Here is a 143042-nt window from a genome sequence, read left to right on the forward strand (position 1 = left end):
ATTTAAAAAAACAGGCTAGTACATTGTCCATCTGTGTGTTTCTATTCTGGTGCTGTTGTCAGAGTAACCGTGACACTTTACGCCAACTACTATCTCTTCTTCTGAGTCTAACAAGATCTGGATGACCAATGAATACTGATTAACTTCAATAAATCTGCCAATTCTGTGATCTGTAATGAGCTATGGGCTATGGGTATGTACATTACACTGTATTTTGGGCATGGAAGAAGTGTTTAATTTGAATTACAAGTGCGTAGCTCCTCCCAGGATCAGATTCCATGGCAGCATGTCCTGTCCTGCCACATGCTAATCCTTCTCCTTGTGTTCCCCAGGAAAACACAGCAATTTTTACTCTGTCTACAGATGGAAATAAAAATGGGCCAAGGAGAAAGGAATACAATTTCTTCTGAATAAAAGGAAATTCTCTCTCAAAAATGTATGTTTGGTTTGATGTCCCCTGCCTTGATGGTTGTTTAAAGATACTGTGAAAACATTTTTTACACTAAACATGTATTCTGCAGTCCAGTGGGACTGTGTGGGTTAGAAATACCTGCACTGGAAAGGCAACTTCAATAGTCTCCAGGCTTTACCATTAGCTGTAATATGTAACCAAAACTAAAAACATGATCTATTTTCAAATTTCAACACTGAGAAAACTAGATTCCAATGCCAGGCAGAAGAAATCTAGGCTGTAAAAACATTCAGAGCTTGAATAATGACTTCAAAGCCTAAAGGATCCTTTCTTTTTCTCCAGTTTTAAACCTCAAGTTCCTTACTTGCAATGAACATTATAACCCTATGCATGAACAGATACTAAAGATCTGTACCAAGAATTGTATCCTTTCTGTACCATAATTCTTCCCATCAGAGAGAAGAGCAACACCACTCTCAGAAAAATCCCTTTCCCAACCAAAACATCAGCACAGAATAAAATCTTTAACTCAATTAAGGCATTCCTGAAAGTGTTAAGAAATGGAGATGCTTAATGTAGGCATTGAGGATATTAGTTAGAAAATGGAAACCAAATCTAAATAACAATTAGCACAGAAAATAAACAATACTATGCATATATTGAAATCTTCTTCATGGGAATAATGAAATTATCCTTTCCTTCCCTCTGCAATTTTCCACCACTTACACACACTTCTAAACACCAATAATTTCATTCACAAGGAAAGAAATCTAAAATACCATAATTTCCAGGGCTGTTCTCCTAATTCTAACATTACATTAAGTGCTAATTTATGTTTTTTCATAATGATCAGCCTCTTGGCTTTTCAGTAAACTTCTCCCAACCAACCTGCTTTTTTCTATTCCTTTCCCTGTATTTCCTTCTGCAATTTAATTCGCTCTTCCAATAGCTTAACTTTGAATTATTGTCTAATTCTGTTAATTTTGCATAAAATGCCATAAGCAGAAGATAGTTCCTTGCTAGGTAGGCAGATGTGGAAGGGTGGCTATCAGTATTAGGTGTTTTAGAGAAACATTGCATAATTTTTAGAGGACTAAGATTGCAAAAGCAACTAGACTCTGATTATCAAACAGTTATGTCACACAAGTATCAGGACAGAGGGGATTTGGGGTTCATTGATCAATACACAAGCTTCAAAGGGATGAAGGAATTTTTAACATGTATTAATTTTTAAGAACTAAGAAAGAACACTGATCCAAATGCTGCACATATTTCTAAGAAATTTAGTAGGCAGTAGAATAGTAGGACAGAAAAAAGCATGTGATGAGGAAAAGGAAATAGCTTAACCAAAAAACATTTTACTCCATCCTATTAATTCTTTCAGTGCCTCATATTTTCACAGCTTTTTGGCTGGAGTCTGGAACAAAACAGCAAAATAACACAGTGAAACCTCTTGATTAAATGGGTACAGGAAACATTGTTGCTGAAGCCTGCTGTCTCTGTGAGACAGGCACACATGGCAGCAACAGGGACATGTGCAACAGCCCCATGGGACCTGCACCTCCTGGCAAGAGACTGATCCAAACCATACAAATAACAGCATTTAAGAACTATTTATTAATACAAATACATGTTCAGCAACTTTTCCCCACGTACCAACAGCCTTATCTGAACACCAGTAAATATTAATTTCTGCAAGGAGAGATACCCTAGTTCACTGAATATTATGAAGCAGAGAGAATAACTAATTGAAATGTATTTTCAAGGTAATGTTTCAACTAGAAGAAAGAAATGAGTGAAAGCCTGACTCATATACCATTATGTGGCACTATTAGCATGCATTAATGAAGCACTGTGAACCTTACTTTTGAATTACATTGTTAAGCTTGTGTCACACCCTCAAAGGCATTGAGTCAGGTTTTAATATTCCCTGCTGGTAGAGACTGCAAGGGTAAATGTGGGTAACTGCATTTAAAAGGGTATTTCTTTCACCATTCATCTGCAGCTTCAGCTCATGTTGAGTCCAGACTTTCAAACTTGCATATATTTGATCAATTTTTTAAAAACAGATTTCTGACTAGAATAAATTCCATTGTTTTGTCAGATCTGTGAATCCTTAATAACACACAGCTCACTAATTACTGGTTATTAGGGCAGTCTTCATTCACATTTAGACTCATGTAAGTTATGTAAAATGTACACCTATTTTTTAAGCACCAGCAAGATCAGATGCATGTAAATTCACTATTATATATAAAATAAAAAGAATCCTGTAACCACTTTTTCTAGCTCTTTGATGAAGAAATACGAAATTAATTAGTCATCCACTTGTACAGGCCAATGTCAGCTTTAAAAGCACATTTAATTATTTTCCAGTGATTTAAATGTAGATTTTAAGTCAATTTTTTAAATTTTCAGTAAGCCAGGGCAATCATACTAATTTCAGTTTAAAAGAATGGCTTATTTCCTTACACATTACTTAAGATGGTCTAAATATATACATATATATTAAAACAAATATATTAAAACAGTAAAATACATGATTCAACTTTTTTTTTTGCCTCTGAATTAGGATGGGCCCTTAGTAATAATAACCTTGGTTTTGTTCAGTTTGGATTCATATGCAAATATTAGAGGAAACTTAACATTTGTTAGAATATTCTTCCCCTTTATATTGTTTTAATAACAATAAAAAACTTAAAAGGTTTACTGAATAAAGTAGTTTCAACACAGTTTCATGGCCTTGATTTCATGAGTAATTCATTGCAGAGGTCTCAACAGACTAAACCACAAAGCTGTGGTTCTTGTCCAGCCATTAGTACTCTCTCACATTCAAACTGGGTTAAGAGAACTTCCACTTAAACTAAGGTTTTGGGTATCATTTTAGGATGTTGGTCATGCTAATGGGATGCACGTAAACAGGATGTAAGGAACAAGTGACAGCCACATGATAAGCTGGGTTTAGGCAGTGCAGAGGCCAAGGCAGACCATGCCAGCGGTTCCCTGTACCTCATCCTCCCTGAAGGGACACAGCTTTTAGTTGTGAGCTTGTCCCTCTCTGAGCTCCCAGGTGCAGACAGGAGCTGTGCTGCAGTATCAAGCACCTCAAGCTGGGAGCTTTTTTGGCACAAGAACACATACCAGTAACATCCCTGTCTACTCAAAGTGCTTTCACTATTTTGTTTCATCTTCCCATTCTCTACACAACATCAGGAGAAAAAATATTGATGGAAATCTGGTATAGTCTTGGTGACCTTCTGGCATCTCAGCCTGCAGAGTCCATCAAACTGTCACCCAAACTTCCTCAGGCACAAGGAATTCTTCATGACCTTTCACTCCAATCTGACCATATCCTCCCAATACCTGGAATCTGAGTATCAGCTGGATCTAGTTCATTTCCCTGAAGTTTTGGCACTGCAGTGGACCAAAGGCAGATACCGTTTTACTACTGCTGGTTTGTATTAATGTTAGTTTTTATTTGGCTAGTGTTCCAGTGGGTGCAGGAAGCCTTGGCATTTAGAGCATCTACAACCTCACAAATAGCAGAAAAAAAAAAGAGAAAAATCCCTCTTGTCTTTCAAACATAAACGTGACATCAGTCTGCAACTGTTGAAACCAGAGTTACCTTTGTGGGTGGCTCTGTACTTTCTGAAAACAGCTTTGTAAGCCACTGCAGGAAGAGGATACTACCATTCATTAAAGTTATACTGGCAATCTGTGTCTCAAAGTCCCAGCTTAGTCATGCATTTAAGTGCCTAATTTCCTCCATATACCAATTATGCACATATTATGGGTATTTTCCAACTGATATCAAAGCTGTCTTGTGCATTGCAGATAAGAAACGTCAACATGAGCATGTTCTGCTCCTTCCTCATTAATGTGCACCACATTGCCTCTCTGTGGCTAAATCTCCCTCACTTCCATACCTCATTTTTTCTGTAATTCCTGATCAGCCTGTTAGCTCTTCAACACCTTCCCTGCAGTAGGAAGAGTTAAGCAATAACAAGGGGATTTTATGCTTTCCCATAGCAAAGAAAAACTGGCTTAGAGCTGTGTGTGATGAAAGGTTTAATTCCACAGCTTAATGCTCTGTTCAGGAAACAACTGTCCAACAGAGCAATTGTTAGAGAGGACCTATTTTGTACAGGATGAGAAACCTTTTACATATACAGTGTAACCACATAAATATTAACAGGAAAATTACTGGTGTAAGTACCTTGTGTCTTCTGTGTTAGACAAATCACTGTGTATGAAGGAAAGACAGTTTATCTGTAGAAGTCCAGGCACCAACCACTTACAGCATCTCTTTAGGCACTCAGGACTCCACCTTTAGAGGTAAGCAGCTAAAATTTTGAATTTTAAGCATTAACCACAAAGTATCTGGAAGTCTTACAGGAACCCACTCACCAGAGAATATTTTAGCATCACTGTAAAACAGCACTGTTTTCTTTCTGTAGTTCCACAGCAATTATGAAAGGCAGACAAGATTGTTTCTTATCTTCAGCCATTGGCTTTTCAAGGCAGTGTCACAGTGCTGACAGCAAAGTAAATCCAAACATGGTCAGGAGCAGCCATTTAATCATCTTTCACTGACAGATTGGAGTTTCTTTTTCCAGTGATACTATATTTAGTAACATTTAATGAATTTCATGAACATGGATTTTAACACTGTTAAATTGTGCTTATTCTTACTGACATAGTAAGATTAAGGGTATTTATTAATCTCTCAACATGTTTTGTCTATACAGAGTGGAAGCTATAACAGCACCAGGTAGTCCAATATGGCAAGAGCATACAAAGGAATAGTGCCACATGTGTGGGTTGCAAGTTATCATATCACAGGCAACTTGGAGCATAGCACTGACACCCTGTAATTGTATAAAGTTGTTCTGCAGGAGATAAAAAAGACATATTAGGCTGTGAAAAAGACAAATAGCTTTTCTATATACTGACCACAGGTGTATGCAGTATTACAGAACAGTCAGTAAAGCCTATCAGGAACATCAAGGGATGAGAAAGCAAGAATTGAAAATACCTCCCCATCCCAAATTTTTTTCTCAAGGAAGCAAACAGTGCTAAGACTCTGCCAGACTACATGAAAACCAGTTGATCCTGCTCTGCTTGCAAGTTATTTTCCTTCTGACTAAAAAAAGAAACCATAAAATGGCATCATGTCAGACCTGCAGTGTTTCTTGATTGTCTTGATGTAAGGTCTTCACAGCCTACAATGTAAATTAAAAAGTTCGATCGATTGGTATTATTTCTGTATTTTATTTCAGTCAAGCTCAAAAATCCACCAAACCCCACAGTGGAGTAAGAGCTTGCATAGAACAGAGAAGACTTGATGTAAAATTGTGCTCTCTAGTGGAGAAATTTCATTCTGTGCAATAAAAGTTCAAGCCATGCTGATCCATCCACTTAACCAACAGGTTTTCAGTGCAGAGAAAGTATCAACATTTTCCACAATATGAAAAGAGTGCAAGTGCCCAGTTCAACATATTTATTATAACTCATAAGATAGACTCATACTGAGTTACATGACAGATTACAGGTACATAAGGTTTCTAAATATTGAACAAAAAATACCTAAGCCCTAAGACATGTGTTATGTTTGTTAGATTTTTAAAAGTAATGATACTTTTCATGTACTAGCAAAACATTTCTTTTTAATGATGTTGCACTTTATTATGGTCCTATATAATATTATATAGTCTGATGAAAATAAGTTACTTTCACACCAGATAGTGCTACTTGGTTTACATGATCAAAACTAGGATTTTTCTCTAAATAGGTGTTTAATAACAAATTTTCTATTTGTTTATTTTTAGAGAGAAGAACTGAAATATTCACCAACTCCTTTATTTCTAGTTATACCACTAATTTTAAATCTGCTGAATGGGTCTTCAAGAAACCCAAACTCCTGTTCAACGTGCTTTCTTACAGTGTTCACAAAACACAGCCCATTTTCTTCATGACAACTGTCCTATCACCACTTTTTCTGGGCAGGTATAGATAACTGAATGCATTAACTCTATATAATTAGAGATTATAGAAAAAATAGATTAATTAGAATCTATTCTTTCAAACAACTTGGCCACTTTCTGCTTCCTCAACACTATACAGCATTTAGATTCTTTAAACTCTGTATCTTAACTAGGCTGTTAGAGTATATCTCAAGTTAAAAGACAGAAAGGTAAAAGACTTGCAAAAGCTAAATGTACAGTCAACGACGCGAATTTTAAAATATATTAAAATTTGGTGTGCATTCTAATTCAAGGGTAAGGATCTAGCAAGACATGGATATTAGATTTCTCTTATGTGGTTACAGAATGTTATGATCAGCTGTTGGCTGTTACAGAAAGCAATACTCCCTCTTCCTTTTTGAACCTAAAAGATAAAATATGGGGGAGGGGAAAAGCTGTTTTTTTGAACAAATCCAGAAACACAGAGCTACCATTCACGTTTTAAGTTCCCTAGTATACTCAGAAAAGGCAGCCTAACAATTCAGCAAAGCCAGCAGCCTAGATTTAGGAAGTATCACAACTAGAAACAGAATCATACAAGTTAAAAGATTTGACAGCTATAATCTTTTGTAAATGGAAAAAAGTTGGTAACTGATCTTCTGCCGAGAGCAAGGGCAGAGTTTGCTGACTTCCAGCATAACTTGTGCTGATATGGCATCAATTTAAACACATAATTAGTTAATCCCATGAGAGCAAGCAGATTTCCTGTTTCTACAATGGCAGTCATACAGAATTCTGAGCTGGGGAACAATTGGCAGTGATTGGGTAAGACTAAAACCGAGTCCTGCTTCAGCAGTTTTGTCATGTCACTTAATAGAAAGATGAATAAGAGCTAAGTAATAAACTGTAGTTTGAGTATGTCTAAATATTTATGGATATTTATTTAAATATTTATGAAGTGCTGGAACTCTGCAAAGTGCTGTTTCCATTTAATACTCTCCTGCAACTTTTCACAATTTTCTTTAAATGTGTGTCCTTCACATGGCCATATCACTTACACCACATGCAAGAAAAGATCAATTTCATGTAAAACAGACAGTCTTGAAATTAAGGAGCCAGAAAGACAAGCAAGATATCCCTTGAAGTCCTGTGTGGTTACAGTTACAGAGAGGTAACAAAGAGAGGGATCTTAAACGTGTTGAGTTTAAAATTCAATGGCAGTCAAGCACAACTAACACACACTTGTTACCATATTGTAGCACCACTGGAAGTTAACTGGCAGGTACAATCAGCTGTGTTGCAGTAACTGTGTGTGTGCATGGATGGGAGGCAGCCCAATCACTGAGGGACACAGCTCTTGCTCTGAGTCTCATTTCAGAGTCTGAATGTTTGCAAAAGCTCCATTTTTAGATACGAAAGTGTTATCTCGGCAAGGCAGAAGTTTCACTGTGTTTTGCAGACTCAGCTAACTATCCTACATTAGAGTTCATTCACTATCAAAAGGCATTAAAAATACCAAAGATTTATGCATTAGGTAGTAAAGCATCTAAAAAACAGGTCCAAAGTTATCTGACAGCTACAAGGTCATACTTAGCAACTCAGTTTAGCCCATGTAAGAAGTGAAATCATGCGATACCTTCCAATTAAATATCCTCTGCATTTCCTGAGAGGAGAAAAAGATGCCAAAATCCCAGACAGTTCATACTGACCTCCAATCCCATCTGATATGAAAGCTTCGAGAAGCTTTTGGGACAGACTTAGGAAGTCATCCACAGTGACAAATTACAGTTGTTACTACAACACTACCATGAAAGACCATTTTAAGGATAATTTACAATAACTCCTTCAGATGATATTGTGCAAAGAACACCAAAGCTTGTACTGACCTATTTTTAATTCAGGTACTCTCCCTACTCCATGATAACAAGGTTTTAGAGAATATGAAAGCACAGTCTAATCCAGGGAGTCCTCATAAGACAGAGCAGATTTCAGCTTTCTCTCAGTTTCCTATATTTCAACAGTTGCAGAAGTCCCATTTGTGTAGCCTCCTTTAGACTTCATGTGGTCCTGAATTGACACAGCCTAGGAAAAAAAAAGCCTATTAAAAGACACATCTTATAAATTCTGGTTGCCAGAGCAATTATTAAAGGCATCAATTTGAGAGGGCAGGTGGGCCATATGTTTGCAGTGCTGAGTCCCAACAGTAGGGAGAAATAATAACTAAATCCAGGACTGTTAAATACTATTTTAAGTCAGTGTTTGAGATCCATTTTGCTATACAAAATCCACTTATTCTTACATCCCTCACCCTCCACAGCTTTGACTTTAAGGTGATTTGGTTCTAGTATCAAGTGCATCCATAGAATCTGCATCCAAAAGTTCTCATAGTGTGTAAAGATACCGAGGAAATGAGCATTTCCTTCTCAGTCTATCTCCCACAGTATCTCATATTTACAAACCAAAAGACAGTTCTGTTCTGATGCTACTCTATTGATGAAAAAAACAAACCCTCAAGATTTTTCTCTGTGTTATAATTACCTAGTATTTTATTAGCTACCTGCTCTGCAGGTTACTGAGGGGACATGTGTGCCTCTCCCCCCCGGAGTGCCCACTTACTGAGGAATAGTCACTGCTCATCTCCCTGGCCCCGATGTGCGCAGTGTGCACAAAGTTCATGGGCTCTCCTATCATATTCCGGTCCAGCCTCCGGCGCCTCTTCTGTGAGAAAATAAAATATCTTAGGTCTCTATTCAGAAAACATCAGCAGCCTTCAGCCAGAAACAAGTAGCCAAGATAAAAATAGATAGCCAGGACTGACCCCAAATGACACCTCATGGCAAGCAGGCTGAAGTGTCAGACTGTTCACAGTAGGACACTATGAAAGTCACTTTTATTCCTGCTAATTGAATACCAGCAAAAGCTTTCTTTACTGCTGGAAAGTCAGGGCCTGAGAACTGCAAACAGTCACACTGTCGAAGTTTCTGGCAAAGAACACACAGTTCAAACATAGCTTAACAGGACTGGTTTTAGCTTTTGCATTACTTTGCCCAAACTAATCAAAACAACAGCAATGAAAGTGTTTCCCACGTAACTGGAAGACAAAATTTCATATCCAATAAAGGGTGGCAGTTGTGCATCTACCTACCGGTGGGGGCTGTTCACCATTGCACCAGTTAAAACAAACCAGGAACTCAGTCATTATATTTCTCAGTAAAAAGGTCTTGTTAAGTGCAATTCTCTGGGAGTTTGAGCAGTACAAAGACAGTACAGTTCCTAGAGTGAGCTTAGAAAGGAAATGCTTGTGCAGGTTCACTGGTAGAGATCACAGAATGCATCTGATAAGTATACCTGCAAAGAGATTAATATTTAAATTTGTATTAAAATATATCAAAGTTTTGTAACAGTTATTGAGCAATAGGCAGTTCCTAAGACTAAACCAAGACTGTTGCATTCTTAAACACTCCTGTAAAGGAGAGGAGCATCAATTTAAAATCACTATGTTCACATCACAAATCAGGGTTAAGAACTCTGCATATTTACAGACAGTATTGGAAGTTCTTTATAGAAATGTGATTAAATCAGTGCTAGAATTAAGTAAAGTCTTGTTTTACAGTCTGTGATCTGGTTATAAACAAAGCTAAGTAATACTTATGAATTATTTTTATAAGTAATTTAAGTTATGAAACTTTACTGTTTTGTAAGAAACCAGCTTTGAACAGATTAACCTGCTAACGTTTACAAACTGAGGCCTTACATATGTATGGTTACTCTACTTAGATAGGGAAAAGCTCAAAGCAAAGAGCCTTCTACAATTCCAAATAGCCCTTAAAAGAGAAAATAAAAGCCTTGCATACCAGCAAGACAACTATTGAGGCTAGAGCTTCTCAGACAGAATGTATCAAAATATTAACAAAGCAATCCTGAACTGGAGACACAACCAGGAAACTCACTGACTCTAAGTAGCATGAAGCCAGGAGACAGCCCAACTTTTAGTAGTTACTGACTTTTTTTTTTAATGTATCTTTGTTGAAAGCAAGCCTTGGGTTATAGAGTAGCCTTTCCTATCAAATTTTTCACACCCCAGATCATTAAAACAATATCACAACTGTTCGTTAAAGAAAGTTTTGTTATTTTTTTGAAGCTTACAGCTTAACAGAAGTTAAACAGTATAGTTTCATCAATTCAGTCTTTCTGAACCCCCACTAAAGCTTTCACAGCAGACCAGCATAAGCTTCATAGGCATTTCCTCCTTCATAGGCATTTCTTATGTAGTCCCACAATTATGTAATTACCACATCTATTTCTTTCACTTTTGTGGCTTTCTAACATTTCATCACGTCTCACTTCAAGCAGATTTTTAAAATTTCTGTGATTTATCTTTCAAAGCATGCTATGTCTGCCCCTTTGTTTTAAGTAGTCTATATGATACATTTCTGCAGAATGTCTTATATTATTCCAGTTTGTCCTAGGCAGTTTTAATACAATTCATTATCTGCCTCAATTATAATTTTTCACCTCATGCCCTCACAATGGTCTTTACCACCACCGAGAGGGACAGTGGTTCACACAACCATAAAGACAAGCACAAGTCAAAGCTTCTGCCAGCACTTCACATTAACTGCGGATTTTTGGGGTTTGTTGCATGTTAACGAGACCACATCAAAGCGAAGCTTTTCTTAAGTGTGTCAGTGCACAGAGATCACCTATTCGGGAAGCAGAGTGACTGATGGACCCTGTGCCCATCCCCAAGCACCAGCTGAGCGCCTACCGTCCTCCTGCCGTACCCCTGTGTGTGTGTCCATCTCCCCGCGCGGGGCTCCGTGCGTACCTCGGCGCTGCCTGCTGCTCCCGGAGAGTCCTGACAGGATGGTGTGTCCTCATTCAAGCGCTGGCACACACCCAGCTCCCGTCTTGGCAGCTTCAGCACATTTACAGTTCATATTCCTGGGTTATAATTAGTCCTGTTGGCTAAGCAAGAACGCTCCGCTGCGCTCCCATGCCCTGCGGCGGCTCCTCCGCTCCGGGAGGTGCTGCACAAGTCTCCAGTGCACTTCACGCGTCCCTACAGGTGTCAGAAACGCAGAGAGGAGACCAAAAATAGAGCCCTGCTCTGGCGTCAGATTTGTGCAGCCGTGCAGTTTTCTCAGCACTCCCCATGCAGCCTGTGGCTCACTTCCACCCTGCGGCAGCTCTGCAGGTGTCCTGCTGGCACACGGCGTGCTGAACGCCTTCCTGTTGTCTTTTACATCAGAACGCTTCTTTTCCTCTGCATGACTCAGAGAATCATCCCCCAGGACAGGAACGTTTGTGCCAGGGCATGGGACACCACCTTGCTCCCAGAGACTCAAGGTTTCCACACTAACCAGAAGAATTTAAAAAACATCTTAATGTTTCCAGGCTCACCAAAGACAAGCAAAAGCCAACAAGAATCCCCGAAGCAAGGAGAAAACAACATTTTGTCACAGTTGGCACACAGACCAGAACGGGACAATATCCTGTTGTTCTTTCCCTCTGTTTTTCACCATGGCAGCAGTATCATCCAGGCGAGGAGACAAAGGGCCTGGGAATGGCTAGCACGCGCAGACACGGCCCTGGATGTGCTGGCAGGATGCACAGCCCTGCTGGAGCCCGGGACTTAAAGTGCCCCAGAGCTTTGGGAATGCTGAGATAAACTTCTCTGAGTGTAACAATCAATTTCTCCTACCATTGCTGTGTATTCAAAAGTATTCAAAGACTTCTTGTATTTTACTTGTAAAATATTAACAGAAAATATTGGCCTGAATCGAACCAAAAACCTGAGTCTTTACATAATCAGGGGAGACATATGGTAATGTTGATAAATAACATCACTAAACATAATTATTCTTCCCAACTGGCCTTTAGACTCAAGGTCAGATCATGCAAAATCCTTGCCTCGAGCTGTTAGTGCAGGACAATGAGGGTACAGTTAGTGAATATTGTCACAGGCTGCCATCCCCCTGCCCCAGCTCAGTGTTCAACTGGGATTTCTGTGGGGCCCACTTGCTGTCATTTTCACTCCAGCTCTGTCAGTGCTGAGTTCATGCAAGGAGCAGTGTATTTCAGCCTAAGTGCCTTTCTAAAAACCACCATGCTTCTAATTTGTTCATTATCCCTCCTTTTCTCGCTTGACATCAACATCATGTTAAAATCCTCAAACTGTTGTATGTTTACATACTTGAATGACAAGGTGTGGCAAAAGACAGCAAAACTTGTATTAGTTTTGAGTGTGAGACTTGGAGAGTGCATCTTGCTTGGTGAAAAGGTGAAGAGTACAAAACAATTATTTAGACTTTGGAAGAACCTTGGGGCCAAAACAGCTAAAATCTGCTGTAGAGTGAACTTAGCTGCATTCTGATTTTACCAGTGTATGTACACATTACAGGGATGCATTCCTCAAACGATATAATAATAATAATGCTACTATGTATCATAAATGCATATATTGGTCTACCATCCTGGAGCTTTGCAGAAAGCTGGGAATAAGGTTTTATCTGTGTAGGATTTTAGAATCCTATTTGTGTAGGATTTTTAACCTAAGAAATTGGGGTGTACTCTCTGAGGACACCCTTCTTTCCAAAGCTAAGTAGACATATATTTAAAAAATAATTCTTCAAAACCAAACCAACTAACCAAAAATAAAAAACCACCAAAAAACCTCCTTACACTTAAAACGCCCTAAACCACAAAGGCAGTCCCTCTGTTTAAAAGTGAAAAAGAGCTAAATTACCTTAATCTTGAAAATAAAAATTTATTTTCAACTAAGTGTCTGTTCCCCTGAAAATAAGAAGAAAAGCCAAGAGACCAAAGTGTGTGTTCTGTTTGGAAGTTAAAACAACTGCAAGAGAAATCAACTAAGGTTTGCTTGCAGTTTTACCAGAAAAAAACAGTAAAAATAATGAAAAAAACAAGCAAATGGTTGGCAACACATCCACCGCCAATAATGTAAACATGTTGAACGGATTAAGTGGTTTGTAAATTATGAAATTTACTGTTACTAAAAAAAAGCTATGACCATAAATTTCCCTTCTTTACAGAAGGAAAAAAAGCAAAAGGTAGAGTTCCTCAGGCACAGCAGAGGAGCGAAACGTGACAGCCAAGGAAAAGCATATGAGGGCAGCAGGAAAAGCAGTAATTGCCCTTATTTAGAGAGGGCTACAGAGGAGAATCTCTCGGTGTCGATATCGCGGTCGGTGTTCCCCGGGCCTCCCGAGGCCCCGGCCCGGCCCGAGGAGGCGCCGTGACCTTGACCCAGCGATGCTCGCGGGGCTGCCGGGGACAGCGGCAGGGGGCGCCCCGCCGCTCCCTCAGGAGCCTCGCGCGCCCTCACGGGGAGCCACGGCTGGTCTCGGCCCCAGCGCAGCTCCTCACTGCAGAACCTGCAGAACCGGGCCGGTGTCCGAAGCGGGGTCCAGCCGAACCTCCGTCAGGCCCGAGCGCCCGGCACTGCCGCAACTCCGCCCTCACGGGAGAGGAGCGCGCGGCCCAGAGCCAGCAGGGGGCGCCACGCCCCCACCGTTCCCGCCTCCGCCCTTCCCCGGCGCCGAGGCCGTCGAGCTCCCCCGAGCGGTCGCGCTGTAACACGGCCGGACGTGAGTGAGCGCGCCCCAGCCAATCGCCACGAGCCGCTCGCGTCACGCCGCCTCCTATTGGCTGCGCGGCGGAGGCGGCCGCCCAATGGGCGCGGCGGAGCGCGAGCGGAAGGCGCGCGCGCGCGGGCACCGCCCCCCTTTGCGGAGCGCGCGGCGCGGCGCGGACCGGCCCTGCTGCTGCTCTGAGCGATCATGGCGCTGCCCAGCAGTTGACGTTTGGCTTCTCCCCTCTCCACCTTCTCCTCTTTCTCCGGCCCCTTCCTTCCCTCTGCCCGGGTCCCGGCTCAGGCACCTAGACGGCCGGTACCGGAGACACCGGGTCCCCCCCGTCCCTCAGAAACAGGCAGTAGGAGTCGGGCCGGGCGGCCGCCGGACGCGCCATGAACATCATCATCGGCATCGGCGGGTGAGAGCCGGGACCGGGCGGGGACGGCGGCTCGGGCCGCGGGACGGGCGCGGGTCTCTCGTCCCGGCCCCTCCCGGTGCCGCAGTGGGGGTGGGGGGGTGGACCGGCCCCACGTGGCGCTTCCCGACGGCCGCGCTCTCGCCGCAGGGTCACCAACGGCGGCAAGACCACGCTGACCCGCCGGCTGATGCGGGCCCTGCCCAACTGCAGCGTGGTGCACCAGGATGACTTCTTCAAGGTGAGCGCGCCGGCCGGTCCCTGCAGGCCGCGGGAGGGCGCGGGGTGACCCCCGCGGGCTTCCGCCCGCGCTGCTGGCGCGCTGCCCGCCCTGCGCCGCCCTGCCCGTGGCTGTGCGCTCCCGGCGGGGCCGGATAAGGCTGCGCTAGAGCGGGTCCCCACGGCTTCCGTGCTCGTGTCCGTGGGAAGATAGAGGAGCAGGCGGCTTTATCGTACCGCTCGTTTTATCTGCATGCAAAGGAAACTGGTGGAGGGCTAAGATTCCCCTTTGTAGCTTCAGGGTTTGGATCTTGAATCTTGCTTTGAAACGGGTATTGAGCTTCTCAGTAGTAGTCCTGACCAAGCAGGTTTGTTTTTTTTTTCTTGTTACTGTTTCAGCCCCAAGATGAGATAGAAGTTGAAGATGGGTTTAAACAGTACGATGGTAAGCCTTTGTTAGTGTTTTCAAAGCATAACTCAAAATCTTAGAGTATATTGATTCTTTATGTGCACTGTTTTGTACTGACTGTATCACTAGATGGTATTTAATTGCTGCTTAATGATAGTTGCCTGTTTTGTCTTAGTGATTAGTGCATTAGATATGGAAGCTATGATGAGTACCATAAATGCTTGGATAAAAAACCCAGTCAAGTTTGAACGTTCTCATGGGATCAACAACACACTGGATGCCCAGATCTTGGAAGATAAGGAGAGAGAAGATGAAACAATCCACATTCTTATTGTTGAAGGTTTCCTACTTTATACCTACAGGTAATCAATTCTGCCTTCATACATTTAGATTTTTACATTATTTTATGTATTGGGCAAACCTCCAAGGGAATAAAAAGACATTTCTAAACCAAGAGTTAATAGCTGGCATTGACTACTGCCAAGTTCAGGTGTCACAAGTCTAAAGGTGGCTCTAAGTACAGGAAATGGATATAGTTTTACTTTTCTGGGTTTTGCTACTAATTAGTCGAGGTGTAACTAAACAGGTGTCTCTTTCAGGCCACTGATTGATGTGTTCCACCATCGGTACTTTCTTTCCATTCCATATGAAGAGTGTAAAAGGAGAAGAAGGTAAGTTTGCCCGAGTTCTAGCCCAATAACATCTAACTCATTCAAGTAATTTTTTCAAAGACTTTTAAAGACTTTAGCATTACCCATTCAAGGCTTTGCTTCTCTGAAGCTTTTAGATGAGAAGGGATAAAGGCAAATGTAGCTGCTGAGTTAGAATACTGTAGCTTCCTTCACCAAACTGACCTATGACTTCCCACCAAGCTGTTGTGTCGTGTATGTGACGCTCAGTTTCTGCACACACCTTTCACTAGGCTTTCTACTATGCTGGTTTTCCAGTTACACAGTTCCCAGGTCTCAAATCATCTGAGGTTTTACATTTGGCTGTGTTGTTGCACACATACTCTGTTCTTACTGCAAATAAAAACTTAAATTATGTTTCAAGAGGAATAAGCAGACAGCTAATTTACCCAAAGTTCTGCTAAAGCTTTTAAGAGTTTATTCACCAATATTTAGATCAGTCTGTCTTGGGAACTCCTTTTGCATTTTAATCACTTTCAACCTGCACATCAAATTTCAGTTTATTTGCATAAATTGATGCTTGCAGCTCTTGCTAACTCCGAACTCCTGATAAGCTCAGGCATCAAACTGGAGTCAATGGGCTTAGGCTAATGTGTAGAGAAGCCCAATGAAGGATCTGTCATTTCCCTGAATTGTTATTGGAGTACTTGTGAGTAACAATGCCTTAATTTACAGTTCAAGGAATTACACTGTACCGGATCCACCTGGATTGTTTGATGGCCACGTTTGGCCTATGTACATCAAGCACAGGAAGATAATGGAAGAACTTGGAGTTGATGTGGGTATGTCTTTAATGACAAAAGCACTTTGAGATTGCTTTTCAAACCTGTGCAATACATACTGGTTAGATGCATGAGGGGAGGTGAGGCACGTGGAGGGAGTATATTTCTCTGATACCAGCTAGGTGCATGCTTTTTAAGTGAGGATCTGGCAAGCATACAGAGACATTGTTAAAGTTCTCTTATTTTACTTTCTTTAAGTGCATTTGAATGGGACAAAATCAAAGGAGGAGCTGTTTAATGATGTGTATGGACAGATCCAGAATAAGATTGAAGAACTGCTTAACACCCAGGTATGTGTCCAGGTTATGTTGCAATTCAAAGGCAAACGTCTTAAAACCTGTGTTGGAAAGTATGAAGCTGTAACTCAAAATATGTTCACATCTATTTTTTTGTTTAGAAATAAGCTGCTGATTCTTGTGAGTGAAGATAATTCCTGTTTGCTCCACGCTGTCTACCTGACTGCCTCTAAAGTTCCAGCTTCTGTGAAGACTCAACTCCCAAATTCAACTTTGTTCAACCTTTCCCTTGAAAACTGAGTTCTGTATGGCCATAATTAAAAAGCACTTCCCCCTTGTCTGTGATCCTAAATTTTGCTTCAGTCTAGTATGCCTTCTCAGGTGACTCTTTTCATGATGTTCTTAGAGTCACAGGTTAAAACATTACAGTGGAACTGATGTGAAGTGGTTCAGCTGTCCTAGGAGAGTGTGTGTATCTATATACACACACACTGCTTTGACTTCTCTGCTTTCAAAACTCTGCATGCATTCCTCTAAGAATTAGGCAGCAGGTATGCTTCGAGATTAGGATTGATGTTCTTCACAAATAAGAGAACTGGAGACTTTCAGGCCATTTTACTAGTGTTGAATAACTGTTCAATCCAGTGCATGCATTGATTTTGGATGCAGACAAATCAGTTTAGGTTCAGGAAGAAAACTTTGCATACAGAATTGCTTTGAAAGTATTTATTCTAGCAATTCCTGTAGTAATCAGTAGGGTAAGGCAAGGTCAGATTCCTGTGCAAATACAGAAGTAGTTTAAGGCGTCAATTTACATAAAAGAGCATGGGAAGAGCACTAAAAAGGCTTTAATCCATAGCAGAAGGAAATGTAAATTAATGACCAAAGCCTGATTTAAAAAAAACAAATTTAAATGTCTGCCAGGTATTCCAAGAGGGAAGATATATAGTGATCCAGTGTGAAACCAGTCCACTTCTTTGGAAGGTTTTAACCAATGCTGAGAACTTGAAGACTTGAGGACTGCTTGAAGAACAGCAGTTACTTCAAGCTCAGATGCATCAGCTTCCTGATGGGAGCTGGTCCTCCCCAGTATCCCCTGGAAACAGAGAAAGTTCTTTCACATACTGTCAAAGTAGGGCCTGGGGAAAGGTCTTTTTTCTTATAAGATACTCTACTGTGAAGAGATGAGCATTAGAGTGTTGCTCTGATCACAACTGAGGATGTACTCTGCTTGTACTCTAGCAAGGAACTAAACCAGAACAGGTGTCTCTACCTGATTGTTTTTCTTCAATACTTACTTAAGTAGTGCATTCCAATAGAGCAGAGGCATCATATCAGCTTTCATGTGGTACATGGTTCTTCTCTCCTTACTCTGGTCAATGGGAAAGGTCTCCAAAGGCTGAGCATTGTAGTCAAACTCAGCCAGAATCACCTTGTTGTAGGCTGTCACTAGTGGGCAGGATGTGTATCCATCATACTGCAATGAAATATACCCACTTCTCATTATTCTGACCAAAGCCTAAAGGCCATGGTTAACATTCACATTTCAAAATAACTTTCAAGGAGGTTTCTGTATTTCCAGTGTAAATATCAGTGAAACTGCTGCTAAGCCAGTTTTGGTTTATTAACCCTAATACTAAGCCACTCTTTCAAATGCAGATCTATTTAACATTGCTTAAATTAGACCTAACCTAGAACAAAATAGGGCATAATATCATTAATGGCTGGTCATTGTAACCAGTGGAACTGGTGACCAGCAGATGTGGATGAGAGCTGGTGTTTCAACAAGGCAACAGGAATTTCAATGAGAACTTCCAGAGAATTGCAGGATATTCAGGTTAGTGCTCCCAAGGAAGCCATGTGTAAAATAAAAGTAAAGGCTCAAGGACAAATTTGAACATAATTTAGGCCTAACAGCTGTAGTACAGAAGCTTCAGTTTACCTCCTTAAAAGATCATATCCTACATGGGAGAAGCAAGTTTGCAAGAGTTTTTCTGGAGCAGGTATTACCTTAACAGTGTAAGTAAATCACTTGCACTGATGAAAACCCTGACTAATCAGGCTCTAACCTTCTGTCAACTCAGAAGTCAGGGCTTCAAAGAGGTAATACCTTTCAATGGCAGTATCATGTACTGTGCAATTCCATTACTACTCTGACATGCAGCAAATAACCATTTAGCACCACAACTGCAGAGGCAAAGCCTTTCCTACCTTCTGGTTCACACACTCAGCTGCTTTCAAGACTTCCTGCATAAGAAGGGAGAAAACATTCAAGAGAATTTCTCCCTAAGACAAGAACTGTAAGTACCTTTTTAACTGGCAACTTGTTCTTCATTACCAGAGAAATGGTTTTATCAAGGACTCCAGACTGTGCAGCTAAATAAAAAAGAAATAGAAATGTACTAAGACTGTTTGTCATTACTAAAGCAAACAGTAGTACCCAGGCATTTTGTTGGACAATTCAGCTGCAATTGAACTTACATGTAAGTTTACTGACCCAGATTAAAAAAAAAAAGACTAATGCTTTGTCCTCCCTGTTTCGAATATGTTAAAGTTTAATGAAACTTGACCTGATATTTTTAGCCTATGCCCATTCTCCTATGATAAATTATACTTGCTGAGTCTTATCAAACACTGACATTCTGGCACACTGACGTAGTGTTTCATTTTGAGTGCTGCAACTGTGGACTCATTTACTGAAGTTAAGTACTCCACCCTTTCATTACATCAATAACATACTGTATAGCCTGGGGTTTTTTCTACTCTTATTTGCCTTTTATTAGTTGTGAGACCATACACTTAAAGTGTTTTAAGTGTGGAACCTGTGGCTACAAGGCCAGAACATGTGATTTTTTGATAGTGACTATCAGTTAGGTGACACATGCATGAGGAGCTAAGATAAAGCAGAAAGGTTCATTACTGAATGGTGATGGAATACAAGAACATTTCATTCATTATATTACATTCTATGAACACAAAAAAATAGAATTAGTTAGTCTGTGAGGCATCTAGAACAAGAGAATTGTTGGGTTAGTGGCATCAACATGGTCTGTAGGTAGCTAGTTGGCCCAGGAGACTCTGGGCCAAAATTGAAGTCATGACCTCAGGAGTAACAAACTAAAAAAAAGCTTACTGACTCCACTCTTGTCATTTACACACACAAACCTACACATGCAACTTTACCTACAGCTGCAGCAGTTTTTGATGTTGGAAGGTTGGTGCAGTCTCCAATACCAAAGACATTAGGATACTTTTTATGTTGTAGAGTCTCCTTATCTACATCCACCCAGCCACTTGCATCTGAGACAGGACTGTTGATGAGTACAGCAGGTGGCCCCATTGGGGGTGTGACATGAAGCATTTCATACTGAACAGAAAGAAAGACACTCAATGGTTAGTTCATCAGAACAAACTCTACCTGTTGGTATAAATAAACACAGTGTGGAGAGAGGGTTTCTTGGGTTTGTGTCTGTTTTGGGTTTTTAAACACAAGTATATAGAATGAAAATCTGCTCTCAAATTTCAAGTGCATCCTTTAATTAACATGAATCTTATCAAGGAACTCCATTTGGAAGAAATTTGCCTTCCTCCATACACACCTGAGACATTCCCATGGCATACAGGACTCCAGGCATTATTTATGAGACATTTTTTCTTCTCTCCACCTTGGTTTCAAAATTTTTAATGTTCTGCTAAAGTTAGAGATAGTACTCTCGGGGGGAAACAGCAATGCACAATGAGGCAGACCGTGTTATAACAATGTAAAAGTTACTTTGCAGTACACAAGGAAAAGAAATAGAACCAAATGAGGGGTCTGAAAGCTCCTGACCTGATAAACTTCAGTCTCTCCAGGTTTGTCCAAGTTTTCAAACACAGCTTCTTGCTTGTCTGCTCGAACTTCTATGAGGTTGCGCTTGTAGTTAACAACAATGTTCTTGTCCTTTATTATTTCAAGCAATGCATCAGCATATTTCTTAACACCAAAAATCACACCAAGTGAGGTGTTGAATATGATGTTTGCTTTGGAACGTTTTCCTGTCTGCAGGAGGAGATCCAATTAGCCTTTTCTATTAAGAAACTGTGATAAGAAGAGACAAAAGAACTGTGCTGCACTACTGAAGAACTGATAGAACTATTCATGCAGTTCAATTATTAATGAATGTTTAATTAATATTTCACAGCATGTTAGAAGGTAGACCCTTTCAGCGTGAGACACTGAAGATACCTCACACACACAACTCTTGAGAAGAGGTGGCTGCAAAGCACTGAGGAACTGCTGTATGCAGGTCAAATTCTTGAAGCAGTTTAGTGTTAAAAAGCTTTCAAAAATCTTCACTTCTGTGCATAATTCAGGTACTCACCCAGCAGGCAGCTCATGAAACTTAAACACATATGAAGCCTGATGCTTCCACCTGTAGTTGTCTTTTGCTTCCACTAAGCTTGCCTGGCTAAGACTCCTCCTGATGCTGAGACAATGCACCCCAAGGAGCAAGCATAGCCACTTTTCAGACTAGTAGACAAATGGCAACAGGTATGAAGTACTTAAAGTAACAAGAATGATGTAATTCCAGCCAGCGTTATTTTGGTGCACCATTTATAGTAATAAATTAGGCTGAGAACAGTTGTATCTGCAGCTCACCAGAAGCAGGGCAAGCCATTATTTCAGTATGAAATTCTGAACTGAATTTCTGAATTCTACAAGTTTCTCTGACATTAAATATATGCTAAATATTTACATACATTCCTTATACATTAAAAATGAAAAAGCAACTCAGTCACTTTAATAATCCTGAGTCACAGCACTCTCATGTCTTTTATATTTGTTTTAAAGATAATATGAAACCCTTAGAACAAGCCTTCCTTCCAACTGTGAGGAAAAGCACTGGCAGAGAGGGTAAAAGACTTACTTTTCTCAAGTATGCATCTGTTAAATACATAATCTTCTGAGGAGCCCCTGCACACTTCACTGGAGTATTTGGAAAAGTGAAGATAGCATTTCCTTCCTTAAAATCTTGTAAAGCTCTCCATGTTTTCTCTACTGTCTGGGCTGAATAATTGGAACCTATTTTAGGGTGATTAAAACCTTCAGGCAAGCCTTTGATCTAGGAAAAGAGAAATTAGGGTTTCAAGTACAGATGGCAAAAGTTTTGTCAACATTGACAAGTATTAAATACAGCCTGAGAAATCACTACATAAGAAGTTTCTATCAATAAGAAAGTCCATATTTACTTGCTACTTGGTATTTTTAAAATAGAATTTAGTATATGATTTTGTAGATGTACGTTTAGTGAAATTGGTCTGCAACATCTGAGCATAAGTCTTCAGAGCAGACCCAGTCCCAAGTTTTTTAGACTGAAATTCAGAGTAACAATACATAAACATCATCACAAGTAAAAATCATGTAAAAAAAAAAAAGCATTATGAAAATTTATTAGGTGAATTAAACTCTTCTGTAGTCAGTTGCAGATTTGCCTAGGATCATTTTGTTTTTACTAATCTACATCCAGTAATTACTTCCCTAATACTCCTACTATGACCCGAGCATCTGATTGTGAGAAAGGAAGTGGTACCCATTTTAAAATAATGGATTGCAGGAATTCTGTGAGAATATAGAGTCATGTTACATGCACTGCCATGTGTTTGGGACGTTCCAGTCTGCACCAGAATACACTGCTGGTGAAGAGAAACCATCCCCCTTTTTCAAGTGTCCACTTTTGTTTTAAAGTTACTCTGAGTTTTCATTACAGAGTGTGATTAACTGTGTTACATGGCTTCTACTAGTGAACACTGAATTTATTTTTATCAGCTTGTATTGAAGCAATAGATATGAAGACTGAGAGGAGAGTCACTGAACATGCTGCAACTCCTCATTCTACTGACCTAAACACCAGAGCTTATTTGTGACTGTAGCTAACTGAGACCAGCTCTTGCTTGACATATATCTTGAAAGCTTTTCAAACAGAAACTTAAATATACTGTCAGGTACTACATCATATTCAGGTCAGGGTAAAACCACAAGAGTCAAATTGCTCAGACATCTTGCTTTTGTGTTTTCCTCCTCCTACATATCACTGTGGTCATTCTTGCACCAACATTTTCCTCAGAGTGTCACTGTGTGCAGTGTACAGGAAACATTTCACAGGGGAAGGGCCCCAGGGCCTATTTAAACTCAAGCCTGGTAACTCAGCTGGCTCCTGTAGAAGTGCATCCTTTAAGAAAGGTGAGGGTAGCTCAAATTAATTCTGCAGGTCAGAGTTTACTGACTGCTCTGTTTACCTCATCCTGTGTACATTAGAGATGCCTCAGACTCCAGTCAGCATACCTTATTATCTCATTATTACAGATGCCTTAAAGCTCTGGACTTAACTTGCTGCCCCATCTACTGATATTGCCATAGAGATGCAACAAAGTTGTCATAAAAGGCTTTCCCAAGGGTAATTTGGGTTATTACACAGAGATCTGTGGTAGGAGTAAAGTCATTAGTCTGCCTTCTAGTTCTTTAATTCATAGTGTTCAATACCTTGCAGTATAAACAGTTCTGAAAAGCCATTTGCTTTTCTGAATGTACGTGATGCTATTAAAATTAGTAAATATATGATTACTGTAAAACAAATACCTTTTCATAATGCAGACTAATTCCAAGAGCAATTATCAGATACTTGTAAGATACCTGTTGTGTAAGGAATAAAAATAATTTTAGACAAAGAAACCAAAGCATTACATCAAAGTAAATTTCAGTTACCTGACAGCAACAGAGTCACAAGGAAGGAGATACAGGGAGCATCAGTAGCATAAATTAAGCTCTAAAAATTCTAGTTAAAATGCTAACTGCATTATGAGTTACACACACAGCCTCTGTTATACACAGACCCAGGTATCTGGAGCAAAAATATTCTCTCTCTTCAGTTCACCATAAACAGGGCAAAGGCTTATGATAGTAGTATTTTAAGTTGATGTTATTCTAACCTAGTTATCTACCACAGTTTTTATTAGAAAAAGATTTTAGGATCAAGTATATAAGACTAATTGGAATTTCCCAGCCTCCTAGAAGCTGGAGGCCTTGCTCATTAGGCAGTTCTAAGGGAATCTGCAGAAAAGGGACAGAACTCATGACATAAAATAAAAAAACTTTTTTTTTTCAATTATTACCCTGATGTCATTCTCCAGCCAGACATAGTTCTTATCTGGCTCCAATGCTGTAACTTGAGATCTGATCCACTCAACACCTGAAGGCATTACACTTTTCATGGGACGTGCAGAAGCTGCCAGCTGCTTTGCACCACCACCAACCAGGGTCCACAGGGGCTGATAGTAATGAGTCTGAAATAAAAGTTCAAATGGACATTTCAAAACTGTTTAAAGGGACTTAAAGGCACATCACTCCAAATGCTCCGAGCAATGTGCTCTAAACATTGTACTATTCTTAACAAAAGAAGCTGTATAAACAGCTGTATAAGCAACCAAGATTTTTCCATGACAAAGCTGCAGGGATGTACAAATCTCACGAAAAAGAAAGTGTCACATAAAATCTTTTGAAAGATGATTAGTTGGCTTACTTTCCACAGCTAAAAACATGTGGGGCTGCAGAGGGATGAGAATCAGACCCATCTGGTCACATGTAAAATGCTTATCCTTGACAGTGCTTTACAGCAGAGGGACACTCACCTTATTTGGCTCAACAACAGCCACATTTTCTGCCCCCACTCTCCTCTTCATCCGAGCACTCATGGAGATTCCACCAGCGCCTCCACCCAACACAAGTACTTCATAATAATCCCTGACAGCACACCTGGCTGCTGTGTGTAAGGAGCTCATCTGCATTCCTGGTTTCAGCAGCCACACACTAGAACGGAGACAGGAGCAGGAAAACACTGCTCCAACTGCTGACATCTTTCATTAAGTGGGAAGCTAGGAGATAAGGAAAGGCACCAGTAACAATTAGAGGAGGCAGAATTTATATCTATTTAAATGTCTGGGTTAGTTTTGAAGGCAAAAATTACAATAATAAATTCCTCAAGTCATCAGGCAAGAATTACAGCTTTTTCATTTATTTACTCATTTATGTTACTTACCAAGCGGAATTTCAAAATTACACCTGAAACCTCAAATATTTTCAAGAAAATCTGCTAATGTCAGCTTCAAAAATTCTCCACTACACCAGATGTAGTTCAGCAACTCATTCTGCACCTTTATGTGCTATCTTGACATCCCTCATGTCTCTGTATCATGAGTTCTTTATAATTCTTTATAATCTAGGCCCCATTATTAATCCTTACAGTTACAATTTAGGACAGAGAAGGAAAAATCCCAGAGGCATCCACCGTAAAACCAATGCTAATAATTTTGTTTTGCAGATGCAAAACATTTTTTTCTCATCCCCTCCCCATTCAGAACAAAACACCCAAATCCACGGGAAGTTAGTTTAACTTCAGAAGGCTGTTTATCATCTGTGCAGGCAGCTATTTAAAAATGTGCACTTCCATTTATAGATCTCTTTTCCCTTTCACTCTAAGGCTATTTGTTTGCATGTTTTTAGAATAAGTCTGTTTAATACTGAAGAAAAGGCACTTTAAAGAAATCATAGTTAAGACTGAGCAGGAGAGCTCAGTACCTCAGTATCTCAACTAGAGCCTAGAACAAACACGTAACCCAAGCACGGCAGTTCTTGCCGAGTTCTTGCTCAGTACAACTGCAATTTCTTCCTCTCCAGGGCACCTCCCGTATGCTAAGCTCCTCAGACTGCCTGCTTTATCGGACCAGTTTATTGAAGGAAGTTGGAACAAAGAGAGTTAGACAAGTTCGACTGGCAAGAAGTACAGATCATTGCAACTATTCTTTACCAGCTAGTCCAGATCAGCAGTGAAGTACTCCACCCATGCACGCGTGCGAGCTCGGCGGGCAGCCCCCGGCCGGCTCCAGACCTGCGAGCCCCTCAGCTCCGGTCACAGCGGCCGCTGCTGCTCCGCGGCCCCGAGGCCGAGGCACCCGGCCCGGCGGGGGGAGCAGGGCCCTGACCCCGGGGCCGGGGCACGACCCGCTCCGCGCTGGGCGAGGCCGCTGCGGCCCTCAGGCTCCCCGCAGGCTGCCCACCGGCACGGCCCCCGCCGCCTCCCGGCTCGGCCCCAGCGGACACCCGCGCTACCTCACGGCGGCCCGGACCCCCGGGCCCGCTCCCCGCTCCGCACTCACCGCTCCTTGCGCCGAGCAGGGCGGGCACGGACCGCGCCGTCGGCCGTGTGAGATCGGCGCCGGTGCCGGGAGCGGCGGGGCGGAGCTCGGGGCTCCGGGTGCTGCCCAGCCGCGGGCAAAGGCCGCGGTCCGGTCGGGAAGGGCAGAGCCGGGTGGCGCAGCCGGCGGTGGTCGCGGAGCCCCCGCGAGGGCCTGAACCGAGCGCTCCCCTCCGGGCAGGTACCGGTGGCACCCACAGCTCCACCCCCTTGCTTCCCAAAGTTTTGAAACTCCAGTCCTAAACCTGGCCCCCTGCCAATCCCCGGTAACCCAGCCGTGCATTGGGCATTGGCCTCCATCCCAGGCAGCAGCCCAGTCCCACCTGGACACACACGGCACGGGTCACGCACATCGCCGTTACCAACGGCAGAATCACCACTAATACAGTACCTGCCATGGAGGGAGCACGGATACTTCAGTATCTGAACTTTCTCCAGTTACCTGTGAGCACCAGCCCTAAACTATAATCTAGGAGCCCTTTTCCATAGACAGAAAAACAGCAAAATTATTAAGCTTAATACCACCAAAACACTTACTAGATCAGATCAATAAATAATAAATGAGCTCTGATGGAGTGCATCCCCCAGTGATAGGCAAAGGCTCTCTTTTCAAAGCTGCTGAACACCCAGAGTTCCTGGGTTTCACTGGACAGAAAATGTACTGAAAAAAGACACATATTTTTTAGAGTGTGTCATAGAGATCAGACTTATTGTTAATAAAAGAGACTTCTCTAAAGAGAAAAAGGCCCCAAGGTTTATCGTTACATCCTTTAAAACACCCAAACTGCCCATTTTTATAGTTTTTATGACTTTCTCAACTTCCTGTCCAGTTGCCTTTGTATAATCAGAGTGCAGCCTTTTTTCACATTTTTTGTTCTAAAAGGTTGATCCTCATCTCTGTGCATGAGAAAATTGTTGGCCTGTTTTTTTAAACATGTATTTTTAAGACTGCCTTTAAACATTGCAGTATTTTCTTTAAGCTCCCATGCATATTTCCCCATAGACTGCTTACAGATATAGCCTGCAGTTTTAATTAAAAAAATTACTCAAATGAATTCCATAATTCAGAAACTCACAAACCAAACATGAAGAAACTCCTCACCTGCAGCACAGAGGCATCCAGCAGCCGTAGGGAGCAAGCACTGCCTTAACCTTTCCAAAGTCCAGGCAGGATGAGAGGGTGGGAGCTGCTGTGAGGGCTGGGCACACACTGCCTAACCCTAACCCTGGACTACCACATTTATCTACTCCATAAGGAACTTTTTATAAAATCAAGCACGACTAAGTGTACACAGCAACAGAACTGCTCCCTCAAGCTGTGCATGATGATGCAAGCATGTATTTTTAGATGTCAGTATTGTTAATTTCATCCAATAGAGCATTTACTTTTATGCATTAAGACTTACAAGAGTATTTGGTAGAACATCCTATAGATGTAGAACAAACTATAATGAATTATAATTTTCACTGAAGTAATTTAAGAACACATTAATAGAAGTTATGTAAATGGAACAAACTTCATCCTATACATTTTTATTAATTTTCCTCCTTTATTACAGAAAGGTCATTTAATAAAATTAGGTCCTTATTCATAGAAAACCCAGATCTTATCATGCTTTTATGGGAAAAGTTAATCAATCTCATTTTTATGTACGTGCATGTGATTCCTCAAGTAAGCACTGTCCGCTTTTACCCCTTTGATTGGAAATTATTCAAAACTCTGAAATGTGCCAAATTTCAAAAGTATCAATTTCTTAGAATTCTCTAGTTTTAATTAAAGTAACCATGATTTTTTTGAAACAAAACAAAATCCCACAAAACCACAGTTCTTTGAAAAAAACACACAGTTCTTGACAGAGAGAGAGAATAGGACTTGATATAGTAAACTGGATTCTGTGAGGGCATACAAATCAAGAAATATCAAAGGAATTCAATCCTGATTTGGATACCGAGGCATCCAGTTTCATGTAATAGTTTAATGAGAACGATTTTAATTCCCAGAATCTGATTGGGAAATTACATCACAAAATAAAATACTTAGACAACATTTAGTTATGTACATTCTGCTCCAAAAAATGGACTGTGGAAATACTTTACATTTCTCTTAGAAATACATACAAACCACAGCAGAGGCCAACAATCCACTGGCAATTAATGGCCATGAGTCAACTTCAGGGAAAAATACCTGGGGAAAGTTTTAATCTAATACTGCTTCACTAAAAGCATTTCAGTGTCCCTTCAGACTGCTTTAAGTAATTTGTTCTCCTTGCCCCAAAACATTATCCCAGTTTACCTTGCATGATGCCTGGGAACTTGTTAGAGTACGTCTTTCACAGAAGAAGGTAACAAATATTAAGAACAGGAAATTAGGAGTTCAGAAAATGACAGTACAGAAAGTCCAGGCAGGTGCACACTGTGTGAGTCATCTAAAACAGAAGGAAAAGTAAAATGAACTGTGCCCCTGTGATACATTCCTATATATTTTTTATGGAAAGCTTTACATAGCTTACCCTTTATCTTACTTCAAAACACATCATTTACATTATCACTTAAAAAGAAACACAGATATACTTGAAAAGAAGTACAATTATAAAATAACTAGTTTGTTAGCCTGTAGGAACAAATAATTTAAAGCTCTTTCACTAGTCTAAACAATTTGTACATTCATTTGAATGGGAGTTCACACCAAGTGCTGCAAGATAGGAATTACATTCAGAGAAATGGATATCAACCTCCATTCCAAACTTCTCATCAATAGACACTAATATAAACATCATTCTGGGCGAGGACTCTTATAAAAAAACCTCTTAGAAAGCCCTGAAGTGCAAATAATTCATTTGTTAAGGAAAAAACACTAAATGCAGTAGTTTTCCCACAAGTGACTGAATTTCACATGAAATGGAAAAGTTTAGTTTTGGTTATGTTTTATTTTGTCACACAAGATAAAGAAATTACAACTTCTAATCCCACAAAAATATGCTTAGACCACACAAGTCTTTCTAATAAACCATTACAGAAGCAACAGTTTCCTGGTTTGACTTAAATGTTTGGAAGCACAAAATCATTAATCTTTGCATTGTGCACGCATCAATTTTGACAATCTTTAGTGTTCTGCTTCTTCCCTGCCAATCCTTTCAGCTGGGAACTTATTCAGAAGTTACTTTAAAGCTGTTCTTAAGTTACTTGATGACAAAAAAAAAAAAAAGATTGCTGCAATGAAGTGAACTTTTCAGAAAATACACTGATATTTCTTCAGTTCTTTAGAGATGGATCAAACTAAGGCTGCACAAGAAATCAGTATTTATGATCAAAGACAGATCCCAACTGCATGAAACAAAGCAGTTTCAGTGAAAATGCAGCCACTTAAGTCTGGTGATGAGAACTGAACTTTAAGAAGTTCTTTGCATTTTGTCTGAAAAACATGTGCCAGTCATCAAATCTTTCAGAATTCTGAACACCAAAAGAAGAGAAGAAAACAAAAACAGATAGGTACTTAAAACTATGACGCCAAGTTCTCCTATATACATATATATAAAAATTAACTTACATTATAATATCAAACTGCATAGCATTACAAAAGAAGGCAACTTGAATGGCTGAAATCAAAAAATGTGAATGTTACCAACTCTATTATTACCATTCTGGAATTTATAATTCCAGAGAGTAGACTGTTGCTAGCAACAGCTGTAGCCCAATTGAAGCAAAGTCTGCTTTAATTCCAGTGAATGTAGAAATCATTAATTCAGACAAGTTGTTGTATGCTCTGTTTTCAGGTCCTCTTTGCAGGTTTTGCTGTTAACTGTTTCTCTCTTTCAAGTTCCTTCTCACGTTGCTGCTCCCGTTCCAACTCTTCCTTCTGCCTCTTTTGTTGCAGCTTAAGTGCTCTTTTCTAAACAGAAAATACAAGAAAATAACTATAAGTTTTATTTAATTTATATTTAAACCGAAGCAACAAACAAATCCCTCCCATTCTGCCTCTCTCCAACACACCCTCCTTTGAGGGTGACTCAAATGACTCATACTACATATGACTGAATGTAGCATAAACTGTTCCTTTTTGCTTCATTCCTCCCACTTTGCTACTGTTCAGAAATGGGAAGTTTGTGACCTACACTGGGAAAACACAAACTGGAGCCCCCTTCAGTCTCACTAAAAGTCATCCTTTGGGTATACCTGATACAGTTCTTACCATGCAATTTTCTGCCTCCAAGCAAAAATTCTCTTGTTGAACACACTGACTAATCTTGCCAGAATGTAACCAGGCTGTCTATATAGCATGAAACCATTGAACTTATGCCACTGTTCATGGTACATTAAACAGAAGGAGAAATTCTTACATTGGTGACAATCTAGTTTCCATTGAAATGAAACTGAAACAACAAAGAGAACTGCTTGGAATGGAGTGGACTAAAGCAACAGAACAAGGCATGATTCATACACCACCTAAACATGAAGATTACACTGAAAGAGTAGTTCAGATGTGTAAGATGCTTGAGCACCATTAGGAGCAAGTGAAAGGATAAAAACATACATGGCTTGGAGCTACTGAAAACATCATTTTAAGATAAAATTCTATTTTAATCAGAATTTTCAGCATGCTTCCAAAATAAAAGTTGGAAGTCAATAATACATAAGTAAGTATCTGTATTGGAAAGTAAAAATATTTATCCCACTTACTTTTAACTTTGATGTCTTTTCATGCAGCATCATCATTTCATTTCTAATATTCACTAACTTGTTGTGATAGTGTTTAGCTTCTGAAAACTTAAAAACCATAACTGTTAAAGCATTGACTGTCAAGTTAGAACAGTTGTTTTATAAAGCTACACAGTAAAATAGCAATCAAAAACAGTGATTACCAGAACAGTTTGATAATGGAACAAACATGTTTAAGTTTATATATAAAATTTACATATCACATATAGTAATATAGAAAACTACTACATCTCAACAGTTGCACACAGTGATCTACTGAGTTAAGATTAATGAAAAAGAACAAAAATATTACAATTTTATGCACCATACAGGAATGTTTCATGCACCATTCCTGCTAGTCTGGGGAGATGCACTCCCATGCGGGAGTCTCAATCCTACTGGAAAAATGTGCACATTTGCTTTGGCTGCTGGCTTTGAACAGCCAGTCCCACCAATGTGCCTGCCTGAGCCTGCACTCTCTTCCCACTGCCCTTCCTATTTAAGGGAAACATGCTGGTTCCGACCCTCTCCAGCAGTTTGTCCCTAATATCTGAGCTGGTTTTCTTTCTGTAGGTCATTATGGAAAAGGAAAAGACACAAGCTGCTAGGAATGCTTCAGCAAGAAAATCTACGCTAATCTAGAATTTAAAAGGCATTACTGATACTTACCAAAGCATTGATATCAACAATGGAGTTACACTCTTTGAATTTTGAAATTTCTTGTTCTAATGTTTCTAGCAGTACCACTTGGTTCTGTCTAAAACAAAAAAAAGATGCATAAACCCAAAGTAAAGCACCACATTTGCTTTTCAACCAGCCCTTTAAATAGACTTTTAATCAAAACAGTATCAATACACACTTCCCAACAGCACATGGATATCCAGGATAAATATCCCAAAAACCCTGAAGAGGCACTCTCCAGGTTGCAGTGGTTGACTGAAAAGAAGAACAATTAGCTCTTGACTTTCCACTTGGGTGCCCCTGCATCATGATGGAGGACTAAGTTATTTCTGTACAGAACTTGTGTGGATTCCTGGTGATTATTAAGGATCTCCATTCCACACAAATCAGCTCAAGTCTTTCCAGACAAAGGCTGCCCTTGGCAGGAGCATAACCACATCATGCATAGTGAAACCCAGACTAAGGTACCCTGCAAAAACTGAGATGGATCTGTGTAAAGCTCCTTCCAGTATCTCTGTATCCATGGCAGATCTGATCTGCATTTGAAATCAACCACTCTTGGTTATCAGTGAGGTATCAGTGTACAAAGAACTCTTATCTGTTTAGCTCCTTACTTGTATTTTTCAAGTGTTTTGCAACATGGTTTAGAGACTGAACAATAAATAATATATCTCACTACAAGCTGCCCTGAATACAAACTGCCTATCTCCAAGCAAAATAAATCCAGCTTTTAGCACACTTTTGCACTACAGAAGTGAATAAGCATTTAAGAAATCTAGGTCTTCTGCTCTGCCTGGCTTAGGGGATTTTACTCTTCTAGTGTTACACATTCTTCAGCCATAGTGCTCACAGGCTGCACTGCAGCTTATACACCCCCTGCTACTCCCACAGATCACTGAATTATTCAGGCTGCTCGAGTCAGGATACAGAAATGCTGATAAACTATATTCCAGTTAAAGGGAGCTGGCACATTATATTGAAAAGAGCAGCAAATCAAGTATGCACGTGTATGAAGTTGGTTCCAAAAATCTGCTTACGTAAGTTCCTGCAGTGCTGATTTTGATCGCTGAAGATCAGGCAGATAGTGGGAAATCAATCCTTCAGTCAGCTGCTCCACAGCCTTCTCATCTATTAAAGGCAGATCTTCTACAACTCCTTCATCTGGAGACGCATCACTGGGACCTACACCAAACAACAGCAAGGCTGAATGGAGTGTGACAGGTCAGCACACACTTCAAGCTTCACCTAGAGCAACCATATTTTCCTTTTCAAAAAATTAAATGCGTTAAAACACATTAAAATTCTCTGCACTTTTTCAATTAAACTGGACTTTCATCTTCCTCTTCTTCTTTATTCTTCCCTTATTCTCAGACCTGTATCACAAGCTGAGCTGATAAACCCCTTTATGTGAACAGCAGCAGAATAGAAAGAGGGAAATATAACTGTTCCATATATATCTTAAAAAAAAAAAAAAAAGAGTACTCCAGTCTACTGAAGAAAAAAATGGGCAACATCAGTGTTCTGACTATGTATAACGAGTACCTAAACATTAACAGCCCTCAACCTTTGCTTTCCAAGTCTGAGAACAAGCCAGGCTATGAAAGGTCTTCGCCTGTCACTCAAAACACCAAGAGTTCATGCCGAACTCCAAGAACTGAACTTCACAGCCTGGAATTCTCGTACGGGCACTCTATGATTATTTTTTGTCTGCTCGTGGAAGATAAAACCCTTTACCCCGCACGGGAGAGAACGCTGCGGGAGGCAGCCCCTGCCCTCGGAGGGAGCCCGTCCGTAACGGAGCCTCCCGGCGGCGGCTCCAGCCTCTCCTCGGCTCTCCCTGCACCCGCGTCCCGCCCGGCCCGGGCTCCCCTCACGTACCCAGCGAGCGCCCGGGCTCACCCGTGGCCGCCGCCTCCTTCCCCTCCGGCCGCTCCGCGCCGCTCATCGCTGCCGCTCCCGGCGCCCTCCGGCAGGGCAGAGCAGGGCAGGGCACGGCAGGGCAGGGCTGCCCGAGCCCGCGGCAGGCGGGTCCGGCTGCCCTCACCGAGAGGGCCGGCCCGGCGCCCCCCGGCCCGCGCCCCGCCGCCGCCGCACCATAGAGCCGCCGCCGCCTCCTCCGCCTCCGCCGCGCTCCGGGCCTGGGCCGCGCCTGGCACGGAAGTGACGCGAGAGGGCCGCGCCGGGCAGCGGGGCCGCGCCGGGCAGCGGGGCCGCGCCGGGCAGCGGGGCCGCGCCGGGCAGCGGGGCCGCGCCGGGCAGCGGGGCCGCGCCGGGCAGCGGGGCCGCGCCGGGCAGCGGGGCCGCGCCGGGCAGCGGGGCCGCGCCGGGCAGCGGGGCCGCGCCGGGCAGCGGGGCCGCGCCGGGCAGCGGGGCCGCGCCGGGCAGCGGGGCCGCGCCGGGCAGCGGGGCCGCGCCGGGCAGCGGGGGGCGATAGCTCCGGCCCGGCCTGCCCGGGGACAGCGGCTGCCCGGCGGGAGCAGCACAGCGCGGCCCAGGGAGCTGCTGCCGCACAGGAAACACCTACAGGCACTGCAGGTGTCTTTTCGTAGGGACATCCTTGCTCTTGTATTTTATAGATTTGGATTCTTCAGAAACCGTGCAAACTTTACACTACTTGTAGCTGTTGTGTATGCGTCTGTCTCTCTGTCTCTGCATCTCCCCAACTGTGTGCAAGAGCAGAATCACTTCACACAGTATTTTAGAATATTCTGAGTTGGAAGCGGCCCAGAGGTATCATTAAGTCCAGCTCTTAAATGAGTGGCCGATATGGGGATCAAACTGCCACCTTGGTGTTATCAGCATCCTGCCCTGAGCAGCTTGCAAGTATTTTCTATGGTAGGATTTAAGTTTTTTTCCTCTTTTACCTACAAAGGTCTTTTGAGGAAATGCAGGTGCAACTATAGAAAAACTAATGAAGGAGCACTCAGAAAAAAATAAATAATGCTGTATTTTAATATATACCCAAACCTTAAAGATTAAATTCAATTCAGGCAGTCCCCCTAATGCTTTTCAGAAACAGACTGAGGCAAAAAAAATGGGCTTTTGAGGTGATCTGTCAACCTTAAAACTAACATTTCTAACAGAAAGATTGTTGCAAATTCATTTGCATTTTTCTTCATATGCATATTCTAATTAACTTTTGTTCACAATTATGTCACTATTCCATCATCAGATTAAAGACTTACCCATTTTCCTGCTTTTTTGAAGGAGCAACAAGAGGAAGGTGTTAATTAACTCGAACAGACTCAAAATCTTAATCCCAACTGGTTAGCAATTTTACTTAAAAGTTGCTTTTGGTAGGGGGGAAAACCCACAACTTTTGTTGAAAGTTTCACTGGGAAAGACTTTGCCGTCTCCAGATGGAATTTCTAGTAAGAACAAGTGAGATAATGACTCTGAAATAGTCTCACTTGAGATGTGGGAGTTTCAGATTTGTGCTCCTGCTTTGCCTGTTCCAGGCCTTCCCACGTCTTGCAGAAATAGACTAAGGATTGGAATAGAAAACTGCTATCTGGTTTTCTAGACAAATTAAAATTTAACTGTTTGTTAACCCAAATGTTCCAAAAAAGAGGATGATAGAAACCTTTTTTTGTTCCTTTTCTTCTGCAAAATGTCCTGTTTCGCAGTAACTATTTCCCAAGTGCCTATGTTTGTAATACTGTTAACACCACATAATTGTGTTTCATTTTATGTTGTAGCAACTGTATTCAGAAACCATTAATGGACACTGTCACATAGGCATTTTGGATTTTATTTGCAACTGATTTAACCAGTTACATCTATTGTAACCATGCCCCATCCTAGAAGTGTGAGTGAAAATGGAGTTAAGTTAGCTTGAATTGTATAACAAATAGGATGTTTTAAACCATCAGCGTTGGAGGTGCCATGTGACTTCAGGGATGACAACATGAAAAGGAAATACTTCACATTAATAGATAACCTCTCAGAGACTCTCTGTCCTCATTAAGTAAATGAGACTATAGAAAGAGTAGAGCCTTGGCTGTTACAATGAAGAAATTGAGTGTAGCTGGTACAAACAGTTCTGTTCAGAGAATGAACCATGCATGAGCTGGTTCTTGACTTGATAACACGTCTGGTTCCAATGCATGAGCTGGTTCTTGACTTGATAACACGTCTGGTCTTAGTTATTCAGTAAAAGGTGAGCTGGCAAACCTTGGTGCCCTGGTTTAGTGTGTTAGTCCCCCCAGCTAAATACCCTTCCTCAGTGCTGGAAGTTTCTGTTCCTGTAGGAGTGGCAAAGCTCCAGTGTAAAGCCCAACATTTTAAGACAGTTTTAAATGCAGTTCTTTTGGTGCCTCCTGGAGCCTGGCTGCTCATGCCTGTGTTTCCTTCCCTCACTTTGTGCTGGTACAAGTGGTGAAACTCTTGAAACACAGAGTGAGTTAAATCACGCAGAGAGAACAGAAACATCCAAAATGGGTGAAGTGGAACACAGCTGGGAGCACTTTCCTGGGCAGCAAGGCTGGCTTAACTGGTTTCCCATCCTTGGCTGCTCATTCTGACTCCCACACTGTTCACTGCCCCCTCGTTGTCATATGGATGTCTGTGCAAGCTGAGATCATGCAAGCAGTCTCAGTTACATATACAAATATATCCAAAACCCTCCCAATATGCATTGTTTAATTCTGACCCATTTCAGGGACTCAGTTCATTGTCTGGCCCCTGAACAATTGTGCTGGCAACAATGCTGGGGGAATCATGAGGTGGGTAAAAGGGCAGGAGATGGCACCACTTTAGCCACTTGAAGAAAAATAACCTGAAAATCACACTCAGAAATACAGCCATGTTGTAAAGTGGCAAGGGAGCTCAGATAAAGTGTCATACTGTCTATTTTTGGACATCATTAAGAGAACAACAATAAGCAACCTCCACCCAAGGGCAGTTGACCACAGAGGACTCCCCTTCCCACAGGGCCAGTTCCAAGAAGGGGCTCACTCCCTGGCCTCCAGCACTGCCCTGATGCCTACCAGAATCTGCTATCAGCCTTTGACCAGGAAAGGAGTGCCCTTCTCCAAAATCCTGCACATCTATACAGCTCTAAAGTCTTCTCTTGGTAACTTCCTTCAACCCAGTAACAAAGCAAGACATGTACTTTCTCTCTGACAGGCATGATTTCCCAGAAATGTTTATGGCTTAGCAAACCGACTGAAGACAGTAACAGAATTTGGCCATAGGTACAAACTGATGCAGAACACGTGTAGGCTGAAATTCAGAAGAAAATTTCAAGTACTCAGACCATGAGGAGCAGGAATAACCTCTCATTAAAATTAATAAAGGCAAGAATCTAATATACTTTTGTGTTAGAACACAGCTATGAAAGGAATTATAGAACAGCAGGGTCCCTGAGGTTTGTTTCTCCTTACATCCTTTAAGGAATGTGCAGAAAGGCATCTGAAACCTCCTACAACTGTACCTTAACAGAGTTACTGAAACAATGTAAAGAACTGTGCCGTGACAGAAGAGAAAGACAAAAGCAATACAATGCAAACTTCTGCCGTTCAAAATCTGAAGCCAGAGCACCGAACTACGCAGTTCAGGCTTCCAGCGTACTGAACACAGCTTCCTGCCTATCAGGGACCACCATACCTGCATTGTATGGCTTTGGCAGTTCTTAGCCTCTACCTCGCATGGCATTTACCCGCTGAACACAAAGGCACGGAGGGAGGGGAGCAGCCCCTCAGGCCACCCCCAGGGACGCGGGCCGCACCGGGCGGATCCCTGCGCCCCCCGAGTCCCGCAGCGCGGTCCCCCCGCTCCGCGGGCAGCGCGGGCGCGGCGAGGCGGCGGCGGCGGGACTCGAACCCGCGGCCAAACCGCGCGGGAGGCGCAGGCGCGGTGCCGGCGGGGTCCGCGGGAGCGCAGGGGACGCGACTCCCGCCAACTGCGGCCGCCGCCGCACGCGGGGCGGCCCCGGGAGCGCGTAAGGATTGCGAGGGCGGCGCGCTGCCCGCCCGCGGCGGAGCGCGGAGCGGAGGGATGTGACGCGCATGGCGGCGGCGGCGCTCCCCCTGCGCCGGCAGGGAGGCGGCCCCGCGCCGGGCGCCGCCTGCCCGGCCGCGGCGTGACCGGGGCCGCGCCGGCTGAGCGCTGCGCGGGGTGACCGGGGCTCGGGCGGTGACAGCGCCTCGCGGCGCGGTGCCCGGCGCGGAGGCGGCGCTGCGGGCCGGCGGTGCCGGGGCGCTCCGCGGCGGAGCCCCGCGCCCCTTTTCGTCCGACCTGCGCGGGGCCCGGCGGGGCGATGTAGGGGACATGCCCTGACGGGACGACGAGCGGTCGGGGCGCCGCTTGCGAGGGCACAGCTGCGCCAGCGGAGCCGCCCGCGGCGGGTCGGCCGCGCCCGGCGAGGCCCCCGAGCGCCGCCGCTATGGCTGGGGCCGGGCTCTGGGCGAGCATCAAGTCCCTGCTAGGGAAGAGCGAGGACCCTCTGTTCCTGAACGACTCCAGTGCCTTTGACTTCTCGGACGAGGTGGGGGATGAGGACTTCCCCAGGTTTAACAAGCTGCGCGTGGTGGTGGCGGACGACGGCTCGGAGGCGGCTCCGGAGACGCCGGTGAACGGGGCGTCCCCGGGGCTCCCGTCCGACGACGAGTCCCTGCTGGAGCGGGACATCGCCCTGCGCAGCGCCCGGGCCGGCCGGCCGGACCCCTGCAGCGGCTGCAGCAGCCGGCGGGAGCGCTCCAAGCAGAGGAAGGTGAAGAAGCGGCTGACGCTCGCTGCCCTCCTCTACCTCCTCTTCATGACGGGGGAGCTCATAGGTGAGTCGGGGGCCTGCTGTGCCGTCCCTCCGGCGCGGTGCCTCCCAGCTTGGTCTTGGCTTTGGCCTTGGCTTTGAACCATCAGTCCTTTAGAGAGACCAGAGAGATGAGCTGCACGTGCAGAGAGTGAGAGGGAATAAAATCCGCCTGTGTTTTCCTTGAAAGAATTTGCTACTTTCCTTACCTGAATTTTTCATCAATTCCTCGAAATGGCATAAAATATACAAATTTTTCTTTGTCTAATGGATTTTATTTCTTCTTGTAAGTTTTTAAGTAACAAAGGAGAAGTGTCATGAACAATTTCAGTCTCAGTATTTTTTAATCAACGGCCATAAAATCTTGCTGTGCTTGCAGCAAGAGAAGAAGAGGAAAATACAGTTTTAAATGTGACATTTACCATAATAATGAAAGTAATACTCGGGGTTATTTGTCTTTATCCAGATACAGTAATATACACTATTACTTAGATCTAAAAAGACAAGTCCTGAGCTATCAACAGCAATCCAATAGAGACATCACTCCCTTGAGAACTTCTTGATGTCCTGCTGTGCTCTGGACTAGCATGTGCTCCATCCAGACATAAATCATATGAGCACAGTAATTTAAAGTGACTGTTACTTTAACGCTTCCTGCTACAACATATAAGAGTACCAAGTAGTTGCATTAAATTATTTGTGGTTTTTGTTAGTACTTGCAGAAGTAGTGGGGTTTTACCTGAAAATTAGTTCCCAATATAAGCACCTGATTGTTGGTCAGAAGAATGAACCTATTGCTCAAGTTCAGCTTTTATTGCTCCCTCCCAATGGCTGTGCTGTGCAGGATGAGGAGAACCTGTGCTTATACACCAACATTATACAACTATGCTTTATCAAATAGGCTATAGCAGCATAGACTTGAAATAAAATACGAGTGTCCTTGAGATGCATAGATTAGCTGTTAAATGTTATGCCTTTGGCACTGTCTAATCATTTTTACAAAGTTCAGTGTTTATCTGTTAATCTCTGTTCACTTACTGTGTCCTGTTGCTATCTGTATTTTGGATACAGCCATGCAGTGCAAGTGTCTATTGGGTGTGACTCAGCCTCCTGAAAATGCTTTCATGTTCTTACCCACTGTCCCCTGATTTGGAGTTGTGGGGAGCACTGCTAGTGCCAGTACCTTCATATGTACGTTGAGCCAGGTCTCTCCATAGCAATTAAATGCTTTTAAATTTCTTAAATTTCAACATTCAAGTCTGAATCAGAGCAAATCAGATTAATTGCTCGCCATAATTCAAACACACACAAAAAATCAAATTATAAAAACTTTCTGGAAGTGAAGAACAGCAGCATGGGATCTACATCCTCCTCCTGACTTCTGCAAATTGAGTCAATTGAGTACTTGTGTGAAGTGAGCTCATGCTCTTAGATGCTTTTGCTAGGACAACTGTGAATCGTGTTCTTAAGACAAACTTGTGTAAGATGGATAGGGAACAAAATAGTTGCTAGAGGATAACTATTGCAGTTTGTCCCACAGATGTAGGGGGGAAAAAACCCCTACAAGAAATGTTCAATTTTTCAGAGAGACACCAGAGTATTGACTGTGTCTGCACCAGTTTTATTTGGGGCCTTATTTCAGGAATGTGGGTTAATGGAAAAAAGTGGCTTTGCCTTTCAGCATGTCTCAGTGTGTGGCTGGTCATTAATAACAGGCCACAATACATCAGCTTATTATGGCTAAGGCACTGTGTGTCCAAACCTTTGGGGATTTGGCTGAATGCCTCCATTTGCCCCCTGGCTCCATGTTTTTTCTGTGGCTGAGATTTTGGTTCAGCATGAACTCAGGTAAATTTGATAAGCAATAGTGTTGTATTTTAGGCTTAGACATCCTTTAACAGGAGAGTGATGTTAGTTGATTGTATCAGAGTTCTGATGTACACTGAATTTAGTTCATCTGAAGGGCCTCTTACTGAATGATGTCCGAGCTGTTGGCAGGTTGATGCTCAGGTCACTGGGAGTGTTTCTGTTTGGGGCTTTGGATCCAATTCATGCTGTTGGAGACCTCTCCATAGCTAGTGCAGGGAGAGCTCTAGAAATAACAGATGCTGAGAGTAAAAATACTCTGATCACTGTCACATCATCTTTGTTCTTCCTGCACAGTCAGGGCTTGATCAGGCTGGATTTGTCTGTACAGAGTATTGGTGCTGTACTGTGGACTCGTCCTCCTCAGCTCTGGGTGTGCTGTTCCCAGCCATATTTCGTTCTTTGGACACAGAATCAGAGCACTGAGGGTCAGACCCATCAAATATTCAGGCATCCATCTTCCACAGAGAATAAATAATGGGTTTGGATAGCTCTGTAATTCTGTGGATCTTGATCTGAATGACTTGTCACAGGGCAAATAATAATCAGCAGAAGAGTAATGAGAGATACAGCCCCCAAGTCCTGGGTCAGTGTCCCACCTGTTTCATTTATTTCACTCCAGCCCTGTACTGTGTTGTCTTTGGTTGGTTTGAAATTTCCAAACTTTATGAATTGATCTTAAGCTCAGGTATTTGGGAAACTGATCGTGTAGGGTACTTTACCTGGCTTCCTTCTATGATCTTTGACAGATTTGAGTTTCTAAAAGAAAGGCACAAGATTCTATCAGACAATTAATTTTTTCAGTAAAAATCTTTCTGGTGTCTGTTACCAATGTCAAGATGAAGGAAATCTTGTTTCAGCAGCTTTTTTTGTGAGATCTTGATTGGCATACTTTTTCCAAACTCATTACTTCAGCCTATCTCAGTGTTTGTTGGTTCATTTGATGACCAGTTAGATAACAATTTACACTTTGGGGAAACCATTGTGCATCAAGAAATGAAAAACATACTGCAAGTCCTAATTATCTTTCCTCACAGGGTTTTGATGTTTTCAGCTATGTTTAGAGATTTCTAATTGATCATCCATGAGGAGAACTGCTGTCCTTCATGGGTCACTGGAAACAGTGGTGAGCCATCAAGCTATTTGTAAAGGTTACAGATGTCTTTTTTTCCAAGTTGCCAATTGTATCTAAACAGCCCCTAGGCAGTACCTTTAACCACGTGATGAACCAATACCTTTAGAAACAGAGAACCTTTGATTTCAGGATTTCCTAAATGGCAATTATGTTTTCTTAATCCACATGCTGCATTATGTTTAGCTTCAGTATCTGAATTCCTTCCTTATACTTTTATTTTGAAAATCTTTAGAAGTCAGAGGCTAGCTGAAGTGGAATTGACTCTTCTTGGATGAAGTGATTCTCAAAATAATACATATGAATCAACATATATACTCTAAATAATGATATATGTAAAGTGCTGAACTAAATGTCCTCACATATAAATGATTGTTTCTTCTCTGTTGACTATAAAAGAGGTTGAGTTGCACTTTCTAAATATTTTTTTTAAATTATGGGAGAACACAATTCAGAAAGGAAAGGCATAACTCATTTTATTCAAAAAGTCGCTGAATTGCTAAATCTTAAAAAGTCATTGTTTTTGAGCTGTGATGGCCTTTTGGAGAATTTCAGCCTCAGAAGAATTTGACATAGAAAGTTCTGAACAATTGAAGAAAGGGGCTGGAGGAAAGGAGCTGTTTGAAATGTAGTGCATTTGGTAGGTGGCCACAAGAGTACTGCAGGACAGCTGTGCTCTGCGTTTGGCTGGGCAGGAGAGAGTACCTCTCTCTGCAGGTGTGTACATAAGAACACCCTCAGCCACACACATACAAAGGCTTTATGACCAGTCTTAAAAACTGTCAGCCAGTTGTGAATTCCCCTTTGCTATTTCCTCTGGTCAGCCTCTTCACTAAGACAATTTTAATTGTATATGAAGATTTCTTTATTTGAAATGTTAGTTGGAGCCTGAAGCCTGCCAAATGGCACACCAGCTGCACACTTTGCTCAGTACAATTTACAGGCTGCATGACAATCTCAAGGTAAAAAGAGAAACCAAATATTAGCTGAGCTGACACTGAAGATTTGATCTTTTCTGAGATAATGGGCTTACCTTCAAGCATATGGGAGACAACACAGCCTGTCCTTGATTCCCCTCTGTATAAGGGATACTTAGGTGAGAGGTGCATTGTTTAAATCTCTCACTCATCCAGTAGCAGCTCTAGCAAGTGAATTGGAACAAAGATATTAACCTTTGATCTCAGGTTATTTGTCTCAATGCAACTCATTATTACAAGAAAAAATTATGGTAATCAATAACAAAGAAAAATGCTGTACAAGTGAAAGTCATTGTCTGCAATAGGTATTGCAAGAACTTACACACTTCTGCCAGGATGGGGAATAATTAACGTTAAATGATAAAGTAATGAAAATAAAAAGGTGACAGGGTAAATTTCATGGTCATTGAATCTATGGAGTTCTGTTCCTGTTCTGTTATGTCAGAGTGTTTAACAGATGTAGTTTAACAAAAGAATCAGTTGATTAAACACGTGCAGTAATATGTAGAGAAAAGATACAAAACTGTTTTGGACCTGATCTTGCAAACATTATGATGCAAGTAGTCTCTGTTAGAATAACAGGAGTGAATCCTTTTTATGTTACTCTTAATAGAAAGCACACTTGACTGCACTTTTAACTATGGTAGCTTGAAATTACAGCATGGCATTTTGCTTGTAATGGCAAACACCCCTCCATGTTTAGTGGGTATAAGAAGGGCTCTTATATACTATTCTGAAAATAAATAACTATAAGCTGTGCAAGAGGATATTATGTAAAATAATTAAAAATGTCATATGTCCTGACTTTTCCTATTATGTTTTCAGGTGGCTATGTTGCTAACAGCCTAGCAATTATGACAGATGCACTTCACATGCTCACTGACCTTAGTGGTATTATTTTGACCCTCCTCGCTCTCTGGCTGTCTGCAAAATCTCCAACAAAGAGGTTCACTTTTGGATTTCATCGCTTAGGTATGTAGCTATCAGATTCTGCTGGTAAAGAGTATTTTAAGCAAAACTGTAAAAACCACCTAATTCTAGAAGAACAGGTAGCTAGAAAGAAAGTAGTAACAAACCTAAGAGATGCTTTAACTAATTCTCAATGTCCTGTCACTGGCCATTTGGGATACACTGCTTAGGTTGTATTGCTACAAGTGAATAGATTAAAAGAAACCAAAAAACCAAACTTGGCCAAAAGTTTGACGGCAGAATTTCATTCAGTGGGAGCAGGGCAACTCCCTCCACTTCTGTGGAACTGGCACTTAGCAGATTGAGTTAAATTCTGAATGCTTGATTCATCTTCCTTCTTGAAGAGGAAGGCTGGGGAATTGAATTCACGGTGACATTGTTGGTGCAGGAGCTGTGCATGTCAGCCCGTGGTTGTTCACAACAGATTATTCACAGTGCCCAGGAGTTAAAAAATCTTGTTGACTTCAGCAGATTTGTGATACTGGAAAAAGGTCCTATTCAATGTGAAAAATTACATTTTAATCCACAACTAAGAAGTTATGTAGAACATATTATTAGAGAGCTCTGCCCTGCCAAAGCTCATATAAATCAGTATTCCTCTTGCATTCCCCAAACCACAGAAAGCTGGGGTCAAAATGCCCCATGGTTTGCAAAATACAGCAAGTTACTTAACCTCTGTCCAGTTTAGGTGTCTCTAAAAAGAAGTATAAACAGAATTATGGACTAACCCTTGGAAGAATATTTTCAGGGTTTATTACTTCACGTTTGGAAATGTAATGATGATAAAGGGTGTTTTCATGTGGCTACTAACCGGATATAATATACAGCTGCAGGTCTGTAGACATTTTAGCAAAAACTTCAAAGTATCTTTTTCATGAAATAGGTAATTTCTAGTGTCCCAGTTTTCTACCTGTTTTCTATAACACTCTATAGCATACATTTTTCAAGGAATTTCATTCTTGTGTAGTCACTATTTGCAATTCTTATTTTGGCTGCTAGAACAGCAGTAGAATTCAACAACTCCATCACTCCTTGTCATTTGTCATCAGTTAGTCACTAGTGCATGAATGCATAACTCTGTACACTAGCTAAGCTCTTTGGGGCTCTGGCAAGAGAGCATTAGCAATGCCAGCATTTCCCATTACAAACTTTTCTTTCATGAAGTTTTAATTTTGTGATAGGAGCTCCTCTGATGCTGAAACCTGACCTTGCAGGTATGCCCCTGGCATTTGCTCATACTCTCCAGAAGGATGTTAGCATTTATACATACTTTAACCCTATTTCAAAATAATTTGGGTAGTTACATGTCTTTGCAACTTTTCTAAAATCAAATAGCACAAACCTTGAACACACCTAGCTTAAAACAGGGGTTTATCTTAAAAAAAATAAAAGGACCTTACTTAACCATTTAAATATTACTCAGTTCTGTAAATTTTCGCTGACTTTTCAATCAGTGTGAAAGAAGAAATCCCTGAGGATTCCTGCCATCTAATTTTCTGTATATTTTTTCTTTCCAGTTTACTCCCAGGATATATACTAGTCAAATACTAGCCTGACTGACCCAGTGGTGGTCCATGGGGCAGATGTGGCCCATAAAATTAATCTGTACTGCCCTTCTCTCTAGGAGCAGCTCCAGGGAGCAGCCTCCCAGTTCTGCAACAATTGCTCCTCCTTTTCTGCTCACAGTGCCAGCAGGTGGTCAAGGACTAGAACAGGTTGTGGAGTGGAAATACATGAAACCCACCTGGAAGCAGCCCTGAGCAAGCCACTGTGGCTGACCCTCCTTTGAGCAGGACTGCACAGGTTCCAGGGGTTCCTTTTTACTTCAGCCATCCTGGATGAGCAGCAGGAGAGCCCGGGGCTGGGGAGAAGTTTCTGTGCTGCAGGAAGGAAGAGGAAGTGAGTCAAGGCTTTGCCAGGGACCCCCAAAGTACAGAAGATGGGATGGTTCAAAATTACTATATATACTATAGTCTTTTTAAAAATCACATTTGTGAAATTTATTTGCCTGATTTTAGGCACCCAGTCTGAATGCTGTGGCCTGAGGGCCCAGTTTCACACATCAGTGAGTGCTGGCAATGGAACAAAGCAGTTTCTAGGGTATATCCTTGTTGTAACTCATTTTTTCAAGTAACCTATATGTAAGAAGCTTGTCAGCAAATAATATCAGTTCAACAATAGTTTAAACTTCACAAGAGAAATGTTAAAATATGTCAGGATGTTAAAAGTAGGGTACAGATTGGGTATCTGTCACAGAAGAATATGTGGATTATTTGTTTAAAGCTGGGAATATGTGCAAGAACTGTGTAATCACTGACCTGCTCTGCATTAAGTTTTAAGATAATCCATACATTCAGTAGGCATGAAAATGTTCTAATGTACAATGTTTCTGGTACTTGTTATCATTTTTGTTTGCAGAATGATGAATTTTCAGTTATTCCCATAACTATCACTTTGTAAAAGCAACAGACCTGTTAGTTGTCTAGTCAAATTCCAGAAGGAAGTTAGCACTAATTTTCATTTATTTGAATTCTCTTTGAATACATAATATATAAGTTCCATCTTCAGTTTTATTCCCTTTTCAGTTATGAAAAGGAAGCTGACAGATTCAGGAATAGGTTAGAAAAGTGAAGACAAAATAATGGAAACTGCAGTCATGTTAAAGAAGAATTAAATTCTTGAAGCCAAAAATAGTTCAGTTTCCCCATACCTCCTTTTCAGCAAGACACTGAGCAGATTTAAGCACAGATATGGAACCTGGCACTCGTCCATTGCTGCAGAGACAATGTTAGTAATGACAGAATCAGCCCGTCCACTGAGACTGTGCACAGTTCATTTCACAAGAAGGGAGAGATCTCAGCACAAATATACAATGCTGACATGACAGTGACTCTGGAAGAAACTGCAAGGAAAACACTGGTTTCCATTGCAGAAAATATGGGTTTACATTGTAAAAGGACACTATATTATTTCTCTGGTAAATGCTAATGTGCTATGGCTTCACAAGTTTTTCAAAAAGCATTCTGGAAAACCTTCTAAGCAATGTATTGTGTATTTTTAGGACTGTTGCCCTGAATAATCTGCCAGCTTCGTAAAGATAATTTCCATTTCTGTGGATATTTCCAGGATTTTCAAGTTGCTCTGAAATCATCTCAGATTATGACAGTTGACTTTCAGAGCCTTGTTACTGCCTGGTAATGCTGTTCCTCATCCAGGCATTGACACACTACCCAGCAGCTGAATGTGTTGGTGTGAGTTTCTTCTCCCATAATGATATTAATAATGCAGTGCACAGATCAACTGATTTTGGTGACATTAAAATGCTGATATAGCTGTAATACTCAATAAATAAAATTAAAACGCTTCTGTGTTAGAGAAGACATCTGCAGTAACCCAAGTTGTACTTCAGGCTGACAGATTGAAAGCAGAGGAAGAAGAGAGGCAATTCTCAGATGAGTATTCTTAGAACTATGGTACAGCCAAGGGCAGAATTTTGCCCTAACTGGAGAATAAATCAGGGCAACATGTGTGGAACTAGGGGGAAGAACAACCATTACAATTCCAAGTAAATTAATTCCACCTCTGATCTTTGAGTTCACAGAGGAAGGCTGAGATCCCAGTGATCCATCTGGCAAGTGACAGTAATGAGCATTATGCATAATGATTACAGATTACTCAGGCATGGCTGCAGATTTATATGCAATACAATGGAGCAAGCATTAAGGTTTTCCCAGGGCTTTTTGTAATACCCTGTATTAACTTGATTATAACTGAGACAGTCTTTAACTGGGCTAATGTTTTCTCTGCCAGCTGTGTTGCCTTTTTTTTTAAGTTTCAGCTGCTGCAGGCGATTGAAGTTTTCAGAGTATGAAGCTAGAGGGTAAAAGTACATTTATGATAAAAGCAATCTCTAGTGGCCCATTTGGAAATACCTATTTTCTTTATAGTAGGACCTTAAAACTGTAGTGTGGACTCATCCTTCTCAGGTTTGTGTGCTATCACCAGCACAATTTCATGACTTGGGTACTGAGGCAGCACAAAAGTCCCAACCTATAAAATATTTAGCACTGTTTACTCCCATCTGAACAGCAGGAACCTCGTAGAGAACTGTAACCACTCTCCACAGATATAAATGGCAGCAGAAAGCATAGGACAATGAAATACTAATTTTTACTAGTTTTCTAATTTTTATCTTTATTTAGATATATGTTTCCTTTTGAAAGTCCCTGCTGATCAGATAAAATTCCTATGCCAAAATAATGGTCATAATGCTTTTGCTTTTGGTGAAATAATAATATTTGGTAAATATTAGATAATATTAGAACAGCATATCACAGCAATACAGAAACTTACATTAAGCAAGCCTTTGTAGCTGAAATCTGCCTCAGGTAACATTTATGAACACATATGTCAAGGAGCTTAAGAGTATAATGTGTGACAAGTTTGTACTGTTTGATTTCTTTAACATTTTGTAATTTCTTCTCCATCCTAAATAAAAAAGAATATATAAAAATAATAAATAAACCCAGTTAAATACTCTGGACACTTAAAATCAAGGTTTCCCTTATTTGTGGGTAGGCTGGTAATGTTTGAGATCACCTCTCCTCCTCATCCCTGGACAAGGCCTTTGCCTGTGAATTCTCAGGCAAATGTTCTGGGTATCTGAAGAAGTCAGGATCATCACCTGTGCAGAAGTTTTCAGAGCAAACATAATTTGAGGTATATACTAATGACAGGGACATGTGAAGGAGTTTATTAGAACAAACTCAGTTGGTTAATCCTATTTTACAGGTTTTATTTATCACACAACTTGTTTGTTTATATTGTTATGATATGGATAAAATAGTTAAAACGAGGCCCTGTCCACATTCTAATTTGGAAATAGAAGCGGATCTGAGACACATTTTTATAATGTTCTTTCCTTTTTGTTTGCAGAAGTACTGTCAGCCATCATTAGTGTATTGCTGGTCTATATCCTTATGGCATTCCTGTTGTATGAGGCTGTTCAGAGAACTATCCATATGGACTATGAAATAAATGGTGATATCATGCTCATCACAGCAGCCGTCGGTGTTGCAGTTAACTTAATGTAAGATCTCTCTCTCCATTAACCCTCATAAATGTATTTCTCAATAAGCTGCTAATTCATTCAAGGTCTGTAACTTTGTCATGGGATGTAGTTTTGCTGGACATCTTAATTTTCCCAAATAAGACAAGAAATTACACCGAGTATTATTTTTCAATTATTTGGTTTAAAATGAAAAAACCCTAACAAATCCTCCCCACCGAACAAACCCTAAAGCCTGTTCCTTGAAGCATTTCTCTTCTTTCACTTTCAGAATGGGGTTTTTGCTGAATCAGTCTGGCCACCTTCACTCCCACTCCCATTCCCACGCTCACTCTCACGTACCTCAGCCGAGCTCTCCGAGCGCAGCCCAGGGCAGCAGCCACGGGCACAGCAGCCACGGGCACAGCAGCCATGGGCACAGCAGCCACGGGCACAGCAGCCTGGCAGTGAGAGCAGCGTTTGTGCACGCCCTGGGGGACCTGGTACAGAGCATTGGGGTGCTCGTAGCTGCCTACATCATCCGCTTTAAGGTAAGGAAAGGCCTCTCCTGGAGGCATGGGGAATCTTGGCAGTTCAGCTCTGGTGATTAAAGTCAAAAGGGGCCTGTTTTTATAAGTTATTAAATATAGCTTTTTAATGATATCTTAGGATAAGCTTCTTACATCATGCAAAATCAGCAAAACTCTCTCTACTATATATATTGACTTGGAACTAGAAGTAACTGTGTCTTCTGAGTCACATTTTTGTAAGTGATCATGTTTTCATACATCCTTTGACATTGTGAAATTTCCCTTTTGCAGCCAGAATACAAGATTGCTGATCCTATATGTACATATGTATTTTCCATACTGGTGGTTTTTACAACAGTTCGAATTCTGTGTGACACGGGAGTTATTATTCTAGAAGGTAAGATCTCTGCCTGTTCTGCAGTACTTTACATGGAAAATACCAGTTTTTTTGACATCATGATCCCCATCTCTGTGTGGATTGTACCTGGAGACCTGCCTGTCTTGGTGCTGCTTTAGTCTGGTGGTTCTTTATGGCTCCTCTAAATTGTAGCAATTCTTAGGTGTATTTGACTGTGACCAGAACAACACAAGTCCTGTATCTGCACACTCTTTACCATCAGGAGATGCAGATGTGAAATGTACAGAACTTTCTTGTGTGTCTGCAGTGACTCTCAGCTGAATCAAGTGAACATTTGCCCAGACTCAGTTCTACACTCTCACTTTTATCACTTGTACAGTCAAAGTGAACGTGAATACAGGTAAAAGGAGGCACCAGGCACAGGCAAATGGCTGGACACATGGTTCATGCCAGTCCTGTCTTCCCTTTTCCCACAAGTGCCTTTGTATTTTTTGTGTGTATCTGCTGTTCCCATAGGGGAAGCTGCAAGTTGAGAGTGATGTAAAATGCAGAAAAAAAAAGAGAAGAAAAAGCTGAACATGGGCTGAAGGATCTTATCTTGTGTGACATAGAGGGAAACATGTCAGCAACATCCTTTGCTTTATCACAGCTTACATGGCAACTATTACTGCTTGATCTAGTACTATTACTTTATAAAATGAAGATGTTAGGGCTGGGAGAAAAATCCTAGGTTTTAACTGCACACTCCTAACTGTCTCATGTGAATTACCATCGACTTTACTTTTATTATGTAACAAGTTTAAATCAGAAACCTCAGAATCTTCAGTTAAGTGCTTTTGCTGTCACATAAGATTAAAAAAAATCTAACAAAGTAGAAGTTCACTGAGAAGGCAAAAATGATGAAATTTGCAAAATCCTCAATTAGCTCCAAGGCAACAGATTTAGCTGAAGAAAACTGATAAGACAAATTAATGAAGTATCAGATTCCAGATATTTTGTGTTGTAGCTGTTTGCATAGGCATCCCAGTTGTCATAAAAATCTCCATATTAATTAAGTCATTGCAAATGATGGTATGTGGGCTTTATACATGCTAGGAAACTTTTCCAACTCAAATTCAGAATCACCAGAGAACGGACTTGCATTTATACTGGAAACTGCTGCTGCAACATCAAGGCCCTTGAAGTTGTATCAACTTTTGGTATTAACTTCCGTTCCTCATTATACTAAGAATGCTAAATTAAAAAATTAAATAGCTGTCCAACACAAGCAATGAGATTCTAGCTTTTAATATAGATTTATAAGGCAGAATGGAAGCCCATCCCAAGTATGATGTAGATATGAGAATTTAAGTCCATTTTTCCTGGGAAAAAGAAGGCTGTACTAATACCAGACAGTTAGCTAGTTATTTAACAGCTAAATCATTTTTGATTGTCTCCACTAGAAGGAAAATTTTGTTTCATGTGAGACAGTCCTAGACACTGGACTTTCAAAAGAGACAGTACTGGAAATGACGTAATTTAAGAGACAGTAAGGCATCAGGTTCAGAGAAGTCATGCAAAAAGTCTGAAGAAATCTGAGAAGCAAATTGCTGAACTCCTCATAGTATACATAAAGAAACTCCATAAAACTAGAAGATAAGCAATAAAAGCTACTGTAGCATCAAAACTACTCAGAAAGAGTTTATTCAGTACTTGCATTAGTTTTTGACCCAAGTTGATGATCTAAAATTTTGATTTTGCCCTTTGTACAGAAAAAGGATGGTGGTGGTAAGTTAGAGATGTGCTGCTGAAAATACCAAAAGGACTTGATCTCTGATTTGCAGAGAGGACACTCTGTAAAACACAGTCCTCTGTGTTGACCACTGCACATGGACTACTGTAGCCTGTGAACATGATCTCAGGTACCTCAAAAGCAGTTTCAGGAGACAGGCCCTAGTTTGTTTGGTGTTTTTTTAACAGATTTTGACCCTAAAGTCCAACCTAAGCAGTTACTAAGGATTAGAAGCTGCAGTGGAGTTGTCAACAAAAGTACCTCATTGCAAAGGATCTAATGCTGCTGTTGCCAGAGTGTGGATTCTGGACAGGACAGATTCCACTGAGACAGCTCTGCAATTCCTGTACAACTTCTGTATCCATACCAGACTGAACTGGCCCATTTCCATCTTATTTTCTGTTGATAACATAGAAGTTACTAATCACCTCCAACAGCACAAATTCTAATTCCTCTGACATTGAGATCTGTTGTGACATTTTAAAGGCTACTGAGACTCTCCAGAAGACAGAATTAATTTTATCTTGCGTTTGGTATCACAGGAGTTCCAAGGCACTTAAATGTGGACCGCATCAAGGAAGACTTGATGAAAATTGAGGATGTTTATTCTATAGAAGATTTAAATGTTTGGTCTCTCACTGCAGGAAAAACAACTGCCATAGTCCACTTGCAACTAGGTAAGCTGCTGGATAGCATAATTCTAAATTAAATCCAAGTTTAGGAAAACCCCACCACTTCCTCTTCATATTGTTATTTAAATTGAACCAAGAAATATCATTCTGGGGAAGGAAAATCTACTAACTCTGGTTTTGTACAGCAAGGAATAGAACAGCTTGGCCAAGAAAGAGATGGTGTAAATGAGAACTGTGCAAATAAAATATGTTCATACTAAAATGTCCAATGAAGATTCTTTGGGTATGGAAAAAAACCAACACAAAATTTCTCCTCAGAAATTTTCTTACATGTTTAAGGAAAAAAAGGGTGCAATCTAACATATGAAACATCTAACAGTCTAACATATGAAAAAATAAATGTTTTGCCAAAACCTGTGCTGATTCAGACATCTAACTATTCTATGAATATCAGTTCTTAGTAGGAAAGCTCAGGTTTTTGGGGGGATAGTATCAAATACACACCGAGTTCTATCAAGAGAGGTGTAAATTGATGAAGAGAGGGCACACAGTGACCACAAGAACAATATGAAATTAATAAAGTGTGAGCAAAAATTATTCTCATCGGTGGCACTGTGGTAAGTTTGAGAACATTTGCATTGCTCAGGTTTCTCAAGGAGTGAATTTATTAATTCTTTTCTTAATTTTGCAGTTCCTGGTAGTTCATCTAAATGGGAGGACGTTCAGTCCAAGGCCCGGCAACTGCTGCTGAACACGTTTGGAATGTACAAGTGCTCTGTCCAGCTTCAGAGCTACAAACAGGAAATGAGCAAAACCTGTGCGAATTGTCAGAGTTCCAGTGCCTAATTTCATGTTTTGGGAACTGCTGCCTTATTCTTTACCTTGTGTAGTCAAAGACTGAGAGCAATAAATGCAAAATGAAAATTATCCAATAGTAACCATTAATATGTGGATTTGTACCATGGGACATGCAGCAGGGAGAACTGGTGCTGCAAAAAGTGCAGTGGTTGCCCTACAGAACATTTATTTCACTCTCTCTGTTGTACTGGTTTATTCAATTTATTATGGTTTTGAGACAAAGCTGGTTTTGGATTATTGTTTACAAACTGGAACGTGGCTCTGCAGATACCTCACAAATTACAGTCCAATATTGCCCTTTAAACATTATGTACCACAAAGTACCTGCACTCCAAGAGGAGCATCAGGCATTCAGTATTTCAGTCAAAAGTCTCTAAAGCTGATCATACCAGGGTTGCACAATATATCATGATCCCCAAATTCATTCTTCAGTATTTTTGCAATAGTAATTTTCAGACAGTATCTCAGACTATGAACACATACATTAAGTTGAATTCTCATGGAAACTGTCTCTTTGGAGACACTGCAACATACAGAATTTACTGTACCCAGACCAGAAAGTTAGCTTTAATCTGGGCATTCAGAGATCCAGACAGGAAGATCTTTGCCCAGACTTCTGGTATTTATCTAGAGACCCAACACTGGACCCAAAGTGTTTTAAGTGATCAGTTATCTTTAATGTGTTTTAGAATAGGATTTATACATTAGAAACAGGTTATTTATTTTATAAAGTTTTGACTTGTAAGAGGAATTTATTATTAATAATCTTGAATGTCTAAACCATCATTTGATTCACATTAAAAGGCCATTAGCATGCATTCTAATTGTAATTAATAAATGTCCTGTAATTGATAATTTTTTCCATGATTGTTTTGTTTTAAAACACAAGTCAAATGATAGAAGTGATATTTGACTTGGAAATACTCTCAAATGCAATCTACAGATATGTGCATCTAACAGGAAAGTGGGGAGCAGAAGTTTTAGACATGAACAATTCCATCCATCACAATCTCTGACCTTTCATCTTTGCTTTAAGCACAGCGTGGCAGCATCCTGACAGGAATGCCACTGTGATAGCAGTTCCCACTACTTAGCTTATGGATAAAGCAAAATCCAAGCAAGCTCTGTAACCTGAAGGTGTTGGACAACAATATCATAACAACCTACAGTGGCAGAAAGGCCCTTTTGTATTTACAGAGAGGAGGCAACCTGAAAGACTGTGTATTCATCGGGACAGCTCAGAGTCCACAAAGTGGAACTGTTTGGCCTCATTGTGGAGCCCCTGTATTGTGAATGTACCCAAGATAATAAATCTTTACACTAAGCTATCATTCACCTACAAGCCCAGATTTAACCTGCTTCTGACGTCAATGGCATTCAAGAAGCCAAGGGCAGCAAGAACACGATGTACAAAGTTCAGAAGATGGCAAGAACTTGGCTTTAATATTTTTTGTTTATTCTGTACTTTCACCTTATGCAGAACTTCCACTGACATGAAAAGTAGTTCTCTGTGTGGATCAGAAAGGAAAGCTTTTGCCCAGTTATGGTTATTGTGATATTCAGCTGTGAATACTTCAGCTATTTTCTGTTTTGAAACTCACTAAGGTTTCACATTTTCATAAGGCTGATTTGGTGGTAACAATTTTGGCTTCTTTTCCTCCCTTTTTGGATCGTATCTGTTTGGGCAAGAAACAGGAACACTGGTGTACAGCATGGGAGTGTGTGCTGCTGAAAAGCAGCACTGTGCTTGGGAAGGTAATGCTGCAATACAAACACTATCATCAATTAAGCCATATCACACTTCATAAAAAATGTGCATCCCATCCTTTCAAACTTACTGGCAAAAACCACAAACAACAGGTATTTTGCACATACTAATGCTCAAATGGGTTTTAATTAAATTGGGGTTTACAGTTGATGTAATTAGATGTTGAAGTACAGTAGACATGTATTGTATTTGCAGTTTTTTAATAATTTACTATACATTTGTTTAATTGAAGAAAAAAGGTGTGTTGTTTTATTGTGGGTTTTATTAAATCGATTATTAAACTTCACATTGTCTTATAAAATATTTATTTGTGTTTCTCTCTCTCATCATCTTTGAATTCTTACAGCAATCTGATTCTTAGGGCAGCTGTATTTTTAAATGTCTGAACACTCAGCCTTAACTCAGTTTGCAGATGCTATACATAGAATTAATTAAGTCTGTCTTTAGTCAGAACAATTTAAGACTTGTGATTTCACATGCAATAATTGCACTTCAGAAAGTATAAGCTGACAAAGTATGGTGAAGTATCATCATAAAGCAACTGGCAAAACATTCCTGAAACCCTGCATTCACTCTTGAGGGGCCCTTGTTACCAAGGTCTGTAGACTGGAAGTTCAGAGAAAAGGCAACAGAAGATGGAATGAGAATAAAGAATAAAAGAATCAGTAAATTTTTATAGCTACTCCAAGATTGTTTTCAGTATCAGCTTAGAGAAAATGGGCATTATTATAAATAAGGTCTGATGTTTTTCCAGGCCAGATTATTTAATGTGGCTAAGATAGTTTACACACTCTTACACTATTCTTTTCCTTCTAACAAGTCCTCTGCCTGAAATGAAAATGCATATACTTGACAGAACTTCTTTCTAAACAAAAAACTTCCAAGATCCAAGCAGGTTTCCACAACCAGTATCCCTGGTTTCCAGAGCTGTGCTGGAATTCTCTTGCTGACTGAACAGATGAAATCCCAAGAAAATTCTGCCACTTCTGAAAGTCCACACTGGGAGAAGGTTTTTCCTTTTTAAATTGGTGATTGTCACCCATCCTTTTCTGAAGCACAGATACAGTTTTGATGACAACCTACTCATATGAGTCAAGAAAACATTTTCATATGAGTAGACTGCAAACCCTCACATCCTACTCTTCCCTTCTGAAGTGTTCTTGTCCTAAGAAGAAAATTATCAGAAACATATTTTGTTTCTGAATGTTTTCCTTGCTTAATTATGTGGTTTGGTTTTTATTTTTAATTGTGTTGACATTTTGTCTTTTCAATACCAGCAGCATTTCTTTCTTCACCAGCAGAATTACCATTTAAAATGTCATACTTGAATCTGGTCTTCAATTATCTCACTACTGTACATATCTGCTATTTCTTGCAGAATCACTCCCAAGTGGCAGAGTGACTCAGAAAAGCAGAAGGCTGGCATTTAAAAGTAATTTTCTGACATAGAAGCAAAAATCCCAGAAGACACCCATCAAGTAATGAGTGGCAAGGATTCTGTTCAGGTATTTGGTGGGATCTCATGAGGACACTGCACTGATGCTGCACAGGCAGGGCTGTTAAAGCATTGTTTCCCTCTACAAATAACTGTAAGTGTAATGAACAAAGATGAGTAGTTGGGTAAAAGACATGGTACATTCTGCAGCAGCTTCCTAGTCTAATAACCAAATCCATTGCCAGAGAAGAAGTTCCCTGGGGATCTCAAGAGAAGGGGACAATCCCCTGGAAGTATCCAGCTCATTTCCCTCTATCCAAAAGGGCATTGCCAAGGTCTTTTTTCTTGCTGGTTTCTCCAAACACATTCAATTTTTCCAGGAGTGAGCACATGTAGCTCAAATGTCATGTTTCACCAGCTCTTTGCATTATGCCACTGCTCTCAGTTTCCCTCTCTGGTTTTTTTGCCATATTTTGTCCTCTCCACAGTTTCATTATTAATGTCCAGCTCACACTCTTCCAAGGTCACCAGGAGCTTCTCTCACTGCACCAGGTGGAACACACCCCAAGAACTGTGCTGTTCAAATACAGGCCTGTCTTTGCCCCAAGATCATTTCCTCTTTGATCAATAAAATAAAAATAAAGCCTTCTAACCAAGTTGCTAATTCACAGGAAAGACCAAATCTGAAAGCCTCTAGATTTCCTTTCTACCATTAAAAAAATATAAATGTCCTCCACATTCCCTACCCTTAATTTCCTTTCCAGTTTCACCCTCTCCTCCCCTTTATAACAACAGGGCACTACAGTGTCTGTGCTCTGGAGCTGGAAAATCCCCTCCTGGTCTACTCTTACTCCCTTTTCCACAGCTGAATGCTCTAGCAAGGACCCTACATGCTCTTTCATTCTCTGAAATACCTGACACAACTTTGGAAGCTACTAGAATAAATATGGATCCTTTCCATTTTCTGTTTTGCAGCCACCACAGCAATCTGCTCTTAAAACACACGTGTAGCTGCCTTCTGTGTGTAAAGCTGTAAAATGATGATATCCTCATCATTATATTTGCTCTTTTGAGTATTTTGCTCTTTTATCTTTGTTTTCTCTTGGTATTGCACAGTTTGAAAGCAACTGTTGCTAAATATGCAGGATAAAATAACTGCTTTTATTACAGCAATGAAGCATTTACACCTTCATCATTTACACCTGGCATCAATTTATATAGGGAAAAAAAGCCATTTCATAAGCAAAAGTACAATTTTACCCTTAAGATGACTGTTTTGTGATTGCCTTATTATTATACATGGTAAAAAGATAACTTGTTTCTCCAGGACCTTTATCAGCCAGTACATGAGGGCACTTAAATCATCAGTGTTGTCTGTATCGAGTGTGTTTTGCATTGTTTTACATAGCAAACTAAGTACTGATACACAGGGATTTTTAGTTCAGCTGATGAATAAACAAAAGGACCCAGATGGCAAGAAGACTAAAAATTTGCATTTATCCCAGGTGCATTAAGAGCACCCAAGTCCCTGAAATCTTTCAATTTCTTTTCCAAAAGCACACACAAAGAAATTATTTAATAAGTCCCTAAATAAACTGATGAAACATGAACTTATAAAACCAGTTACCTAAGTCTAGTATCTTGTCTTTTAATTGTAAAACAGAATTTTTGAGAAAAACACTGTAAACGAACACTTCCATAGCTAAGATGGTGCTCTATAGTTGAACGTAGCATACAAGTATTCTGCATTTTTTTACAGGTTTCTCGTGCTCCCGTTTCCCCTGTGAGAAGAAGTCGGACATACCTGTACGGACCAAGGTTCTCCTCACCGGGAGCTTCCCAGGCTTTTCCAGGCGATGGCGCCGCGCTCCCGGCGTTCACCAAGAGCTGTGTGCTGAGCACAGCCACGGACGCTTCCCGCTGCCAAGGGAATATTTTCTATTACACGTCTTATTAGTCAGTAAGGAAACAGCAACACAACTCCAAAACACTCCCGCCCTCCCCTAAAATAAACCCCCACCAAACCCTCTTATTTTTTCCTAAAAAAGCCCCACGGGGGATTTAACTTTTTAATGGATGCAATAAGGAAGAGCACAAACCTAGCACAGACTGCCTGATCAGTTACTGGGAAGGACTTCAGACACCTCTTGAAGGCATATATGGGTAAATACATGGAATGCAAGCTCCAGTGCTTTCCTCCAGGTACAAACATCTAAGGAAAAAAAATCATATGAATAGAAATTATTTGAGGCTACAGATATCTGAAATATAATTAGATTATATTAATGAATACTAATACATAACAAGGTAAGTTATCATGCAAGCCCTTTGTTTCTATGAAAATTATTCCTTCTTTGGGGTGCTGAATTCATGTTTCCAGGACAACAGATTCTTCCATCTGAAACATTCCTGACGGTGCTTTTTTCTGAAGAATCAGAGAACACTTTCAATCAAAAACATAAACTGAGGGAAAGGATTTTGTTTCAAACTAGGCAGGTACAATTATAAATGACAAATATTGTGTTTACATTCTGTAATTGCTCGTACAGTGGTGGTTTTGGATTTAGTAGAACAGACTTCAGAGAGAGAAAATACAGATCAGGGAGGCTGATGAACTCAGACCACAACATGCTTCCAGTAAAGTCTTCTTTCATTTCTTGAAGCTATTGAGCAATTCTGTATTTTCTAAGCTACTGCAGAAAAGACACACCTTAAACTGGAAACAGAAATTGCCCAACCAGTTACACACTGGTTTCTTTCTATTTGCTTGAAACAGAACATAGATGGAATAATTGAGGATGGTTTTCAAGCAACCTAGCTTCCTCAACTTGCCACAGAGCAAAGTTCAAGTCATATAATAGAAAAATCAAAGGACAGTAACTCTCTGCTTATCAAATGTTAAAGGTTCATGGGCAGTTAGCTGTAAATGAAGATATGTTTTAGATGTGAATAGCTATGCAGGATATCTCGTTACAATAACTCTATTAACTGTCTTTGTAAAGAAGCAATGAAAGCAGAATATTTTTCTTCCACAGACTTACTACATCTGAGATTGCTCTGAGGAGAGGATCAAGAGAAGAGCTAGTTCCTAATTTTAGCTGTCAGAGCTAGAAGGAAGCTGCTCATGGAGTTGGAGTAATAACAAAATTAAACCCTACTAATCAGCCCACCCCCTGCTATGGCTAAGTCGGGGTATTAATACTGCAGGGTTGTTTGCATGGCTTTCTAAAATTTTTCTTCTTATTTTTTAAGAGTTCATATTTTGTTTATGATACAAGGTGTGTTTGTGTACAAAAAAAGGAAGGAGAGAAGAAAATATAAAGCCAGGTCATGTGGGTAGTGCAGATAGCAACTGGGAAACATTAGACTCCATTACACTACCATGCAACCAAGTATGGAACATACTACTGTACCTGGAGCAAACTGTGGTGGTCAGAAATTAAATCAATACCAATTTCCTTTACAGACTGCAAATTGATCTGTTGTGCAGTTCAACTAAGACATCTGATGGTTTTACAGTCACTTTTCTCCTAAACAAGGTACATTTTACCTGTCTAGCCTACACCAAAGACTTTCATTACTGTATGAAAAAAGAATATTGGAGTTTCCCCCATCTCCCTTCTTTGTTGGGTTGCCATACTCTCTTTCATCTGTTTAGTGAAGAAGAAAAAAGCCCAGTAGACAAAGAACTTCAGTTAGCTTTTGCTTTTTGTAACTGATTACACTTTGTTTCAACAAATGTACTGTAGCTACAGCAATACCCTGTGCTGTACTGTTCCTTAAGGAATGCAGGTTATACCTGTGGCACTGCCAGCCAGACACCTGTGGGGATTTCTAAAAGCAGACAGGAAGGTCAAACACTTTGGTTCTTTATTGAGGGAATCCACCTATGACTTTGGTGGTAATTCTGTTTACTGCAGAGGGTGTACACCTGTGCCCTTTACACCTGCTGAGAAGTGACACTCTCAACAGTAAATCCTCAAACACCAACTTCCCTGTAACACCCTGTTTTGTGTAGTGGAAATGCCTCCTCTGTGAACTAATAAAAATACAGGAACTTGAGCACAGACATGCCCAGTTCTTAAATGTTTTAATTTTTCTTGAGAGAGAATTTTTAAAAAACACATACTAGTACATATATACAACCACTACAAACTTTACTGTATCAATTCCATGCCTCCCTGAAATCAGTATAAAACATTCACCTAACTTCAAACTGATGTTTTTTCATCTACTTTGTAAAACATGCTATTGTAACATGGAAATTATGGGCAAGAGTTTGGCAATGAGGCAATGACTAGAACTGCAAGTCATTGTGACTGGGATTGTGCTGTGCATTTCTGCTTTAGGGAGTAAGGTGGATACTGTGGTCTTGAAGATGAATTAATTTTTTCTGACCATAGCATGTTTCATTCAAAGCATTTGCCAAGAGGAAAACTAAACACAGGAATGGCAGCATAATGCTAACATATTTAATAATGTTTTAATAAAACAGCATGGGCAGCATAGTGCTAACAGTCTTAAAAAAAAAAATTAGGCTTCATTGAATTATAAAAGTCACAGCAGAAGGGAAAGATGCATCATTAAATGAAATTTTAACAGCTTGAATAAAACCCCCATGTTTCCCTTTCTTTTAATGTAGTGAATTGGTGATTTATTAGCAGTGGATGACTGCTTTTCTTTGGAAAACTGGTAAGATTTTTCTGTTACTACCAGGGATCAGGACTTTCTGCATTTACTTCCTTGTTTGTGCAGCAGCAGCATCAGATAAAAGACAGAGCCGTGCAGTGTCACACCCCCTGAACAGAGGCCACGGAGCCGGCCTGGCACACCAGGCCAAACCTTGGAAATCTTAAATGTGAAAACCAACACCAAACCAAAGCCTTTGCCATGCCCCTGTTGGTAAGAGATGAGGGTTTATTTAAACTAATTTGGTAACCTGGCAGTGAAGGCCAGCACTGGCCTGTGTCCTGGTACCCAGACAAACTGTCTCTAGGGCTCCCAACCAGTGCTCTGCCACCCCCACTCTTACACCTTCTCACATGGCCCTCAGTCCCCACACAGGCACCGTGGTGATGCTGCAGGGCAGCTCTCCCTTGTTAGGGTGGAATCTGTTCCAGCCCTGGGCTCCCCGTGCTGTGAGGGGCTCTCCCACATCCTGGGTGAGCCCTGAAGGGCAACACCTCCCCAGTAATGGCTCTGGCCAGAACGTATGCACAACAAAATTATCTAAAAGCAAACGCTAATTGAACTAAACCCCTTGTTCACCTGGGCAAGGTCCAGCACAAACAGGGCTGGCACACCTTGGTGAGGGTGTGTGATCTTTGGCCAGGGCGAGGCGCACAGGCCGAGGTGCTTTGGATGCGGTGTCAGCTCACGGCTTCCCAGGGGCCATTACAGCCATGGCTGCTGCCCCATGGAGAGAGCTTTGGGCACACAAGCTGCCTGCTCCCTGTTCACATCTACACCTGAGGGGCAACACCCACCAAGCCCAGTGCCCCAGGCCAAGCCAGCTGTAGTGCTTTTATTTCTATTTCAGTTACACTTTTTATGGGATTTCATTGTCCGTGTGCTCCTGTACAGCATGTGGATGTGCCGGACAGCAAAGGAAAACTGTGCCATGTTTGTTTAACCTGAAAGCTTTTTCACAAGTGTCCAACACCAAATGTTGGCTGGATTCAGTGAATCATTCCCATTACTCTTGTTTGTTTTCCACAGCTAGTACTAGGGACAGCCACCCTCTGCACCAAGGCAGACAACAACTGCAGGATGAACCATTTCCTTCAGCAGTTGCATCAGCCCGCTCTGTAAGTTACTGTTTTCTGCAGAAAGCCACCACTGAAGGAACCAGACAGTGCAGAACTACACCAATAGCACCTTGTGGCAGAGAAATGCAGGGGAGCCAAAGGAGAAATGCTGATACTGGGGCTATCACATGCAAAGAAACAGCCCCAACACACTCTGATTGCCACATCACCACAACACCTGCAGATTTAAGGCATTGAAGTACTACTGTAATAACAAAAATTATCAATTCATTGTATATACACTGCAAAAGGCGGCCTTCTATTCTTCTGTTCTTCCAGAAAACTATTTACATATAGACTACATAGAAAAATTTAGAGAAGCATGACCATAGATTCTAATGATGGATTTCTAATAGTGATTAGAACTATTAAAACACATTTCTAATGGCTTCCAACCTATACTGGAAACTCTAACAAACCAGTGACCATTTTTATTAAACTTCATAATTAATATGAAATTTGGAAGTGATATAGTTCCATGTAAATGTACTAGCTAGGGTGAGCAAAGATAGTGATTGTTAAAAAAAACCAACATCAACCAAACCAAAACCAAGAACAGAACGGAGCAGGAGACTAAAGACAGAAAAGGAAATAGAGAGAAATAAGAAAGTGGTTAAATTATTTCAATAGCCTCTAAATTGTTCATGGAAAGAAAACTCATGGGTTTGCATGACACAGATCAGGGAAGCCTTACTGTTCTCGTAAACATCAGCTCATAAAATTCAACCGTTGGATCTTTACTGTTTGTAGAACAAGGAAATAACTTGTACATTGCTTTATAGATTTATGTTGAGTAGCTGACTGGGGAGACACAGTAATTGCTCTTGGTGTATGCTACTTATAAGAAAAAAATGCTCTATGCAGGAGACAGATTTTTGGGACAGTCTTCTAAGACACAAAACCCTAAGAGCTTTAACAATATTCAAAATCTTTTTGAACTGCCAAAAATTTTTTTTTGATTTCTTAGATTGTGTGAAAACCCTCCCCAGAAATCCATATTAATAAAGAAAAACAGAACAGCTTACAAAGGAAAACAGATTTATTAGCACAGCTGTTATGCTTCAGGACATGATAAAATAAGCAACAACCTATGACTGACAGCAGTCACACTGCTTAATGTGCTACTGGAAACATCACTGAAATGTGGCTAAATACAAAAATTAACTAAAATTTACTTACACTTATTTTCCCAATGTTGACAGATACTTAGGTCATAGTATTTGCAGCTAAAAAAAGTGACTTATTGAAAAACAATTAATGCATCAACTTGGAGCATGGCACTTTGGTTTTGCTACAGTCCAGTAGAAATGTGGAAATACAGAGAAAGATTTTAATATATTTTCTGTTTTAAAACATTTAAAACTTGTATTCCTCAGAGCTCTGTATTTTTGTGGTTCTATGATATTCAATCTTCTTGCAATGTCATTCCTTAAACACAAGCTAAGGACTTATTCTGAAGACTAGTAATTCCTCTCACTCTAAAGCAGAAATGCTGCTGAGTCATCCTTACTAGATAAACAAATATTTATGCAACATTTAGATTATTTTTTTTCTCAGCTGAAGAAAACAGCTTCTGAAGCCAAGCCACCTTGGAATTCAGGAGACAGCTTTTCTAAATGAAGTTTGTCTTTGTTGCAGAATAACCTAAAGCATTTGACTATTACTCATTTAAGGGGACTTTTCCCAATTAGCAGTTGTTTCACTTCTGCTTTCTTCCTCACAGAAAGGATTATGAATTCTGACCATCCATTGTAAAAGAAACTGTGCAATAGATTGAGAAACTGCTTGGAAGAGGGCACATACAGAAAATATCTACAAAAGGACTGTTCTGCCATTGGATGCACTTATTGTCTCATGATTTTACTGGGACCCTGCCCATTCCATTCTTTCCCTGGCCAACCCATAATCAAACACACAGAAGCTTAAAGAAGAACTGTCTCTTCATAGAATCATTCCTAATGTTAATCAGCCAGTTTCTATTTGATAAAAGAGATATTCCTAATAGCATGTAGAAATCTTTAAAAATATTGTTAATTGTGCAGTACGTTGCAGCTTGCACTTGAACAACCTTGCATAAAAATAAGAAATTAACACTTTGTAGTTTTGGATGATGCAGCTTTTCTAATTCTAGTAACTTCAAAAAAATTCAATCATGAACAATATTTACCTGATTTTCATTTTCCTTCTAGCCATGCTTAACCCTTAGGTTTTGAGGTTCTAAATCTGCAGTCTCAAATACACCCTTAAATAACCTATTGGACTCCTCAGCAGGTAAGTTTTAGGATTTGCAGCACAACAATAGTTTTGTTAATCTGTCTCCACATCTAACACAGACAAGAAATGCAAATGTACTGTGTGACCACATATGCTGCCATACAAGGACATCCTCTGGCTATGACTTTGGTCTCTCTATACAACATTGAAATACAGAACAGAAAGTTCTGTATCTCTGAAAGGAGACCAGGATTCCCAATTTAGAAAGGCTTTTGAATTTACATGAAATGTACAAATTTAGAATTTATTTTATTAAAAATTAATAAAATGGCAAAACGAATGTATTTTGAAACAAATCCTGAAATGCTACAAAAACTATGAAGGCTTTTTTGATCCATAATTGCCATCTGAATACTCAAAAATTTACATCAAATGCTTATTGAAAATGAGTATTTTGATTCAGATTTTTGGACTATGTGGATGCTGTATGCCAGCTTCTAAAGCAACATCAAACTCCTCATCCAGAGGCCAAAAAAATGTAGGGAGACCCTAAAAATGTAGCAGAAGCATTTCCGCACACTGATTTCAGTAGTCAAGTTTGTGCAGAAATGATTCCACTAGATTCATAGGGTACCTTTGTGGGGCAACAGAAACTTCTCACTTCGTCAGCTTTTTGACCTCTTCCAGCTCTTTTATAGGTTGCCACTGCTGAGTGATTGTTACCAGCTGGAAGACATGGAAAATATGAAAGTTAGTAAAATCCCAGTGAGCATTTACTCGACTCCCACACCTCCCCATATCAAAGATCAGCTTATTGCTGAAGAAGTTCTAGTGGATTTACATTTTCCTTTCAGAAATATGCAACAGCTGACACAATAATTTGTTGAAAAAAATCACTTGGATATTAATTAGGTAATCAGACCAAATAATTTTACTTTTCCTTATCCTAAGTGCTCTAATAAATTAAGATCTTTTTTCTTCAGGCTACAGTACTCAAACATTCTTACTCAATTCTGTAATTCAGGAACAAGGTAAGGGTAAACAGCACTTCCTCTATACTCCAAGTTTCCACTGTTATCAATGGAATTGAGTAAATGGATGTTTGGGGTGGGAATGGACATAGGACAACAACCAGAAGTACAGTATGAATTTAAGATCAGACCTACAGTGTAAGAGATCCCTATCATTAGCTAATAGGGTAAAGACATAAAGTAATTAAAGAAGCATTTGTTTCCACTTTTAACTAGATACACATCAACTTTACACTTGTTCTCTTGTTCATATTTTGCTAGTTCTTACAAATTGAAAAAAGTGATTCATTGTGTTGGAAATTTATGCTATTTATACATATATTATATGTACAAATTACCTTCTGAGGCTTGGCAGGATCAATAGTTTCCCATGGTTCTGAACTGCCAATCTTGTGAATGCTTTAAAAGAAGATAAAACAGGTATTATGTTTTAAGGTGTGTCCTTGAACACATTTTCACATGAGCAGCCTATTGTCAGTAGAGCTATTCACCTTAGTAAGCAGTTCCCTAAAACACAAGTTTACAGGTTTGAGCACTGTATTTTAAAATCTGGATAGGAATCAATGATAGCTTGTTTTATTTGCAGCTTCTAAAGCACCAAGCAAACCAGCACTGTTCACATATCATTGTGAGGGAAGCAAGCTGAAGAATCAAAACTGAGTGAAGACACAAGGAACTTTTACCCTAACAGTTAAAATGCCTATTCCAGTCTCTTTAAAAGAAATAAATATACTCCCAAAACCTTTAAGAGTATAGGATTTGGCTCCAATTATCAGCCAAGCCATTGGAATCAAACACTGTTCTTTACATACAAGTCAATAGCCTGGTTGCAATATATGTGCATCTCATCTACCTCTGTGATTATATGACATTCTTAATTATAACATTTAAAACTTCTTATACCTAAAGCAAAACCCCCATAATTATTAAATCAAAAGTTAGGAAATAACTTGGACTACACTCCAAATTAATTAATTTCCTCACTATTTACAATCTGCAGATACTTTAGTCATTATCAGTACTCCCAGTACTCTGGAACATGTGCCTGGCACAATTTTTTTTTTCTGTGTGTAAAACATGATAGTCAAATATTCGATTGAATAAAACAAGTCAGGGTAAGCTCCAAGCAATAAGTTTTTGCTTACATCACATCAGATTTGGAGAATAGGGAATAGATACAAAAAGAGAACGCCCCAGCTGCTGCGAAGGACAATATTCCGGCCAGGGGGATGAGCTGAAAGATAAAACAGAGAAAAGAGCTGATCTTATGTCCCAGACCCACGAGTAGGGGAGCAAGGGTTACACAGAACTAGGCAGAGATTACCTGTTCCAGTATATTTCCTCTATATTACTCTTTACACCACTTCACTTTTAATACGTGAATTTCACTTTCACCTCTGTATTACCCTTCTCCACACCTAACTTTTAACACATGAACTTTAGGCGAGTCCCATTTCCTCGGGAAATCAAGTGGCAACCCCGGTGCAGCCGCCCGAGCCCCCCGCATCCCCTCCCCGCGGGCGGGTAACCACGGCCCGGATCCCTCAGGCGAACTCACTTCTCTTTTCGTTCTAAGCGTGTGCAAGATGCCCTTGTTCATGCTGGCAGCGGCTGCGGAGCGGCTCCGGCGGCGGCTCTGGGCGCTCCCCGGCTGCGGCAGGAGGTGCCGGCCGGGCCCGCCCCGCGCTCTTTGAGCCCCGCGCCCTGAGGGGGCGGGACAGCGCCCCCCGGCGGCCGGACAGAGCGGGCCCTGAGCGGGCGGGACAGCGCCCCCCGGCGGCCGGACAGAGCGGGCCCTGAGCGGGCGGGACAGAGCGGGCCGCGGCCTGCGCCCTTCCCGCCCCAGCCCTTCTCTCTCCCAGCCTGCAGCACCCCACCCTGGCTTCTCCACTTCTCCTTTGTCCTCCTGTCTGTCCCCTTCTCCAGGGGTATGTAGGCAAACGCCCCGGTGATGACAGAGCTGCCTCTTCCAAGCTCGAAGAGGTGCCTATAGTGACCAAAAGAGGAGCCCGGTGTCACCGTGTTCCCTCGCGCTGCAGCAAAGCTCAACCCAGGCCCAGGTTCTCATCACTGTCCTGTGTTTCACAGCTCCTATCACTTCCCAATATCCCTCTCTGAGAAAAACTACCAGGGGCAGGCTGGAGGTGAGAGCAGGTGACTCCATCCATTGGTTTCTCCCCTTCTCTCTTGCCCACTAGAAAGCAGTGAGAGGAAGGAGAGGCTGCCTGCACTGCACGTTCTGCTCATTCCCTGCAGGAAGGAACAGACATGACCCGGCACAAAAAGCTCAGCTGGTCCTCCTAGGGAGCAAGTGTGGAAATTCAGCAGCAGCATCTTTGAAGAGCTGGCAGCATCTCACTGTAACAACTTTGAGATGCAGCAATTCCAATGGAAACTCTCAAACACTGGAAAGCAAAACAGTTTTCATACTTTTTCTCAGCACTGCTGCTGAGAAAACTCTGTGTATTTATGAGCACTGTCTATTTGCTGCTACCAATAAAGCTACAGGAAGGTCCTTTCTGTAAACTGGTGATGAAAGCCAAGCTGTAGGGCAGTTGTTTGTAACTGAGCCCTTTCCTAGGTTACAACAGCTTCTCCTACTGCCTTTTGCCTTCCTCGGCCACCAACTGCCTTGGAAGTTCCTTTTGTGATCCATCTCACTATAAACCACACTCAGTGCAGTCCCTAGTGTGCCTGTTATGAGAGAGAAATAATTGTTAATAGGCTTATAATTTCTGAACCTCAGCTGAAATAAGGAACTGTCTTTGAGAGTGGTGTATTTTGTTCCCAAGCATTTTCACTGGGAAAAAGAAAAGGTAATAAAAAATAATAAAAACCTTCCTACTCCAGTAAGTTAAAATGCACACTTACATACATGTAACACCAATTTCCGTAGAAGTGTCTGTGTATTTTAGAAGGCAACCCACAAAAATGTATTGACAAGGAATGGCTGGGTGGGGAAAGTAATTCTGCGGAAATTGTCATTATGCAAACTCCCTTTTCTAAAGAAGAAATTATAGTTTGAGTTGATTACACGCTTGGTATCTGCTTACTCAATCCAAATGTTGTACAGTAAGCAGTAACTAATCCAAAATTACTCCCAAAACCCCTGACTTCCAAACCTACACCAAGGAGTTAAGCGCTGGCAACCCTTTCACTGCCACTGTATTTTGGAATCTGCTTTTAAGAATGTAAGCCTAGACAGGCACATATAAAACACCTGACATTTTATATAGAGTGGGACTTCTTCCTATTTAATTTCCTGAAAGCTTTTCTATTTCCTTTGTATTTGCTGTCTTTTGGAGACTTCACAACACATTTTAAATTTTCTTATTATGCCATTTTTGTAATTAAAAATAGGAAATCTACAGTAATGCTAAGCTGTTCCATAGTGTTTTATCTAAGTATTTCAATTACTTGTTTCATCAGATGTAAACCTACCCAAAGCAAACAAGATTTTAATTTATTATTCATTATTTAAATTACAGAACTTTTCAAAAGTGACACTTTACTGTATTTCACACTCCCTGAAAACTACAGTAAGTACAGTATTAAAAAGCAGGAAAGATGCAAACCTTTTCAAAATCTTTGCAATATATTTAAAAATACTTATGCCACTCCTTTATAGATTCAAGAGGCTAATTCTTGATTAGAGAATTTTTCATAAAATTCCAAGTCCTTTATGGTTAAAGATGGCTTTACAGTCTGCAATGATTTCACAAAATGTTCCTGTTTTACAGCAGTTGCTTCGAGTCCATTCTCTTGCAATGCCAACAAAGCAGCCTTTAAAAGAAAAAAAAAACCAACAACTTAGTCTTTAGCACGTTTTAAATTGTAAAGAATACTGTAAGTACTCTAAAATAGGAACAAAGCATTAGTTAAAGCATCTGAAAACAGCATGGTACAACTTATGGTTATTTAACAACAGATAAAGATACAAGTAAGGTTACCATAACTTTTTATTTAAAGAATGAACCCTTGTTCAGTTCTTCTGTTTTAACCATTTTCTTTGGATTTTCAATGCAAATTGGCAAAGTACCTCTACTACAGATGGCTCAGTAACATCTATGAGTTAGCTCTCTTTTTTCATTCAAAGTTGTTATTTAGAATTTATTTCAAGATGAGCCAGGAATATTTCTTACCTCCTTGCACAGGTTTTCAATATCAGCTCCAGAAAAGAGGTCTGTTAGGACTGCCACATCTTCTAATGACACATCAGTATCTAATGGAATTCTTTCAGTGCAGATTTTCAAAATGGAAAGTCTTCCCTGTAAATTGGTGCATATTATGCAAGAAAACAAAACCAAACAAAGCAAAAATTAATCTTTCTCCAAAGCAGTACCAAACTTGAAATTAGAGCCAAGGAAAATCCAGAAAAGCACCAAAACTACCTGGTTTTGGTGGAAGAATAAAATGCTATTAATGGAGATAATGCACTTCTGGTTGTCTCATATATTTAAGGTTTATTATCCACAGACACTGCTTGCTTCATGAAAACACAGTATTTTAGGCTGAACAGGCCTGATTTGGCATGCTGTGGGACAACTCTTTTATGTGAGACTCAGGACAAATAGCTACACTAGACTTGGGAACAGTACACAAAAATTATTTGAAACAAGGACAGACAACTTATTTTGATATTTCCTGAACTGTAGCTTGATTTTGTAAATATACATTTTCTCTATTTTCCATATGCAATATGATAACTACCTACACCAGTTAAAATGTTATTAGTGTTTAAAATACATATATCTTTATTACTTTTAAAATTTTTTCTATGTACCTGGAATTTGGTGACTGATCTCCAGTGAAACACCCATCACTTGTAACATATGTTACAGGAATATGCCCCTTTTGCTCTTAAAGTATGCTGGCAATTAATATCTCTCCCTTTAAAGCCATGTATGGATGTGTAATACCTTCAGATCTGGAGGTGGAATATAAATCATCTTGTCCAGCCTTCCAGGACGGAGCAAGGCATCATCCAACATATCTGGCCTATTTGTTGCAGCAACTACCATGAAATCCTTGTTCAAAGTTTCCTGAAACTCCAGCTGAGTAAGAGATCATGTAAACAAATTAGTGCAACATGGTTGAGATAGATATTATCAAAAGATACTAGTTAACTACTGATGAGAAGAGAGGAAGGGCAAAAAGATAATGTAATTCTACTTGTATTTACTTTCCCTTCAATATTAGTATTTTGTCTTTCTTGAGGTAAAAAAAATGCCTTGGTGCTGGGCAGACTACATGACAAAGAAGAAATATAGTTAGTATCTGCCTTGGCAACAAATAAAGACTTTCCTTTGACCAGATTGGAACAAGGAACTTTTTATATGCAAAAAATCCAGTATCCTACAATTCTGGAACTGTTTTCTTTATTATTCCCCCAGAGAGTATCACAATAAGAAAAAAATTATATACAAAAAAGCTAAATATTAAATGTTGTGAATAATTCACTGACAAGTGAAGGTACAAGTTTGTGTTTAAATAACTAACTGATCATAACTGTGCTGCTTTTGTATGCATCATGTGTGAGAAAGAGCTGCAAATGAAGTAGGGAAAGTACTTATAAAAAGTAAGCTCAGGGAGGAACTTATTTAAGAGTAAAAATCGCACAATCAATCTAAAAATTGCTTTAGTGTCAATAAAAGGATTTTTGTGACAGAAGATAAACACTCAACTGGTAATGCCTGTGTGGATATTTTGGTCAAAACCTCACTGAGGAACAGTGTATGTAAAACCAATCAGCAGCCTATGTACAGTATCCTCTAAAAACTAGTAATGATGACAGAGTGAAACAGCTTCTTGCATGTTTTTAAGTCCAAGGATTTGAAGATTAAAATGCGAATGCCAACAGCTAAAATTTTTGAAACAACTGGACAGCACTTCTCATTCTTCCTGTACAGAAAAGGGAGCATAAATACCTTTCTTTCCTCATCACTTTGCTCTTGGCACTGAGCCTCAAGCTGTAGCTTGCCTCCTCTTCTTTCTGTAACTTTCAGCCCAACCCCATCCAATTCATTGAGAAGCACAGAGAGAACCCGCTCTGAGACACCATGGCCAGTTCTGCAGAGTGCCCGAGATCCCAAGATAGAATCAATCTCATCCAGGAATATTATTGCTGGAGTATTTGCTCTTGCTTGGCGAAAAACCTTTTCAACAAATGGTAATAAAATAAAACATTAATGCCTGGAAAAAGAATCCCACTTACATATACTCTGTATTTTACTTAACTTTAAAGGTACATTTGCAATGATTCTTAAGAGCTGTTCTGGCTTACATTTACTTTTGGCAAATTCTGCTTCTTTTTTATATATTCCTAAATGAACTGAAAACAAAAGGCTAGAAATCTGAAGTTTAACATTGGTATAATTTTAGGAATAGACTCTCACTTTATCTACATGTGAATCTCTAAATCATTTCTATTTTATAATCAGATGAGAGCTCTATCATCTTTTCAACAACAAAATTAAGGTCTAACTAATACTTGACAAAAATCAAGCAAAAACAGACTACAGAACCTTACACAAATTAAAAACTGTACCTGAGACAAAATCCTCTCTGAATCTCCAACATAAGGTGAGAAGAGGTCAGCACCACTTACAGAGAGAAAGGAACAGTGACAACTCGTGGCCACAGCCTTCACCAGCGTGGTTTTGGCACACCCAGAGGGCCCATAGAGAAGAATCCCCCTGGGATGAGACAGGCCCATCCTGGCAAATGCCTCGGGAAATTTCATAGGCCACTCGATACTCTGGCAGTACATAAAAAAGGGATGAAATTCTTAGTAACAAGCAATCAATAAAACTTCCAAGTACATCATTTCCTCTCCTTGATGCAAACATTAATTGGAAATCAGAGAATACTAATTTAGTCTTTCTTCATATAACGCCCCCTGCTTAAACTTTCTATTTGAAACAGAAGTAAAAGCATTCCTGAAGAGGTAACATCCCTGGATAAATATTCAGGAATGGACAAATTATCTGGCTACAAGTTAAGTATTTTTCAGCTACTAAAACCATGCCTATTTTCCCATATTATTATGCTTGGTGGTGGTACCTTGAGATTACAAGATAACACTGTAATAATGTTTAAAATACAATTTATAATCAGGTAATTTGCAAAAGAAATAATTTTCATAATGCAGGGTTACAGAATACCTTGGAGTACCTATTAGAAATTAGTTGTTTATCTAAATTAGTTTAATACATTACCTGTTTTAACTTTAATTTCACATCTTCAAGACCACCAATTTGCTCCCAAGTCACAGGTTTACACTCTGTTAGTCCAACTGCACTTCGAAAAGAGGATGGCTGTATTTTTTTAAAAGCTTCTTGGAAATCTCCCATGTTAATAATGGTTTCAGTTTCAGTTGAATCCTAAAAAATAAGCCCAGATAGAGTATATTAGCAACATTTTAATGCAATACTTAAATGCTGCATTAATATGCAAAATACTTCACATAAGGCTAAATAGAACTAATAAGGAAGTCAATTCCTGACCTAATGAGCTTAAACACTGCAGACACAAAAAATGCAACATAAAGTAAAATATTACCTCTTTAAAAGCAAGTTTTTACACAGGAAAAACCCCCCAATTTTAACAGAAATTAATGTTTCAGAGAAAAGTACTAGTCCCTAAATTATAGCTCCATTAGGCAGTGATCTACTAAATCAAATAGTTGCTTTCAGGGCTAACATACATCACATTCTACAATCTTATGAATAGAAATAAAAAAGTTGCAAAATCCATTTTCACCACACACTGAAGAATGTCACACATTTTATCTCAAACAGGCTATAAAATGCCACTATTAAACCACAGATGCAGTAACAGAACTAAGGTGAGAACTTAGAGCAAAAACAACGTATTTATAATGTGCTTGGTGTGAGTCTTCAACTTGTTGAGCTTTTCAAGTAAAGGATTAATGAGGAAAGGGTAGTACCAATATTACTGACATTGTTCTTGACTGATTTGCAAGCATACCCAAGAGCTGTGGGACACAGCCTGCATGGCAGCTTCTCTGCAGAGTGCTGTAAGGTCAGCTCCCACATACCCAGTCGTCATTTCTGCCAGCTTAGCCAAATCAACCTCTGCAGAAATGGGCATGTCAGATGTCAGCAGCTGCAGGATGGATCTTCTCTGTGCAACTGTTGGGGTCCCAATAATAACCTAAACCAAACAGAACAAACAAAAAATTTAAGTAGATAATTAGCCATACGCATTTATTTTATAGACCTAAGCAAGCAATTTTGTCCCTTCTTTATATTGGCTACTGAAAATTTATACATACTTATATCCCAACTAAAGAGTTTTACAGGAAACCTATTGCCAGCACTGTACCAATGACAAATATTTAAAATGCCATTTACTTTCCAAGGGAACAGTGTTTGCATAAAGAGTTTTTGATAAGACACTCAGATAGCATTTATCAAGTCCTGTAACACTGAAATAATAATTTCCTTACATCACAAGCACTAAATTAGACTAATATGATAGGAAAAAATTAAATAGATAAACATTCACATATTATTGAAAATCTGGTAAAACTTCATCATAAAAATACATCTCAACAATCTAGAAATCCCATAAAATTAAAGAACTTGATTAAACTGGTGACCTAGGAGTGGGTTTAGCCAGGAAAATAAACAATACAAGCACAAGCACTGTGTGTTGTATAACTGCATGTGGTTTTCTTCTTTGGACTACTAGACTAATGGGAGCTTTCCAGAGTAGACCCAACCTCTACTACTGAAACCTGAACAGAAGTTTTGATGCAACAGGTTACTAGTTCTCTGTCAAAATGAACTTTTAAGGAGAAATGCACAAATCTGCAATCTAGGATTTAAATGGAAAAAATCCAATCCTGTAAAGCTAAGCATCTGTAAGCAAACAAAGCCCCTGAAGATCAGGTCAATGTCTCTATGATAAGACTCCTCCCATCAATTTTCAAGTATATGGAGCTCTCAGTGTTCTGAGTAAAAAACCCCAAAACAACCATACTCAAGTTCCAGCAAACTACAGATAGAAACAAGACACCTGTCCCAACCTGTAGAATCCCACTATGAATGAAACATGACTAGAAGACCCCCTTCCACCACCTCAATAAGGAAAGAAAAATGTGAGTGTATGAGTAGCAGGGTTTATTTACCTCTCTGTCAAATCTGCCAGGTCTCCTCAGTGCAGGCTCTAAGGCATCAGGCCTGTTTGTGGCTGCCACAATGACCATCCTGCCCTTGCTCCCTACACCATCCAGCAGCGTCAGCAACTGAGCAACAACACGATCTTCAGGAGCATTGTTCGAACTTCCTCGCTTTGGGCATAAAGAATCAATCTCGTCAAAAAACAGAATGGTTGGGCCCTCGTGTGACATCTCTCTGCCCTTTTCAAAGACTCTTCGCAAATTCTCTTCCCCTTCCCCTGGTCTTGAACCATGGAGGGCTGGGCCACTGATGCCAAGCAGATACGCACCCAACTCTTTTGCTACTGCCTTTACCATTAGCGTTTTCCCTACCCCTGGGGGCCCAATTAACAGCACTCCATTCGGGACAGAAAGACCCAGCTTCTTGAAAGTTTTTGGAAAGCGGAAAGGCAAATCAATCATTTCTTTCAAAGACTTCCCCACATCATCCAGTCCTGCAATTTGAGTTTTTGCAGTGTCTTCTGACAGATGTCTGTACCATTCTAAAGTGATCACCTCCTTAATTTTTATGCTTGTTTGGGGAGTTATCAATCCAGCTCCCTCCTCCAAAGGAGACGCAGACAGTATTTCAACATACACCACGGGATTTTCGGGACTTGGGGCGACAGTAACAACATAACCAGGCGAAACATACACATTTCTTAGCAGCTCTCTGATTGTCTCCTGCAACACCGCTCTGGGAGTCGACTTTTTCAGCGCGGCGTTCTTGAGGACCACTCTGAGGGCCGCTGCTCGCAGCTGTCCGTGCGGCAGCAGCTGCAGCCGCCCCACGCTCAGCGAGAGCCCGCGCAGCTCCCGGCCCGGCAGCCCCGCCGTGCTGCAGCTGAGGTCGGCCTGCAGGTACCCGTCCGCCAGGTCGTGCCGGGGCCACGCCGTGCACACACAGCAGCCGCCGGGCAAGGAGATCCTCAGCGGAGCGCCGATCCTGGCTCCCAGCAAGGAGAGCGCGCCAGGTCCCAAGCGGCATCGCTGCGTGCCCTCATCTCGCGGGTCCAGCGGGAGCAGCTTTAAGACTGCCGCCTCCATCGCTGCCTCCGAGAGGGAGGGCAGTAACCCTCCCTGCTTTGCGCGGGCCCGTCGGCTCCTTACTCACCGCGTCTGGCCCTTCCGCGGGGCTCCCGCTCCGCCCGGCGCACTGCGGCCGCCCGGCATTGCCGACCCGCGGCGGGCGGGACGGGACCCCGGGCAGGGAGCGGACGGGCCGGAGCGCCGCCGAGCCGCTCGCGCGCTGACAGGCGGCCCCGCGCATGCGCCACAGCGGAGCACGCGCACTGCGCCCGCCTCAGCCCCCCTCAGAATCACGGAATGAAGGCGGTGGGAATGGAGCTCCGAGGTCGTCGAATACAGGCTATGTCCAACCATCGTGTCAGTCTGACCGCGGCACTCAGTGTCATGTCTAGTCTCTCCTTAAACACAGCCGGGGATGGTGGTTCCTGGGCAGTTCATTCCATATCTCGTCGCCTTTCCTGTGAAGGATTTTTTCCTAATGTTCAACCTAAGCCTCTCCTGGTGTAGCTTGAGTTCTGTGACCTTTTGTCCTGTCTGGGAGAAGAGGCCAAGCCCCACCTGGCCTCAGCCTCCTTTCAGGGACTTGTGGAGACCAATAAGGTCCTGAGCCTCTTTTTCTCCAGGCTGAGCCCTCTGTGCTCCCTCAGCCGTTCCTCATAGGACTTGTGCTCCAGGCCCTTCACCATCTTCCTTGGCATTCTCTGGACCTGCTCCAGTCCCTCAATGTCCTTCCTGAATTGAGGCCAGAATGGCCACAGTACTCAATGTCCAGCATCTCCCTCATGCCCTCCCTCAGCCACTGCCCTGGGCCTTCCCTTTTGAAGGGCTGTCAAAGCAATGCCTGTGAGGTGAGTGCTGTGCCCCAGAGACTTCTTATACCCTCATCCCACAGACAAATACACTGACCCCCTTTCTAATTGTCATCTGGCTCGTTCTCCACAGAGCTGGTCATGACAGGGCTTGTTTGCCACTCTCCTTTCTTTGCCCTTTTTTTGTCTCCTCAGCACTGCCTGTTTTTTCAGGCCTTCTGAAACATGTTCCCAAATGTTGAGCATCCCCGTTCCTGTGCTCCTGCCAGTGCTTCCCTCTGCTCCTCTGTCACCTACGGTCACGGTTGACTCAGCTGTGGGCTGTGGTTAAAAGAACGTGGGAAGCCACACCATTGGCTTGAGAAGCTGCTGATACAAGTAATTAAGACACAGATATTAATTCATTTGGTAAACCTGATGCAGTATGTGCTCTGACAAATGCTTAGTCAGCAATTAAGAAAAGTTTTGGTCCCCCACCTTCTTAGACTGTGCCATGAATTGTGCGGTGCTTTTATAAAAATTTTCCAAGAGGTCTGTCAGCATTGTGAGCTACAAGATAAAATTTAGTATGTGCACAGTTTTATTCCTGAAAGTAGCTTTGTTTTAAATAAAGTCACACACTTTGAGACCAGAGACATACAAGAACTGGGATCTCAAGAGCTTGATGCTAGTCAGACACAGTTAAATTCACAGAATACCCAGAGAAGGTGGTTCAGCACAACTACAACCTGTCCTGCATTGTATCCTGAAGGTGTCAGGTGGGGCAGTGTAAGAAAACCTTTGTGATGGTGTCCTGGTTAATCACAGTCCTTACTGAACCAAGGCTCTACACAAAATATTTCAGTAAGCCATATGAATAAAAGCAAGTAGTGTTAAGAGAACCAGTTCATAATAATTCTAAATGCTGAATAGGAGCTCACAAAATTTTGTAGGGCTGCGTAGTGTGAAAAGCAGCAAGCCTTCTCTTTAAGCCTAATTATATGCAAAAGAACCTGTACTAGACTTCCTTTCAATTCATGACCAAATTTTCTCATTTCAGTGTTTATTTTCTATTCCTCTACTCCTGGATATCTACTTAATCTTTCTTTTCATGGCATGGTTCTGTACTGCACACATACACAAATGTTTATATGGAATATGTAGACTTACCAGGTATGGAGCTTTCATTCCAGGAAGGCAAATGTATTTTCAAGGCAATGTCTTATAAACATATTCTCTTGTTTTATTTCTTTCCATCAAAGGTTCTCATAAACATGAGTGCCCTCAAGTACATACTCGATTAAACAAAAAACATACTCTGTTTAAAATGGCAGATTTGTGTTTCAGAGTTTCAAACTGTAAGTAGTAGACCCTCTGCTTGGTTTTAGTTGTGTTTAGGAAAGGAAAGTATGGAAAATTGAATATTTGCAATGAGCTTTGTGGTTTATATTCATATATAGTGGTTCCCTCTAACAGACTTATTCTAACATCTGGGAAATCTGATTTCTTATGAGAAGGAAAACACCTGCAAATTTAATCTTAAGTAACAAAGTGACAAAAGTTAGTGTCCAGTGTAAAAACTCTGCTATTATTGCTTGATGAGCACATTTCAGTAAATTTTTACTTCTTTAAGTTTTTACTGCATTTTATTGCTGTAATACTGATTATTTTACTTTAAGACACTGATAGTTCAGTTCTTTTTAGTATGGTGAAGCCCCCCAAAAACTACTATGTCCTATTGAAAGAGCAGAGGATTGGCTTATTTTGAACAAATTGTGGAATCACATGTATATTTTATTATGTATTTTCTTAGAAAACTTTGATGAGTGACATTGCCCTCATGTCAAATGCATACTTTTTAGTAGCCATGCTCCCGAATAATTTACAGATTCCAAAATTTACAAAGTGGCAAACAATATTCCTCCAATAATCTAGTTTAAATTGACAAAACCCTGAAAGTAATGTTTTAAACAGTTTTCTCACTGTTCACTAGATGGCAGCTGATCTTCAAGAATGGCTGTATTTCTCCCTTCAGATCTGATAATTTGGAGGGAGTAGTCATCAGTTCTTGGAGAATCAGATATTACCCAGCATTGTCTTCACTCCATTTCTAATACAAAACTGAAAAACTAGCACAGTGAATGTTCAGATAATTTTCAGCTTCATTACTTTTTCTTATTGGGATTGTTGCTCTCTATTTCTAGGGAATCATGTTCCTTTTTTTTGTTTTTTTTTTTTCATACTTAGTGCACCAGACTAACTTCTTTTACAGGAGAACATACAATTTTTAAAGGTTCTAAAAAGAAAGAACAATATTTCATTGGGTTCTTTTTCCCTTTATATATGTAGTGGGTTTTGGTGGACTAATGTTCAAAATTCCCTATTATTATGACTCAAGAAATAAAATAATTGTCTTGTTACAAGAATTCCCTGCATACAAAGTAAATAAAATATTAAACTGATTCTTTTTTTAGGTTTTACCCTATCTATTGCTGGAATGGAAATTTTCATTTTAAATTGACAAGTTAACTGTGTTTTTAACATGGTTTTTTTCATGGTAGATGGATTTGAAGATGTGGTCTGATTGTTTATTAAGCAAATAAGGATTGTTCAAAGTGAGTAGCTGGCATGTATACGCTTTAGGGCAGGATTTTTGTATTTGTGGAGGTTCTTTGACTAAGTATAAGTTCTCTATTACACTTAGGCCAGATATTGCATATTTCAAACACCAGGCTTTGTTATAACAAAAGCTCATAAATAAATAGTAAAGACATGCTTAAAAATGGAATGGAAAGACCTTTTGTATGTCTGCATGTCTTTCTGGGAGGGCCACCCTCAATGTGTTTACTTAATTTTCTAGTGAGCATCCAGTCTTGTATCTTTACATGGAAAAAGTTCCATTGCAGTGAGGAATTCTGGATGGGCAAGGCCCAGGGGATGGGTTAGGCCCAGGCCTGACAGTGTGAAGGTCTCTGTGTGCTGACAGAAGTTCTGGTGAAATCACTGCACCTTAGGTGGATATCAGTGATGTGCATCTCTAGCAGAAGCCATTGCCATCATGGCAGGTGCATCAGGAAAAATGTGTGCCTGCACCTGGAGCCTGCCAGTGGAAACTCACTTGTCTTAAGTTGCCAAGGAGAGGATTTTATGTATGATAATGTAGAGCTCAGGCTCTACATTTCTTTGGGAGTGACTGAGTCCCAACTGCACATTCCCTTCTCTTGAAACTTTGAGGTGAAAGCTTTTCAAAGAAGGGAGAACGGACAGCTGCAGATAATTTAACAGGGTACATTTTTAAATTTGTCACTGTTTGTCTATAACACCTTTTCATTACTGCCTAGGGATGCTGGGTTATCTGTTTCAGCATAATGAATAATCCAGTGGTTCACTAAATCTTCTTTTGGATATGTAATATTGAGGTCCTTGTGTGGTGTTTTCGGTATAGGAATGAGTGGATTGGCTGAGAATTAGAGAAGGGCCATACAAACCTGAGGGACTTAGCAGCAAAGTGGCATGTTAAATTTGGTCTACAGCTATGAGAACAAAGGGGAGCAAAGGGAAGAACAGTCAGAGGGAAGGGTCACTTTTATAGCATCAGGATAGATGATTCCATGGAAATGTCAGCTCACTGCTTGATGTGCAAAAAGCAAATCAGTTGTTAGCCTAATTTAAAAAGGAACCAGGAATATAACAAAAACTGTCTCAGCCCCATTGTGTTTGTGGTATCCCTATACTTCAGATCTCCTGTCCTCAAAATACGTATTAGAACTGGGAAAGGTTCAGAGAAGGCAGCAAGAATTATCACAGGTATGGAATGGTTTAAATCCAAGAAATGACTAAAAGTAGGTTATGTCTCCTCAAGACAAGAGAAAAACTTTGAGGTGGCCGTGTAAGAGGTTTGCAAAATTGTAATTTGGATTGGAAATGCCAGTTTTAAAGGTCTCTTCCAATGGCAGAACAACTGATGCTACTCAGACCTCTGTTCAAAACAAAGAAAAGGAGGGAATCCATCACATGGTTCATAGTAGATCTGTAGAACTTCATGGACCTACATGGTTTATGTAGAATGGTCTTGCACCTTTCTAGGGCTTTTCCCAGTGCTTCCTAGGAATTTTCCCAAATGCTTTCAGTGAATTCCCACTGTAGTGTCTAGGAATTTCCCTTGTGCCATTAAAGAATTTTCACAATTTCTTCTTGGGCTTATTTCTTATTAGGCTTGATAAAAATTTTCATGGTGCTTTCTGAAAGATTTCCTTCCTTGCTTTGTAGGAATTTCTGCCAATGGTTCCTAGAAATGTTCTATTTTCTCTTCTGTTTTCTAGGTACTTTCTGAGTGTATCCTAGGAGTTTGTCTGGTGTTTGCCCCATGTTTCTAGGAATTTTCCAGGTGCATTCAGGAATCTCCTCTGTGCCTTCTAGGAAGTCTTTGTAGAAGAATTTCTAGGAATTCTCTCTACTTTGTAGGAACATTCCTACATTCCAAGAATCTACTGAGAACTGTCAAAAGATTCTACCCAGACACTCTAGGAATCCTTGCAGTGCCTGCTTTTGAGCAGGAGCAGAACTCAAAGGCTTTAGGTTTGAAGCTGGTTGTTCAGTAGGTCGGTTTTCCAACTTAGAACTTAGCTTGAAAAATGTATAACCAATTTTTTTACACTTCCCTTCCTCCACACCACAGCTATGTGTTGTAGTTTTTTCTCTCCTTTCCTCCAAGTCAGATAGGTAGGTTTTCTTTTTTATCTTTTTCAGGTTTTGTCATAGGCCATGGTACTTTCTTCAGAACAGCTGTTATCTCTTCCTTGCACAGTCACAGAGTATTCATGTTAGACTATTGCTTAGAATGATTTTTAGAGCAGGAATGTCATTGAATCTTAACTTAAAAACTCCAGCAAGATCAGGTAATTTACAATTTTTATTGATAGGAGTCAATTAAATACATTGATCTCTGAACAAATACTTTAATATAGAGGTAGCACAAAGACTAAATACTAAATCAGCAGCTAATTAGAGTAATTAAGAATAAGATGTACGTGAAACATCTGTATTACTCTGGCCAGCATCACCTGCACTCAGGTTATTATTTTTTTCAGGTACTTGTTTTGCTCACTCCACTTGGCTTTGGTTCCCAATAATTTTTATTTATGGTTAGGTTCAATGCCCTTATTTAAAGTATTTTTGTGAAATTTCAAATCCCTTCCCTTTGGAGACTGTAAAATTAGGTGAATGCATTAGCAATTAATCCATTTGTGTTATCATGGGAAACAATCAGCTTTTAGGAGGGCAGCTCAGTGCTTAATTATGTTAGAAGCCTTTGATGCACTTGTTTTTGCTTCCTTTTGTTTCAATGTTTTTGTTCCCAAGCCCTCTCAGGACTCAGAAGCTGATGGGCCCTAATTACCCTGAGCACATTTACCTGGGCTCCCCACCCACACCTCTGCCCACGAGCCCCAAGCTCTATTAAAGCTCAGACCCTGGGCCTTGCCCTGGTGATGGTTTGAGCTGTTGGTTTGTGTTTTTACAGAGATCTTTGGAGTGCCTGATTTGTGTATGGACCTGCTCCTGTTGGTACAGTTCTGTCTGGTGGCCTGGGCTTTTGGCCATTGTTCCTAGGCCTGTGTTGCTTGGGCTTCAGCTTCTTTGGGTGTGCCTTGCCATCCTACTTGTCAAATTTGATTGCTGGTTTCTAACTCTTCCAGAGCTCCTTGTTGTTCTCTAGATCTGTTTAGTAGTATTGCTGATATGTTGATAGTATGTAGCAATGTTTACATTAGAACTTTTCTTTACATAATGGCCTTCCTTGTTTGGGAACTGTTTCCTTGTAAGGTTTTCTGTTTTACTTGCATGCTAGCCAAGTTCTCTATAAACCACTGTTAGTTGGTGTGGGTTTCTGAAACTATTTGAGTAGTTACCACATATTGTCATCTCTTGTAGCTTATTGTTGTGGAGTCCCGTTTGCCTACTTTTATTCACAGTTTAATTATCTAGTGGAATGTAGAATATTTTATTCCATTTAGAAAAAAAGGAAACAAATGCATTCTAAGAAGTACTTGTGATTAAATGCTATTATTACTATTTTTGGAGATACCCTAAAACTTGTGTCATTTCCCTAGTGTAGAGTCCTTACAAAGCATGTTAATACTTGTCATAGCAATTCTTTAGTCTTTTATTTATGCTTTTATACAAAGGGTGAGAGAGAGTGCAAGAAAGGATTAATATGATATTTCTTCACTAGGAAGGAATTTTGTTATGGAAGGGTCATAGTTAGCAGTTGCATCTAGATTATAATTTTGATTAAACTGGATGGAACTATTCTTTACCTATTAGCCAGTTCTCTTTCTGTGGAAAAGTATATGAACACCTTCAATTTTCTGAGACATTTGGGGTCTTGGTATTATCTGAGAAATGCTGATGAAGTTGGCAAAATCTGACTTCAGCTTAGCAGCAGTAATTTCATACAGTTATAGCCCATGCCGTGGTAAGTCTTGAATTCTGTTAGTTAAACCTTTGTGTTCTCAACTAAGTGCAATGTATTTGTTTTTTCTGCTAAAGAAGTTGTCTTTCAAGCATCAAATATGCTACAGTATTTATAGAAGTCATCTGTGCTCTTTGACAGGAGCAAATGACAAAGTAGAAAGGGACTAAGACAGAAAAAAGAAGGTCAGTGGCTTGTGACTAGGGAACCCTGGAATGGGTTCCATGAGGGTAGGAAAGACAGTATGAAGGGAAAAGCAGGCATTCTTAGAATTGAAATGTGCACTTTCTCTGTCTTTAAAGGGATGCATGTATTCCTTTTGGGAATGTGAAATAATTCTACAGATATTTTTGAGCTGTTATATATCAGAATAGCTGTGTGGTTTATCCATATTTATGCACATCTCTTATACTTTAGCTGGAGAGGTGTTTTTGAGACTTTGGAGAGACAGTCAATCCAATTGAGGAATTGTCTGTGAGGAGTATAATAACTTTAGTCTCTGCCTTTGGGAAGGGTCCTATGCCTTCAGCATTCCTCTTTGCTAAAACAAATATCTTGGGACATAGTCATGCCCAAATATTGACGTGTCTTCCCTTGTCATCATCCCTTAATTAGATCAATTATTCTAAACTTGTATGAATTTTCAAGTGAAAATTGAAACCCACTGTCTGGGTTTTTGCATTTCTGTATTTAAGATGCCTTGTCTGTTATGGTTTTAAGATATCTAAGGCTACTGGAATGCTTGCTCTTTGTACTTCCCACTCCAATCTTTGATGACTGATCTTACTGATGTGAGACTGTTACAACTTGACAAAGGGAATAGGAATGATTTCTATGTTTTTGGAAGAGTTCCATACCTCAGAAAACTTTACAATGCAAAATATTTCACAGAATGTGATCTTCTCTTGTAATATACTGACTTTCAGGTGCTGGTGGTTAAGTAATGTCAACCAAATACTATCATGAACAAAAATGGAAGAAAACCATAGCAAGAATTTTCAGTGACTGATTTCCTTAGCTTCTGACTTTGGAAGTTGGAAGAGGTTTCTTTTTTTTTCTTCTAACAAGACGAGATTGAAAATTCACACAGAAATAATGACTAAGTCATATTTCTAGATTCCTAGGTGTGTTATAAAATTCCTTAGAGTGTGCCTGAATGGAAAAGGGTTCAATTTTTGCTCATGCTTCTTCATCTTTAAGGTCTTTTATCCCATTTCTTCTCTTTCAGATTTCCTCAGTACTTGGGTTATATTGCTTAAAATTAATTCCCTGTTACCTTAGCTATTGTTGTGGAAATTGAATTTCTTATCTACCAAAGAAATGGAAACACATGTTTAGGTTTGTAAATCAACATTGTCAGTGGATATAGAAAATGTATTTAAGGCTTTGGGAATAAGATGAATTCTGTGGAGTTTTTTTCTGGCATTCAAGAGGGCAAAGCTGACCCTGGAGAAGGATGTTCTCAAGAACAAATGAACTACTGCCTGCACGAATAACTTGAAGGCAATGATGATTTTAATGCATGAAGTTTGCAATTACTTTGAATTTATGTCTGTGTTCAGGTGGTACCAAGGGCCACCCCTATTCTTTCATAAGAACTGTAGCAATGTATTACTTTGAAAAATTGCAATGAGGAGTTCTTTTTCCTAATAAGGGAGTATTCTTTTACTTCAATTTTTCCTGGTGTAAGAATTAAAAACTCATCCTGTTTATAATGAGATCAACTTAGTGCTGTGATGCAGATGTTGTAATTAGACTTTGATCTTAACTCAAGTAGCTTTTTTCATTGGAGTAACTAAGCAACGTTCCACTGATGGCATCAGTTTGGGGACCCTGCCTTGTGCTTTAGGGAGCTGGCTGGCTAAAACTGTGGCAAAGATGATTTGATTCAGTTACTTATATTGTTTTAAAATTTCAACCTAACTATGTGTTCAGGTAGGCATGGAGTTAGCAGAACTGAAAAAGGGGAAGGCTGGGAATATTTGCAATAGAAATACCTTATTCTGCAAAGGTTTAAACCTTTTTAACTGTGCAATGAGTGGACCCACTGAAGTATCAAGTCAGAAGCTTAAGAATGCTCTTCCAAATTCATGTTACATGGATCATTGACAGTGAAAACTTGCACTGCTTCTGCAAACAGAAAGAGACAGATTGAAATTCAAAAATCAATCAAGCCAACAACGTGACCATAGGCATAGCTTGTTACATCACCCAAACTGATGGGGCAGCTTGAAAAGCACCATGAACGTCAGTAGCCTGAAGGAAATGTTGTTTTTCCAGAATGTTTTCCCAAAGGAGATTCTTGTTAAGTATAACTTCATTGTAATTGAAAATGATGACTAAAAGTTGTGGAAGATCAAAGGGAATAATTAAAAAATAATAAAGCCACTTGTCAAATTGAGTCTTGTTAATGGTAAACAGCTGTTTGTTGTTGTGGTGAATGTAGGTCTGTGAAGAAATATCAGTGGAATAATTAACCTGTTGAGGTTGGTGGAGCTGTATCCAGTCACAGCAAATTGAATTATGACTTCAAATGTCCTTGTTGTATTTGATGATTAGCAGAGTATGAATATTTTCCTTTCTAAAATGCAGTTGGATAAAATTTAGTTCATTTTTCATAATGGTGTAGCCTGAAAAGCAGGACTATTGAAATTGCTACTGCATCAATTAAACCATCTTTGCTGTCTTTCTTCAATAAGCTGGATTCTTTAGTTAGGAAATTTTTGTTGGTCTGCAATTTGAAGAAAGAAATGATACAATGTCTCAATTATTCTCTTAGGGAGCTTAACTTTTTTCTCATTTTGGGAATTCAAAGAAATCACAACTTCTGAAATAAATTAGAAATTAAACTTAGCTTTCACATGAACCACATTTTAGAGATCAGAGGAGTCATCTGATGAAGCAAGATGGTGTAATCACTTATAGCTGAGTACACTGTTAGTAATTGCTAGTGCAGATGTCCAGGAAGTATCCTTAGAGCATGTGAAGTCATGTGAATTGTGACTAGGGAATGAAACTCATGAGGCACATGTGGCAGTTCTCTCCCATAGATCTACAAGACTGAAAGTGACTACTGATTAAATATATTTAAAGATTAATTCTTTCTGAAGACTATTTTTTTCCCTCTGAATGTTCTGTGTAGATTTCTTGAACAAATGCTTTCATAAAACTAAAGATTCTGTTTTGGCTTTTCCAATCTCTTATGAAATTAAACATCTCAGTAGAAACACCTTTCCTCAAGTCATGCAGTTTGTTTTACCCACCGTGCTTTGATTCTTAACTTTTTTCATTTTATCAGCCTTTTTTCAAAGCTGTTAGAGATTGTGCCATTTTTAAGATCTTTATTTTCACTTTAGGAAGCTAGAGATCAGGCTGGATCTCTTCAAAGCTCTAAATTCACTTCATTGAAGCCCAAAGCTATGTAAGCCATAGTTGTTTAAATATCTGTAAAGGTGTTCTCTTACTTTGGTTTATTTTTTCTGAATTATTGCCTTTGTCCTTATAAAAAGGTGCAAGCAGGGAAATTGAAGTGCTTAAAGTATTTTCATATTTTTGATTTAAAGAGGATCTGAGGACCTGCTCAGCCATGTGACATCTCTCTCTGGAATGACACTGAATATAGGAGTGGGGGTAAGTAGCTTGTTGGTACAAAGCTTTTGTGAGACTGCCTCCCCAGATATATGCCCAGGTTTGATAAAGTGAATGGATTAACAGCCTCTCAGCTTCAGATTCCCACTGGATACCTGAAAAGGCACTTGAAAAAAATGAAATTACAGTAATCTGAAATTAGAGGACAATGCGTAGTAGAATCGTAAGATAAAGCAAATGTCCTAAAAAGAAATAGAAAGGATGAGACAGCTGAAAACTTTAAAATTAGAATTTATAGCTGTTGTAGCAGTTAAACTAAATTTATCTTGCAAAAAATTCAGAATGAGTTTAAATGATTGATAAATTGCCTTTTTGTGTGGGCAAGGGAACCTGTGCAGTTTATGCTGCCCTTTGCAATTCTTCCAACGTACGTGCCTTCTCTGCACCTGCCTTGCAGTGACATCTGCTGGGAAAAGCAAGAAGCCATTATTGTGATTGCAAGAGTTTGGAAAGAAAGTTAATCTGAAATAAAATGTAAGTATGATTTTTCTGAGCATGTGTATATTTCCCTATGCAAGAATCTGGTATCACGAAGAGATGTAAGTAATATGGAAAATTCCAATATTCAATTTTAAATGAAACCAAAATCAGTTTTAATAGCAGTTTTTTAGTTCTTATATACAGCCATATATATTTGTTGACATATTAAGGCATAATTGTAAAATACCCATAAAACTAATCTTGAGACTTAAAAAATAATTTAATTGCTGTTCTGATGTATGTGTCAAAGAAAAGCTTCCCCCCCCCCCCAAATTTACAGTTGATATAACCCCATTTTTTTTTTAAATATGTTTTGATATTTCTTAATTAACAAATTTTGATCTGTTTTATATCTGTGTAGCTTTAAACAGTGCTTTAAACAAAGATCTTCTGTGTTCAGGGATAAGTAGGTTTTCAAAGGTTTATAGATGACTGAATAGACTCTGAATCTTTCTGTTATGTGGTGGTACTTGTGCCAAATTAACACCAAAAATATTTGGCAAGTAGGGAAAAAATCTGAGTGATGTAGAGGAGAACTCTACTTTTTTTTTTTAAGGAGAATTTCAGAAACGAAAAAGTGAAAAATGCCATGTTTGGTAGTCAGGCAGTGTGTTGAGATGGAGACAAGAATTTGAGTGCTCTCTGTCCTCAAGCAACCTGATGAAATGATGGTGGCATTTTAAATAGTGGAAATGGGTACTTAAAGGGGGAAGTGCAGCAGAAGATGATAGTTATGAATGCTATGAGGTAACACCATGAAAATACTTTGCATGTGCCTACTTTTATCTGCTGCTGTTGGAGCTGTGCAGATATTTCTGTGTGATGGAGGAGATGAGAAGCACGACCATGAGTGCTAGCCCAGAGCTGCAGGTCTGGATTGCTCAGCAGCTCAGGGCACACATGTGTTTGGTGTGTGATTTAGCTCCATAAGAGCTTCACTTCAACTGCCTGAAGGTTGCATGTGGCTCAAGAACCACAAATTGGACATGCCTACATTATGTGATCATAATGGAGCTTTCTGGCCTTTATATAAACAGATAGCTCTAACTTGCTCCAATTTTTAGAAGTGCTTGAGATTTTTAACAACTGAGATTGATTTTCCCTGTGTTTCCTCATGAATGCTTCTGAAAACCAATAAAATACATAACAAAACCCAGCAAGATGTAAGAAAAATCAGACACTTAAGATATTAGAGGGAAGAAAAAAGTCTTTTGTCCATTCTTCCCTGTTTATAGAGAATTTGTGGTTTCTTTTCAGTGTGGGAAAATCTGTTGTGCCCATGGTGAGAGACAAAGTAATTGCTCTTGGCAGCAAGACAGGTAGTTAGGAGTTGGGGTCTCAAAGGTGTACTGTGAACAGCACAAATGAGTTGTAATCTCAGACAAAATATGTAAAAGGTTTGCTATGGCAGGATAGAGCCCTATGCATGAAATGAAAGGCAGAAACAATTCTCTGTGCTGCTACACACAGGTAGTATAGATGCACATGAATTTCATGAGAAGCCACCTAGTCTCTGCAGCCAAACTTCTTTTAGAAAGTTTATTGTTCATTTTAGGAATTCGGCTCCCATAGCTACATTAAAAAAACTTTACACTAACAGTGCCTACTAGATAAAATTATGTTGGCTTAGAACATTTAATTTGACAGGAAACTCAAACAAGCTCCCTTTGTTACAGCTGCAGTTGCTGTGGGATCAGTTATTAGTGTACTTATCTTGCATTATGTAGCTCACCAGCATAGAGTTTAATATATCCAACATGATTATTTCAGTGCAAAACTTAAATATTTGAATTGAAGTTGTAATGTAGGCTTCCCTTAGGACCTTTCAATGTACATGCTGGGATGCCCTGGATAGGTGGAAACAGCAGCATTGTTTCTTGTGAAGGAGGGAGGAAAAATACACACATGGAAGTACTGAAGTTGGTTCTGTCTCTATCTGTGAAGATGCTGTGTTAGTGTTGCAAAGCACCACAAATGATAATCCCACCACAGGGCATCCTTCTGAATGCTGTGTCCTGAAAGAAATACTGCAGCTGGTAAGCTTCCAGCTCAAGGCTTTGTTTAAAGTCACAGAAAATGGTTTCACCTGAGAACTGTAAAGTAACATTATGGTATGAATCATGTCAAAACCAAATTTTCTGACACAACACATTTAAAGTATTTGAGGGGAATTTGTGTCATTGGTTTTGAGAGAGATATTTAATTGGAAAAACCTCATTAAATTAGGCAAAGCCATTTTCTGTGTTTTTTTTTAAAGGAAGATAACTGATTTGAAAAGCTGGGTTGCTTTCCATTTTGTTCATGTGTAATGGTAATGTAGAGAGACTGATAATAGTAGATTCCTTTGGGAGTAAAAACTTGTTTTAGCAAATGGTTTCTCAAAAAAAAAGTTATTTTATGTATGCCAGCTTCAAAAAAGTAATAAAAATGTAATGGTTATTGGCTGTTGGGCTGAGAATTATTATTTTTAAATTAAAAAAGTATTGACAACGTGCATGTTAAAAATGGAAAAAGCCTGCTGTAGCCAGAGTTCAAAGACTGCTGGACAAGGTTCTTCAAACTTAGAAGCAGCAGTATATTTATTCAAAAATATGTTTAGCTTGAATAATTACAGGATTTAGCCCTTTAACATGTAACTGGGCTGCATGATGAGTGGAAAACGGCTTCTGAGAAATGTCAAGGGTTTTAAAAAATAATAGTTGTAAACTAGTTTGGAAAATGTGGTGTTTGGTATGTTTTTCATAGCAAACCTAAATTGTGTGTTCCAAACATTTGGCTGTAGGTTAATTAAATGAGGTGCTTTTGATATTCTAAAAAAATGCTAAGTAATTTTATAGAATACTTAATGTCCTTAGGTTTACATTCAGAATGAACTCTTTAATCTCCTAGGATGGGATTTTTTGTCTTTAATGGAAGTGCTACATCTTCCTGAAATATTTTTCTTATGCAAGTGCTCACTTATCTTCATGATTAGTGTGGCAGTTTTGCTGTAAGCTGATAACCAGGTGAACAGCTGAAAATCTGAAGTGTTCATTGGTGACAATATTGCAGCTAATGACTTAATTTTAAACTGTAAGTTTATCTTACAAGTCTAATAACTGTTTATTTGCATTTTATACTGTTGAGTTGTACATTTGAAATTTCAAGTGATGTTTTCTCAGTTGGAACTTTGAACAAGTTTAGAAAACAATTGTGCTGAGAACTAATTCTACATGATTAAAATTCAAGATGTTTTGTTTTATTTTATTTAATTGTCTCTGTGATGCCATACTTGAACAGAGTGCTTAAGGCACCTCGTTATCATTGTGTATTGATGTGGTGCTGTGGAGCTACTGTATTTGTCTGTGCTGTGTATAACCCTACCTTATTCTCTTCCAAAAGATAAAACCATCCACTTTTTTTTCCCCATGTATACAGCAATTTAGCTGGTAGTGCTTGGCTTTCCATGTTTAATTCTCCTTTTATAGTAATTTTTAAGGCAGTTAATGAATTTCTACAAAAGTGAGTCACAAACACAGATGTGTGTGGTACAATGCCCACCTTAGCAAGTGCAATGCAATGGTAAAAAAGAAATGAGATTGCAGTTTGGGAGCTAATTCACATCTTGCTGCTCTTGTGACAGTCCTCATCTAACCAAACATTTTATATGTGCATCTGGGAATTTTTATTTAACTAAACTTGGATGTTTCAGTGTGCTTTAAACAGGGGGAACTTCTAAAAGCTGTGCAGCAAATTTCTTGAGAGAGGTATCACCAGTCATTTTTTGGCTGTCCTTGATTTTTAGTGCCTTAGGTGTGTATTAGTGAATCATATTTGTGTGGGTTTTATGTATAAACTTTTTTTAAATAGAGGAGGTTAACAGAGCATTACAGTCTGTGGTATTACATTTGTAGTCATTGAAGCCTTTATTCCTTAAGTCAGATAGAAAAATAAAACAACATACCTCATCTTAAATGACATTTAAGAAGCCTGAGTTTAAACATAAACCAAAATTACTGCTTTTGTCTGGCAGTGATTTATGTGAAGCAATGTATCCACAGAGAATTCACTGAAGTCTTAAATGTGTATTAGTGAGTAGAATTTGAAGCTGTTTTTTAGATGGCCCAGTTTCAGAAGCAGACCAAGATTTGGCCTCTTAGTCACTTGATAGTAACTGTTGTATGGCCAAAGCAGATGGACTGCTTGATGCACAGCAATTTTTCTTGTCTCTCTGATGTCTTGCCCTTAATCTTTCACCACTTGTGCACCACATGCAGCAGACAAAGCATCCATCAATGCAGTTAGTCATAACCAGATAAGTGAGATCAAAATTCCTGACTTCATCTCTGCTTTATTTGCAGAAGTTTTGCTTATAAACAGATGTTGGTGGTTCTTGTTCAAATCTTCTTTTAAAACATTTTGCCCAGCATACTGTATTAAAATCATGCTGCTGTTAGTGACACATGCAAGTCACACACTGAGCAGTAATAAAAAGCAGTCCAATCAATCTTGAGTTTTGCATGCTGTCATAATTGCAATTATATTCTTTGCATCATACAAGTGAAATTGGAATAAATAGGATCCTTACTGGGATGAATATTACAGATAGTTTCTATTCCTGTGCTTTTCTTTCTTTTTGAGTGTTTCTCAAACATCTTGTCTAACAGATTTGACAGAAATAGCAACACATTCACTTTTTCATTAGCAACAGATTCTCTTATTAAATAGTTTGAAAATTGAATAATACAGAGCTTAGATCCACTGTCCTTATATAGCAAATGATGAGGGTAGTTCTCAATCTTCAAAAGCAGTTTTATATGGGTGTATTTGAACATCTGTCCACATGCATTTGTGGTGTAAGTGCATCTGCCCAGTCAAGACAGAATTTTTTCCGTCTAACTCTCCTCTTATTCAGTGCACAAAGATAATGATAGTTTCTCATTTTATTCATTTTAACTGTTCTCACCACTTTGGTATCCATCTCTGTGTTATGACAGATGTGTGATTATCTGAGACTGGCTCCCTTTCTGGTGAGTGGCTCTCCTCTAGTGAGGAGATGGATCTGTGTGAAAGCTGCACTGATGCTTGGCTGTTACAATGAGTAGATTTCTTTGTGTTGTCCTGGCCCTCTGTGTTCTTCCATGGGGTTTGAACAGCTTTATACATGACAATATGTTTTTAGTGCCTTACTGGAGAAGGAGTCTCTGGGATTCAGAAAGGTAGAACCAAAGCAGAATTGCTGATGTCTTAGAATATTTTGTGTAATGCCAGCAAGGTGACTGATCATGGATTTACAGAAATAGTACTTCAATTTATATGCACGCCTAAAGTTCAAAATGAAAACTTTTTTCTTTATAAAATGGGAATGGATTTAAGATTGTGATTTCTGATGTTCAGTAATATTTGTTTTAGGTCATCTTTAGTTTTTAATCAAAGTATCTTTAGAAATTTTAGTTTTAGAGTGACCTAGAAACAGTGCCAGAACAAAATACTCCTTTTTGGAGAACCAAGATCCTTTGTTCAGTTCACTTGGACATTAGATTTCACATGAAACTGTCCTTCTGCTGCAGTATTGTAGGTACAATACTGTCTCATTCAAGGATTGCATCAATATCTGTAATAAGACTGAGCTCCTCTGTAATCAAAAAGCAATTAAGTAAATAAAACTGCATCACTGGCAATACCAAAGATTATGCATTCTTTGCAATTGGAGAAGAGCCTGCTGGAGGTCATGCACATTTTTCAAGGCATCATAATTTAAGAGATGCACAGAACCAGTTTTGTGTTTGGAAGAGTGGTTCAGCAGTTTCTGTTCACATGGAGGACTCGATACCACCTAAACCAATTTTGACTACATGGGATTTATTTCTTGGCTGTAGTGGTGTACAACCACTTAAAGATAAGAATTAAAATCACTAGTTTAGAAATTAAACTCACTAATCTCACTGCAAGATCTTGTACATATGTACATATGCTTCACTTGAGAGTCTTTCAGAATCTTCCTCAGATCTTTTTGTTTCCAAAATTTTCTTCAGAGAGTGACCTGAGGTGGTGCCTGGTTCACTTCACCCTAATATGCTCAGCATGGGGAAAGAATTCACTCAAGTAACTGGGCAAAGCTTCCTTTGGACTTGCCTAAAAATCCTCATACTGAGGGCACATGTTGAATGAAGGGTTATTCATATTAGTTTCCTCAAATGTGGGGGTTTTTGGTTGGTTGGTTTTGGTTTGTTTTTTTTTTAAATAATGAATTAAACCACAAAAAAGAATTTAAATACCTTTTAACACTTTTTTTGTGGTCATGGCATTCTCTCAATTAAGAACGCTAAAATATTAAAGGGTCTGATTATGTTGTAATTTTTGATTACTTTTTCTGGCATTAAATTTAATTTTGTTCTTGAAGAGATAGGTTCTTTTACAAACACAGCATAACTGAAAATTGCTATCCTTGATCACTTTGTATTTGGGTTAAAAGTTTTTCTCCAAAAGGTAAAGAATATTGACAGTTCTGAGTATATTCCTGTAATCATCTCCCATTGCTCTTCTGATAGGCTATTCATAGTTTTTTAGAGTTATTTTGACTTAAACCACAAAAATTCCAAACTTATAGCTCACTCTTCTGACTCTTAAAGTATACTCAAAAAAGGAAAGCTGAAGTGCTGTCTTCTAGATGTCTCAAAGCTGGAAACTTTGTACAGAGCCTGTTAAAGGGCACCTGACATCAAAAGGAAATGAGGAAAGATGAGAGGATTCAGTCTGTAATTGGATACTGAACTGGTTAAACTTGATTTATGTTTAAAACTGAAGTATTTTGTTCCACTGTTATTTTGTAGTTGCTGTAGATGTTGTTGTGTCTCAAACATGACTGGTTGCAGATCTCTGGAGTGCTGGGCTCTGGGACTCAGTGTGCCCAGAACAGGTTCTCTCATACTAACACCAGATGCCAGCACCTTTCTGCCTTGTCCTGTTTCATGCTAAAGGCTCCAAGTTGTTCAGCTGCCTTAAGTATTCCCATTCTGCAGAAACATTCAATTCCTTGCTCTTGACTTGGTGGGGCTGGGATGCCTGATAGCAGCAGTGCTGTGTTGTCTGGCAGTCACACAGTGAGGCATTTACCCTGACCAAAGTTTGCTTGGGTTTGCATGGGTCACTTCATTGCCTTTTTTCTCCTCTGTGGCTGTAGGGAAGAGAGATTTGGGGAGAGACAGAACCCTTGTCCAAATGTGCTTGGTACACAGGATGGAGTGTAGGGGGCAGATATCCAGCTGAGGATTTGCTCATTGGAATCTTGATGATATACAGACAGCTTTGCTGATACTTTTGGGTTTTCTTTGATCCAAATTCTTAGCTCATGAGACATCAACACTTATTTTTCATTTTCACATCAACTGTTATGTTTTCACTCCAACTCCCTGACAGCTTTAGACTGTCTGGTTATGCTATAGGATGAATGAAAATAACAGCTTTATCATGGACAGAATATCACTGGTACTGTCTCCTACTGCTTTTCCTGTTTCTTTTGGAATGGAGGACCTATTTCAATGGTTTGTAGGAGGTTGATGGGCCCCAGATATCTTTGGGGAATTAATAATAAAACACAGAAAATACAGCCTGTCTTGGAAACTTAGGAGAAAGCTGTTTTATTATATGAAAGGGATGCCTTCTCTTGTAAATTTGAATCCTCTCTTGCTGAATTAAAGTAGGTTTGCTCAGAGCTATAGGAGGAATTGCATTTGTAACATAAATTAAAATAGACTGATTTAAAGTGCATGTAGCCTTTTTATAATTTTTACCAGAAAAGGAATGAAAGATGTTTCTGTATACTTTTAATTTTCTTTTACGTGCTGGAACATTATAATTTTATGAGCATTCGTGAAGCTGTATTTTGCTTATTGTTACTTTCTGGTAGAAGTTTGGCTGGAGTAAACAGTAGTGTCATTTGGGCTATAAACAGATCAAAGATTTAAGAACTGGTCTGCTGCATATATTTAATAGGTATACAGCTAGTTAAAAGCCATAAAAATATTGGAATGAATTAGATTTATAGAACTTATTTGAACATATACTCTAAGTTCTGTAGATGAGGAAGTGCTTTTAGTCAGTTTTGAGTCCATTCCATTTAGGAATGGACCAGAATGACAAAAAAGTCTTTTGGATATAGTTCATGCCCCAGGATCACAAGTGCAGAGCAGTCCAAATATTGTGTTGCAAAAGGTTATCAATGAGTTTGCAAAACTAACCAAGGGAAAACTGATGGTTTTACTATGATAAAATAGTAAAACACTATATTTTATATATTTTACTATTTATATTTGTGTTTTATTATATTACACAAATAGTAAACAGTGAGACCTCATACTAAGAGGTCTCACTGTTCAGGTAAATTTCTAAAGGTTATCTGTAGATGTCCAGCATATATAAAATATTTCTTAATGATTTAAAGGAACATGGTCTGAAAAAATGCTTACAGAAAACTAACCTGCTTAGAAAGTATTTCTGGGGTGGGAGGTGTAAAGAATCTTTTGAAGCTTGGAAAATCAGAGCAGATGAAGAAAATCAATCTTAGATGCTGTGATAAGGGGTACCTGTAAACAGCACTGTGGATAGGCTAAGCAGCTTGTGCAGGCCATTCCAGAAATTAAACTTTTCTTCTTCTAAATATGGATCAGTACAGAAGCAGTTCATTAGAATATCTTTACCCAGCACTGTGTTGTTCTGCCTCTCACAAAAAGGAATGGATGGCTTGTGTTGAGCTATGAATGCCTTATTCAGGAGCCTAATAATTTCATGTGTGGAAAAACTCAAAATATTTGGTATTTCACATGCAGGAATACTGATTTTCTGCTTACTTAAGCTGATGTGTCTAACTTTTCTCAGTCAATGTGGATGTTTCAGTGATGCAGTGCTGTCTAGCCTGACTCTTCTGTGGAATTTTATGTTAAAAAGGGCAAATAAGATACTCTGAAATGTTTTTCATAGTAAACTTCAGACTTGGACTTGCTTTTTGAGTGAGCATGAACATTTGCCCCTTACAGTTGTTAAACTGAACCTGTGCATGTAAAAGCTTTGTGTTAACACCTTCCACTGTTAGTGTAAAAGGCCTTGAAGGAAAAAGCTCTTTCACAGGTGGCAAGTCACAGTAAGAAGTTTTAGCATTGTGTTTATTTGCAGAAGAGTCTGGCTTGTTAGTACTTGAATTATTTTTTTGTCTTCCTCAAGCCAGAGTCCTTAGAAACTAAATGCAAGGCTTTGTAAATCACAGTGATGTGTTACTGTTTACAGGTAATTTTTTGTGAAGCCAGGCACTGTTTCACTGCTTAAGAGGTGTCTCCATTTCCATCTGTAAGAAAATAATTTCAGTATCTAATAGGGATCTGTGACTCTGAGTTACCTGGCTCTGTTTTACAGGATCTCATGGATACCTGTTGCCAGGGGGCAGCTGGGGTTTTAATTGTGCTTGTAGGTTCTTTCTGAATGTTGTCTGTCAGGTTCCATGGTGACTTATTTCTTCAAAGGGAGGCAGTCCACAATTCGGTGTCTCCATACAGGACTGCAATAGGATTGTGCTTAATTTCTGTATTGAGCACTATTTGGTAGCCAAACACTTGCTTTAATTGTTGATTTCATGCTTAATGGATGAATAGTAGATTGTCAAGGCAGTGTCATCTAGATCTGAATGAGCTAAGATATATGGCATTTGTTTGGAATATAAAACTGAAGACTGTGGATCTGAGATCCCATTTAGATCCCTAGTAAAGATTAAAACTTCCATCTTGAAACTTCTATCTTGACTGGGCTTTGTTCTACAAATTATCTGAAGAAATACTATTGAAGATAATTACATTTCCTACAGCTGTTTCTTTAAAGGTTATCCAAATGCATTAGAGCACCTGTAAAACAAAATAAAATTAAGTTAAATATGCTGCAACTAATATACATTTCCCCACTTAAGATAAAGTGCAGAAGACAATAGAAATGGAAAACGAGTGATTCTGGCTCTCGATGAAAATGCTGCTATTGAACTGTTTCCAGAACAACATGTACTTGGATCAGTATTAAAGGGAAGTATTGTGCATGTCTAAGCCAAATGACCTAGTGCATTGATAGTGCAGAGCATATTTCACAGTTCTATAAATACCTAGACTGGGTTTTTTTCCAGTCTATAAACCAAGTAAATTAGAATTTAAGCTAAAAGTAAAGGAAAACTGTCTGCCTTAAGTGTTTTTGTTCTGAAATTGACTCCAGTAGCTGCCATATTATTGTCAGAGGGAAGCATGCTACTAACTTAATGATTCCAGGAAACAAGATATGTGATGTGGTCCTCTATTTGACATTAAAGTGCCCCTCAAAGCTGCATTGTTACACTCACTGTGCCTTTAGGTAAAAATATCAATAGGCTTCCACTTTATTTCAGTTCTTAGGGTGATATTCAGCAATGAGCAGGTCTTTCCTCCATTATGAAGAATTCCAATGAGAAGATCATTGCAAATACTGGCAACAGGAAATATTTTTCAAGGAAGTGAAAAAGACTGTTGTCTCATTTCTGCTTTCATTTCATTTATCTACATCTTTCACATTGCTTTGCTTGTTTTAATTTCCTTTCTCTGTCAACCACTATTTTTGCTCTGTGCTCGTGCATGCAGTGGTTTGTCAAAGACTGTTTTAGTCTGTATGAATCACTGAAGAATCTTGTGGAAGAAGTTGAACACTTATGTCACCAATAAAAGAACATGAAATTTCATACCTTCTTTTAAAGAAGGCTGTTAATAAATGAGCACAGTGTCTGTAGAGGATCTTAAGCACCCATTTGGTACTTTAGCACTAGATTTCTGTGCTACTGTAAGTTTAATTAACTATCTGTGATTTAAAACACTGGTAACTGAAAGGGCTTTCTTTTACATAGATTGCAGAATGAAAAAGGAGGAAAGTAAGAGTGACATCCTTAAACACCTATATATGTATTAGTGCTTGTTGCAAAAAAAAATATCAAACACCAATATGATCTAGGTAGTTTAAAGTCTTGAAATTGTTACAGGGATGTGTAGAAAAGTTGCTATTTTGTGCACATCTACCACAAACAGGTGAGAGAGACTGCAGGTCTGCTCACAAATGTAGCAGTCATATTTGTCACAAAATCAGGGTGTCTTGATAAATTGGCATCAATGATGCCAGGTTTTGGCCACATCTTTAAGCAAGTATTTGTTTACTGAGAGCATTTTCACCTTATTTTTCTGTGCTTTCCTTCTGTGTTGTTTTTTTTTTTATTGGTCTGAGTGAAGAGAAAAATGATTCGAAGTATTAAAAGCCCCTTTTTTTTTGCTGAATGTGAAACTTAACCAGTCTTAAGCAATAATTCTTAAAGACTTGCATCCTAGGGTATTGTGTTTTGCTTTAGTTTGATAGTTTGACATGAAATATTTACAAAATAATGTCTGTAAAATGCAATAAACTTTTGGGCAATACTCTCAACTAGGTTCACCCAAAGAAGGAATTGCTTTCAACATTAACACTGGAGGATAACAAAAATGAGGAGTTATTACACATTTTATTCCTTTCTAATGTCCTCTGCCTTAATCCCCCCATTTGCTTTTCATTAATGATCTAAAGCAACCTTTCCCTGATTCAAAGCTATCTTGAGCTTTAACTCTCTGGCTCTGACAAGAAATAGGAAGCAAACTGTTCAGCTTTCGTTCTTCTAAAAAGTCCCCAAAAAGCAGCATAAGTGCAGTTTGAAATATGACTTACTGCTCTGTCAACACATAGGATTTTGTTATTATAATTTCAAATGTTAAAGCAATATTTTTGTTAATCTTTTTTTTTTCTCACTCATATTGTCTTCTAATATTTTGTAGAGAAACAATGCAAACAAAAAGTATTTAATTTTTGGTGAAGTTATCCTGGAATTTCCTAAGGAAAGGTTCAGGAAGTTGCAAGTGTATTTTTTGGCTAGGTAGATAAGGATGTCAGTGAAATAAGTGCTTGACTTATAAACTCATGAATGAGTTCACAAACAAGTTTTGTGGGAAGAATATTAAATTATTAATCCCCAAATCTGTAAGGTTTGTTTTTAGGATTTACTGATCTAAGTCAATGCTGGCCAGCACAAAGGGCTTTTTGTAATGCCATATTTACAACCTTTTAATAATCATGGAAGTATGAGATTGCTGTCTTGAATAAATCTCACTTGTTGATCTAGGGAAAAAACCTGTAGTTTTTCTGAGACAACATATAATTGTTAAGCTTGTGCAGATACTTTTAACACTGGAACAAATATTTATACTGAACTGGAGTTCATTTCTTTAGTGTCTTACTAGAATTTTATAGGCATTACAATTTACCAAGAAGGGAAATCTAAAAATATCTGAGGCTTCACATACTTGGGTATTATTTCTGTATGAAAGTCCAGTATATGCCATTGTGCATTTAATACAGTCTTGTCTAGCAGTCTGATTTTTGACTGTTGTTGTGATCTGTTTTATGTAACTTATGGCAAGTTTACATATTTTCATGACTGTTAATACTAAATTCTATACTAGCAAAAGGTTTAGGAGTCCTTTACAAGGAAGCATCCAATACCATGTGGTCATTTTGACAATTTATGAAATGGAAAAAGAGAAAATAAACAGCAGCAAGCCTGACAGAGTTCAAGAGGTGTTTGAACAATACCCTTGGGCACAAGGTGTGACTCTTGGGGATGATGCTGTGCAGGAGCAGGATTGGACTTGTGGGTCCCTTCCAACTGAGCACATTGTGATTCTGTGATCTGCCTAGTGAAATATCCATGGTTTAGTACTTAATTCTCCTGATACCATGCATGGCTGGAAGTGTATTTATGTTTTTCTTCATTCAAACCATTTGCAAGATGAAGAACTGACATAAAAAACTTCAGATTCAAATCTTTGTTTTTAAAAAAGAAATCATAGGGAAGGCAAACTCAAGTGGGAATTGAGCAAGATCTAACTTGTAAATCCCACTACTGTGTCCTCATCCCTGCCTATTATCACCAGTCACTGGGGAGTTTTTTGCTCTAAATGACAAGGATGAGACTGGATAATTTATACTTTGTTCATGTCATGTTCCCTAACCTGCAAAGCTCATAGTTAATTCTTTGCTTTCCTGTGGTGAAAGCACTTAGCTTATGTGCAATGTATTTTGGGCTATATCTAAAAACCCCCAGTTTTATAAGTGAATAATTTAGAGTGGAAAAAGGTATGGTAAATTATTTGTGTAACACTTCAAAGGAACAAGGATGAAATCCAGGAGTTCTAGCTTGCAGTCAGCCCAAAGTAGCTGTGAACAGACCCCATTACATTTATTCTGCTCTACTGTACAGTCTTCTAGAGTTGAGACCTCTAATAATTTGTTTTTACATAATGCTGGTGTAAAAAGAACCACTGAATTGCTGAGACTTTTGTATACTAAATAGCATTTATTTAAGGTTCTTTTTTTAGTGGGACAAAAGTGAAATTTTAGTGTGACTACTGCAATTAGCCTTGCTGAGCAGTTGGCTTCTCAGTCTTGTCCAGCAATAGCTCAGTGACAGTTTTACAGCCTTTGGGCTTTATCTTTACAGTAATTAACCAGTGTAAATTTAAATAGGTGAGAGAAATAGCCATATATGAACAGGTTTACTTAGTACAGGCAAATAGGGAAATGATAGTCAAAGCAGTATGTTCATTCAGTGTTTTTCAGACTTCCCTTTGACTCCATCGATTATTTCTCTGGTTAAAAAATTAAGACTCTTCCAAAAAGCTGTTCAGTGCACACAGCTTAAACACCATCTCTGAATGTACATCTCCAGAGGAATTACACTGGTTGTGAAGAGAAAGCCTGTAGCACTTCTCTCTTTAAAATCTGATTTAGCCAGACAATGCAGATGTCTAAAACTGAATGATGTTTGATAAAGCCTGAAACTAAAATTCTAAAGCTTGTGTTTTATATTCAGATTTGAGTGTGATAAGTGTGGTATACATAGAGTTAGAACTTTTAGCAGGATGATCTGATTGGTATTTTTAACTTTAACTCATATTTACTAAACAATTATATGAATTTTCTATTTATTAATCTAAGTATCAGCTTTAAAACACTGACAATAGTAATAAGGACAATAAGTAAGCAGTGATGTACCTGTAACACAAAACACATAGTTCATGCTAGAGGAGTTTTGACTGTGGAAAACGTGAAAAGTGAAAACAAAACGTGCCAGTGAATTTTAATATAAAAGAATTTCTATCTATCAAAATTAAACACATACTTTGAGGGATGTGTGAAACCAAATATGCTTCAGATTGTGTTACAGGAAATTATTGCACATTGAATTGAGCTATGAACTTTAGCAACTGGTTAACTGGTGTTAACCAGTACAGTTGACTTTTGACACTTTATTTTGCCTTACACTCTTAAAATTTAAGTTATGTGAATTAAGGACAAATGTTTTGTTAATTTGGAAACGGTGACCAAGCTTGAGGTACTTAATTTATGTCACCTCTATATATGTGGGTGGGCAGTGATTTCACACTCAGTTCTCTGTTCCTCCTACAAGCTGTAGGAAGCCATCTCTGTCACTGCAAAGAGTTGATTCTGGTTGACTGCTCCAAATGTTTGCTTTTGTCCTGCATCAAAAGATGTCCAAGTTACTGTTTGTGGCAATTCTTTAGAATATCTTGCCATCTGCTGCACAGGACTATAGGTTTGCTGGCTTTTCCAAATTTGAGCGTTAACTAATTAGGACCATGGAAAAAATTAAACAGAAGTTGAGGAGGGAAAAAGTAATGGGACAGCTGAAAAGAATCACTGGCATTCCAATACTCTTTAAATAAACACAAGCTGTTTCATGCACTCTACTTGTTTTGAGCCTTAGTTTTCTGTCTGCAGTATACAGCATTTATCTAGGGGGTGATATCTATTTTTGCCTAAACATTTAGAGAAATAAGAAGTATTCTACTATTTAGGCTCTGAAAATGCAGCCTGACTTTGTAACACAACAGAATTTGGAGCTTGATCAGAGGAAGAATACTAGAAATGTGAACTTTTAAAAAATTTCTTTCCTTCTATTTTCTTGAAAAGAAGAATATTTCACTCTGAAAAGGTTTTAGGTAAATGCTTGATAGGTAGATATCTCAAAGGACTGGTAGTATAAATTCAGTCTCAATACTGTACCAAGAGCAGGTTAAGCAGCAGGTTCTTAGTTATTGTGAGAGCAGCAGGTTTAGTTATTGTGAGAAATGAACAGTGATGTTTCTCTAGGGGCTAAACTGTCATCAGGTGAATGTGGAAACTGAGCTCTATAGAATGAGATTTATTCTTTGCTATGTGTAATCTTTATTGGAATTTTCTGTTTATTAGTATTTGTCTGTGCATTTAATTAGAGCTCTTTTTGTGGTGCCTGGGGCTGTCTTCTCTGAGCCAACCAATGCAAGGAGCCTAGGAGGTACTCCCAGGAGTCAAATTTGGCACCTGATGTAATAATTTAAAACTGAGCTAGGAAGCCCCAAAGTCAGTGGAGCTAAAAAATACACCTGGGCTATTTCTGTGTAATAGCTGTTTTTAAAATTGGTATGTACAATAAAAATGCAATTAGACATGGGAGATCAAGCAGCCTTTAAAAAACCCAATAGCAATGGCTAACAAACAGGGGGTTTTGTTTTAAATTCTTTTTTGTTTATAAATCCCAATGATCAGATAAAGCTTTGTTGTAAAGGGACAGATAGCACTGTGTCTGAACAGCTTCATCCAGCAATGGGGTGCATCCAACTGCTTGGCTGGAAGTGCTTCTCCTGGGATACTGATTCAACAACTCCTTAACCAGTCAGCATATTCAACTTGAAACAGAGGTTTAAAATATCATGTGGTTTGAATATTCTTCTTAATGTAAAGATATGCATAAAAGCAGGAGGACTTGTTGAATCAGAACTAGAACGTTTTGCTGCAAAGGTCGGCAAATCCAAATTCTGATTAGAGCTAAATCTACTGAAATAATGAGTTCTGAGGTTTTTATGCTGATATTTAAAATACTTAGAGTATCTACATTGTGCAAGTAATCCATACCTCAGAATTCCTAGCTTGAAATGTGTGAAAGTCTATGAACATGAATACAAATAATCCAGTTTCATATTATTTTACAATAAGCGAACTCTCTGCTTGTTTTCAGGGGTCTACCCTAATGTGAACTTAAATAAGAATTTTACCTAGTTTTCCGTTCTTGCTTTAACAATTCATGTTCTCTGTAAGTGTCCATGCCTAATACAAACCATTCCATGATTTTTAAAATATGTCTGACATAACAAAACCATCATAACATATATTCAATATGGGATACAAACATAACTATTGTTTTCCTCTCTGTAATAGAGCTTTCTTGGCTTTCTTCTAATCTTTTCCAGAAGGCCAACATGTTTTATATGAAAACAAAGTTGGAATCATAAGCATCTGGGTTTTTTTTGTTTTTTTTTTTTTTAACATTTGCTTAGATGATAAAACCTTGACTTTTCATTCTTCCTCTGCAAGGTTAAGTTTTTGTGTGTGGGTAAAGGAACACCAAGCCATTGGTGTGGCTGACACCCCAGTGTGCAGTGCAGCACTCACACACTGAATTAGGTGATGATACTGGCAAGTTGTGTTCCTTCAACCTCCTTCTGTCAGGTTGCACCTGTGACTTCTGAGTCAGTGTCTCTCCTTTTTCTCTCTGCTCCTCTCCCTTCCTTCTGCTTGTCTCCCTCACACTTCTGCACATCTTTTCCCCAAACAAGTAGAGTTTTTCCTTAATGCTTCATTCATACAGTTACAAAACTTTCTTTGTAGTTCATTAATTTTCAATTTTTAATGTTTTTGATATTCTTTTCATTGTAAATCTTATACCAGAATTTATGGTAAAATCCAGATACTTTGTTGTTAGTGGTAAAGCATACAGGAGCCTGTTCTGTTGATGTGTGTTTAAGATGAAAAACATTTCTTCACAAACATTTTTTTCCTTTTAGCAATGAAACTCCTCATGATCTTTGCACTTCCAAGCCATTTACTCACTTAAAGCACCACAAGCAACAAAGATTTCTAGACACTGTAATATTCAGCTTTGTCATGCCTAACAGTTCAGCAGCCTTTCAACAGCTCACCCATGCATGCACAAAGAACCTCTGCACTTTTAAAGTTGTTATATTGATCATAGATTCCTGAGTGCCAGAGCTGTAGGGCTCAGGAATACTCAGCACACTCTCCAGAACTTGTAACCCTCCAAGCATAACCAATCCCTTACTGGCAAATAATTTACAAAGGTTTTGAACTGAACTAAGGATTATGGGGTTTGTAGTTAATACGCTATAAATCTACAAATAGAAAATATGTACTTGCAAGAGTTAATTTTTCACTTCTGCTTGTAATATACACATGGTATTGACAAAATTGTTGTCTCAAAATGCATAGTTTAGACTGTGAAAATCAGTTTTGCTGAATCAATTTCACTGTTTCATAACTTATTTGAAATTGTTGTGTGAACAGATTAAAAATGCAGGAGGAAAACCTAGCACGGGTACTAATCATGGAGATTTAGGATTTGAGAGAACATACGTTCAGAATTAGGTAAGAACAATATAAAATTATTCTTTTTCTCTTGAAAGTAGATTCCACTGTTAGAGTTACCACAAAGATTGATTCTACATGCTAAAATATCCATCTCAAACTTGTTATTAGTGAATGTTTCATCTTGGTGAAATTGCATCTTCCTAGGGTGTGAGATTACCGAAGTACGTTACAATGTTATCAGGACTGGAAATCCGTGAACATTTTTAAATGCGGTTTCCTCCTTTGGTGCCCGTGGTGTCTCGAGCCGTGTCCGATTTGTCCTTGTCGCACGCAGGGCTGGCCCTGTCCCCGCTGCCACCCGGGCCGTGCCTGGGCGCGGTGCCCCGCGCCTTGCAGTGCCCGGCTCGGCCCGCAGGGGGCGCGCGGGAGCGGCAGCGCCGGCCTGGGGCGCGCCCGCGCTGCGCTGCGGGGCCCGGGCGCTGCAGGGTCCGCACCGCGGAGCGGGAGCGCGCACCCTGCTCCTCTGGGGGCCCCCGGTACCGCGGAGCGGGAGCGCGCACCCTGCTCCTCTGGGGGCTGCCGGAGCCCGGCACCGCGGAGCGGGAGCGCGCACCCTGCTCCTCTGGGGGCTCCCGGAGCCCGGCACCGCGGAGCGGGAGCGCGCACCCTGCGCCTCTGGGGGCTGCCGGAGCCCCCGGTACCGCGGAGCGGGAGCGCGCACCCTGCTCCTCTGGCACCGCTGCTGCCCCCGTTCAGCCTTGCTGCTGCTGCCTGCTTTTGTGCAAGCTTATTCTTTGCGATGTTGCCTGAAGAGCCTTCTGAAACATGTATAAATTTTTGGAAGAAAGCATCAAGAAATCATCCGTGAAGACAGCATCTGCCATGTGTTGTGGCCATTGCATAAGTTGGATAGGCTGAGACTAGTTTCCTTTAAATCTATATTAAGATTTAAGAAACTAAACTGCAATAATTTCTAGAATAAAACCAGCTAAAATAAAATAATTGGTACTGATAACACCTGTTAATTATTTCAGTACTACAGTTACTGAAGGTGCAAAAGTGGGGTAAAAAGATACCGGTTTAATTTGATGATCTCACTTGGGAGACACATGAGCACACTCAGATGTGCCCTGCAGCTGTAATCTACTTTATTGCCTACAGAGTAGTTTGGCAAAGGTGCCATGCCAAAACACTTGTAAGCTACTGTCACACCATAGGAATTATGACATTTAGAAAGCTCTTATTTAAAATCCCTCTTAATGTGTGTCCCGTCTGTAACAGTGTTCCATCCAAGAAGGGCTTCTAAGTAACACTTTAATTTGGAGTAGTGCTGGTATGATTTGGGTGGGCAGTTTAATAACTTAGCAGTGTTTCCTTGGTTTTGAGAGAGAAAACTTCCTGGGCAAAAATGAGTGCAATAGGCTCAAAATGTTATTAAATAAGCTCATGTAACACAGTGCTTGTTTTACAGTCCTTATTTCTACTTCTAATTTTCTCCTTTCCTATTTCTTTCCTACTTAGAGAGCATTACAGGATATTCATACAACAAACACCCTAACAATGCAATCAACATGTAGTTTTAATAAATTTCTTCTGAACAGCTTTATCTCAGACATAGAGTTAAACTTGCAGAAAACATTTAGAGAGCAAAACCAAAGATATTCCAGGCCAAAAAAATTTCTAATACTAAAATTAAAAAAAGGAAAAAAGTTAAAAGCAAGAAGAATCTGCTGACAGACTTTCTGATGACACCTAAAATTATTGTTAAGTGGCCATGTTCCATCCTTACCTTCTTATTTTGCTTCTTTTCAAGAAAAAAATCAATACCCATTTTGAAAAAATTAAGAACTTTAATTCTCAGTCACTTTGTGGAAAAAGTGCAAAAGTGAAACCAGGACTCATTTTTTACAAGTCTGTCATTGGTATTTAATTAATCCCTTAGCAGATAATGATTATGGTCTGGTAAGTAAGTTTATCCTGCTTTGTACTTCTGTTCCCACTGCCATTGTGTGTGTTCTGTTTCAGGAAAAACAGGTTGTTGGGTTTTTTTTCCTCAGAACTGCTTCAATCTTAAATTAAATTAAATTCCTATTAAAATGTGCCATTACTGCCATTCAGTGCTTGTGTGGGAGTAGCCACACGGGACCAAGGCCAATTAACTGGAGTTTAAGTAAGCACATGTAGTACAACTTTTTTCCTCATTTTTCTTAAGAACAGATCTTGTGCTTAAAATCATTACTATGGCAGATTAATGTCACTGTTACCTCCTTAGTGGATTTTCTAAACACCAGCATTTTATGAGAGTGCCAAAGCAATTTGATTTGATTAGAAAATTTGGTTCCTCTTGTAAGAACAAGTCTGTGTTCCCTTTATGTTTGAACTCTTTAACAAAATAATCTAATTTTTAATTTTTTTTTTAAAAAATAATTTGATAGGGCTCTGGGCTTCATTCATGAGGATGTAGCTGCATTAGAAGATACAGAAGTTTTACTCTTGGCCTGTTTGGGCTCTTGACTCTGCAATGCATGCTTTCCTCATTTCTGAGTGTTTTTCTTCATGTTTCACTGCCATATCCTGTGATTTACAGTATTTCAAGACTTCTGATCTTCCTATTTTTTCCTTTCAGAAAATTTGCTCTTGATATTTTGATGTATTCCTTTTTAGGATAACTTAATTCATGTGATATATATGCAGGGCTACAGAACTTGTGTTCCTGGCCACATTCTCTGTGTTTAGCCGTAGCATTAGATACAAATCCTGCAGAGGATTGCTGGAGGTTATGTAATGATAACTTCAGAAGTTAAAACAGGACATTCTTCCAAATACTGAGTCAGAGAAACACATTCCTGTACTAAATGCCTATTGAGTTGATAGTTCAATTTAGTAAGTCTTTGTTTACTCTTTAATCCTCAGTGTCAGCTGGAAAACGCAATGTTTTTCTCTAGTAGCCAACTTAAGGGAGTTGTTTTCTTTTTAGCATTTAGTAGGTAAAAGTGAAATCAGTTTTGCAAGAAAATGTGTTTTACAATATTGTTTGTGTTGAGAGAATATATGCTATATATGTGTCTATGTACACATGAGAGGACAATTTCTAATGTTGAATAGGATTCTGTTGCTTAAAATTTGAATTTTTTACAAAGAAAAAGATACCCTACATATTAAATTCCAGGAGTGATCAACATCATATTGTTTTATAATAGTTACAAAACCAACTGACTTACCCAAAGTTTTCAGGCTCTTGCAACTGAGACTGATTTGGAGAAAAGTCTTTGAACTTGACTGCCTGTCTAAGAGTGTGCTTGGCTGTTGAGTCAATCCTTTAAAAAAATGCACGTCTCACAGCTGATTAGGAAACAGGAAAGAAGTTACTTTAGCAAAAGGAGATAGAGCTAATGACATCAGCATGATCAAAAGTAAGGAAAAATTTAGAATTTAAAATGTCAATACAAATTGTGATTTATTAATGAATTTGTATTTTTAGCAGGCCCATTGCGTTTCAATTTAAAGAATGACTGTTCCTTTTATGGAAAAAAATAAGACCTACTCAGATTGACCTTTATATTTGGCACTTAAAAGGAGCTTTGACAAAGAAATTAATTAGTTTGTGTGGGGTGAAGTTAAACTGAGTCAAACCAATGTCTAATTCAAGGTCCTATCTTTGGCAGTGACCAAGAGCAGGTTCTTAGGAAAGAGCAAAGGAAGAGGACAACCATTCCAAATTCCTTGTGCAACTTCCTCCAGTCTCTGTGTCTCAGAAAGATGTGTGTTTTCTTTGTTTACTAGCTCTTGATGGGGTGGGTTTTTTTCTTAATGGTGTTTTGGTTTTGTTATAGTTTTGGTCACATTTTAGAAATATGGGAAATTATAACTCCCACAAAATGCTCCAAATGGTTATTATTTTCCTAAAATGTATGGGTACTGTTACAAGTGTTTGCATTAAATATAAATAATGGAATATGACTGAATGACCTGAACATGTTGCTGTGTTTCTCAAATGGGGGGGGCTGATAGCTGTTAGTATTTTATTTTATTTACCACCCATTGTTTTAGTGTAGGATGCAGCCCATGTGGCAACAGAGAGTATGAGCAGAGTTCTTGCCTGCTATCCTGGATGTTATTTTCATTTAAGGTATTTCTTGAATACTGCATTGAGTCCTTCCAACTGCCATCCTAAAAGCTTAGCTTTTCTTGTTCTTGAAGGGGCTTTTTTTTGTGTCAGAAGTGGTGCATCCTTTGCTATTAGCTGGAGTTTCTTTCAAGGCTTTATTTTACTCATGCCTGTGTCTTAGGAATAAAAAAGTAACCCAAGCTTGTTTCACAAAGATGTAGTTATTTTACCCACTGTGAGTTGAACATTCAAATGCTGGACCTGATGGAACTTCTACTGTTCAGGGGCAACATGAGCCTCAGAAGGTAGTACAAGATATCTGTATTAGGGCTCACTTAATTGCATGCAAGCAGCTCAGAATTAATGCTTCAAGAAAGCAGAGGACTATTGTATCAGTCATTATGTTTTGATAGCCTGAAAAATTTCCCAGCTGACTGATGTCATACTAAGAACACAGTGTGGTGGGATTAGAATATCAGACACTATTAAGCATAGAAATGATTTACACTCAGTTAATATTTGTAACTGCTGGTTATTTTAATGTCAGATCCTTTTTATAGAATAATAGCTACATGAGACTAGACAGTAAAATGTAACTTTCTAATTAATTGATGGGCATTCTTAAAATGACATATGGTGACTTCATGATGAAAAATGACCTGAGTTGTTTGCTTACATTATTTCATCTTGCTCCTACTAGCTTTGCCTATAAACTTGTCAGAACCTTAAATTCCAGCAGCATATTGTTAAAGCAAGAGCAATAGGCCTCAACAAAATATTTAAGGAATGGATTGTTCTGTAACAGTTGTGTTTTATGTTTTGCTATGGCCACCTAGGTCTGGAAAGGGTTATAATTAGTATTGAGTTAGGTTGCATTTTCTTATCGGTTTTGGTGGGAAGAGGAAACAATGCAAAGGGGATTTAAACAGGATGTGTAAGGAAAGGAAGAGACACCGACTTAGATAAAAAGTAATCATAGCAATAAATTATTTTGCATAGGTTGCTTCTTAACCATCCCTTGTGGGATGAGAGGGACTGTACAAACTGAGTTACAGAGCCAAGTGTTGATGTGAACTTTGATGAACACTTCTGGCACTTTTTCCAAATTTCCTGAAATCTAAGATAATGCTTTCCATTGACAGTAATTATATCTATTGTCTGAAACTGTCTATGCAGTAGCTTAATGCCCTGACATCTGGTTTTCAGCTGTTCAATAGAAGTAAGTTGCCTCTCTTGGCTTGCAGGTGTACACATAGGAGTTGGCATCAGCGGATAGGAAGGAATGGAAGCAGCCTTGGCCAGTGACTGACAGCCCAAATACCTCCAGAGGCTCTTGGAGATTCCTGGCAGGCATTCCTGTTTGAAAATATGCAAGTTCTTATGTTTTCTTCCACAAAAATTTGCTTTTGCACTGCTGTGTTTCTGCTCTGTCATCTGTGACTTCTCTACTCAGGTTTGTTTCTGTTTTTAAGTCTGTCAGCGAGCAAAACAGTGACTTGTACTCTTTAGATACCTACATTACTGGAAGTCTGAAGAATCAGGCAATCTAAATATTTGAGTACATGTGTTTTGGAAGTTAAATAAAATAGTTATTGTTGCTTTTTCTGTTTTGAAAACATAAATGTATCTGACTGCAGTTACTACACTTAATGATCTCCTTCGTTTTCCCAGTTTGTTGAGACATACTGTTTTCATGTGTTATACACTTCTGCCTCATACTTAGAGAGAAAAGAGAACCATATGTTGTGCTTTAATGGTAAATCCCAGGGATTGTCTGTGTGGTTGCAAGGGGTGTGTAGATAAGCCATGACAAAATTACTGCCCCTATCTAAACTACATCTACCATAGAAGATATCCAGTAAGTAATTCTGTAATTCTACTAAAGAGCTGTCTTGATATCTCATGCTTTTTTAGAGTCAGCCTAGATGTCTTACTTTTTTATTCTTGCTCTATAAGCATTTTTTATTCAGGAAACATTAAGGACTTTGAATCCATGAAAACCTGCAACTTTTGTTTGAGTGAATATTTGAGGCCAGCAGATATGTTGCTACATCAGCTTTGGACACTTGGGGGATTAGTTTTACATCTTTGATTCAGTGTTTCACATCACATGGCTAGCCTGGGCTAGGGCTCTTTGCAGAGACTTAGAGATAATTGCTGTGGACAAGACTCTGCAATACCAACTGGAGTGAGAGAGAGCCCCCATAACTGCGTGCATGGGGTCACTGAATGCACTGACCATTCTGTAAGCTCTGCTGCTGGCTGATGATTGTAGCTGCACATTGTGCTGAAGGTCTGGGCAAGAGAAGAAACTGCTGCTCGTGTTTGGATCTTCTTGCTTCGACACTTAATTCAGTTATGGGCAATTTTTCTTAAAGTTTTTTGATGACAGTAGAACTTTATTGCCCTGTTTTCTCCTGTTCTGTGATAAATGAATACAGTACAAACATTACTGGAGACATTTTTGGCCTGTATGAGATGTAGGGGGTGAAAAGCATCTTATCTGCTAGTGTTAAACACAATTGACTATAAAGAAGAGATAGTTAACGATTTTTTTCTCTTTGTTCATATTTAAAGACATTGACTGGTAAAATCCAGCTGAGTAAGATCTGCTTATGCTTTTTCTTATCAAGAGTATTATGGGAAACATAATACTGGAAGGAATATGTGTGTCAGTAAGTCACATTTATCCTCAGGCTTATTGAGGACCATGCAGAACACCACTAGTGTATTGATAATTTATTTAAGGGAACAATAGAGATACTGAGTTGTTCTGGTAGTGACAGAATCTGAAACATTGACTTTGACAGGAAAAAACCCAATTTTTTTCAGCTGTTTATTTTGTAAAGTATCTTCACATGTAAGAAATAAAGTCAGATAAGTTGCTTGGCCCTTTCTGCAGATTAGAATTTTCATCAAAATTAATGTGACTATATAAGGAAAAAATTCAAGTGTTTGGTAAAGTTTTTCTGAAATTATACGTTTGGTTATTAATTGGCTACTTGCACTTTTAAAATAATTCCATAACAAATTCCTTTTGTGGTATAAAGCAGCTGCTCAGGATTAATGTCACGTCAACGTCTCAGGCTGCAGGAAGAGGATGGATGAGTAAAGCTAAAACCTCAAATGTCAGTAAGCTCTTTATTTTTACAACAGAAGACTTTTGCAAGTGATCAAAACAGCTGTCAGCTTAGGTGAAGAAGAAAACCAATGACTTGAATTGCTTTACCAGTGGCTTCTTTTTTTTCAAATTTTTTTATATATATAAAAAAAGTATTTTCTTAATAGCACATTAATATTAACTGACTAGGAACTGATTGCAATAGCAAGGATTGATCATCATCTACTTTACATGCTGAGCACTTTCTGACATCTAATCTGGCTCATTGACACTGTTTTCTTACTCTGTATTGACATACACAAGAGACATGCTAGCAATCCACTTGATAGCAAAGTAACATGCCTAATGTATCTATAGTGGGGTTTTGTTACTGCCAGTTCATGGAATATTCAGGATTATCCATTGGAATTTCCTTTGAAGGCTAGTCACGCTGTGAAAGAATGGAAGGGGAAAAAGTCAGTTCCTGTCTTTGGGAAGGGAGAGCAAGCAGATACACTGTTACAGATAAGTGAACTTTAGCTCAGTTCCCATAAAAAGAAATATTTGTGGAAAAGAAAAAAACAAAACCCAAACAAAGGTGATTAACAGTCAGAACAAACTTTTCTTGGGGAAATTATACCAATCTGGTTTAATTTTTGTCTGCTATGGCATTAGCCCTTCTCCTCTGTGACTAGAGGAGAAGCAGTGGGACATTGATCTCAACACTGAGGTTCATATAAGCAGGCTGGTAAAACTTATCTTCTCTCAGGTGGGTACTAGTGTGTTTTGTAGGAGTATTTGGAGGTAGGTGCCAATGCTGGTTTAACTGGAAAGTTAAGTACTGAGTGAGGATTGGCAGGAGTCAGTCCTGGGTTAAGTGCTACTTAATATTTTCAGTAGTGATCTGGATGATGAAATAAAGACTCAGTCACTGAATTTGCATTTGAGATGAAGCTGAAGAGCATAGTGGTTTTATTCTAGGATAAGATTTAAATTGAAAGTTACCAATGCAAGTTTTGAGATGCTCTGAGAAGGGGAAAAAGAATACAAGTAACTGGCACGATGGCAAGCTCCCACACATAGAATTTAGGAGATACCTGCTGCCTAAACACCATGATAACAACCACTGAGTTAGTAACAGTTCTGTAGAAAAAGATCTTGATGTTACACTGAGATTCAGTGTGACTTGACAGTGCTGTGAGGCTATAGGGAAGGGAGCCATGTTATGGTGTTCTACCATTAGTATGACCAGGCTTGGCTGCCACATTTAAGGGAAGGTGTGGACCAGATGAAGAGAATTATTCACCAAGGTGAAGGATAAGAATGAGTGCTTAGGAAATATGACTTACAAGGAAAGACAAGTGGAATTGGGCTTTCTTCACTAAAACTTTTGTATCAGTTCTTTGCTATGTAAAAGGCTGTTGCAAACCCAAAATAGATGGATGTCTCTTGTGAAGATGTATAAATGCAGATAAATTCAACTAGGTACTTGGTAAATTAAGATAGAGGGAAATGGAATGCATGTTTATGTAATTAAGCTGTCAGTGGAATGAATTGAAATGTCTGGTCGTTATTGGAGTTGAAAATAGAACAGAAATTTTGGAGGATGTTCCTTCTCAGCCTGTCTGTCCCATCTTGCCTTCCTCTTGGTTTCAGGTTGAGTCTTTCAGAAGCATTAATAAATGTACTGTCCTGTAAATTTTTAAAGTAAACCACTCCCCACAATCTCTTCAAATCTACCTGTAATCAACTCAATTTACTTCATGATGCTAAACAATTTATAGCTACTGGAATGCATTTTTCCAAATGGTATGAAACTGATTTATCTGCTACTTCTATGAACACAGGTTATGAGTTCTAAAGTGTCTACTTTCTATACCAAGAGTGATTCATGCTGCCTCTAAGACTTGTGTATGTGGTGCCAGAAGATCAGCTTCAGGTATGTTGGGCTGAAATAATGGCTCTGACACAGTTTTATCACTGTGATGCCAATAAGAACAGGATAAGAGTATGTATGTCTGTCTTTTCCAAATGTACTATTTCCTGGTGAATAATGTATCTGCTATAAGTTAAAATACTCATTTGGCCACTATAATATTTTTATCTGTCACAGTCTGGGGCAAATAAACCCAAGATTAGGAGTCTCTGCAGAGATACTACAGCACCTATTTACCAACTCTTTTCAATTGCACAATTTAGTCCTTGGTGAAAGCTTTTTTCTGCATTACTTGTTTATCACTGTGATATTGCAATAATCATCCCTGCACTGTGAACTAAATTAATTGGTATTTCTCAACCACAAATGCAATCCAAGCAATTGTTTTTGTAATTAAACTCAGTTTCCAGTTTACTTTACTTTGCTTACATTATCTGGTTAGGCAATCATTGTCTGGAACATAATAAAATAATCTAAATTACTGTTCTTGTAAGAATAAGCCAAACAATAATTAATAAGCCATTGCTTCCTTAGGGACCTTCTTTGAAGATTTCAATGAAAAATTAGAGAAAACAAAGAGAAATCAATAGAATGGGGGAATTGTGTTGCCATAAAGGCGTATTTGATCACTTCTTTTCATTTGAAGTGCTTAGGGAATATTAAAGAATTAAATAAAATGAAAAAACGAAAAGATTTCCTATGGCAGGGAAGCCTTTGAGACAAAAATGTAATGAATCACATGAGGAATATCATTCAAGTGCAATTCCTATTTTTAGAACTGAATGAGTTAGACATCTACAACACTGTGGTGTTAAGTGTGTACGCTTTTGTGCACATGTTGTGTGCCACATTTTTTATTCAGACTGTTATAGGCATAGTTAAAGTAGATTAGCAGCATTCTGCACTGTTATCCATAGCAGACTTGTGAAAGGCAGAGTAAATACACAAACAGGAGCCTGCAGCCAGGCTTGCTGGCACTGACAGAGATCCACTACTGGCAGGTTTTGAGGTAGCACTACAAAGCCAATTGTGTGAGTACCTGTAAGTCTCAACACTTTTCATAAGTCTATCACATTAATTTCTGCTCTTAAATGAGGCCTTTAAATCCCTTGCTTTGCAAATAGTGACACTCCTGCAGACACATTAAAAAAACCCCAAAACCCAACAAACAGCAAGAGATGCTAACCCCTCTCTAAAGCAGACTGCGAAAGCTTTTCATTCTAGTAATGCTTCCATGTTTAGAGTAGACTTCATCCATTGCTGTGATTGAAAAGATGGTGCCTTTACTTGCTGTATATTCCACCTGAATGGAAACAAGTTAAAAATGTTCTGTGCCTCATCATATTCCTCAAATACATTTGCCTTTCCCCTGAGAGCAATGGCAAACCCCTGAAGATTATCTTGGTAAATTGTTGAATGCCACTGTTCAACTAGAAAGGAAATATGTTTTAAAAATGCCTTGCCCCCATCGTCCCTCACAAGTCTTTTTGTGCTTTGCTGTTTTTTGCTATTAACTCCTCAATGAAGGGCTATTTTCTTTTCCTGCATTCCTGGAAAACTGTTAGTATATTCTGTGAACAGCTATGGACGAACAGCACAAGTGTTGTGTTAACTGAATAGCTGCTAACACTGAATAGCTGCTATTTTTTAAAAGGCCTAATGTCTTATTGCAAAATATATTGCTTTATCCAGGAAACTTTGACCTGGAGTGGGCTATGTGTGTATTTTATAAATATTTTTTGTCCCAAACAAAGCTGTTGGAGTTCCTTTAGAATATAAGAAGACATAAGGATGTAGTTTAAATTGCTGCCAACTATACTGAGTCTGAGAAGAGCTGTGGAAAATCTTAATTTTCTGGAGATGGTTAGACTTGGATGCACCAAATACTAGTTGCAAGGGGATTTTAAATGTTTAAGTGTCCAACAGATACTGTGTCAGAAAGGAAGCACTAGAAATTATTAGGTTGAATGCACAGTCCATGATCTGTGTGGAATGAAACAATAAAACTAGTGCTGTTGGTACTAGGAGAAAGAATGTAGATGTAGAAAGCAAAATCTCCTAAAACCAAACGTCCGAGTTCAGCAATATGCTGAATTATATGGGATGTATACTGCATGTGAGGCAGCTAAAGAAGATTTTAAACCAAAAGAATTGTACAAATGATTTTCAGTAATTTACAGCTATCTGTCCTTTCAGAAAATACTAATGTAACTAATGAGTTTACTGACCTGCAGGAAGGAGCACGATTGTAACTAACCTTATACATGTACACTAAAGTGTTTAATGGCTCACCTTCCTAATGACTTTTAAATTTGTTTTCAAACATAAAGAATGATTATTCAAAATTATTTACATAACTAGAATGTTCCAAGACCATAAAATTCAGAAGTGTTCCTGTGGTTTTGCTTATGGCACCCAAAGGAATGTAATCAATTAACCTATTTCACATTCTAGTTAAAACCATAGAATGAAGAAATGTATCTGAATTCTTCAAATGCTGTAGCAAAGTTTCCTGTAATTATTCTTTCTGCTCTACAAATGGAGGACGTAAATTTACCCTATGCTAATGTTAATTATCTTAGGCAAGCATTCAAAATTTAAGTGTTATTTTTTATCAGCTCATTAACTTGATGCAGTGACTATAGTCTATTGTATTGTACCTAATAATACCCAGTGTAACTTGGACCATCTGGTAAATGTGCTCAAAGGAGGGTCAGGCCTAAAATAGGTAAGTTTGCAAGGGAAAGGTTCTCATGAGAGCTCATGAAGCTCCAGATTTAGACAATGCTGTGTTTCATTAGCAAAAACTTGAAATAATCTCTAGCTCTGTAATGGAAACAAAGAGAATATAAGAGAAAGAGCAGTAACATTCAGCTTCAGATCCCATTCTGGCCTGATTACAGCCTGTCTTTGGGCTTAGATTGAGTTGTTTTCGTTTTAGGTTGTTGATTCATGGTTCTGAAGAATCTTTTTCCTTTTTTTTTTTTTTTTTTCTTTTGGGGACAGCTACATTACTCAGTTTAGAAATATACACAGGTTTAGGCTGTGAATAAAGGTGTTACAATGACAAGTTACTTGAGGGGAGAAGTATGAGTCCGAAAATATGTTTCACAGGCTTGCTCTCAAGCTGAAGTCTGCCAATTTTCAAAAAATTCTTATGGAGATTTGGATCCTGTTGATTCTAGGTCTGCCAGAACTTTTACTGCTTTTGCATATATAGAGATAATAAAAAAATGACCTTTTCTTTCCCTCAAAAATGACTATGGAAAGGATTGTATTAACAGAAATTGTAGGTTTAAGGTGGTTTTTTTATCAATGTGGTCTATTCTGCACAAATTTCTAGTCTAGAATAGCATTTCACTTTTGGGCTATAGTGTTTGTGACTTGCATGGTATTGAAGCAGTGATAGGTTATACAAGAGATCTGAGGATTAAGCCTTTTTAAATTTGGTATATAAATGAAAATACCATTTCCAATATAAAACTGGAACCTAAATTCAAAGACCTGATGCTGGTCTGTAATGCTCTCATAACATCAAAGAATGGAAGCTGCTAGAGATGACGTATAGAAGTGACTACAGATTGAAGGCTAGTGCTGAAAACCAATTCTTCCTATATTGTGCAACCAGTGTGCAAAATATTAGAATGTTCTTTGGGATTAATAAATAAAATGAGAACAGTGCCTTTCTGTCTGACCTTAGAGGAATCTAGAATACAAAAATTACTGTGAGTTAAATCTTTTGTTTCTTAGACTTGTATAATTCCATTAACCCTATGGGGTAGAACAGGTTATAGGTTAAGCACTTCCAGAATCTTTTTGCTTCTCCTTTGGGTTACTTAGAACTCACATCAGAGGTATTCTGTGTTTATTTCTTTCCTTCCTACAGCAAATGGGCAGGGATTAGAGGGAGATTTTGCTTTACTTTACCTGCTACTCATGAATCAAGCAGAGGAGATACTGCAAGTGCATTCTAATTGCTGATAGTGAAGAATTATTGCCTCTCTCCTCAAAGACAGGAGAGAGCTATTAATTGTGTATCTGAAGCACTTTTTCTTTCTTTAATGATGTTGATTATGTATCTTCTCAGAATTGTAAAAAAAACCTTCCAGTTTTCTGTAATACTTCACAAAAAAAGTACTGTAAAAAAAATATTTTCTTCTATTTTTTGCTGCCTTAATGGCCTGAAAATATCATGTGCACACGTGCAGGATAGAACTGAGATTTTTTTTTTCCAGTGAACTCGTTATGACACTTTTCTTTGTAGAATTATAAATACTGGCAGTTATTTTTTCAGTCAATTAAAGTTCTTAAAGTTGTTCCCAGCTTTGCTCTAATGCCATGTGTATATCTTTTAAGCAAAATGTACTCTGTACTAAATGGCTTTGTTTAGAGTGCTTCTAATAGAAATGTCCCTGCCACATGTATCTGCTTGGTCTGTGTAATCTCTTGTAGAATGTTTTCTGGCATTGAACTGACCATATGTTTAAGCAAACATACTTCAGTTTTTGCATCTCTGCTAGTAATTAATGTAGCTTGGGGTATCCCCAGTTAATTATGGGGACAACCAAGTTTTATGATGTCTACAATCATGCATTTGGTTGTATATAATATTTAAAAAAACATTGCAGAAAACCCTTTGAAGTTATGCCTGTGTGGTGAAATATTTGTTTCCCTTTTTTAAATCGTTCTAATTGGGGCTAAATGTCAGGTCCCCTTGATATTGGTGAGAACATTCATGTTGAATTGGACAGAAATAGTACTTAGATGAAACTGAGTCAGCTTCCAAGGTATTTCCCTTATTCTCTGTGCCTACTATTTTAACAGACAACATTGGATTTTAAGGGTATTCTGGAGTATCAAGGTAAATGATAATGCAGGTAAATTGAAATAGTTCAGGGAAGCAGAATGTAACCCTTCAATCACTCAAACTGTTTTGAAAGCACAGGCAGGGTTTGGGTGTAATAATGTCCTTGAACCAATGCTCAGCACAGGGGGAGTGTAATGCTTTGAAATCCAGTTTCCCTGAAGTCAGTGAAAATCTTCACTGACTGCAAGGTAGGGCAGTGGTGATCTAGGACTCCTACTTCTGTGGATCAACGTGTGTAGTAGGGATATGTGTGTACAATCAGACACCTATTTTTATATAGATATATAAAATGTTTGTATGCATATGTGTACTAAGGAGGAAGAGAGATATTCCTTCGTCTGCTTCACAGAGAGGGTTCATTTCTTTCTTAATAAAATGCTTTTATTCACATGCCAGCCAGGAGAAACAAAGTGTCCTTTCCTAATCCTGCAGTTTTGTTATTGGTTTTCTCACCTCATGTGTGAGTGGAATTGAGGTTGTCACCTCATTGTGGTCAGTTCCACACCTTTTTCAGAGTAAACAGCATGCAAACTTGTATAAGCAGCATCTGAGCCAAGGCCCTTTTATAAACCAAACTTTAATTTGTTATTGTTCTGGCATGTAGGAATGTGTGTGAGAGACCATGTGGGCTGGCTGTGGAAGGCACTATAAAAACTAACAGTGGAATGTTCATCTGGAGATGTTCTGTGTTATTTATGAAAACTTGGGGCCCAATCCTGCCACCTTCTCTCACGCTAACCATCCCACTGAGGTCAACCAGTGATTACACCTCTTTAAGAATAATATAAGTACATAAAACTTTACTGGATTGGATGTATGGATGGAATTTTCAAACTTCAGAGAAACCGTGTCTGCAGACATCCATTGGATGTTGAAATTTGTGCCTTTAAAGGAAATAAAACGAAATTTATATGATCTGGACTGGAAAAAGCCTTTGCATTTAGTTATATATTCTGTTTTAGAGGTGTTCACAAGAATAAATTAATAGTGAGCACCTATAGTGTGGGATTTACCAGAGAAATGTCATGGTAGGAAGTGGGTTGCACTGTCCTCCTGGTGTCTAGTCCTTGGTAAAACGTCAACTGAAATTGAAAGGGAAACATAAGTTGACAAAAAGCAAAATTCTCTGCTGAACAATACAGACAAGCCAGGGTAGCAATTAATGTTTGAAAATTATATATAATTAAAGATAAGTTTGTAATTTGTGAATAATGTAACCATATTTATTCTGAAGACTAATTTGTGCAAACTAAATAATGATTATCAGTTTAGAAACTATAGCAACTTGAGCTTTAGGGATACTCCATCATTTTCTAGCTTCACCTTTACACAAGCAGATCTAGAGAAGTGCTTTTGACTCCTTTCCCAAAAAGTTGAGCTTTATTTTTTTTTAGGGCACATATGTCATGTGTTTTGGGTTTTTTCCTGCTGCTTGAACAACGATCTTTCTTTTTGTGAAATACGTTATGTATGGCCTAAGACCTATAGCTATTATAGGTATAAAACAAAACTAATTTTAGTAAATCCATTGAGACATATGGTAAAAAATTCCATTGACAGCATGATAAATGTGTCTTATATTTGGCATAGCTTTAACATACCACTTTTTATTATTTTTCCAAAATAATCTCTCACATAAGTAGGACTGTAATCTAAGATTGTTTGCAATGGGAAGTGTGAACTGATCACAACATGCAAACAGGACTGCCTGCAGTCTGGAGCTGACAGTAATACTGTCTTTGAAGCTACTGTGTTCATTTTGAGGCCTTGCCCTGGGGACAGTATGAATTTGGTAAAAGAATTTGTTACCTTCCCAAAACGGCTGCCTCTGACAACTAAAGGTGCAAAAGCTGGTTCTGAATTCTGGCTCTCCATGTAATATCACATTGCATTAATGGCCAAACAATAGTCAAGAGCAGTTGTCATTCAATGTAAGACACATTTTGAAATAATTCAGATTTGGAACTAGTTTCAAAGGCTGCCAAACACAAACAACTAGTTTGAATGCTGAACCAATTATTTATGTACATAGGCTGCATATTGAAACAGTTTTAAATTTGAATCAGTTCATCTGAAACAGAATCAATTTGGTAAAGGTATCCAGCACATAACTGCTTCATTAAACAAGGCATTTTCCCTGCCACTTGTTGCCTTGCCACTGTTGTATCCATAAATCATCTGAAAAGTGTTTTTCATCTCACTGGGTATGATGTACCATTCCACTGTGGAGGTAAGAGTGAATGTAGTCCTCTGTGTTCCACATCATACAGAACAGGCTGTGGCAAAGTAATTTTATGCATTTCTCTTCTGCTCTCTGTATAAAGGAAAAATTAAGTGCCCTTTCATAGCAAGGAGGATGTTTGAGCCCTTCCCTGGGCCACTCTGCTAAATGTGTGTGTGTGTATGTAAAACAACAGCAACTGTTTCCTGGTATTTTTATTTACACAAAAACTGTTCCAGGATTTGGATACTTTGAGTGGCTTGAGAATCCATAAACAATGAGCTTAACTTTTAGTGTTAAATTGTTAAACATCTATGCTTCTATGAAAAACTTTCCTTAGACTTTGATGAGCTTTAAGAATAAGTTATGTCTGGTCTGCTGTTTTTGGTTTTCTGGTTTTCCTCACATCATCCCAATAAGAAACCTCGCTTGGGTTCAGATGGAGCCAGCTCTGTGCAAATGGTGGCAGTGAACCCTTTGTATAAGCACCAACTCTGACCCTGGCCAGATCAGCACAATGGTGCAAAGCACTTTTCTGTGACCCATCTGCTTGCAAGTGGATGGACAGAGGTGTCTATTATGTATCCTCCCTGGTTTGGCCCTCTTCACTTTCAGTAAGTCATAGGAAACAATCTACCTATTATTTTTTCTATCTTGGAGGGAGATTGTGGGGTGTTTGCAATTGAAAGAGCCTCATCATCTAGGTTGGGGGCTTCAGTTGCATCCTCTTACCTTATTAAAAGGGGTGGGTTTTTTTTCTTGATGAAGAAGATGAAGCAAAACAAATCACTTTCCACGTAGTAAACCACAGTGAAGTTAAGGGAAGGAAAAATTACAAGCCATGATAAATGTCGGCAGTCAATATTGTTTCTCTTTACAGAACCATAAACAAAATCATGCAACTAGTCTCTAAAAGGTCTCGATGACAGCTCTGGTAAATTTAAGCAATCTGGCTACAAAGATGAATAGTATTTTCCTGTTTCACATTCTCTCTCTCTCCCTGAAACTATTTAAATCTAATTAACCTAGTGTCAAACTCTCTGATTTCCCTCCAATGTTCTAACACAGGGCCTTAAACAATGTTGATTTTTTTTTAATACCAACTTCTCTTAAAATATTTGGTTTTAACATTTATCCTTTTATTTGCCTGTGTACCAAAATAAATAATTACCTCAGTTCTATGGCTATGACAGTGAATCAGATGGTACCCACAGAAGAAAAACATTTTTTTCTCTAGTACAGAAAGCATGTGTATACAATGGCTGTCTTGCTGTGGCTCAGCTTGGATATTAGCAACTCTTGTTTTTGCCAGTCTTTCATTTCCTTCCACTGCGTGGAATTTCACTTCAGTAAAGCTAGTAAAAATTTTGTCATTAAGTTCAGTAAGGAAAAAAAGATTCCATACCTTTAGCTACAAAATATTAATTTTCTAGAGTTGTATAGGAATTCCCAGAATGACTGCCTATCTTCTCCTGCAGTACTGACAGTGGACTAAATTCTCTGCTGTCTGTAACCAAGGAATCAGGAGAGCTTCCCTGGGTGCACCTTGCTTCAGCATTTAGATCACTGATATTAAATTGGTTTTGTATCTGTTACTCCTTTGGGATAAAGAGGATTTTATTCTCTTGCCCAGTTTAGTTTGATAGTTAAGCTTTGAAAGAAGAAAAGGGTTTAAAGAAAGAATAGTATAAAGATAACTGCATTTCCAAATTGTTCCATTTTGTTAAGTGAAGTCTTGAAGTTGCTTGGCCTTTAGGCCAAATACCATAAAGGACTGAGAAATCCATAGTTATCTGGTTTGAAAATCTTTTGTTGACAGAACAAGCACAAAACAGCTGCAGCTCTTGTTTAAATTACTACATACCTACATAACTCTTTTGAAGGAATCAGTAATTATTTTCTTAATTCCCCAATGAGTAAAAAAACCCAACAAAAACTGCAAGGAAACATCCTACAAATATTAGATGTTGGAAACAAAAAAGCCTGTAACAAAGGTATATTCTAGTGGGGTCCAAGAGAACACAAAGTTCAGACAAAACATCCTTTTAGTGCCTATTTTTGAGGCTACCTCTACTACTTTGAATGAGGAACAATAAATTGAAAATATTTTTGAGCAGTAACTTAGGGGGAGAGATGCATGGTACTTAAGCATTCTTGTACCATTTAACAATGTAGGGAGTCTCTGTTTCAAACATATTTTCTTTTGAAGGGAGCTGAAATGTTGGACCTGTTTTCCAGTTCATGTAAAGTATATGCTCATCAGTGCCCTACTTTACCAAGGGGATCTGTGCTGGAAATTCCTGAAATAGCTATGAGCAGCCCTCTGCACTGTCCATGTTATATGCAAGTGGGCTGGCAGTGAAGTACAGGCTTGTCAGCTGATCCACAGAGGTAAAAAATAAATAATTCAAATACTGTAGTCTCAAGAAGCACCTTATGCTATGAGCCACTATTTTGGTATACATCTTTTCCAGCATTTTTCCTCCAACAAACTCTTAATTTTCAAGCCACTGGTATAAATTTTAATTATTTTTGAATGTATTGTTTGAAAATTTATTACTTTAAGATGTCCATTATGCTATTAAGAGACTTCTATCAGTTATCTAATTGATCTGGTTTATGGATCTGGCTCTGCTTCTCTAAGTTGTGTCCTGGCATCTGAACCCTAAGGAGTGTCATCCACAATGTTATTTTATCTGATGGTGTCACAACTTATCTACACTGATATTTGTTTACTTGTTATAGGTACTAATCAGTAGTGCTGGCACATAATGACTTTGGCAGGGATTTTACTGCTCAGATAGGGACAGCAGAGCAAGGTTCTCCTGTGAAAGTACAGTTGTATTACTGATGTAAGAAGGCAGTTCAGCTCTCCTACATGACTTTTCCAAGAGATACCTAATAGCAATTGATTCCTTGGGATTTTATTTGGGATGTTGTACTGTACTGTCTTTAGATATTTAAGCCATCCTCTAAAAGTTGATTTAAATGAACGTGAGCATTTCTGAATGCAGAATTTACTTGATCAGAACCTTTTAAGACCTCCTCAAGGGCTTATGACTAGATTCTTCCCAGGATGATCCCAAAAACCACATTTTACTAGACCTGCTTCTGCTTAGGCAGGACACCAATATCAAGGAGTTCTTTTGCTCTCACCTGCCTTAATACAGTGCAGCCAAGGGCAATTGCAGTTTGCAGTGAATGTGTTATGTACATTTAAGTTCAGCCTTGCATTTTTTAATTTATTTTTGGCAAATGTTTGATCAATTATTTTCAGTGTAAAAGTGCATTGTCACATCCTGCTTCAGAAGGATGTTCTGTTTTTTAAAGGACCTTATGCCAGTCTGTTTTTTCATTCTGAGACTGAGCCCTGCCCTGTGATTTGTTGCAACACAGCTGTCAGAATTCATAGCTGAGAAGAGCTGAGTAAAGGAAAGCACTTGCATAACTGGACAAATAATGTCAGCATCCTTTGCTATCAAAGTTTGAGTTAAAGTCTATGTCTTGTGGAACAGAAAAAGTGCCTCTACTCATGTCTTGTTTAACTTACTTTTTCTAACTTTTACATCTGGTACCTTTTGTACAGATGACCACCTGCTCTTATAGCCCAAACCAGCTGTTTAACAATGTTGTATTGTTAAGATAAGATTTTTTGTTAATTTCTCTGAAGTACTTAACAATTTTTAGCCTCTGATGCTCTTTAAGGTTCAAGTGCTTTTGAAGATAAGGCATATTGCAGACACAGCATGTGATGGAATAAGTGAACATAGAATGCACTTTAGTCTCTGTTTGATCTCTCTAGATGCTGATAATTGGTGGTGGCATTGTGGGGCTGACTGCAGCAGTAGCTGCCAAAGCAATGGAAATTGCTGTCAGGGGATTTGATACCAGGTGGAGTAAGAAAATATGGCTTAGAATCTAGAACACTGTTAACACTTTATAAAACATTCTGGTTAAGGTTCTGCTTTGCTTTGCACTGAAGCAAAACATTGTCATTCAAAAACAATCTGGAAGGTTTCTTTCTGTCATGGGGCTACCAGAAATTGTAGTTAATTCATTGCTAATTAACACAAAATTCAAATTATTGATTTCAATATCCAGAAAAAGAGAACATCATTTAATATATGCTGCCTCCATACTTCCTAGGTCCAATTTAAGAAAAGCATCATCTTCCCCCTTCCTTCCTAGACTCAGCCTTCCTCTGTTTTCCCTGCATATTATACCCAGTCCATCCCAGTCCCTTTGAAGGTGGGGTTGTGTGCAGCTGTTTGACCCCCACCCTTCATGGCTGTCCCTACCCCAGCATGGGTCACCCTGGGCTCCTGCTCCTCACCTGGAGAACTCCCTTGGGTGGGCAGTGCAGGTTTCCGGGAGTCAGTCTGTCTGTCCAGCTGCCTGTCCCCTCTGCACTCCATGAGTGTCCCTCTGTATCTCTTCCATCTCCTGCCTTAGGAGCTGCCGTGTGTGAGCAGGGGAGCCCTGTGCTGGGCTGGCAGCTTTTGGAGGCTGAGGGTTTGGAGCCAGCTGCAGCTGGATGGCACAGGCACTGCTCACACATGAACAGATTAGGCCCTCGTGTACCAGTGATGATTTGCTGGTAGAGTGTTTAAAAGTGGAACTTTTATTAGGTCAGGTCTTATTCCAGGTAAGATTCTGCTTATGGCATTGGAGAGCTCAAACTAAGTCCCCATTAGCACAAAATGCTTAATAAATATGCATGTATCTAGGTATTTACTAAAAACTATTAGTAAGTAATGGCTTCATGTTTGTTTTACCTGTTTTTAATCAGTGATTTAGAGTATTTGCTTTGCTAATGATTTCCTAGTAATTTTCAATTCAGACTCAAAGTAATTAATTTGTTATATTTACTTCTGAAAGGACTCGTGTATGACATATCTCTCTATTTACCTTCTCTAGTAAAAAGAGTTACAATTTCTAATAAGAGTTATTAAACTTGTTTGGTTTGCTTTCTTAAATGTGAAATTGGGGAAGAAATCTTCAATTCTAAGTAGTAGGAGTATGATGGAGTCAGTGAAAGAATGATCAGTAATTATATGGAGCTGAGGCTTAGGAGTAAGTAGAAATTACTCATCCTGCAGAATTGACATTTTTTAGGTGTAGATTATACACTAGTATTTAGAAATAATTGATGTGCAGGGAAAATACAAATAACATCAGTTTTGCTCTAATAAATTAAAAAGTAGTCAACATTGCAGTAATAAAGATTGTCTTTCCTTTAAGTCACTGCAAGTCTGTCAGGGAGTCCTTACAAAAGTGTTATGGGGTAATAAAGCAAAGTCTTTCAAAGTAATAAAACCACAAACTGGAATATTAGTCAGAGATAATTCTGTCTGGTTTATGCACTGTGACTTTTATAAGCATGGGAACATCCTTTTAAACAATGACATCCATAAATGCTTTTAAACTAATTCCTTCATTAACAAGAATTTTGAATGTTCAATTTGAGATATAGGAAAAGAAAAACCAATCCAGATTTCCCTATTTTCACAAATTTAAAGTTGTGATATAGAACAGTTTTTAATATTAATGGTAGCTTTTATGGGATTATCATTAAAATTAATATAATTTTCAGTTATGAGGACTAAATTCCAGTGTGATGTGGAAAAGCAAAGTTGGGCAGTGTATAATGGTATGATGATATAAAGGTCAACTATATGTTTGTAAAGACCCATTAGCTGAAGCAGTTTAAAATGCTGTCATTTCAGTATTTGTGAATTTACCCATAAAGGATAAGTCTCATCAGGAACCAACCTGGACCATGGGCTGTGAAGCAGAATTCTTGCTACCACTGTCCCCCAGGTGATAGGTCACCACAATGGCCTGTTCTGGAGAGCCAGCTACAGTATTTCAATTTTACCTTGTATTGATGACTTCTGGGGCTGCCATACTTCATTATGATGTTGATTTACTCCAGGATATGTATGGAAGCCAACATGTGTGACCTGATATGAGATAAACCAACGAGTTTAGTGTCCAGATGGCTATCCTGGAATGGTGTAATGAAGGAAAGAAACAAAAACTTAGGGTACAGTGTCCAAGGTCAGAATTCAATGTAAATTGTTTTTAGAGCATGGCATTAGGATTTGTTTGGGGCTTTTTTAATGTTCTGCTTTTATAATAATACTAAGGGATATTAGAGACGTGGTATTAATCCAGATGTACTTGCAAGGAATTTAGGTTTTGAAGGTATCACTATCTTCCTCCTTGGGATTGTCTAGAGTGCAGTTAATCTGAGAAACACATTGTGCAATGTGATTCTTATCAGACAATCATGAGGTGTTTTTTCATTTGAAGAAGTACTTGATTTCTTATTCTCAAAAATAAGCACCATATGGTTTTGTAACCAGTTCCCTGACTGGCCTCCCAGCTCATTTAATCTCTGGCTTCCTGACAAAATTGCTGAATTTCTTTGGTCATGCATCAGAGTAAGCTATTAGTTTTATACAGAAACCTTAACTTGTAAAAGAAAGCTTTAGTAACTCATGTCTGTAGTAATATGCAAATTTGATTTACTAGCATGTATAAAGCAGGCATCAGTTCTGCGGAGAACATGTGAAAAGTTTCCAACACATGAAAGCTTTGACAACTATTTATTTTGCTTTCTCATCAGGGTGTGGTGAACACTGGTTACAAGGACTTGCCAAGTAGAATGGCTACTCAAGCCAGTAGCCTTTTTTCCAACAACATCTTGAAATTATTAAAGCTGTTTCTCCTGAGAAAGAATATTTTCACTTTGAACAAAAGGACGATTTAGATTATAAAGCTATTGATCATGTCATTAGAGGAATTTGGGTAATAAAGGTAAGTTTCAACACTAATACATTTTTTGATAAAAAACATATTAAATGTGTTGTCTGAAAGCAGTGATTTTGTTAGGGAGTTTAGTCATTCTGAGGAAATGTTATCATTCAATGTCTACATGATCATGTTGGGAAGGGAATTTCTTGCTGGTTTCAAGCAGTAAAATATGGGGCAAAAATACTTATAAAAATGTCGATACTCTAAAATTACTTCTGTCCTTTGAACTCATGTTTTAAAAGGATGTGTTTTGAGAATCAGCCCATCTCCTGGGCTACTGAGCTCTGCCTTAGCAACTGAACTTCAAGTGCTAGAGTTTATGGACTCAAATGAGCACATATTGAACACAGGAGCTGATAAATAGGAATAGGTGAGCTGTGCGTGATGCACAAAAGGACTTCAAGTAGTGCAAGTACTTCAAAGGCCAAATGTTCTGGTGACACTTACTACATCTTTGCCCCAAGGTCAGGAGAGGTGGAGCATTGCTAAAGAGACAGTGGTTTTCTGCTGAAACAACCAGGGGTTTAGCCTGAAAACAGCCAACATCTTTCAACCCTGATATGACATCATTAAGCTATACCGTGTGTAGTCTCCATTGCAATAACAGCAGCCCTCATGCCTTCAGCCCCTTCTTCTGGAGGAGAAAAGGAACTAAATGTACAGTTAAATTAGGAGACAGCCTTAAGGTCTGTAAAACCTGATATTACTTGTGGGCTGACTGCAATTTTTAAAATTTTTTTGTATGCAAGATGTTTCTTGAGATAAACTGATTCTTTTTCAGTCATGTTTATTTTGGATGTAGTTAAGAAGAAAAATTAATTTCTGTAGTCATGGTGAATTGAAGATTGACAGGAATCCATATTTGCCTGCAGGTAGCATTAAACCAAAGTACAGACATGTAAAAAATCTAAGTATTGGCAGACTGGAATTACTTTTCAGCTAAGGAAGTGTTTGCAAAGAGAAGCATATTCATGTTAAGTTTTAGGGAACATGGTCAAGGATTTAGGTATGTTATCTTTCTTAATGTTTGTTTTCTGTGCTTTCTTTTGTGTTTGCTTTGAATCTTTCTTGAATTTTTGTTTGATTTTTGTTCTTCCCCCTTCAGTGGTAAGTGTATTATGTCTGAAATATATATCAGGCCAAAACTGGTTTAGCAGAAACACAGATTTTTTTTTTTTTACAACTATCTGCATTTAGTGGTTGGTAGTATTTTGCAGACCAAGGGTCATAATCAGTAAAAGGTAAAGGCCAAATCCCATTCTATTTACTCATGTGAGTAATCCCACTGATTTCAGACAGACAAATAAGGCATCATGACAGAACTTTGCTGAAACAGCCAGCCCATCATATAAAGAAAGGTGAGATACAACAGGAATCCATCATAACAATTATTTTTCTGCAACAGGAAGGTGTAAAGCATTATTTCAATAACCTTTGCCAGGGGCAGCACTCTTTTCTATTAAAAAAATAAAAAGATGAGCACAAGATCAGGAAGAGGTACAAAATAATTTTATGTAAGAGGTACAAAAGAATTTATCTATATTTCTTGTTATCAGTTGGAATTTTGATGATGAGCCATGCTAAGAATAATTATTCAAAAATCAAGTGAGCTTCTAAAAGGTAGTGTGGACTAACCTTGAAAAACCACAGACAGTGGTAAATCAGGTTTGCTAACGTGTCCTGTTGATTTCCAGTTAAATTACAGGCTAACAATTCACTTTTCAGGGTCCTTGGTGAATCACCTTATGCCTTTTGTTACCAATATTTTACTCTGATATTAATTATGTATGAAATAAAGAGCCAGTACAGTATAGGTTAGGAACCCAACCCAGGGCCAATTGAAATGAACATAGACTGTTCTCAAAAGCTTTTGGATCAGGGCCTGTGAATACTGCATAACTCCAGATGTCATTATCTGTGCTGAAATATATGTATGGAATGGATAAATGAATCATATAGCAAGGTTTTGATTATGTTCAAGAGTATTCTTCTCATAAACAAGATTGTTATGCACTTTACATTAAAAATAATGATGGAATGAAAGAATAATGCAAATGATAACAGAAAAGGATATGCATAGCCCAGCTTTTCGAGGGTTCACTTCCTTCAAGGCTCCTGGTTAAGTTGAATGGGTAACAGTAGAAATATCTATTAGTTCAAGGAAGGCAAATTCTGGAAGTATGAAAAGTTGATTTTAAAGGAGGAAAGCAGAGAAGGAAGTCTGTTTCACTCCTTAACCAAACTTTGCACAGCAGCTGAAAGTCCTCTCTTACTGTCTTCTCTCAGGTTCATGGACTTACCATGTTTTGTCCAAAGTATCAACCTTGTTTGAAGATCTATTCTCTTAGATTAACAGTGGGCAATTTTGCATATACATTTTAAAGTTTTTGTTAAAAACTTTCTTAAATGACAGTACAACTGAAAATTAAGCTGTCATTTCTAAGAGTGAGATGGAATATCTTGCTATTTCAGGCTTTGTCTTGATCAGAGAAATTAATTCTGTACAGTGATTTGCTCAGAGCTTACTTGGGTATATTTAACAAAACCTTTTGTGAGTGATGACAAAATATGGCTCCAAGTAGAATATCATATTATCTTGGATTAATGAAATGATCTGGTCTTTTCCTAAAGAGGGAAAAACATTTCCTTAAGCCACTAACACATATGGTCAAAGACACTAGTACTGGAAGCAATAATATTTTCTCCCAAGGAAGTGTTGTTGAACTCTTTGTGTGGTCTGCATCTTTTAACAACGTTCAGATGCTACACTGTGGTCTTTATTTCTACTAATGCAGTAAAGGTTGTGAAAAGCCACTAGGGAATTAATGACACATTTGATTTTGGTGTTTTTTTGGTGAACAATTTCTCCATATTTGCCCAAGTGGAATATTTTTTATTTCATAAATTTAGTTTGGCAGTCCCATGTGCATCTGCTGAATCCTGGGGTTCATGCTTTGTTGTCACGTTAGCCAAGAGTCTTTTGTTCCAAAATTAGTTTTCTGGCAAAAACAATGTACACAAGTTATGCATGCAAAGGCATGAGCAGGAAATGCCTTCTGCTATCATGGGTGTCTGTGACAACTTCTGTGGAAGAAGGGTTTGGGTTCTGTGCCTGTTTTTATTTTAAGATTAATAAAGAAAAGTGCTTTTTTTACTCTAAGTGCATAGTATTTTTCTTTATAGGTTTGGCAGGTATTTTAGGACTGATGCTTCTTTCTCCCAATCCTTTTTAAAATCAAATAGTGAGCAGATTTATTGTTGCTTGGAATAGTGGCTATCACACTACCCAGGGAGTCACACCTGGCCTTCCTTTGCCTCTCATACCAGAAATTGTATTTATTATTCCCAAGTGTATTGTCTGCTGCCTTCTTCTCTCATATGCTTCCCTATGATAGATTTGAGTTCAATTGTATTAAAGGGACCTATAGGAAATCAAAACTAGGTTAATTAATTCTCCAAAATGAATTAAAAATGAGATTACAATTTTAGTTCCTGCCTCAATACTTTTACTCCTGGCACTAACTGACTTTTTTCAGATTTACTTTAAATTCATTATGCATATTCTTGCACAAAGATCTACTGGCAACCAAAGGATTGTAAAATCATCCTATAGGACTGCCAACATAAGCATCAACTTCACGTTTATATCCATTGTCTCTACAGTAAATATACGTAATTTTGTGAGTGATGACAAAAGAAAAAAAAGAAAAACATTTATAGAATTAATGGAATAGTGAGAAGTGATGATAAATTTTGATGCAACCTCAGGTATGTCTGTCTGTATCCTTTGATTTTCCCTCTGCATAGGACCAGCTCCTTTCTGCCTGATTAGTCCAAAAAGGAATACATCACCCAAATAAGGGAGAGTGTTTCATCAGTTGATGAAGCTACTAGGTTAAATCTGACACCTGGAGATGGCTTTGTCATGCTGATTAACACTCCACACTTACCTGGCTGTTATTTGAGCAGATGTAAGAGATTTTTATAAGCTATCTAGCTGGTTTCCAAGTCATAATTTGTGGTGAAAAAAGAGACCCGGAATCACAATTTAATATTTTCAGTGATTAAAGTTAAGAAACTTCATTTTAGCATTTATCTAAAATACTCCCCAAAACTGCTTGGAGAGACAAAGTCTGCAACCACAGAAAAGAAAGAGTTGGGAAACCTATGGAATAGATAGAGCTTACAGCAGCAGGATGGGTTCTGTTTATTGGAATATGGAAGACTATTGACACAATTAAGAGATTATGGGGTAGTTTTCAAAACACAAGGCTGGGAAAAGCAGGTAAATTAGATAACATAATCTAGCGTGAAGTTCTGTAGCTCTCAAAGTAAAACAAAGGTAGAATTTGTTCAATAGCAAAGTAACCCAAAGCTAGGAGGGTGGTCTTGGCTAGTAAAATGAGTAATATGAGCAAGTAAAGAGTGAAATATTAGTGCTGCAAGCAGTGAGGAACAAGGCGTGTGTGCAGAATCAGGCCTTCTTGAAAAACAGCCCTCTAGGAAATCCATTCACTTATATGGGCAAATATTTGTCATCCTTCTTCATTAGACCATGGAATCTGGTATCCCTAGGGCCAGGGAAACAATTTTATAGCCTTTTTGTTTTCTACTGTCCTTATTTGAGCATATTCCTTTGACTGTGCTGTTTCATTCAAGAGAAAACAGCTTTGCCTTTCCAATTCTGTAATGTTCAGTCAGTTATAGCAGCAGTATTCATCAAAGAACTGAATTCATTTGCTCCAGTACCAATCTCTAGCTACTTTAGACTTTATCAGGAGACCATATTTACCTTTCTTTGCTATTTTTAAATCCACCCCCTAATGCATTTATTTTGTATTTTTAAATCTATATCCAGATGCAGGTGTTGTTCAAAACTTACTAAAACTGAGATATTTCTTATTAGAGGTAGAACATAACTGGCATCCATCTTTACTAAATACAGAGAAAGGAAGTATTTTGGGAAGACAACAATCTGATAGTAATTAGACCTGAACTGTTTTTTACCTGCCCTTAAGGCTTCCAACATCCTAGAAAATTGTTGAGCACTTACTCTGGAAGAAATGAGGTGTTGAATTTCATTAATTCTTTAAAGTTTTTCAAATGGTACCATCACTGGAAAAAATCTAATGGATGTCCTGGGACTTGTCAGAAGGTTACATAAGGTGTAAAATCACTGAAGCTAACTTTTTTTTCAGTTGTCTTACAAATGTTACTTGAGAGATGTTCTGGGAAATTTGTGTTGCTTCTTGTGTTTTGTCCCTTCCAAAAGCCACAGTGATACAGTCACACAGCTGCTCTGTTTAACCCCAGATTTCCTCAGGGTACAATATCTGTAAACCTGCTCCATCTCAGCATTCTTCCTATCCTTATGTGACAGTTTCCCTTCTTTCAGCTTGAAGCCTTTGGGCTTAGACTCTTGAAAAGCCCATAAATATTTCTTGCAGATACCAACACATGGTCTTTGGCCTTTGCAAATGTTCCAAGAATGTTGTTGAATGGTTATGATTTGAGCATCGTGGATTTTTCTGACTATATTGTTTTGGATCATACTTTCAAATCCTTCAGTGATGTAGGTTAAAAGAGAGTTTATTATTTAAAGTTTTCACCATGTGCTCTTCAAATATCAAAAGGATGACTGCATGTTTACTAAATGAGGTCATGTAGGAATTTTAGAGAATATTTTATATCAAAATATCTAAAATCAAAATGTGAAAGAATCAGAACTTCATATATACCTTGATAAAATATAAAATTCTACCCATGAAGAATATAATGGCCAAAACATTTTTAAATGCACACAGTGCATGGCAGGGCTAATCTAGCAAAAGTATTTTTTTCATCTTTCAACTTGAACTAATGTGCTAAGGATTTTTCTATAAGGGCAGAGTATTAAGAAATAAGCCTGAAAACCATAAAGACTAAGGCAGCAATTGAAGCATTTTAAACTAATATTAGAAAACAATACATCAGTGTTGATGATAATTGAAAACATGTACTCAAATATATGTCAATGGATCCTGGAGCTGAATTGCTGGGATGCTAATTAGTTTCATAGTTGCTCGCTGAATTAGTGTCATAAAAAATACAGAAACCAGAAAATGTTGAGAGGAGTGTGCAGAAGTCTAATAATCAAAAACGGATATTCACTCACAATAACAAACAAAGAAGAAATCTTTCATCTTTAAAGACAAACTATTTGTTCTCAGTCCTCCTGGCAATTTTAAAATAGTTTGAAGTATATTAATACTACATGGTTGATTTTTTTTTCTTAGATTTTTGTGTTTTGTTTTTTTTCACCTAATGTATTTGAGCTCAGTTGTGTGCTGTGCAGAGGGGATGGCAGGGCTGTCTACTCAGAACACTTCTAGAGCTGGGAATACCTCTGGTACCATTGAGGTGTCAAAACTTTAGCAGCAACAGCAGCAGAATCCCTGAAATCTTCAGCAGAAGTTCTGGGCGTAGCTCTGAGTGGCACAATGGGCGTGTGCACTTCTTGTAAGGTACATGTGCTCAATCCACAGCACCCTTGTTATTGATTAATTTACTGGTCTTTGAGAGGAGAGCAAAACACATAGTATGAAGCCATGAATTTCTAAAAATAGCACTTGTATCTAAGGGGCAAAAGATCTTAATTGCTGATAAAAAGTTTGTTTTGTTCAAATCAAAGACTGGTAATTGTTCACCAATGAGAAATTAGTGTTTAAAAAAACACTGATCTAGTTAGTTCTTTTTGGAACTTCCCATTTGTTTTCTTACATGAAACAATTTTCTTGTTATGAATTTACCAGCTGCCTCAGTTGATCTAAATTAAAATAAATTTATTGGGAAAGAAACATTTGAAAATTTTAAGTTAGTTTTAATGCTGATTCGTTAAGGAGGATTTTGTATCCAAGACTGTGGAGGCCAATAGAAATTCTCAAACGTTGAGCCTGAAACTTGGTAAGAGAGAGGAGGGGAAGGCACTACTTTTACCAGTTTGTCACTTAGATTGTGGCAGTCTTCTAAAGCATCCAGAGCTGTTTTGCCTGCCTTGATTCTTTGTAGGCAAAATGTGTTTGGAAACTCTGGCGAGTACATCCACACAACTCTCTCCTATCCATGAGAAACAGTGGCTTCAAAGGAGCTGTTCTGGCTCTGTTTCTTACAAGCTGTCATCCCAAAATGTTCTAGCAATGTATTTTTGGAAAAGACTTAAATTAGGTTAAAATTTCCTATAACTATTATATTTCTAATTCATTGTATGAAGAGGAAAACAACATAAGTAAACAGTCCTTTCTTGCTCAATGGTCTGTTTATGTTTTGAGTATGAAACACAATGTAATATTTTATTTTGGATCTAAATAATTTAATTTTGCAGGTCTTACCATTGCAAAATGAATTGAAATCTCTGACCTTCCTCAGCCTGTAGCTGCATTTCACAGTCTGGTTGGTTTGGCAGCAGCAACTATTACATGAATTGCCGAATGTGGAATTGAAGATCCACACCTTGACGTTCGCCCTTCTGCCAGTGTTCTCAAGATTGTGGCATATCTGGGCACTGTAATGGGGCATAGTTTCAGTGCTTCTTTAGTGACTTCTGTAAAATTGCTGGGTACTCTACCGTAGTCTGTCATATGAAATTTGGAATGCAGTTCACTAGAGGCCCTTTTCTGTTTTCCTCAAAATCCTGTTGGCTTCTAGGAGGAGCCAGGGCATAATTATCTTAGGCCCTTTACAAGGGAAGTGGTCTTACACAATTTAGCTTAACAAATTTGGTAGGACTGGAATACGAGGAAAAAGAGGTTTGTGATGATTAGAGAGATGCTGATGTTGGTCTCAAGGATTTTTTTTTCTAGATTTGCTAAACAGTGTTTAACTGAGAATCTGACTTAGATTCCATAGAGCCTTATTCCTAAGAGACTCATGTGAACAATTGCTGGCTAGAGGAATTGTAGAAAGATCTTTTTGGTTCCTAGGTAGCAATTATTTCCTACTGTGAAGTTATACAGCTATTCAAACTTCACGTTCTGCGTAGCTGATGTCCTACTTGATATTTCAAAGCAATCATATCAAACTGCTTTTGTTTTCTCATAATTAACAAGGCTGATAGGAGTCACAGACTGTGACAGGGAAAGGACCTGGAGCACTTCTATTTCTCAGAATTCCTTAATAAAAATTCCCAACTTTTTGTCTTCTATCTGAAATTGGTGGCTTTTTCCTTCAGCTTAACCAATCACCAGGAATACCAGTATCTCTGGTATTTTTATTCTGTACTGTACCTTGTCTTAATTTCCAGTGCTTTAGCATTAAAAATATTTTAGTGCTAAAGGCAATACAGCATTAGAGCAGCCATGCTCACTTCCAGGGTGCTGAACTCAGCACCATTCCTTCCTTGGGCACCACTAGCTGGCTTGCTGACAGCATCCCTGGCTTGTGTCATCAATTTTTGCATTGGGTCCAAGCTGCACCCCTGGATTAGTACCCTCTGTTGATGTTACAGGATTCTTTTAAATTCTGGTCTCCAGAGAGCAATACTTGAACCATTTCATTACAAATACATGTTTTTTGCATGCACATCCAGCACTTGCTGAGTACTCTCCACAAGAGAGTCTTGCATGTCAATGGAAAAATTGGCATAAACTATGAGGAATCAACAAAGCGCTCCGCAGAATGTTTATCTAGCCCTATAGAAATTCCTTAACAAGTCTGCAAGACCTTGTAGGATCCCACTAACCACACTGCAGAGATCCAAAACTTTCTAGCCAGCAGCAATGCTGTAAAATAAGCAGTGGATGTTTATCTAGTCAGATGTATATGTAATCCTAGCCATTGCTGTAACTCTGGATTGGTTTTGGAAAGAAATAAGTGAGTAAGGGTCTTGTCCTGCAAAGTAACAAATTATTTCAGCTCCTATTATGCCTGTAAAATCTTTGAGCAAAAATTCTGAAGGCATATTTGCTAACATGACCAAACCCAATAGAGGTCATAGGTAACAATCTCCTGCCAACTGGGTGATTAAATGAACTTTTATTTGCTTTTATTTCACTTAGTAAATATTTTAGGAATGATATCATTTCTTGAGATATTAGTTCAATTTTTATTTCCCTTATGTGGTGCATACTAGATTGCAGGGGCTGACAGCTGTAGGTGGAGCAGCTATGCCTGTTACTCAAATATCAAACAGTCACTCTGGCTGAGCCTTGTGTGCAGAAGGTTTTCTTGACACCAGTCTTGACAACTGTGGATGTCTTGATTGGCTCCTCTGGATGGAGCTATCCTTTTGTGCATTGTGTGTGTGGTAAGGAAATTCCACTAGTTTGTCCTCTTTTCTGTGTGAAAAAAGACAAAGGCATCTACTTAGGAAACTTTTACAAATAAGATGTTGCAGGAGATTGGATGACTGGACTGGCTCTGTGACAGAATTTTGCTCATATTGGTAGTACAAATAATGAAGTTATGACAACTGGATATATATGTCTGGTGGGTTTTCTAGAATTAAAATCTGGCAAAAAAAACTCCTAAAATGCCAATGGCAGCAAAGAAATCAAAATATGTCTGGGTTGCATGATGTGTAACACTGCAGAGATATCCAGCCAACTGAACTGAAGGATGGCAAGCAGTATATTTGTGCTAGGAGAGCTCTTCTTCATTTTTACCCTGCTTTTAGTAGCTCCTTTACCCAGAGCTCAAGCACTTCCACGTGGCACTTCACTGAACATCAGTTAACTGTGCCATCAGTTCAGTTCTGGCCCCTCACACCTGGGGCATGACTGGCACTCACATGTTGGCATGCAGTACAGACCAGTGGCCTTGAGAGAGTAGATTCCTTCTGATTGAAGTGGTGATCTTATGCCATAAGAGAACTTGCACATTTTTGCACGAGTTCTAGCCCTGCTGTATGTAAACAGTTCCTAGTACACTAAATCTGGCAACTGAACTTCACAAACAACTAGAAAAAACAATAACAGCAATGTGATTTACTTGTGAAACCAACCATGTAAGTTAATATTTTATAAAACACTGAATGGCCTTCACTGAAAGATCTCACCCAGCAACTGGCCTTGAGGAAGTGCAAAATGTGCTGTTTCATAACATGCAGGATGGGAAATGTTATTTAAACAAAGAACATCTTTGTTTCACTAGGGAAAAATGTTAAGGTAGTTAAAGGGGAGAAGGGAAATAATTTAAAAATGTCTGAAAAACAAAGTTTTCTCCAAAGCATATCTGAAAATCTGTTTGAAATGTAATTGTTATGCCAAGTGGGATCCTGAAGCTTTAAAAAAAAAGGCAATGTAATATTAAACAGTTGAACTATTTCTGTATCAGCTTCACAGCTTGTTAAAGTAAACTTTAATGAGCTGAAAAATAATGCAGTCTGACTTCCCAAATAAACTACATGGGAACTTACAGCAAATGAACAAATGAACTATTTATTTTGGGATTCTTTTAATGGACTTAGAACTGTTGTTTTGACCAATATACTCATTTAATATATTCTCATTTGGGCTTGATCTTTGCCAAATGTCACTTTTGGGTGGATATGGCACAGCACCTACAGCAGGAAGGAAACCTGTGGAAATTGTTGGAACTTGCACTGAAGCTGGCTTAGACCGAGTTATTGAAGAGATAAAGGAGTCTGATTCCATCATTACCCTGGGTGAGAGTTCAGATATTTGCTGTTCAAATTACTCAACAGCAGGCTTTCCAAGCTACCTCATATCTTGGGTAACACTGAATATTTCACTGTTCACTTCACGTTAATCACGTCAAAGTCTTGTTCCCACTTCCTTTGCATCTATCCAATTCACACTTGTAATCCAAATATTAAAATTGTTAAATACCTATTCTCTCCTTATATGTCATCTGTATCTCATCTGATGTTAGCAGTCATTCCTTTCTTGGTTTTGCCCATAAATACAGACCTTTACAATTATTAGTCAGGTTCAAAGCATACGTCTTGATAGTACTACAGTGCTCATTCTTCTGTAATGATACAGCATAAGGCAAAAGAGTTCATCAAGGCTCTAAGACTAATTTCATCAAGTTTACACAATTTGTCATATAGTGAAATTTTGAGGTTTTGCAGTTGATGTGTATTCCACCTCCCATGTAAGTCAGTCCTGTTCTTTATGAATAGACCTTAATGAATAATGACTCACTTGATGTCTCTGAGCTCTTCTGGGAGTTTTCCTCATCTGGGAATAGGGGAAATACAAAGAACTGGACACGAACCTAAATGGTTTTGGGTTTTTTACCCTTTGAATAGTAGTGGTTTTTTAGCAAAGAAATCTGAGATGAAGTCACTGATGTTACTTTACTGGGCCTCCCTCAGTGTGTTAATTCTCATTAAAAAACCCTCTCAAACTTTTTTTCCTAAAAATGGGTAACTCAGTACTGCCAAGATTTAGGCAGGGTAATCAGCTACTCAGTCTGGGATTTCTCTAAGAATGGCAAGCTTTGGCCAACATCCATTTTCAATTGCAACAGTAACAGGAAAGCTTGTGTCATGGCGTTTCAGGACAGTTTAATTTCTGTAGCATAAATATACATGGAAAATATTAATGGAAATCAGGAAACATTGTGTTTTCATACATCCCATCTACAGCACAGTATAAGCTGCTAAGTTGAAATGTGCCAGCTAATCATTCTTCTTTCATTATAAAAAATTGCAAATGCCTATGAAGGCATGTGAACAAAAGACAATGGTTCCAAATATGTAGCAGAAAATCCTTAAATACAATAGTTTTTGTACATTGAATTGTCTGAAGTAATTGAGCAGCTGCTATGCAGCCAGCTGAAATGTTCTGCACCTCTGCTGCAGCCTGAGGGGAAGCCTGGGTCTTCTGTGCCCCGCGTCGCAGGCGTTGGAGGTGCTGTACATCCCTGCAGCTGGAATGAAGCTGACTTCTCCAGCTGACCCAAGAATACAGTTGGCGTCTTTCAGAGGCAGCTGCATGCAGCCCGTAGCCAAAGGAATGGGTCATCATGATGAGGGGCCTCTGAGAGGAGAGGGATATGGAAAAATGGGAAGAGAATTGCCAAAGTGCCTCCCCCAGCAAAGCAGGCTGCTGTAGAAAGTAATGTTAAGTGCAGTTCATTTGGGATAGTCACATTAAAAAAATCCAGCAGAAAACACTCAAAGTCTTAGAAATTTTGATAAAAATAGAAATGTTTAGAAATGTTGATATACTCGTCCCCTGAAGATTAAAGAAATTATTTTTAAAAGGGTCAGGGGCTTTACTTGTGATAAAATTGTGAATTCCAAGTTGAATGCTGCATTGTTAAAAATATGCACATAAAATTTTCAATGTTTAGGGTGTTAATGATTTGTGGTTTTAATTTTCACTCACTTAATGGTCTCTTTTGGATTTTTTTTTTTGGTATAAGTCCTAAGTTTGTAAGGATGGCAAATATTTCCTAATATATTCAACACTGCATAAGCAAGGAAGGCTGTAAGAGCTGTGATAGTGTCTCTGGAGATGCATATGAGCTGCAGCATTAGGAGAAAAGGCAAAGATGGCCCTATAGTACCTCTGCCTTTCACTTTCTTCTGAGGCTCTCAACTATTAAACTAGAGACTATGTAGGCCACTGACAGATGGGGATGTGGTCATTTCAACAACACCTTTTCAGATTTTTGTATCACCTTGCACACACTGTATTTCCCTCACAAAATTCTTCACTGCTTTATCTGGTTTAGAGCTGCTTTGCATCACTGGACCCAGCTTTAATAGATGGGAGTCAATCTAGGTGACTTTGTTCTAAGCAACTATGCAGGAGATAGATCATAAAGGAAGATTTACAAGCTAAGTTTAGTACCATGGGATCTTGAATTTACTGCTTCTAGAAGACTCAATGTCAAATGTTTTCAGCTGACAATCTTAAAATGTTTGACTCACTTTTTATCCTATAAACTCAGATTGAAAAGACAAGATTATATATCTGTGTTTCATAAACATCTGAAATAAGTGTATCTTCATTGCTGTCAATGAGGATAATCTGCTTGCATTGATGTATTTGATGCTTTAAGTTTGTTGACATTACATTTGCATGAACTTTAGAACTTGAAACAGCAGGGAAATGGGACATTTTTGTTTAGACTGCTTTTGTTCCCTTCTATGCTCACAGTAGACCTATGGTTGCCCTAGATCATGTTGCTCTCCATGTAACAGTACACTAAATTCCTTTGGCTCATGCCTCTCAGTCACTTGGAGGACTCTTGCAGAAGACAGAAAAATGGTACAGACAAACATTCTTCTCTCATTCTTCTCAGGTTGCCACGCTCCTGGGAAGCACAGCCAGCCCTGTAGTTAGAAAGGTCAAGAGAAATGGAAGCTCTAACATGGTGCTGATTTTAATACAGACTCTAGGAGACTGAACAAATGTACAGACAGTTAAGCTTGACTTTACTGGGCAAACAGTGAACAACTTTGGAAAAAAAACCCTAAACTTGGTAAGCACATGGGTAAGTATGCTGGGCCAAGGGAGTAGTGCTGCTTCTTCAGATATTTCACAGGCCTATTAAGAGGTCCTTAAGGATTCAATAAGCACGAGGAGGACAAGGGAAATCTGTTTGATACTGCTGGTGCTAAAGCTCTAAACAAAACCCTATATTTTTATCAATAGTGTTACACTAGAAATATACCTTTCATGAGCAGCATGGCTAGAGGTTTTAGGAATTATAAGGAATTTTTAGAGCTGTGTTCTACTATCTTAAGTGGTGGAACCTTTTGAATAACTAAAATGTTAATTCCTGGTGCTCCAATGGATTTGGTGTAAATTCCACCTTCTTGCATGCAGAGCCATGGAACTGAGGAGCTGATCAGAACAGATATTGGAGGTTTGGCCTGTGAGTGAGCAGTGTTGAAATTACTCTATGTGGTATAACATAATGCACGTCATCCTCAGATCCCACACATGGGCTCTGTTTAGTGACCTCACCACAGCCTTGCGTAACACTGCCTCTTAAGTCTTAGGAGTATTTATTTTTATGATATCTTGCATAGAGAATGCATGAAATTTTTTCAATAGTTTTCATTAGCACATGGAACTGCCAAGATTGGATTCTAGGTTTGAACACCAACAGATGGATTTAATTTTTTCATTCAGATGAAACAACAAACTGTCATCATTTATTGTATGCTTGATTAATGTGCTTTGGTGTTGTCTTGATAACTTGAAGCAGTGGCTTTTCCTTTTATAATAACACATTTTGTAATATATTTCCTTTTTGTCTGAGATACAGACTTGGCTCTGGTCACTGGTGCAAATGACACAGTAAACTCAGCAGCACAGGAAGATCCCAATTCTGTTATCGGTAGCATGCCAATACTGGAACTTTGGAAAACAAAACAAGGTACTGAAAGACAGTGACAGAATTTAGTACAGAGTTAGTTATGATATATTAATTTCTTACAAGAGAAGTGCCAACATATAGAAATATAAACTAGCAATGTATTTTCTAAATCAATGCCTCAAAGATGAATAAACAAAGGCACATGTTTAGCTGAAAATCACCACTGTCTATATAGAAAGGGCAGAACTTTGCAGAGGCCTAGAAAACCAAATCCTGGCCATTGCCATCAGACCATCCATATGTTGGAGCAGCGCAAGTATTGCATGTTACCTTGATTGTTTGAATCCACTGTGTTAGTTTTCATGGGTTTCATTCTTTTTCAATGAATTCTTTAAAATGAGCAAAATCAGCCATGCCCACCTTAGAGAGCATTCTGCATTCAAGAGTCTGACACTATAATTTTGTTAGTTTTGCCAATTCCCTGGAAGCTGCCTCAGGCATTGGTTTTAAACCAGTTTTCTGGAAAAAGTAAGACATATTCAGAGAAAAGAGGAAGATTTTGGTGATGTAAAGCTTTCTAGGTTATATTTTTTTGCCAACACAGTCACAATAGAATAGAATGCAAGCACTTTTGTATTCTTAACCAACACAGGTATGCAGAGTAAAGCCAATACTGTCACCACACTCAGACATATGTGAGGTTAAGAGGAAGTAACGTGATCCGACTGCCTCAAGTAGACTGAGGTGTGTTATGTGATGCTTCTGACAATGGAAGCTGTATCAAGTTGCTTCCTTGTCTGCTGTAAACATGAAAAAAGAAAAAGACTGTAGCATTGATTCTGCCCAAAGGAAACCTGCAAACAGAAAAACTATACTGCATGTTCCAGCAGTACTATCACTAGAAAATGCAGTTTCAGGTCAGCTGAAATTCATGCTGCATTTGGCAAACTACTTAGTCATGAAACTAAAACCTCAAAAATAATTTTTGAAAGAAATAAAACATTATGATGTTCTTGAAATACACAATTTTTATTTAATTTTAGGAAATTAAATGAAGGCTGAGTCAGCTTGAACAAGCTTCTTTTGCTGGAACCCCAAGTATTGGTCTTCTGTAGAAAAGACAAAAGGATCCTTTTTTAAATCTAAAGGAGTTTGATTCTCTTCAGTTCATTAGTATCCATCTCCAAAGCAAATAATTTCAAGAATTGTACTAAAGCTTTTAGATTTCATGCTAGTTAAACTGGCTTACAGGCCCAGTTTCATAGATGGACACTTTATTCAGAGGCAAAAATTACTTTTACAAGTAAGGGAAGCTCAGTGCACAGGATCAGAGAAGGAGCAGGATTCAGTCTGGGGTATGTTGGTAGAGCACATTCTCTTCTGTTCACTCTTCTGTGGTATGTTTCTAAACATCCTATTGCAACACCAGTGGTCTGAGAAGTCAGCAGTAAAATCATGTGGCAACCGCACCAGTATTGCTAAAGTTAGACAAAAATTTCCACTTTCCATGAGGTGAAAATACAGTCTGCTGTCTGTTTTGCATTAGAGAACTAGTTCCCACCTCTTACTCTGGAACTTCAGAATTATTTGAATTTATTTCTGGCAGATAGGGGTGAAGAAATCACACCACTATGAGTAGTTTTATGTGATAGACTACTTTCTAAATTCCCCAGCATCTCATTTCTTTTCTGAATCCATAAAATGGCAGATACATGCTATCTTTCCCAACAAGCAAACAGGAAGAATCTGGTAGATTTTTCATATAAACACTTCCTTTAAATGTTGGTATTACTAAGTTTGATCAGTCACAATTAACATTCTTAATGACAGCATTAGAATTTTACTAAAATGGTGGCCTTCAAGACAAGGAATAACAGTTTAGGAACTATGTTGAGTCCTTCAGTACCTTAGTAGGTGGCCTCATATTCTGGTATCAGTGGATCAGGAGTTTAAGTGCCACATATTTTGATCTTAGTGAGAAAGCTTTCCTGTTAGAAATGTGCTGCAATCACCATTAACTTTTGTGTCCCAGAATACTCTGAGACACAAGTTAATGGCACCTGGGAGTGTATGAATTGTGTTATAGTAAATTATAGGAAATTAATAGGAAGTTTCCCTCCCTCCCTTCTTCTTTTGGCACTTTTG

The 143042-nt window shown here is 39.0% G+C and overlaps 6 protein-coding genes across 19 annotated transcripts; 2 read left to right on the top strand and 4 right to left on the bottom strand.

The window, feature by feature from the left end:
* Positions 1-5897: 5897 nt before the first annotated feature.
* Positions 5898-11876, bottom strand: LOC129126176 (CDC42 small effector protein 2-B-like). 3 transcript variants are annotated; one of them, XM_054641977.2, is made up of 4 exons: positions 11204-11876; positions 9521-9723; positions 8992-9093; positions 5898-8457 (listed from the first exon to the last, which is right to left on the bottom strand). In XM_054641977.2, the coding sequence occupies exons 2-4, from the start codon at positions 9572-9574 to the stop codon at positions 8383-8385; spliced, it is 231 nt and encodes a 76-aa protein (XP_054497952.1). In that variant the 5' UTR covers positions 9575-9723; positions 11204-11876; the 3' UTR covers positions 5898-8382. The 3 variants fall into 3 exon arrangements, with proteins under 3 accessions (XP_054497952.1, XP_054497953.1, XP_077041770.1); XM_054641978.2 differs by having other exon boundaries at positions 11160-11876; XM_077185655.1 differs by having other exon boundaries at positions 11144-11876.
* Positions 11877-14060: 2184 nt separating this feature from the next.
* LOC129126513 (nicotinamide riboside kinase 2-like) lies at positions 14061-17061 on the top strand. Of its 2 annotated transcripts, XM_054642503.2 has the most exons (8): positions 14230-14391; positions 14539-14629; positions 15007-15052; positions 15192-15378; positions 15616-15687; positions 16381-16487; positions 16686-16777; positions 16885-17061. In XM_054642503.2, the coding sequence occupies exons 1-8, from the start codon at positions 14366-14368 to the stop codon at positions 16888-16890; spliced, it is 627 nt and encodes a 208-aa protein (XP_054498478.1). In that variant the 5' UTR covers positions 14230-14365; the 3' UTR covers positions 16891-17061. The 2 variants fall into 2 exon arrangements, with proteins under 2 accessions (XP_077041888.1, XP_054498478.1); XM_077185773.1 differs by lacking the exon at positions 14539-14629 and having other exon boundaries at positions 14061-14391.
* A 373-nt stretch (positions 17062-17434) lies between these two features.
* SQOR (sulfide quinone oxidoreductase) lies at positions 17435-27742 on the bottom strand. 4 transcript variants are annotated; one of them, XM_077185769.1, is made up of 10 exons: positions 27053-27742; positions 24389-24631; positions 23873-24043; positions 23340-23393; positions 21631-21825; positions 20553-20762; positions 19907-20090; positions 19032-19099; positions 18022-18200; positions 17435-17819 (listed from the first exon to the last, which is right to left on the bottom strand). In XM_077185769.1, exons 2-10 carry the CDS (start codon positions 24611-24613, stop codon positions 17762-17764), a joined length of 1344 nt encoding a protein of 447 aa, XP_077041884.1. In that variant the 5' UTR covers positions 24614-24631; positions 27053-27742; the 3' UTR covers positions 17435-17761. The 4 variants fall into 4 exon arrangements, with proteins under 4 accessions (XP_077041884.1, XP_077041885.1, XP_077041886.1 ...); XM_077185770.1 differs by lacking the exon at positions 27053-27742 and adding an exon at positions 25913-27045; XM_077185771.1 differs by lacking the exon at positions 19032-19099 and having other exon boundaries at positions 19911-20090.
* A 1115-nt stretch (positions 27743-28857) lies between these two features.
* Positions 28858-33487, bottom strand: BLOC1S6 (biogenesis of lysosomal organelles complex 1 subunit 6). 2 transcript variants are annotated; one of them, XM_077185774.1, is made up of 5 exons: positions 33226-33487; positions 32364-32508; positions 31315-31402; positions 30628-30714; positions 28858-29839 (listed from the first exon to the last, which is right to left on the bottom strand). In XM_077185774.1, the coding sequence occupies exons 1-5, from the start codon at positions 33269-33271 to the stop codon at positions 29720-29722; spliced, it is 486 nt and encodes a 161-aa protein (XP_077041889.1). In that variant the 5' UTR covers positions 33272-33487; the 3' UTR covers positions 28858-29719. The 2 variants fall into 2 exon arrangements, with proteins under 2 accessions (XP_077041889.1, XP_054498479.1); XM_054642504.2 differs by having other exon boundaries at positions 33205-33487.
* Positions 33488-37103: 3616 nt separating this feature from the next.
* Positions 37104-54288, top strand: SLC30A4 (solute carrier family 30 member 4). Its single transcript, XM_054642493.2, has 7 exons — positions 37104-38102; positions 42878-43024; positions 47957-48110; positions 48361-48619; positions 48890-48995; positions 51270-51404; positions 52051-54288. The coding sequence occupies exons 1-7, from the start codon at positions 37712-37714 to the stop codon at positions 52203-52205; spliced, it is 1347 nt and encodes a 448-aa protein (XP_054498468.2). The 5' UTR covers positions 37104-37711; the 3' UTR covers positions 52206-54288.
* AFG2B (AAA ATPase AFG2B) lies at positions 38032-74923 on the bottom strand. Of its 7 annotated transcripts, XM_077185651.1 has the most exons (15): positions 73627-74923; positions 72462-72647; positions 71690-71854; positions 71020-71229; positions 70400-70627; positions 69392-69526; positions 68615-68740; positions 68048-68255; positions 65618-65706; positions 64811-64871; positions 57520-57632; positions 57225-57340; positions 45732-47509; positions 44766-44901; positions 43251-43515 (listed from the first exon to the last, which is right to left on the bottom strand). In XM_077185651.1, exons 1-8 carry the CDS (start codon positions 74701-74703, stop codon positions 68103-68105), a joined length of 2280 nt encoding a protein of 759 aa, XP_077041766.1. In that variant the 5' UTR covers positions 74704-74923; the 3' UTR covers positions 43251-43515; positions 44766-44901; positions 45732-47509; positions 57225-57340; positions 57520-57632; positions 64811-64871; positions 65618-65706; positions 68048-68102. The 7 variants fall into 7 exon arrangements, with proteins under 7 accessions (XP_077041765.1, XP_077041764.1, XP_077041766.1 ...); XM_077185650.1 differs by lacking the exons at positions 43251-43515; positions 45732-47509 and adding an exon at positions 38032-38189; XM_077185649.1 differs by lacking the exons at positions 43251-43515; positions 45732-47509 and adding an exon at positions 38403-42216.
* Between the last annotated feature and the right edge of the window lie 68119 nt (positions 74924-143042).

Source organism: Agelaius phoeniceus, chromosome 13 (genome assembly GCF_051311805.1).
Source record: "Agelaius phoeniceus isolate bAgePho1 chromosome 13, bAgePho1.hap1, whole genome shotgun sequence".
Lineage (NCBI taxonomy): Eukaryota > Metazoa > Chordata > Aves > Passeriformes > Icteridae > Agelaius > Agelaius phoeniceus.

Excerpts from the sequence above, each read along its gene's own strand:
- LOC129126176 (XM_054641977.2), bottom strand. The coding sequence starts at position 9,574 with ATGACTGAGTTCCTGGTTTGTTTTAACTGGTGCAATGGTGAACAGCCC. Across the intron at positions 9,094-9,520 it reads ATGGTGAACAGCCCCCACCG|AAGAGGCGCCGGAGGCTGGA; the intron begins GTAGGTAGATGC and ends ATTTTCTCACAG. Across the intron at positions 8,458-8,991 it reads TGAGCAGTGACTATTCCTCA|GCTGTGTCAATTCAGGACCA; the intron begins GTAAGTGGGCAC and ends TTTTTTTCCTAG.
- BLOC1S6 (XM_054642504.2), bottom strand. The coding sequence starts at position 33,271 with ATGAGCGGCGCGGAGCGGCCGGAGGGGAAGGAGGCGGCGGCCACGGGT. Across the intron at positions 31,403-32,363 it reads TCAGCACTGCAGGAACTTAC|ACAGAACCAAGTGGTACTGC; the intron begins GTAAGCAGATTT and ends TTTTTGTTTTAG. Across the intron at positions 30,715-31,314 it reads TTGTTGATATCAATGCTTTG|TTTTCAGAAGCTAAACACTA; the intron begins GTAAGTATCAGT and ends ATGGTTTTTAAG.
- SLC30A4 (XM_054642493.2), top strand. The coding sequence starts at position 37,712 with ATGGCTGGGGCCGGGCTCTGGGCGAGCATCAAGTCCCTGCTAGGGAAG. Across the intron at positions 38,103-42,877 it reads CATGACGGGGGAGCTCATAG|GTGGCTATGTTGCTAACAGC; the intron begins GTGAGTCGGGGG and ends TTATGTTTTCAG. Across the intron at positions 48,620-48,889 it reads CCTACATCATCCGCTTTAAG|CCAGAATACAAGATTGCTGA; the intron begins GTAAGGAAAGGC and ends TCCCTTTTGCAG.
- SQOR (XM_077185769.1), bottom strand. The coding sequence starts at position 24,613 with ATGTCAGCAGTTGGAGCAGTGTTTTCCTGCTCCTGTCTCCGTTCTAGT. Across the intron at positions 21,826-23,339 it reads TTAGTCTGCATTATGAAAAG|ATCAAAGGCTTGCCTGAAGG; the intron begins GTATTTGTTTTA and ends CTCTTTTCCTAG. Across the intron at positions 20,091-20,552 it reads GAGAGACTGAAGTTTATCAG|TATGAAATGCTTCATGTCAC; the intron begins GTCAGGAGCTTT and ends CTTTCTGTTCAG.
- AFG2B (XM_077185650.1), bottom strand. The coding sequence starts at position 74,703 with ATGGAGGCGGCAGTCTTAAAGCTGCTCCCGCTGGACCCGCGAGATGAG. Across the intron at positions 71,855-72,461 it reads CTGTGTCCCACAGCTCTTGG|GATTCAACTGAAACTGAAAC; the intron begins GTATGCTTGCAA and ends CTTATTTTTTAG. Across the intron at positions 71,230-71,689 it reads TGAAATTAAAGTTAAAACAG|AGTATCGAGTGGCCTATGAA; the intron begins GTAATGTATTAA and ends ATGTACTGCCAG.
- LOC129126513 (XM_077185773.1), top strand. The coding sequence starts at position 14,071 with ATGGGCGCGGCGGAGCGCGAGCGGAAGGCGCGCGCGCGCGGGCACCGC. Across the intron at positions 15,379-15,615 it reads TTCCTACTTTATACCTACAG|GCCACTGATTGATGTGTTCC; the intron begins GTAATCAATTCT and ends TGTCTCTTTCAG. Across the intron at positions 15,688-16,380 it reads GAGTGTAAAAGGAGAAGAAG|TTCAAGGAATTACACTGTAC; the intron begins GTAAGTTTGCCC and ends CTTAATTTACAG.